Source organism: Capra hircus, chromosome 18 (genome assembly GCF_001704415.2).
Source record: "Capra hircus breed San Clemente chromosome 18, ASM170441v1, whole genome shotgun sequence".
NCBI lineage: Eukaryota > Metazoa > Chordata > Mammalia > Artiodactyla > Bovidae > Capra > Capra hircus.
This window is the reverse complement of record NC_030825.1, coordinates 53,462,034-53,597,393: the sequence shown is the minus strand read 5'-3', so window position 1 is coordinate 53,597,393 and position 135,360 is coordinate 53,462,034. Positions and strand designations below refer to the sequence as shown.

General features: G+C 51.2%; 5 protein-coding genes and 3 long non-coding RNA genes across 11 annotated transcripts in view; 2 read left to right on the top strand and 6 right to left on the bottom strand.

Moving 5' to 3' along the window:
- BCL3 (B-cell CLL/lymphoma 3) lies at positions 10,368 to 19,815 on the bottom strand. Its single transcript, XM_018062555.1, has 9 exons — positions 19,424 to 19,815; positions 17,621 to 17,774; positions 13,251 to 13,359; positions 12,859 to 13,063; positions 12,662 to 12,750; positions 12,378 to 12,455; positions 11,634 to 11,801; positions 11,128 to 11,245; positions 10,368 to 11,008 (listed from the first exon to the last, which is right to left on the bottom strand). Exons 1-9 carry the CDS (start codon positions 19,677 to 19,679, stop codon positions 10,821 to 10,823), a joined length of 1,365 nt encoding a protein of 454 aa, XP_017918044.1. The 5' UTR covers positions 19,680 to 19,815; the 3' UTR covers positions 10,368 to 10,820.
- Positions 13,357 to 31,679, top strand: LOC108638000. Its single transcript, XR_001919517.1, has 3 exons — positions 13,357 to 16,893; positions 18,020 to 18,093; positions 31,321 to 31,679. It is a non-coding gene; the product is annotated as an uncharacterized LOC108638000 (long non-coding RNA).
- On the top strand, positions 45,508 to 48,672 carry LOC108637999. The gene is made up of 2 exons (XR_001919516.1): positions 45,508 to 45,628; positions 48,361 to 48,672. It is a non-coding gene; the product is annotated as an uncharacterized LOC108637999 (long non-coding RNA).
- CEACAM16 (carcinoembryonic antigen related cell adhesion molecule 16) lies at positions 51,043 to 60,091 on the bottom strand. Of its 3 annotated transcripts, XM_013977186.2 has the most exons (8): positions 60,032 to 60,091; positions 59,066 to 59,181; positions 58,677 to 58,809; positions 57,114 to 57,458; positions 56,531 to 56,806; positions 55,123 to 55,401; positions 52,693 to 53,019; positions 51,043 to 51,466 (listed from the first exon to the last, which is right to left on the bottom strand). In XM_013977186.2, the coding sequence occupies exons 3-8, from the start codon at positions 58,711 to 58,713 to the stop codon at positions 51,060 to 51,062; spliced, it is 1,671 nt and encodes a 556-aa protein (XP_013832640.2). In that variant the 5' UTR covers positions 58,714 to 58,809; positions 59,066 to 59,181; positions 60,032 to 60,091; the 3' UTR covers positions 51,043 to 51,059. The 3 variants fall into 3 exon arrangements, with proteins under 3 accessions (XP_013832640.2, XP_017918041.1, XP_017918043.1); XM_018062552.1 differs by lacking the exons at positions 58,677 to 58,809; positions 59,066 to 59,181; positions 60,032 to 60,091 and having other exon boundaries at positions 57,114 to 57,688; XM_018062554.1 differs by lacking the exons at positions 58,677 to 58,809; positions 59,066 to 59,181; positions 60,032 to 60,091 and having other exon boundaries at positions 51,174 to 51,267; positions 57,114 to 57,789.
- Positions 60,155 to 63,091, bottom strand: LOC108637998. Its single transcript, XR_001919515.1, has 3 exons — positions 62,941 to 63,091; positions 60,657 to 60,735; positions 60,155 to 60,173 (listed from the first exon to the last, which is right to left on the bottom strand). It is a non-coding gene; the product is annotated as an uncharacterized LOC108637998 (long non-coding RNA).
- Positions 74,138 to 92,280, bottom strand: CEACAM19 (carcinoembryonic antigen related cell adhesion molecule 19). The gene is made up of 7 exons (XM_018062551.1): positions 92,007 to 92,280; positions 90,904 to 91,272; positions 80,848 to 80,998; positions 77,537 to 77,583; positions 76,408 to 76,490; positions 75,572 to 75,640; positions 74,138 to 74,951 (listed from the first exon to the last, which is right to left on the bottom strand). The coding sequence occupies exons 1-7, from the start codon at positions 92,059 to 92,061 to the stop codon at positions 74,898 to 74,900; spliced, it is 828 nt and encodes a 275-aa protein (XP_017918040.1). The 5' UTR covers positions 92,062 to 92,280; the 3' UTR covers positions 74,138 to 74,897.
- On the bottom strand, positions 100,412 to 117,903 carry PVR (poliovirus receptor). 2 transcript variants are annotated; one of them, XM_018062549.1, is made up of 8 exons: positions 117,700 to 117,903; positions 114,350 to 114,709; positions 112,065 to 112,355; positions 110,056 to 110,173; positions 105,796 to 105,944; positions 104,526 to 104,648; positions 102,616 to 102,647; positions 100,412 to 102,185 (listed from the first exon to the last, which is right to left on the bottom strand). In XM_018062549.1, the coding sequence occupies exons 1-8, from the start codon at positions 117,776 to 117,778 to the stop codon at positions 102,126 to 102,128; spliced, it is 1,212 nt and encodes a 403-aa protein (XP_017918038.1). In that variant the 5' UTR covers positions 117,779 to 117,903; the 3' UTR covers positions 100,412 to 102,125. The 2 variants fall into 2 exon arrangements, with proteins under 2 accessions (XP_017918038.1, XP_017918039.1); XM_018062550.1 differs by lacking the exon at positions 117,700 to 117,903 and adding an exon at positions 117,152 to 117,615.
- The window catches only part of IGSF23 (immunoglobulin superfamily member 23), an 18,765-nt gene continuing 10,467 nt past the window's right edge, over positions 127,063 to 135,360 (bottom strand). Inside the window, exon 5 of the mRNA XM_018063188.1 lies at positions 127,063 to 127,129. Within this exon, the coding sequence (XP_017918677.1) occupies positions 127,063 to 127,129 (67 nt within the window). The remainder of the gene's footprint in view (positions 127,130 to 135,360) is intronic.

Sequence of the window (135,360 nt, the reverse complement as noted above, 5' to 3'; positions counted from 1 at the left end):
GAAGAGCTGACTCATTAGAGAAGACCCTGATGCTGGGAAGGATTGAAGGCAGGAGGAGAAGCGGACGACAAGGATGAGGTGGTTGAATGGCATCACCGACTCAATGGACATGAGTTTGAGCAAGTTCCGGGAGATGGTGAAGGACAGGGAGGCCTGGCGTGCTGCAGTTCATGGGGTCGCAAAGAGTCAGAAACTACCGAGTGGCTGAACAGCAGCAACAAGGCATTTATTTAACACTCTCTGTCGAGCCCTGTGTGTCAGGCTTTACATTTTCTCACTGAATTCTCAAAAACTGAGGTAGGAGGAGAGAGAGAAGGTTTAGGGTAAGATCTGAGGCCCCCTTCGCACTCTACTTCCCTCCTCAGCCCCCATCCCTTATCTCTCAGAACCTGAGAATCCTTAATTTGTGGAATCTTTGAATTTTCATCTCAAACTAAATGAAGATTGGGTCTTTGTGGTCAGGACAGAAGGGTCTACCTCCCAGCTCCTTGACTTCCTGCTCTCTCTGAGCCTGTTTCCACCTCCAGGAAGCAGGGTGACAACCCACTGGCCTGGCAAAAATTCAAAATTTTGACCATGCCAAGTGTTGACCAAGAGTTGATGGAAGTATAAATGGACAAATCAGGTTTGAGAGTGATTTGAGAGGATCCAACAAAGCTTTGGCAGGGCAAGTCCATTGCCAGCTCCGTCCTTCAGAGCCATGGCTTGTAAACACTTTTGCTCACATTGAGACATTATATACCTGAAACAGTTCCAGGGGGCAAGCCTTACCCCATCTATGCACATGCGCTCTCGTATCTTCTAGTTAATTTCATTTCATTAAAGGAAAAATTGTGTTTGCAACCCACTAAATTGATTTCACAACCCACTAATGGATCTTGTTGGGCAGGTTGAAAAATACTGCCCTAAAAAACTCCAGGAGACAGGTGCAGGGATATTAATTGCAGCCTTGTCGGAAATGGAGAAAACTGAAGACAAGGCAAGTTTCACTGTGAGGAGAAGGAATGAATACATTGTGGTATCCTTCCACAAAGGACTTCCATCCAGCAGTCCAAATGAATGAAATGGACACACATTCCAACAGTGTGAATCGTAAAATCGTAATGATGAGTGTTACCGGGTTGAATAGTCCCCCTCCCCCATTTGTGTCCACTAGAACCTATGAATGGAGCTAGAAAATGAGGTTTTGTAGGCTTTAACCAAGTTTAGATGAGGTGTGCCATACATCCAGTCTTCCCAGGTGGCCCAGTGGTAAAGAATCTACCTGCCCATGCAGGAGACGCAAGAGATGCGAGTTCCATCCCTGGGTCGGGAAGATCCCCTGGAGGAGGAAATGGCAACCCACTCCAGAATTCTTGCTTGGAAAATCCCATAGACAGAGGAGCCTGGTGGGCGGTAGTCCACCGGGTCACAAAGAATTGAGAACGACTGAGCGGCTGAGTATACACACACTACGTCCAGTATGACTGGAAACTGGGACGCAAAAACAGGTATACTGCCTGGGAGAAAGCCGTGTGACGATGGAGGCAGCGGTTGGAGTGATGTGCATATAAACCAAGGATTGCTGGCAGAAGCCAGAAGCCAGGAAAAGGCAAGGAAGGACACTCCCCTAGAGCCTTCAGAGAGAGTGGCGCCCTGCCAGCACACTGATCTGGGGCTTCTGGTCCCCAGGACGGTGAGAGAAATGTGTTGTTTTAAGCCACTCAGTTCGTGGTTCTTTGTTACAGCAGCAACAGGAAACTAATACAATGACTTTAGGAAAAAAAAAAAACAAACCAGCAAGTACAGAGGAGTTAGTCTAACACAATGTTATTTACATGTGTCTGCTCAGTCATGTCCCGCTCTTTTTGCGACCCCGTGGACTAGCCCTCCAGGCTCCTCTGTCCCTGGGATTTTGTAGGCAAGAATACTGTAGTGGGTGGCCATTCCGTCCTTTTTTATACCAAGTAAGAAAAATTGCAAAACCAGTACACTAGATTTCGTGGGGGATGCATTGTTTGTGATAATAGGATGAAACCATGAGTGGTAACGCTGAGCACGAAATGTAAGACACAGCAAAGGGAAAAGATGGACTCCGAGGATATCGTTAATGCTTTAAAAATATCTGGATCACATATGGCAAGCTGGTTAAGAGTTCATGTAGCTGCAAAGCGGATACAAACGAAGTGATGATAAGAAAAGATACTGAAAAAGACATGATCAGTCAGGGAAACGAAAATCGAAACCACAAGGAGATCTGACTTCACACCTGCCAGGAAGGCTGTAATAAAAAATACAGATACTAGGATTTCCCTGGTGGTCCAGTGATTAAGACTCTGTGCTTCCAATGCAGGGGGCATAGGTGCCATCCTTGGTCTGGGGACTAAGATCCCACAAGCTGTGCAGCGCTCCCTTCTCCAAAGACAGACAATAACAAGTATTGGAGAGGCTGTGAAGAAACTGGAAGCCTCAGGCACTGCTAGTGAGGATGTAAAATGTTGCAGCTGCTGCAGAAAATAGTTTGGTAGCTCTTCAAAATGTTAAACAGTGTCATCACATGGTCCAGGAGCTCCATGCCTATCTCGACATATCGCAGAGAATTAAAAACATACATCCAGGAGCTTCCCTGGTGGCTCAGTGGTAAAGAATCTGCCTGCCAATGCAGGGGACAAAGGTTTGATCCTCGATCCGGGAAGATCCCACACGGCTTGGAGCAAGAAAGCCCTTGTACCACAACTATTGAGCCTGTGTTGCAGAGCCGGGAGCCACAACTACTGAGCTCTCAAGCTGCAACTGCTGCAGCCTGCACGGCTTAGAGCCCCTGCTCCACAACATGATAAGTCACTGCAATGAGAAGCCTGTCCACCGCCACTAGAGAGTACCCACCCCCGCCACTTGCCACAACTCGATAAAAGCCCATATAGCAATGAAGACCCAGCATAGCCAAAAAGAAAGAGATAACATTTAAAGACATATATCCACACAAAGATTTGTGGAAACAACTTAAATGTCTGTCAGATGAGAATGGATAAATGGGTAAATTGAATGCAATATACAATGGAATATCATTTGACCATTAAAAGGAATGGATGAACCTCAGAAACATTACGCTAAAGCAAAAGAAGCCAGTCATAAAAGACCACACGTTATATGATTTGATTTATATAAAATGTCCAGAATAGGCAAATCTACAGAGACAGAAAGTATATTAGGGATTGCCTGGGGCTGAAGGAAGGGAGTTAGAGGGAAATAGGGAGTGATTTCATGCAAGGATGGGCACAATAAAGGACAGAAGTGGTTTGGACCTAACAGAAGCAGAAGATATTAAGAAGAGGTGGCAAGAATACACAGAAGAATGATACAAAAAAGATCTTCACGACCCAGATAATCACAATGGTGTGATCACCAACCTAGAGCCAGACATTCTGGAATGCAAAGTCAAGTGGGCCTTAGGAAGCATCACTATGAACAAAGCTAGTGCAGGTGATAGAATTCCAGTTGAGCTACTTCAAATCCTGAAAGATGATGCTGTGAAAGTGCCACATTTACTATGCCAGCAAATTTGGAAAACTCAGCAGTGGCCACAGTACTGGAAAAGGTCAGTTTTCATTCCAATCCCAAAGAAAAGCAATGCTAAAGAATGCTCAAACTACTGCACAATTTCACTGATCTCACATGCTAGCAAAGTAATGTTCAAAATTCTCCAAGCCAGGCTTCAACAGTTCATGAACTGTGAACTTCCAGACGTTCAAGCTGGATTTAGAAAAGGCAGAGGAACCAAAGATCAAATTGCCAACACCCGCTGGATCATCAAAAAAGCGAGACTTCCAGAAAAACATCTATTTCTGCTTTATTGACTACGCCAAAGCTTTTCATTGGGTGGACCACAACAAACTCTGGAAAATTCTTAAAGAGATGAGAATACCAGACCACCTGACTCGCCTCTTGAGAAATCTGTATGCAGGTCAGGAAGCAACAGTTAGAACTGGACATGGAACAACAGACTGGTTCCAAATAGGGAAAGGAGTACATCAAGGCTGTATATTGTCACCCTGCTTATTTAACTTATATGCAGAGTACATCATGAGAAATGCTGGGATGGATGAAGCACAAGCTGGAATCAAGATTGCCAGGAGAAATATCAATAACCTCAGATATTCAGATGACACCACCCTCATGGCAGAAAGTGAAGAAGAACTAAAGAACCTCTTGATGAAAGTGAAAGAAGAGAGTGGAAAAGTAGGCTTAAACCTCAACATTCAGAAAACTAAGATCATGACATCTAGTCCCACCACTTCATGGCAAATAGATGGGGAAACAGTGGAAACAGTGACAGACTATTTCCTTGGGGTCCAAAATCACTGCAGATGGTGAGTGGATCCATGAAATTAAAAGACACTTGCTCTTTGGAAGAAAAGTTATGACCAATCTAGACAGCATATTAAAAAGCAGAGACATTACTTTGCCAGCAAAGGTCCATCTAGTCAAAGCTATGGTTTTTCCAGTAATCATGTATGGATGTGAGAGTTGGACCATAAAGAAAGCTGAGCACCGAAGAATTAATGCTTTTGACATGGGGTTTTGAGAAGACTCTTTGAGAGTCCCTTCGACTGTAGGGAGATCCAACCAGTCCTTCCTAAAGGAAATCAGTCCTGAATATTCATTGGAAGGACTGATGCTGAAGCTGAAGCTTCAATACTTTGGCCACCTAATGTGAAGAACTGACTTAATTGAAAAGACCCTGATGCTGGGAAAGATTGAGGGCAGAAGGACAAGGGGACGACAGAGGACGAGATGGTTGGATGGTATTACCGACTCGATGGACACGAGTTTGAGTAAGCTCCAGGAGATGGTGATGGACAGGGAGGCCTGGCGTGCTGCAGTCCATGGGGTCGCAAGGAGTTGGACACGACTGAGCGACTGAACAGTTTTTAAAAGTGGAGGCCGCACACCAGGGTAGCCACAAGAGGGCGCTCTATGCACAGATTTACTCCTCCCTTGGGAACTCAGTTTCTCAGGCCCTATTGGTAGACTCTGGCCACACCTCTGAGAATCTGTCCACACCCAAGGATTTGGCCGGCCCCTCCTTCTGGCCACGCCTGAAACTTTGGCCACGCCCCCAGGGCCTTGACCACATCCCTAGACCATAAACACACCCTAAAACCCAGGTCACACCCCAAAGCAGTCTGAAGCAGCAAGTTCACTTTTGCGACTCCCCGAGGTCTGAGCACAGATGCGTGCACAGACTTATCCTCTTAGAAATGTGGAGCCTTAAAACCGTGACTTTTAATTTGCAGACTCTTCTCTGTTTCGAAATCATTTAAAACTTACAGAAAAGTCGCAAGAATAGGACAAAGACGCCTTGTATACCCTTCACCCAGATTGACCAGTTGTCGGTTTGCCAATTTGCTTAATTATTTGCTCTCCTTTTCTCGAACAGTTTGAGAGTAAATTTCAGATTTTATGCCTTTTTGCTTAGAATCTAAGGACATTATCTTACACATTCACTGTATGGTTATCAACAGCAGGACATTTACCAGTGATCCGATACTGACATCTAACACACAGTTTATATTCAAATCTCCAGTTGTTCCCAAACTATCCTTCATAGCAAGCAATTTTTTGTCAGTCCCGTATTCAATCTGAGATCACAAGCTGCATTTAGGTTTTTTGTGTTTTTTTTTGATGTGGACCATTTTTAAAGTCTTTATTGAATTTGTTACAGTGTTGCTTCTGTTTTCTGTTTTGGGTTTTTGGCCACGTGCCATGTGGGATACCAGCTCCGCCCCCAGGGATGGAACCCGCACCCGCTGCACTGGAAGGCGAAGTCTTGGCCGCTGGACCGCCAGGGAAGTTCATGCCCTTAGTTTTGATGTCTTTTTTAGTGTCCTTCAGTCTGGCACAATCACTCAGCCTATCTTTGTGTTTCATGAACTTGACGTTTTGGATCGATCGCAGGCCACTTCTTAGTTCTTTTGTAACAATGTCTAGGATTGGGTTTGTCCGACATTTCCTTGTGATCAGATTCTGGTAGCAGGACTATTATAAAACTGATGCTGTGTCCTTCTCTGAGCATCATATCAGAAGGTACACGGTATTGGTGGTTGCACTCTTGATGATGAATTCCGTCGCTTGGTGAAGGTAAATCCTGGAATCCCGGACTCATCGCTGCACCAAGTCAGAGTCTCCCCTTCCTGGGCCTCAGTCTCCCTTTCTGTTAAATGGAGGTGTGGCTGACCTCAGGGTCTGCTCACATACCTGGAGCTCACACCTACACTCTCATCAAATCCTTACCAACCAGCTGATGCACTCTGTTTAGTTCTAATGCTCTTAAAAGCATCTGAGGGGAATAGCACCCATATTTAAGATTTGGAAGATTTCTTGCATGCACTTGGAGCTTCCCAGGTGGTGCTGGTGGTACAGAATCCACCTGCCAATGCAGGAGACAAGGGTTCGATTGCTGGGTCGGGAGGATCCGCTGGAGAAGGAAATGGCAACCCACTCTAGTATTCTTGCTTGGGAAATCCCATGGACAGAGGAGCCTGGCGGCTATAGTCCATGGGGCTGCAAAGAGTCAGACCCAACTGAGTGACTGAGCACAGCACCCAGAAACAGCAATGCAGGCACTTGGAGGTGATATTCTCTGACTGAGCGTGTGGGCTTGCCCAAGGTGGTGGTTACAAGTGAAACTTTCCAACAGGAGTGAGGCTCGTGGAGAACTGCTTCGGAAGCATGACTTCTGGCTCAAGAATGCACGGACTTTCACAGATGAGAACGGTCTTGGTGGCACTGGTTGAGGGAGGCGTGTTTAATTCTGGGAGGGCTGGTGTACGGGGGCTGGAGACCCTCTCTATGACCCTCCTCTCTACCTCCTAGGAGTCTGCCTTTCTTCAGGGGAAGGGGGCTGGGTGTGGAAGGACACGTGCCCAGTCCCAAGGTCAGGAGGCTGAGTGGGGATTTCCATTCGTGGAGAAGCCAGATCCTTTGTTTTAGAGAAGTAGCTTGCCAAGGTCAGGGGCTGGGTTCAGCTTTTGAACCCAGAGATAGTTTCCCACACACAAAGAGGCACATCACCCACCGTCTGGACCCACAGATACAAGGAGATCTTGACACACACATTCCAGGCCAAAGATGAGGCTGGTTCCTCTCCTCTCATCAAACCATCGTCAACCCATTGACCCCGAGAAGTGGACATTATTCCCATTTTACAGTTGAGGATGTGGAGGCTCAGGGCTGTGAAAGTCACCCAATCCAGGTCACACAGCTAGGGAGCAGAAGGGCAGGACTTGAACCCAGTTCTGACTGCAGGGCCTGTGCTCTCAACCACACACCTGCTCTCCTTTCCACACACAGGTGCCCATGCACACACTTAAAATAATGGACACAACCACACACTACCTTCCTGTGAGTCAAGAGGGCCCAGGGACTGTGAACGTGGGTTTAGGAGGCAGCAGACCTGGCCTTGGACAGGCAGCTTGCTCTCTGTGAGTCTCAGTTTTCCCATCTGGAATATGGGCACCATTATGGTCAATGCAGGACTTCCCAGGTGGTGCTTGTGGTAAAGAACCCACCTGCCAGTACACGAGACGTAAGAGACAGGGGTTCAATCCCTGGATTAGGAGAGTACCCTGGAGGAGGGAATGGCAACCCACTCCAGTATTCCTGCCTGGAGAATCCCACGGGCAGAGGAGCCTGGCGGGCTACAGTCCACAGGGTCTCAAAGAGTCAGATGTGACTGAAGCGACTTAGCATGCATGGTCAATACGTTGCTGCTAATATTTGTCCCCACGTTGGCCACACTGTGGGACAAGGGATCAGACACAGCCATGAAGAATCACAGATACCGTAGTGCATTCTGCCATCATTTCTCAGGGGTCTGCTCCATGCCAGGCAGTGTGCTGGCTGCTGTGGGTCAGGCAGCAAGAGGACACTGCCCTCCCAGAGCTCACTGTCTGCTGGAGAGACCAGTCATTGCACATGACCTTGCTCATGTGGTGGGATTATCACAAGGGAAGTTCTCACATGCAGCTGCTTACAGCGCCCAAAAGTCCCCCATGTAGTGGGTTGAGCCGTGCGTGTGTACGTGTGTGTGTGCGCGCTCAGTTGTGTCTCTTTGCGACCCCACAGACTGCAGCCTGTCAGGCTCTTCTGTCCATGGGATTCTCCAGGCAAGAATACTGGAGTGGGTTGCCATTCCCTTCTCCAGGGGAATTTTCTGCATCTCCCACATTGACAGGCGGATTCTTTACCACTAGCACTACCCTGGGTTGAATGGTGGCCTCCCCCAAGGAAACATTCCGAACACCCCAGAAATTGTGAATGTGATCTTATTTGGAAAAAGGGTCTTTGCAGATGCACTTCAGGTTAGGATGTCAAGAATGAGATCATGTGCTAGATGGGGTCTGGGTGGGTTCTAAGCCCAATGAAAATGGTCCTTATAAGAGACAGAAAAGAAGACACAGATACACAGAGAAGGCGGCCACGTGAAGAGGGAGGTAGAGATGGGAGTGATGTGGCCACAAGCCAAGGAATGCCAGCTGCCACTGGAAGCTGGAAGAGGCAAGGGCGGATTCTCTCCAAGAGGCTTTGGAGGGAGTGTGGCCTATTGACACCTTGATTTTGAACTTCTGGCCTCCAGAACTGTTAGAGAAGAAATTTATTTATTATTTATATGTTAGCCTATTTGGCTGCAGCATGTGGGATCTTTAGCTGTAGCATGCAGACTCTTAGTTGTGGCATGTGGGATCTAGTTTCCTGACCAAGGATTGAACCCAGGCCCCCTGCATTGGGAGTGCAGAGTCATAAGCACTGGACTACCAAGGAAGTCCCCAAGCAAATCCCTTTATCGAATCTCTTATCCATATACCTTTTGCTAGTAATGTTTCTCTGACTGAAGCCAAGGAGTTGGCTGAATAAAACTCCCAATGATATCCACATCCTAACCCTTGGAAATCTGTGACTGTTCCTTTATATGGCAAAAAGGATTTGGCAGATGTGAGGAGGTTAATGGTCTTGAGAAGGGAGGTTATCCTGGATTATCTGGGTGGACCCCAGGGAATCAGAGGGACCTCGTAAGAGGGAGACAGGAGATCAGAGTAGATGTGCAATTGGAAGACAGAAATTGCTCTGATACAAGGACGGGGCCATGAGCCAAGGAATGCAGGTGGCCTCTGTGGGCTGGATGATGCAAGGGGACAGATTCTCCTCTCTGGCTTGCAGAGGGAAGCAGCTCTCCTGGCACTTTGACTTGGTGAGGCTGATTTTGGACTGCTGACCTCCAGAACTGTAGGAGGATGAAGTTGTGCTGTTTTAAGGTACTGAATTTTGGGTGCTTTGTTAGAGTGGCAACAGGGAATGAATGCAAACCCTGACTGATACCTAAGAAAGGTGTCCACAGAGTCAAAAATATATCTGGGGACTTCCCAGGGTTGGGGAGCCAGTGGTTAAGAATCTGCCTTCCAATGCAGTGGGCGAAGTTTCAATCCCTGGTCGGGGAATTAGGATCCCACACGCCCCACAGTGAGGCCTATATAAATATATGTGTGTGTGCATAATTATATACACATATGTATATATGTATATGTGTGTGTGTGTATATACATGTGCTAAGTTGCTTCAGTTGTATTCAACTCTGTGACCCTCTGGATTGTAACCCAGCAGGCTCCTCTGTCTATGGGATTCTCTAGCAAGAATACTGGAGTGGATTGCCATGCTCTCCTCCAGATCTTCATGATTGAACCTGTGTCTCTTATGGCCCCTGCACCAGCAGGGGAGGTTCTTTAACCACTAGTGCCACCTGGGAAGCCCATATATGTATATATATACACATATATATATATATGTGTGTGTGTGTGTGTGTGTATATATATATATATGTATGTATGTATGTATGTTGGTGAGGGGGGGTGCCCTGGAGCCACTGAATAAATGTGATACACGAGGCATAGTGGTCACACAGGAACAATCACACAATAACTGCAGGTCTCAGTGTTAAGAACACTCATGCGTGGAGACCCAGAGACAGCTGGAATTAACAGTTTACAACAGGTCAACAGTCAGCTGTGGTACCACAGGGACCATACAAACCGCAGAGTCCTTCAGAGACACACACACATGCACACCCCCAAGGTTACTATGGAATCCAATAGGGTCCTCTGGAAAGATATCACACTTCACATCACTCTGAACACAACGGCACAGTGACACAACGATGTTTACAACACACCCGGAAGTCCCAGCATCGCCCACACCTGTCATTGTCAGTCTGAGACTCACGTTGAGTCAGCTGGATATGGCATCCAGGTGTGTGCGTGTGCGCACACACACACACACACACACACACACTTCCTCCCAACCTCCTCATGTAAGAGACCCAGCAAAGCCAGGGATATGGTACAAAAATAGTTTATTACAAAAGAAATCCAACCAAAATGCCTAATAATTTACATGGATATCAGTGCCTGGAGTCAGCCCATCTCTCCCTCCTCTCTGAAGTGGGTTGAGTGCAGAAGGGAGAGCTGTTCCTTGGTTCCACCAGCTCTGGGAGAGGAGAAGGAAATGAACGTTTTGGGGGGGCAGTTCCAGACGAAAGACTGGGAGACCAGGATGCCTGAGAAAAATGAGGGTAAGAGTCCTGGGTTGGGGGCGGGGCTGAGATGGAGGAATATCCTGTGCTGAGAAGAGGGGGGTTATGGGTAGATATATGTGCCTCTGTGCAAATCCTGATCCAGAAGAGTGGGTGGGGGGGGGCAGAGTGAGATCTTCACAGTTTCCAGGAGGGCTGACCCCACAGGGTAGCGAGGTCCCTCCTCACGAGTCCAAGATCTGCCCCCCCATTCCTCTCAGCTACCTCCTGGAGCTGGGGAGGGGGGCACCGGCCGGCCAGGGGCTCGGAGGACCCCGGCATAGGGCAGGAAGGTCGGTGGAGATGAGGGAGGAAGGAAGAAACTGGGGGGAGCCATGGGGAATCCAGAAGGGTCCTTGGGGGGAGACTGGGAGGGCGAGGAGGGTGGTGATGCTGACAGAAGGCCTGCGGGAAGAGAAGAAAGACGAGGGGGTGAGGGCGGCCAGAGCCAGGGAGGAGGAGGCTGGGGGTCCCGCCCCTGGGTTCTGGGAGCTCGGGGGCTGGCCTGCGGGCTGGCTTCTCACCGTTGGAGCTGAGGCGGCTGCTGCTCTCAGGGGACGTGGTGGTGCTCCGGTCCGGGGAAGGCTCCGGCTGGGATGCCGGAGCAGGCCGTGTGGCCTTGCCTCTCAGGATGTCGATGACCTGTGGGACGCTGCATGATCACCTCCAGGCCAGCCTTGCCCACACAGCCCTGCCTCTCTCCATTTCTCCCGGTTCCCGGTTCCTGAGTCTCCTAGCTCAGGGAGCCTCGCCTCTCTCTCAGGACGTGCAAGAGGGCAAGTCTCTTCTTTTCTTTGGGCCTCAGTCTCTCCTCTGCCTAGAACTCACACCCACGCGTTAGGCTGCACCGGCTCACCTCCATGCCCTGGCACTTACGCGCACACGCACACTGCCGCATCCCTTGCACACACATGCCACTCATCTGTCCCATCCTTGCAGACCGGCGCTCGGGCACAGAACCACCCCTCATTCAGCCCCGACCCCCCACCAACTCCCGCAACCCCCCACCGCCACCAGCGCGCGCACTCACCCGGCGGCTGCGCGCTACCATAAGCGGTGTGTCGTTGTGGCAGTTCTTGAGGCCGCTGTCTGCGCCGCTGCGGACCAGCGTGCGCACGAGCGGGAGGAGCCCGCGGCCGGACGCCGAGTGCAGCGCAGAGCTGCCGGAGTACATCTGCGCGTTCACGTTGGCGCCGTGCTGCGGGCGGGGAGGCGCGAGTCAGGACCACCGCCTGGGTGGAAGGGGGCGGGACCCAGGGGCGGGGCCACACGCTGGGGCGGGGCCAGACCCCGGGACGGACAGAGAAGGGTGGAAACTGGAAACAGGGGCGGGACCAAGAGGGTCGGGGGGCGGCACCGAATCCGTTGGCCATGGACTCGGCAGCCACGGCCAAGGCAAAGGGGGCGGGGTCAGAGAAGAGACGGGTACAGGGGTCTGGGCCTGATCTTGGACGGCGTGAGCGCGGAAGGAGCGCGGGGACTGCGCCAAAGCCGGAAGACAAGGGTCAGCAAGACTCTAGCTGGGAGGGGACTGGAACGTTTTGGGGGTTTAGAGGAAGGAATGCGAGATGGCCCGGGACTGGTTCGTAGTCTGGAAGAGTGAAGTCCTAGGGTTGGCGGAAAGAGGCCTAGGAGGAAGGGTCGGGGCTGGAAGCGTAGCAAGCACAAGTGCAAGAGCTGGAAGGAGGAGGGGTAGGTGGCAGGGATGGAGCGACAGGCGGTCAGGGCCAGAGGAGACGGTGGGCGAGAGGCCACATAAAGGGGCCGTACCCACCTGCAGCAGCAGCTGGACCATGCTCAGGCTGTTGTTTTCCACGGCGTGGATGAGTGGGGAGCGGCCGCTCTTAATGTCCTGCGGCAAGGAAGGAAAGTTTTGAGCGTCCCCTTGCTCTGCCCAAGCAGCTGGAGGCCCGCATCCCAACGGCTGGGTCCAGCATGTTTCCTTAGGTACTTCGAGCCCCGCTCCGTTGGCCCCGCCCCTCCCTGCTCCTCCAGGCGTACCCATCCCCACCCCCACCCCCCCACCCCCACCCCCCGCCCCGGCCCAAGCGCGCTCACCACCGCGTCGATGTCCGCGCCGTGCTCCAACAAGAGCAGCACCGCTTCTTGGCACTCGGTGTTCACGGCCACGTGCAGGGCGGTGAGCCCTGAAGGAGCGGGAGACTCAGTTAAACGTAGGCCTGGGGTTTTGCAGCCTCAGAAAGACTCCAGGTCCTACCAGACAGCCCCCACCCAGCGCCCGGGTAGGTGCTCACCATCGTAATTGCGGGCCTCCAGGTCCATGGTGCCCCCGGCCGCGCTGTCCAGCAGGGCCCGCAGGCAGGCTGGGCTGCGGTGCTCGCATGCCAGGTGGGCTGCCGTCTGGCCGTGGCGGTCCAGTGCCATGGGGCTGGCACCGGCCATCACCAGGAGCCGGACCACAGACGGCAAGGTGGTGATCACAGCCAGGTGTAGCGGTGTCTGGGGAAGAGAGACTGTGAGGGACTCCTGTTTTACTGCCCTGCGACCCAATCCTGCCTCCCTCAGAGTCTCCGAGTCCTGACCCCCAGCAGTAGTCTGAACCAGAAATCTGAGCACCTCCTCCCTCAGATTCAAGCGTCAGGGCCCCCAGCTCTTCTTCCCCTAGGACTCAGGTCCCCAGCCTCACCTGCCGGAGGTTGTTGTAGATGTCCAGCTCCCGGCCGCCGTGCTGGAAGAGGTTGACGAGGCGATGCACAGCTGGCAGATTGCCCTGCACCACGGCAATGTGGAGTGGCCTGGGGGTGGAGAATCACAGGCATGAGAGTGCTCACCTCTCACCCCTGTACCCTTAGCAGTGCTAACTCCAGAATGCGCAGGATGCTTTAGAAGTGATGCGGGTATCCAACCACTGCTCCCCATTCCCTCCATCCTGGTTCAGACACCATCATCTTCCTCTTTACTGGCCTCTCTACTTCCACAGTGCCCTGGTGTCTGCTCCCCACATAGCAGCTAGAGAGACCCTTTTAGAACCTAAGTCAGATCATGCCCCTTTTCTGCACAGAATTCTCAAAGTCCTCACCATGGCCCACAGGCCCAGGAGTGATCTTGTCTCTCCCTCTTTTGATGTCATCTCTGTTCACTCTCCTCAGTTCACTCTGGCCACTAGCCCCCTTGCTGTCCCTCAAACATACCAAGCATGCTTGCCTCCTAGGCCTTTGCACTGGCAGTTCCCTCTGCCAGGAACAGTATCTCCCCCGCCCCCATATCTTTAGGGCTAACTCCCCTCACTGGGGCCTCTGCTAAAATGGTACGGCAGCGGCTCCCTCCCACCCCCAGGCTTTATTTTCCTCCACATCATCACCTGACATCTTACACTTTGTTTCCTGTCTGAATCTCCCTCAATAGAATGTCAGCTCCACCAGGTAAAGCATTTTTCCAGTGCCTACGACAGTGGCTGGTGCTGAGAAAGTGCTCCACAAACACCCTGAATAGACGAGGCCCTCTCAAGGCTCCCTGACCATCCTTGAAGCTGGGGACCATGTGCTCACCCCGTTCCAGGCCACAGTATTCTCATCTGTGGAATGGGTTGGGGATGAACTGGATGGTCTCCATCTGTGGTGACTGGAGATCACGTTCAGCCTCCAGCCCAAGAGTAGGTACATGGGGCAAGTTTTGTCCAGAAGGGAGATGACGGCACAGGTGGGACAAACAGGGATGATGGTCGTTGCTTTGGAGGCCTGACTGCGCAACCCAGATCCCCACTTTAGGACTGAAGGACTCCATTTCCTCAGCTTCTGGGAAGGTTGTCAAGTCTCGGCCCTCTCTGGGAATTACCCGCCGCTGAAAAGGGCTGCTTGCCCAGGTCATGGGGGTGGGTAGACGCCACCCAGTGGCATCCGCTGACTGGTCCGTGTGGGCATAGAAGGCCCAGCCTTCTGGGCCCAACTCTCTGAAAGGCCGCTCCAGCTGCCATATTCCCTGTGGGATCCCTGAGGCCCAGTTGAAACTACAGAGCACCTCGAATTCTCCCTCTGCCCAGTCCTGCTGTCTCCATCCCCTCGGGCACTGAGCTGGAGAACCCTTTAAACCTCCTGCCAGCTTCTCAGGGCCCCCGAAGCTGGAAGAGCAATTCAGAGCTGAAGACAATCTGGGATGACTGTAGGGGGATGGGGGGACGCTGGCGCTGAATCCATAAGGCTGGCTGAAGTTACACAGGCCCCACAACCTCTATTTAAAGGCCACTTAGTGGGGTCAACTTCCTTCTCACCCGCCGCTGCTTGCTGCCAAACCTGGGCCAGGCTATGAGAGGTGAACGGTGGTCCTCCCCACGGCGGAATAGACTTCTAGAATCCACCTCCTAAATGCTGGAGGCAGAGAAGTTCTGCCGCACCTGAGGGCTTTGCGGGGGCTGAGCCAGGGTTGTAAATCTCTTGCCCTGAAGCGTGGGCAAAGTCACGTGGCCCTTTACCGCCTCGGGTTTCTCCTCGGTAAAGTGTCTCCCGCAATAGCTCCCAGCTCCCAGGAAGATTCTGCAGGTGAAACGCTGAACCCGGATACTGAACCGGGAGGGCCACGTTTGAAAAAGAAATCTCGGGGAAGGGGTCGGACCTGGGCCAGGGCCCCCCGGGGAAAGGCTCCGTCCCCTCCCCGCATCTCTCAGGACGCCCCGCCTGGGTCCCCTTCGGGGCGGGCGGGGTTAAGCGAGGGCAGAGGGAGAAATGATTTCAGAGAAACCGTCCAGGCCTGAGTTCCCATAAACGCGCGGGCCGCAGGGGGTGGGGCGGGGCTGGAGGAAGTGGGGACGGGAGGGGCGGCCCAGCCCTCGGACTTCCAGTAACAGGTCTGCTGGGCGGGGCTCCGCTTCCTGCTCCCTGGGGAGGGAAGCCTGGCCCTTCGGGGATCTACCCTGGCCACCCCGGCACCCCAACTTCCATCCTCGAATGAGGCGGAGAGGGGAGCCCGACCCAAAGAGCTCTCTCTAGTTACCTTGGGGGTAAGAAAGGACCCCAATTGCTCCAGCCAGGGGACCTCGCTAAGACTCCATGCCTCAGGGTTCAGAATCCAGCTGCCTCTCTGTCCCCCACATCCTGGCGTGCATCCTCCTGCGACCCTGGCATACGATGCCCTAACTCTTGAAGGGTACAGACTGTCCCCATGGGGCCGAGTTTTAGGCTCCCCCGGCTGCCCTGCCGCCCGGGCCTTCCTCGCTCAGCAGTCAAGGCATGTAGTACCCCAAACTTCTGCCCTCCGGGACTCAGAACGCGTCCCCCCTCCCCCCCCCCACCTCGTGGAAACTCAGACTTCCAGCTCCCCACTGCCAGACCTTTGGGAGGGGGTGGGTGGGTGATTGCAAATACCCTGAGATCTTACTGCCCTGAATACCTCGAAGTCCAGCCTCCCAACCGTAGCATTGCCCCTTTGGGGATCCAGACCTAGAGTGTCCCCCCACCCCCGCCCCCGCCCGGCCCGCTGCCCATTCCGGTAAAGCCTCGGCCCCAGCGGAAGGGGTTAAGGTTAGAGGGAGCGCCAGGAGGGGGAGGCTGCGAGTGAGTGACGGGTGCTGACGTGGGGAAGGCAGAGCAGCTGGGCTGCGGTCAAGTTCTGCGGGAAGGGATTTCCCCCACCAGGCAGCTGAGGCAGAAGTGTTTGCTTTGGGGGAGAGGGGGGAGGGCGGGGAGGGAGGCTGGGGCGTGGGGCTGGAGAGTGGTGTGCCAGGTCTTCTGCACCCGGCTTTCACAGGCTGCAAACAAACCACCCCTGGGGACAGAGACAAATTGAATCTATTTCACAGATGACCCCACAGGTACCCAGAGGCGGCGGGAACTAGTTTTACCGAGGCCTTTGTGTATAAATATATTTATCTTTATATATACATATATATAAAGATACATTTATAACTCAGACACTTCGTCCTGCTTGGGTTCGCAAGGATAGTCCACAACCACCCTGGGAGCTCTGTTTCAACAAAATCCACTCCCATGTACTGAGCACCGACTGTGTGCCCAGCCCTGTTCTATGCACTGTAAGTCCTGTACTTCACTGCATTGAATCCGCATTGCGATCATGAGGCCTGATTTCCAGATAGGGAAACTGAGGCTTGGGGATGTGAAGTCACCCAGGGGCCAGTGTTGGAGAACCCCCCCCCCTCCACTTTCCTTGCATCTCCCCCTGTGGTTTCCAGAGTCCCCAAGCCCATTCCTAGATAATTGCTTTATTGAAATCATTTCTTTTCTGCCTCATAGAGACCTTCATCTTGTGGTTCTTGTTTGTACAGGGGGAAACTGAGGCAGAGAGGTGTGAGAAAGTGACCAGCTGAGATTCCATCCGAGGTTGGTAGGATTACCATAATAACCATGGTGGTCAAGTGTTTTTCTGAGTGCTAGGCCTGGGCTAAATGCTCCCATGCAGGATTTCTCGGTGGCTTCATGCAGCTCAGAAGCCTGTCCTTCAAATAATAGATGATAAAACCGTGAGATTTGTGAAATCAACTTAAAAAATTGTGAAATTAATTTAGTGGGCTATGACCAGGAAACAGCGACATGACTAGAATAGAAAACCCCAAAGTAGCTCCCATGTTGTAAGCACGAGTGCTGTTTTGTTCTGTGCAATTTTTATTTCAAGTTTATATATGTGTGTGTGCTTAGCAAAAGGTAATAATGATAATAATAACATTAATTAATACAGATTGAGCACTTTCAATCTACAAGGCTCTGTGCAAGGAGCTTAACATGTATAATTCATATAATAAGTCAATCTGTAAAATGTCTTTCTCATTTTTGGCTTTTGGTAAAAACTTTAAAGCCCACTGCTTCAAAAACAGTCCTGGGAGGTAAGGGTTCTCAGGGTGCCCATTTTTCAAAAGAGGAAACTGAGGCTCAGAAAGGGAAAGGGGCTTCCTCAAAGTTGCATAGACGGGGAGACAGGATTCTAACTCAGTGCAGGTAACTTGAAAGCTCATGCTGAGTGCCCCTGTGTTGCAGTGGGTGGGTGAGGTGGGAGGAGGGTTGGCCTCCCCACCCTTCTATTCCCCTCCATGAATGGGGGACTGTCACTCACGTATCTCCATCCTCATCAGCTCGTGTGGCCATGGCGATGTCAGCTGACAGGGGGTGTTCCATGGAGCACACCATGGGGTACAGAGGTGTAGGCAAGTTCAGCAGAGGAAAGGGGGAACCCATGGTCGGGGTGGGGTACAGGGACAGTAAAGGTCCTGGTAAGAGAAAGGACATGCATGAGGCCAAACCCACAGATCATCAGCCTGCCCCCCAGCTCCAGGCCTTCACTCTGTGTCGCCTGCCCTTTTCCCCTGGTTCCTTCTGCATCTCCTCCTGAGCCCTCAAGGCCCAAGACAAACTCCTCTACCACGGCCCTCCTCTGCGCTCCTGCAGCTCCCCTCCCCAGCCTTGGACATTGTCACTTATCTTTATTTCTGTCTGACCCCTCATCTTCTACTAGGCAAAGATTCTGCACTATCGCCCAGCATGGGGACCTCAGGACCAGTTTGCTGAGTGAATCTGTGGCTGAGGAAGGTAAGGGTGGATGAAGCACCAGGTGGAGGGGGTGGGATGAATGTGTACAGAGTTTGGGGAGAGTGCATAGTGCCAGAATCCGGCATAGATCAAACTGCTGGAAGGCACCGAGGTAGCTGGCAAATCTACATCTACCCATCACTCAGATGGGGAAAACTGAGGCTCAGGTTTTCATGGGGGAATGGGAAAGGGGAGAAAGCAGTGACAGGCCTCCTGATGGAGGGCTTGAAGCTGTACCCTGAGGGGATGAAAGGTGCAGAAACCGAGCAAAGTTCTGGAGGCCCAAGGCCTGGGGTCTCTGCAGCTCTGGGGGCCACACGGAGATTGTGACGCAGGCACAGCTGTGGGAGAGGCTGCCCCCTCCTGGATATCAGGGACGGAGACAGGATGGGAAGACTAGTGCCTGTTCTCTGTCATCTCATGGTCCTTGGGGGCTCCATTCCTGAAATCCCGTTTCCTGGTCCTTGCATGTTCAATGCCAGGCCTTGGTGCCCTCAGGGCTTCTGCCCAGAGACCCCCAAATCCTCCCTGGCCCTATATCCTTGAGGCCCAGAACTCCCCACTCCTGCCCCCCAGTTCTTAGAATCCTCAGTCCCCAAATCCCCCCTAAGGCCTCCTGACATCATGACACCAGTGAGACACTGATCACTTGCAAGCACACAGAAGTGGGTGCTTGGAACCCCAGGTCTCTGTCCTGCTGACTCTTAGGACCCCTGGTATTGGGATGGGTTTCCTTGGGTTTTTGTGATTCCAGATATTGGGGTGCTCAGTACTCCCACTCTGTTCCCATCTTTTCCCGACATCTGGGTTCCCGAGATTTTGACAAATGGGGATATGTCTTCTTAGAACCCCAGCCTCTGTTCCCCTCACTCCCTTTGACCCTACATAAAGTTCAAGGATCCCAAACCCCCCAGCTTCTTGGGTCCAGCCGCTGATTCCTTATAACCCTATTTATCTGGGTTCTTAAGAGTTTATAATTCTGTGGTCCTGGGACTTGACTCCCTGAGACCCAATATCTGGACTGCTAGGCTCTGTCTCCTGGTTCCCTAAGGTGGGTCTCAGATCTCAGGACTTCGGACACCCAGCTTCCTAGAGCTCTGGTGTCCCAAGGTGCTGGCGCTCTGAAGCTCCCATATCTGCACCCCTGGGACCTCAGGCTCTGCCCGCAACTCCCCAGGAACCCCCTCTCTGTATCCTTGGGACCTTGGCTTTTGTCCCTCGGCTCCCGAGGCCCCCCTGTGTTAAGGTCGGAGCTCTGCCGTCTGACTCGGGTGGTGACCCTCTGCACTGCCTGTCCCCCACCCGGCCATGACCTGCGGAAACCACTCACCCTGGTAGTAAATTGCCTCTGGTCGCGCCAGGCCGTGAGGGGGCGCGGGCACAGCCGGTGTGTCGGAGCCACCGCGGAGGGGATCCGGGGGGACGACGGGGCCCGCAGCGCCGCGCGGGGCGGCGGGCTCCGGGGAGGGCGCGCGCAGAGGGCGCTTGCGGAGCGGCAGCGCGGCGCCCGGGGGTCCAGTGGCCTTGGGCCGGGTGCGCAGGTCCACGGGCCCCTCGTCCATGGTCCCCGCGGGGCATCGGGGCATGGGGCCGCCGGGGACGGCGGCCGAGCGGGCGGCCGGAGCGCGGCTGGGCTCGGCGGCACGGGAGGGTGGTTGCGCCGAGCGCCGGGACTTCCCCTGCCGCCGGCTGAACTGAAGGGACTTTTGTCGGCCCGGGCGGTGCCGGCCGCCCGCCTCCCCGCCCCCGGCCCCCCCGGGGCCACCCGTCCGCCCCAGGGGTTTCCTGGACCCGCCGCAGCTCCCGCCGTCCCGCGGTGCCGCCCGCCGATCGCCCCGCCCGCGCCGCGCCCCACGCCCGCCCCCTCCCGGCCCCGCTGCGCCCGGGGCGGCTGGGCCTCGGCGGGGGGCGGGGGCGGGCAGGGGGTGGGAAGGAGGCGGGGTCGCGGGGTCCCCACCCCTGCGGCTGCGGGCCTCAGGCTGCGTCCCCGTGTGTGTGTGTGTGTGTGTGTGTGTGGTGTGTGTGTGAACGTCTGTTTCTGGCTGTAGGTCTCTATCTCTGTATCTCAGTCTGGAACTGTCCCTGACTCGAGGGTCTGGATGGATGTCTCTCTATCTCTGTGTCTCTCTCTGTTCTCACTGTCTCTGTCTCCATCGTCTCTGGGCATCCCTTTCCGTGTGTCTGTCCCTGGAGCGCTGCCTGCTTCTCAGCCTCTTCCTCTCCCCCCGACCCCACCTCCCCAGGGAGGCAGTTCCCAGAGGCCCTTGGGGTCGCCAGGACGTGGGTTCGATTCCAGACTCCCACTTCCTCGCTGGGTGACCTTGACCAGGCACTTCCCTTCTCTGAGTCGTTTCCTCCTTTGTGGGAGCGAGAAGACGCACCCAGGGCAGGGACTACCCTCGGCGGGCGCCCGGGCACGATCCCTCTGCCTGCCCTGCCCCCTTCTCTGCCTCCTCCATGTGCCTGTTCAGTTTGGGGTGTGAACTTCGCTGGGGGCGTGAAGGGGGGGAATGTTCGGTGGGGAGAGCACAGAGAAACCGTGAACGTGTCTCTCCCCTCGGGGTCCCATGACCCAGCCTAAGCCTCCGGGCACAGGGTGGGTGCCCCCGAAATCCTCGATACACAGAGAAACAGATGTGGCGAAAGGGTCCAGAGGTCGTGAGAGGCCAGGTAAGAGGGAGACGGGGAGACAGCAAGAGCCGTAGGGTCACAAGATCAGAGTCACAGCGGCCAAAGCCCGGGTCCAGAAGACAGGGGGCTGGCGGGCTTCCCTTCTGCCCCCGCGTCCCCCCTCCCATCCTGGGCGGGGTTGGTGGGTGGGGAACAGGCCAGGCTGGTTGGGGGCATGACTCAGAGGCAGGCTGGAGCTGGGGGCGGCGGGGCCAGGGGGAGGGAAGGACGGAGGCGGGCCTCTCCCATGACCCCGCCCTTGCCGCCCTTCTCCCCGCCCCGGGGAGGGGCCCAGCCGCTCGGGGCTTTCCCGGATTTCCCTGGAGGCGGGGCTGTCGCTGGGGTTGAGTCCCGGTCACTGACTTACGGGAGGTGGAGCGGAAGACTTGGGGGACCTAAAGGGGCGAGGGGATGCGTGCTGCACCCCGGGTCTGTCCAGGCGGCACGCAGGGTCTTCCTGGTTTTGTGTGTCTCCCCCGGTCTCTGGATCTCCTTCCCTGGTCTCCATCCCTCTGCCTCCAGTCCCGCCTTGTCGCCTTGTCTCTCCATCTCTGTCTGCATCTCAGTCTCCCCATCCTGGGACCCTGAAAATGGGTGTAAGGCCCCCGGTTCTCAGGAAGGGACTTCGCCCAAGACTGGAACTCCACCCCAGTGATGTCAGGAGCAGCTGTGGGCAGACAGAAGCCTCACTCTCTTCTCTGCTTCTCTCCTTTCTGCCTCTCTGGGTCTCCCCCTCGGTGCCCTGTAAAGGGAGAGCGTCTGGGGGCAAGATCTGGGTTCAAGTCCCACTTCCACCCCTTGCTGACAGCGAACCTTAGGTCGTTTCTCTTGAGCCTCAGTTTGTTCTTCTGGAAAATGAGGCTGAGATCAACCCTTGCCCCCAGAGTTGTGGGGGCTACAGGGGAAGGGGGTGAGGGAATTAGGCTGGGAAGTCTGGCGTTCCCACCCACTCAGCCCTCACCTCTGGTGACTCTCCAACACGGGAGGGATGGGGTGTAGAGCACTGCCCCCCTGTACAGAGAGCAGCTGAGCCTGGGAGAAGCGAGGCTTGTCAAGGTGATGACCCCAGGAGGTAGGGTTGGAAGGATGCCCAAGGTCCTCCCATGCCCTGGGCTCCCTTGCTGCAGGTGGGGCAATGACTCTGGGCCCAGACGGGACTGGGGAGGGGGTGTCTGCTTTTGGCCTAGAGGGGGCTTAGAGGGGCCGAAAGAGAGGATGCTGCTGGTTCTGAATCTGAGGGTGGAGGAGGGATGAAAGAGTCTGAGGGAGGAGGATATGAAGGAGGAAGACAGGTCCAAGAGGGAAGTAGGTGGTCTGAGGGAGGAAGTGAGGGTCTGAGGGGGGAGTTGAGGGTCTGAGGGGGGAGTTGAGGGTCTGAGGGAGAGAGAGAATAACTAAATGAGGCCAGTGGCTCTGAGAGAGGAGAAAGTGGAGGGTGGGGGAAGAAGGGCTTGAGGGAAGATGAGATCTGAAGAGACTGTGAGCGTGGAGGCAAATTCTGAGGGAGAAGATTTGAGGGTCTCGGGGTGGCGGCCATGGTCTGAGGGAGGGGGATCAGTTGGAGGGGGGCCTCCTTGGGGCAGAGGGAGGCATGCTTGGGGAACCAGCAGGGACTGAGGGGAGGGAAGAGAGGGGAGGCCTGGAGTCAGCCCCGCCCCGCAGCTGTCTCTAATTTCCCAGAATCTTCTGCTGCTCAGGAAAGTCCCAGCTCCCACAGCCGCCTCCCTCTTGTGTCGGGAATGGAGGATGCGGAACCAGGATGGCTCCCCCCTCCTTTCCCCCCTTGCTCCCTGAACCCTTGTCGGGGAGGACTAGGGTCTCCCCTCTCTGGGCCATGAGCTCTGGAGGGCCCCCCCCCACCCGCAGGGGCGGCCCCTGGATGAGTCCCAGAAACTTCCCAGATGAGGCTGGGAAGTTCTGCTTGGTGTCTAACCACTTTCCCCATGCAGGCCAACCTTTGTACCTGGTCACACTGCCTCCTACTGCTTCTTCTCCTCTTGTCCTTCTTCAAACCTCTCTGGGGAAGGAAGGGCCACGATTATACCTGCTCACGGTCCCAAGAGGGAAGTGAAGTCCCACAGCTAGAAGGCTGTGATTCTGGGCCAGCTTTCTTGCCCTTGGGGGCCTCCATTTCTCCTAAAAGGAGAAGATTGGGCTGGTCAGACCCTAAGTTCCTATTGGCGTAATTCCTGGCCTTTGTCCTCTTTGCTTCTGACTGAGAAGTCCTGTCTCCAGCTTTCATGAGCTTTGTGACCTGCAGCAGTTACTGAACCTTATGGAGGCTTAGTTTCCTCATTTATGCTGCTAGGTCGCTTCAGTCGTGTCCGACTCTGTGTGACCCCACAGATGCCAGCCCACTAGGCTCCTCTGTCCCTGGGATTCTCCAGGCAAGAACACTGGAGTGGGTTGCCATTTCCTTCTCCAATGCATGAAAGTGAAAAGTGAAAGTGAAGTCACTCAGTCGTGTCTGACTCTTAGTGCCCCCATGGACTGTAGCCCACCAGGCTCCTCCGCCCATGGGATTTGCCAGGCAAGAGTACTGGAGTGGGGTGCCATTGCCTTCTCCGTTCCTCATTTATAAAACAGACTAAATCAAGAAAACATGCTTCCATTCTGTAGGTCCTGAACTATAGAAAGTGCTTGATACAATGTAGCTGCTATTATTCTTCTTCCCATTATAACCATTCTTCCTGTTATAACCTGGCATAGGAATAATACCAATTCTTATTAATCCATTAACCCATATTTTCAATGGCAGGATTTCATTGATTCAGCATGCTGGGTTTGAGCCCTCGTTCTGCTGCGTGTTAGCTGTGTGACCTTGGATAGGAGGCTTTCCCCCTCTGGGCCTTCCTTGTGACTTTATGGTTGGGAATGATGACAGCTTCTGCCTCCCAGGATTTCTGGGCAGATCGACACCAGGTGTGCAGAGTGAATGGCTGACTGAATGAATGAAGGGTATCCACGCTTCACGTTGTGTGCCTTCACCACCTGGCCAGGCCTTTGATTATTTGTATTTTTAAATTAATTACTTAATTTGACTGCACCGGGTCTTAGTGTGTGGTTCGTGGGATCTTTGATTGTCACTGTGTCATGCGGGCTCTTTTGTTTATAGTTGCAGCATGTGATGTCTCAGTTGTGGCATGCGGGATCTCGATCCCCGTCCAGGGATCGAACCCTGGGTCCCCGGCATTGGGAGTTCCGAGTCTTGGAGTCTTAGCCACTGGACCACCAGGGAAGCCCCTAGGCCAGGCCTTTCTTGTCATGCTTTCCACCCAGAGATGAGACTAGATAGGCCCATTTGCTCTGCCCAGCTCCTACTTAGGAACAGGCTAACTTCATTCTCTTAACAGCCGGTAAGGAAAATTCAGTGTAAATCTCCATTTCAAAGGGAAAGAAGGGGACACAGAGCAGTGAAGTCACTGTCTAGGGGAACATGATGAGAGATGGGTGGGGGAAGCACGATTTTAAACCAGGTCTCTGTGGTCCCAGCATCTTGATTGCTGCACCACGGACCTGCAAGGGATGCTTATTGGTCCCAGAGACCGTCAGACTCCCCTCTCAGCTCTCATCCTAGCCACCTCCTGGGAAGGAATCATTTAGATGGGGAAACTAGGGCACAGGAGAGGCAAGGTCACATGCCTGAGTCTGCGCTCTTGCTCGGGTGCTCTTCTGCAGGCCAGGGAGGGTGGAGCAGATGGAGAGAAGATTGCCTTGCAGCAGGGCTGAGTTAGATTTAAGAGAGGCTTGGGAAGAGCAAGCGAATTTTGCAGACAAGAGGGAAACAGAGATGCTGAGCTGGGATGGGAAGGGACTTGCCCAAGGTCACATAGCCTCCCAGTCACACAGTTTTGAGCTGCAAGTCCGTCCTGGGTCAGCAGACAGCTCCCGGGCTCCACCCCACCCCCAGGGGTGAATGCAGGCCAGCTTCCTGGAGGCCGGCCTGCACCTCCTGCTTCCTCCCCACCCTGGGGCCTTGGCAACTGCTGGAATCCTTGGCACCAGGCTGCATAGCCCATTTTGGGGCTTGGGCCAAGACTTAATCTTCCCCTTTCTCCCTCCTGCTGGGTCTGCACGCACGCCGCTGCTGAGTCAGAAGATTGCAACATTCTCCCCAGGCGAGTTTGAAGACTGGACAGCCTCCCCCTGCCCCCCAATTCACTGCTGTGATCAGACAGGGGAGATGCAGTGGGAGGGGTTTGTGGATATCAGCATCTGTCCTGGGGGGATGGGGGTGGGAGTGGGGTTCTGGGAACGTCAGGTGTAAGGCAGAGCCACCCCAGCGGGGTGATGGTGGACTAACAGGAGGTGTGCTGCAGGGCCTCAGTGTCCTCATCAGTAAATGAGGCTCATGCTTTAATTGAGGGTCTTCAAACCCCAGTTCTGCCACTTAGCAGCTGTGTGACCCTGGGCAAGTGACTCACCCTCTCTGAACCTCAGTTTCCTCATCTATAACACGGGGTGAAACCAGTGCACGTCTCACAGGATTGCAGTGAGGGTCAAAGGCGTTAACACATGTTGGCGCAGGCTGGCGTGGAGTAGGTTCTCAGTAAATGGAAGCTGTTACTTTCAAATGATTGCTATTATTAATATAGGGTATGGGAGGGCTGCCACAGAGGCACGCTGCTTGGATGCCTTTTGAAGAAAGGACTTCTGGCCCAGCTGCCCGGCGTGTAGATGGCTGGCAGTTGGCTCCTTCAGGGTCTGCCTCAGCTTGCCAGCTGGGGATTCTGGCCATTGGCAGAGCCAGGTGGGCTCAGAGGTCTGGCCATTTTCTGTCCACTGTGGGATTCCTCATGGGCAGTCTGCTTCCAGAGCTGCCCCTGGGGCTATCCTGGCCTGCTGGTCCCCTACCCGCTCCCACTTCCCCCACATGCTGCTCTCCATAAACCTTTTGCCCTCCTAACTCTAGGCCACCTGATGCGAAGAACTGACTCATTTGAAAAGATCCTGATGCTGGGAAAGATTGAAGGCGGGAGGAGAAGGGGATGACAGAGGATGAGATGGTTGGATGACATCACTGATTCTATGAACGTGGGTTTGAGCAGACTCCGGGAGATGGTGAAGGACAGGGAAGCCTGGTGTGCTGCAGTCCATGGTGTTGCAAAGAGTTGGACACAACTTAGCAACTGAACAACAGCAACTCTAAGTATCTGCTTTCTGGGGGACCCCGTAGCGACAATGGGTTTTGCAGTTAAGATGACCTGAGTGTGAGTATCAGCTCTGCCTGTGGCAGAGTGGCATCTGATCTCTCTGGGTGTCAGTATCCCCCTCTGAGGGGGATGATGATGGTGGTGATAATATGATGGCTGAGTGGATCCAGCGAATTTTCCTAGGGCCTCTGGCACGGTTGCCAACGTCATCCTCACCTGTAAGGAGTGAGACGAATCGAATCTGGGTCTACCTTCCACCCTACCAGTTTCCAACCTTGTGGCCGCTGGCAAGCACTTTGCCCTCTGAGCCTGGTCTAGTGGTCCTCGGGGTCCTGCCCTCCTCCATCAGACTAGCTCACTGAGTGGTGTCGCTTGAACCAGCCATCTTACTGGGAACACTTAATGAGACTGAATCTTGTCCCCAGTTTTGAAGTGCGTGGGTGCTGTCGCCTCAGTCATGTCCGACTCTGTGCGATGCTGTGGATTGTAGCCCGCCTGGCTCCTTGTCCATGGGATTGTCCAGGCAAGAATACTGGAGTGGATTGTCACGCCCTCCTCCAGGATTGAAGTACAAGCTATAAATTCCCCAGGAGGAAACTGGGTGTCTGCCTCCCCCATCAGTCTAGACCCTTCCCCAGATGAGGCGACCCTCCCCGCAATGAACTGGGAGCCACCCCCCTCTTCTCGAGCCCATCTCCTCAGGGCAGAGCACAGAGGCCACCTCAGACGAAGGGACAGCACCTTCCCTGAAAAGCTGGCCTTTTCCCTGGAAGTCGGTGCCTCCCCAGCCGGAGACCACAACCTCCCCAGCAGCCACCGGGACTTAGAAACACAGATGCGAAAGTCCCCCAGGCTCCTGGAAAAGCAGGTCAGGCCTGACCCTCCCTTCCTCATTTGAGCGGGGGCCACGCTGGACTCACCTTCCCTGGCTCCATTCGCCAGTCCCAGTCGGGGCCACCCCTGCCCTGCCGCACTTTCCCACTAGAGTGAGGACCCGGAGGGCGTGTCTCGCTACCCTGCCCCGAGGAATCAGGTCGCCGGCTGCACCGCAGCCTCTCAGCTGCGCAGCCCTGGCAGGCTGTTTCCACATCAGAAAGCCTGGGGGTGGCTCCAGGCGTCCTCGAAAAGTTGCGCCCCTGGACCCCTGGCTCTGGGCTGGCTGGTGAGAAGCGGGGTGCCCGGGACCTCTTACTGCCAGGCTCCGCGGGAGGTGGGGGTGGGGTTGGCTTGCGGCTGTACCCACCTCTGAACTTGTCCCTTCGGGCCTCCTGTGGTCACACGGTCCCAGAACCCTCGCTCACTGCTGGGAAAGTCAAATGGTATCTTGTGTTTCAGATCCCAGATTCTCTTCTTGTGGCTTCCCACAGCCGTCTCCTGCCGCGCCCCACCCCCCCACCGCCCCCGCCCCTTCTCCCACCTGACTCAGAAATCTTGCCCCCTTGGAGAACCGAGTCACAGGAGAAACGGAGAGATTGTGGAATCATGGGATGAAAAAGAATATAAATCTTCAAATTATGAAATATTAATATAATGTAGAGAATCGCATGACAGATGATGCTCCATTTTGCCAACTCTTTTCAAAGGGACAGTTAGGTTCAGAAATGGTTCTGCCAGTTCCTCTAAGGCTTCTTCCCAATCGAACTCTCTCTTTTCTCAAGGTAACCCATTCTTTGGTGCTGTTATTATTTTACATTTACTACCTATGAGTACACACCTGACCACTACAGTTTTTAATTGATTAATTTATACTTTTGTTTATTTATCCTGAAGGACTGACACTGTCTTTATTCACATAAGGCATGTAACACGGGACATTCCATATCTATGAAAAGCCACCATAAATAGTAATTTAGTGAAGGCTTAGAATGGGAGGTCAATTTAAAAATGACAACTTTTTTAATGACAATGTATTTCTTTTTTTGTTATTTAATTTAATTTAATTTAATTTTTTTTTTTTTTTGGTGATGCTAGTGGTAAAGAATCCACCTGCCAAGACAGGAGATGCAAGAGATGTGGGTTCCATCCTTGGGTCCGGAAGATCCCTGGAGTAGAAAGTGGCAACCGCCTCCAGAACTCTTGCCAGGGACAGAGGAGACTGGTGGGCTATAGTCCATGGGGTTGCAAAGAGTCCGACAGCCTGACACACACAACAGTTGATTTACAATGCTGTGTTAATTTCAGGTGTACAGGCAAAGTGATTCAGTTATACACATATATATATATGTATTCATTCTTTTACAGATTCTTTTCCCTTGTAGATCTTTATAAAATGTTGAGCATAGTTTCCTGTGCTATACAGTATGTCCTTGTTGGTTATTTTTATATATTGTAGTATGCATATGTTAATTTCAAACTCTTGATTTATTTCCCCACCCAGTTTTGAATTTTTTCTCTTTTTTTGGCTATACCTCTAGGCATGTGGGATCTTAGTTTCCTGCTCAGGGTTCAAACCCATGCCCCCTGCAGTGGAAGCTCAGAGTCTTAACCACTGGGCTGTCAGGCAAGTCCTTTGAAGTTTTGATAAAGAGAATCTTCGAGTGCAGTCTCTTGAATCTGGCTTCTTGCACTCAGTCTCATGTCTGTGTGTGTGTTGTGTGCTCAGTTGTGTCCAACTCTTTGTGACCGCATGGATGGTAGCCCACCAGGCTCCCCTGTCCCTGAAATTTCCCAGGCAAGAATTCTCGAGTGAGTTGCCCTTTCCTTCTCCAGGGGATCTTCCCCACCAAGGGATCAAACCCGTGTCTCCTGAATCTCCTGCATTAGCAGATGGATTCTTTTTTTTTTTTTTTTTTTACCCCATGGTCTATACAGTCCATGGAATTCTCCAGGCCAGAATACTGGAGTGGGTAGCCTTTCCCTTCTCTAGGGGATCTCCCCAACCCAGGGATCGAATCCAGGTCTCCCGCACTGCAGGCGGATTCTTTACCAGCTGAGCCACAAGGGAAGCCCAGCAGGCGGATTCTTTACTGCTGAGCCACCTAGGAAGCTCTCTGTGAGGTATGTCTGTGAGGTTCATGCATATTCTTACATCTGTTGGATTTTCATTTCCATGACTGTGGATCACTCTCTTGCATGGAAATTTATGAAATCATTTGCCTGTTGATGGGCATGTGAGTGGTCTCCAGGTTCTGCCTTCTTTTGACAATGCTGTGTACATCTCCTAGAGCCCATGAGCACACACATTTCTCCCCATAGCCCAAGAATGGCATCGTTGGAACACAGGGTGTGCAGATGTCCAGATGTGGGAGATACTGCCAGACTGTTGCTCCAATTTTCACTCCCATCTCAGTGTCTGCTGCGGGTTCTCCTTCCCCCACAACCTTGTCAGCACTGAATCTGGTCAGACTTTGAAAATATGAGTCATCCTGGTGTGTGTGTATGTGTGTGTACATGTGTGAATCTCATGGTGGTTCTAATTTGCAGTGTCTCACTCCACAATGAGATTGAGTCCGCGGTTCACTTGAATGGAAGGACAACAGACTCTTTAGGACAAAAATCTCTAGAAACGTAGATAAACCATAATGGAAAAGAATATGAAAAAGAAAACATATACGCATAAATGAGTCATTCTGCTGTATGGCAGAAATGAACACACCTCAGAAATCGACTAGACTTCATTAAACAACAATACCAACAACTGTGGGACCTTCGAATCTTAGGAGCTAAGAATTCTTGAGTCCCAGACATGACTGAGTAACTGAACTGACTGAGACTTTTAGGAGCAAGGCGTTCCAGAATCCTGTGCCTCCGTTTCCTCATTTGTCAGTTCATTTCAGTTGCTCGGTCGTGTCTGGCTCTTTGTGACCCCATGGGCTGCAGCACGCCAGGCTTCTGTGTCCATCACCAACTCCCAGAGCTTACTCAAACTCATGTCCGTTGAGTCGGTGATGCCATCCAACCATCTCATCCTCTGTGGGCCCCTTCTCCTCCCACCTTCAATCTTTCCCAGCATCAGGGTCTTTTCCTAGGAGTCAGTTCTTTGCATCAGGTGGCCAAAGTATTGGAGTTTCAGCTTTAGCATCAGTCCTTCCAATGGATATTCAGGACTGATTTCCCTTAGGATTGACTGGTTGGATCTCCTTGCAGTCCAAGGGACTCTCAAGAGCCTTCTCCAGCACCACAGTTCAAAAGCATCAATTCTTCAGCACTCAGCCTTCTTCACAGTCCAACTCTCACATCCATACATGACCACTGGAAAAACCATAGCTTTGACTAGACCGACCTTTGTTGGCAAAGTAATGTCTCTGCTTTTTAATATGCTGTCTATGTTGATCGTAACTTTTCTTCCAAGGAGCAAGCGTCTTTTAATTTCGTAGCTGCACTCACCATCTGCAGTGATTTTGGAGCCCCCCCAAAATAAAGTCTCTCACTGTTTCCACTGTTTCCCCATCTATTTGCCATGAAGTGATGGAACCGGATGCTGTAATCTTTGTTTTCTGAACGTTGAATTTGGTAATGGGGATTACTCAAGTCTCTAACTCATAAGGTTGGAGGCAGGATTAAAGGAGTTACATGTGGACACCTAGAATTGATCCTGGTACCTTAGCCCTCAATAAATGTGGTTTCCCCTAGGGCAGGAATTTCATCTTGTTGTTGTTCAGTCGCTCAGTTGTGTCCGACTCTCTGCGACCCCATGGACTGCAGCACATCATGCTTCCTTGTCCCTCACCATCTCCCCAAATTTGCTCAAACGCATGTCCATTGAGTCGGTGATGTCATCCAACCATCTCATCCTCTGTTGTCCCCTTCTCCTCCTGCCTTCAGTCTTTCCCAGCATCAGGGTTTTTTCTAATGAGTCAGCTCTTTGCATCATTTCATCTATTTTTTCCTTTTCTGTGTTCTTGGCACTCACACAGGACAGAGGCTCAATAAATGTTTACTGAATGAACGAATCTGAGCCTCTAAGGATCAAAGATATTTGCCACTGTGGAACTTTAGAAGCCAAGACTAACAGAATTTAAGAAACGAAGAATGATCAGATCGGAAAGTCTGAGGAACTAAAGAATGAGAAAAAAATGCATCTTTGGCAATGCAGCTTTAAAGCATCATTGTGTTAATGCTTTAAAAACAACAAAGCTGCATTAGCAGAGACCTCCTAGCTCTTGGAAGGGTCTTGGGTGGGACCTAAGAGGCAAGAACTCTGCCTTCTCACTCTACCTGTGAAATGGGGCAGGACCTCATGGTCCTCCCCTTCCCACCCCGTGTCCTCTGCCTGCCTTCTGTCTGTGGAAAACTTTAGTCAAAGAATAAGTTTAATCAGAGATACAAGAAATGAAGAAACAAAGGAAAACAGTAAAGGAGACCAAATAATAATGTGGTCATTAAGCAGAGTCAAGGGTCTTTACTTCTTTCTCAAGGGCTATAGCTAAATATTCTGAGACATATCCTGTGAGCTGTCTTACAGATACCAAAGCACCAGGGTGAAGAAGTTGACTACGTGAAGACTAGATGGTACCCAGGACACGAGCTGCCACGATTCTGAGAACTGGCTTCAAAGAAATGAGAACAAAGGACCCTGGAACTGAAGATGAAGTGTCCCTAGAACAATCAAGATGATGCTGGTCAGACCACTGATGACCAATTTGAAGATGACTGTCAGAGCTGACTACTGTTTCTGCAAGTAGCCCCCTTCCCCGGCCACTTCTGTCTATGAAAACTCTTGCCACCCTGGTTGCCAGGAGTGGGGGTCGTCAGCCTTTGGACAGATGTCTGCCCCGACCCCCACCAGCTGCCGGCATCTGAAATAAAGCAAACTCTCCTTTCCACCAGTCTGGCCTGTTTGTTGGCTTTTGAACAGTGAGCACCCTTCGGTAACACGTGTACCCGCTTCTCCATGTGACTCCGACAGTCACCTCATTCCCATCACTTCCCCTGACCCCTCCCAGCTTCTTCCCACCTCAGTCTCCCTGCACACATGGAGGGATCTTGAGACAGCTGCTCCTACCCGGGCATGAGAGGGAGAGAGTCCAGGCTCCTGCCAGGGTGGCCTTGAACCAGGTACCACCTCACTCCTGTCTTATCTCCCACTGTTCTGCCCCCACCCACACCCCTGCTTTTAGCAGCAGCCTCTGCCCCAACCCTTCTGCCCACACACTCCCCTTTCACTTCAGCCTCAAAAATAGGCTCTTCCACCGAGTCCAAACCAGGGTGCTCAGTAGGTGTTCAGTCAGCATATTAGGGCTCAGCTCTGGCAGCCTGTCCTCCAGAAAGCCCTCCCTGATTTCTCTCCTTAGGGTGGGTTGTGCCCCTTCAGGATTCCCCAGCCTGAGCCCTCAGCTCTTCTGTTATATTGCTGATATATCTCATTCTCCCCTACGTGTGAGCCGGTGAGAGCAGGCCGGGGGCTGTACATACCCAAACTCTGCCCCAAACAGCTGAGACGGCAGGGACCTGATCTGGCAGTTCCATCTGACTACTGAAAAAGGCTCTCTTACAATGCTCTGAATTGTGCATCCCTGACGCCATCCCTCTGCGGCCCACAGATGCTTCTCCTCACTTTTCTAGGTCAACAAGGAGTGCCTGGTGGTTCAGAGGGACTCAGGAAGGGCCTGACAGGGCTCAGTTCAGGACCTGTCCTTACAAGACACAGGAGCCTTTGTCAGCAGCTCAGCTGTCTGACCCTAGTTTCATCCTGCTGCCGCTGCTGCTGCTAAGTCGCTTCAGTCGTGTCTGACTCTGTGCAACCCCACAGGGCAGCCCACCAGGCTCCCCTGTCCCTGGGATTCTCCAGGCAAGAACACTGGAGTGGGTTGCTATTTCCTTCTCCAATGCATGAAAGTGAAAAGTGAAAGTGAAGTCGCTCAGTCGTGTCCAACTCTGTGCGACGCCATGGACTGCAGCCTTCCAGGCTCCTCCGTCCATGGGATTTGCCAGGCAAGAGCACTGGAGTGGGGTGCCATCCTAAAGCCTCATAAAGCCTCTCTGCTTTGTTTGTAAATGTTTCTTGTGGGTACTGGTGTACCTAGGTACCCATGATGAGACCCAAGACCTCAGCACCCACCTCCTCCCCAAATCTTTCCTCCTTCGCTGGAGGCACAGAGACGTTAGGGGCTTTGCCTAAGGTCACACAGTCAGGGAAGGGCAAGGAGAGATAAGATTTTTTTTTTTAATAAACAGTTATTTTTTAATTAAAAAAAAATTTACTTATTTGGCCATGCTGGGTATTAGTTGCCACACACGGGATCTTCGATCTTCGTTGCAGATGCCGGATCTTTACTCGTGGCATGCGAACTCTTAACTGTGGCATGTGGGATCTAGTTCCCTGACCAGAGATTGAACCCAGGTCCCCCTGCACTGGGAGCATGGAGTCTTAGCCACCCAACCATCAAGGAAGTCCTGAGATAGGATATTTAAGACCGACTTTATTGGGGCTCCCCTGGTGGCTCAACGGTAAAGAATTGCCTGCAATGCAGGAGGCACGGGTTCAATCCCTGGGTCAGGAAGATCCCCTGGAGGAGGAAATGGCAACCCACTCCAGTATTCCTGTCTGGGAAATCCCACGGACAGAGGAGCCTGGCGGGCGACAGTCCATGGGGTTGCAAGAGTTGGGCATGACTTAGTGACTAAGCCACCACTACCACTTGAGATTAAATTATATTTAAAACCCCTCCAAACCCAATTTTATTGAAATGTAATTTATCCTGCAGTACGATACAATAGAAGGCGCTCATTTTAAGTCTGTACAAAGTATGACTTTTGATAAAAGCTTATAGTCATATCATCAAATCGCAATCCAGATACCATCAAGTTCCATCATCCCAAAACTAGCCCTGTGCCCCTTTGCAGTCGACCCCTCCCCTCATCCCCCAGCCCGGGCACCCACTGGTTTGTTTTTTTATTCCTATAGTTTTGCTATTCCAGCATGTCATATACATGGACTCCTACATTAGGCACCCTTTTAGTAAAACTCATGAAAATATTTGCATATAGTAAAATTTACTCTTTTCTCTGTGCTGCTCTATAAGTTCTGTGCCACGCATGCGGCAGTCACCCAGAATCAAAATGCAGATGGTTTCCATTACCCCCAAAATCCCCTCCTGCTGGCCCTCTGTGGCTACACCCTTCCCCCACTCCACCCCCACAACCCACAGCTCTCTCTGTCACTACCGAGCGGCCTTTTTCAGAATGTCTTCTAAATGGAATAATAGAGCCTCCCGAGTCTTGCTTCTTTCACTCAACTGAACGCATCTGCCGTTCATTCAGGTTGTCGAATCCGAAGTGTGTTGCATTTTTCTGGCCACGTGGGGAGGAACCACAGTTTTGCTTTTCCATCTCCCAGCTGAAGAAACATCTGGGCTGTTTTCCAACTGCTAGTGATTCAGAAGAGAGCTGCTAGAGACAAGCACATACAGGTTGTGTGTGTGTGTGTGTGTGTGTGCGCGGGTGCGCGCAGAGGTTTTCATTTCTCTTGGGTAAACACCCAGGAATGAAAGGGCTGGGTCATATGAGAAGTGTATATTTAACCTCTGGGGAGATTGGCAAACTGTGTTCCAAAGTGGCCACTCTGGTTTGCATGCCCACCAGAAGCGTGTGGGAGATCTTGACTGCAGAACCACAATGTGAGGCCAGGGGGTCTGTGAGATGGTGCTGAGCTCTCAGCCGCCACTGCTCCTGGAAAACTGTGATTGCGAAAAAAACTCTTTCCCCCTTGGTCACCATGCATGCAGTTGTTTAAAGAGAAACAAAAAAAGAATGAGGAAGCAATTGGAAACTGATGTGGTGTGATCTCCTAGATGTCTTGCTAGGAGGACACTGCAAAGCAGGATAAGAGTGTTTGCCATTTGCGGAAAGAAAGGAGGGGGAAGAAACACACGTACACGTTTTCTCATCCTTGCAGAGACTATCTCTGGACAAGACCCTGGGACGGGGGAACAGCACTGGGAAGGGTCAGGCCAGGTCGATAGGTTGCTGTGGTGGGTAGGTTGCTTCTCACTTCCATTTCCTGTCTTTTGGATTTTGAAACTTGTGAATGTCTTACAGGTTCAAAATAGAGGCATGCAATCCACACACTTCACCGACAGGTATTTCGGGCCTTGCTCTGGTGGTGAACCAATAAGGTCTGGCCCCTGGGGATCAGAATCTAGTTCTCCAGACAGACTATCAATAGGGCAAGGAAAATATAGAGAGTGTCAAGTATCTGCTGAGGAGAAAAATGAAGCCGGCAAGGATTCCCCAGGCTGACAGGCATCCACCTGCCAATGGAGGGGACACGGGCTGCATCCCTGCTCTGGGAAGATCCTACGAACCGCGGAGCTTCTAAGCCCGTGGGGTGCGCTAAGACTACTGAGCCTGCGCGCTGCAGCTACTGAAGCCTTCCCGCCTAGAGCCTGAGCTCCGCAGCAAGAGAAGCCACCGCGATGAGAAGCCTGTGCACCACAACGAACGTAGCCCTGGCTTACTGCAACTAGAGAGAGCCGGTGCACAGCAGCAAAGACCCAGTGCAGCCATAAATAAATGAAGAACCAAAAAAAAAAAAAAAAAAGAAGTCGTCAAGGGACTGGGTGGGGGGAGGGAGAGGTGGAGAGTGGTTTCAGTTCAGCGCGGTTGCCCAGTGGCTCAGTCATGTGTGCGACTCTCTGCGACCCCAGGGACGGCAGCACACCCGGCTTCCCTGTCCATCACCAACTCCTGGAGCTTGCTCAAACTCATGTCCATCGAGTCAGTGATGCCAGCCAACCATCTCATCCTCTGTTGTCCCCTGGTTTAAATTTTTTTAAAATTAATTTCTTTAATTTTTTAAGCTTCTTATTTCATATTGGAGTATAGTCAATTGACAATGTTGCAATAGTTTCAGGTGTACAGGAAAGGGACTCAGCTGTACATATACAGGCATCCATTCTCCCGCTATATTTATTTTTCAAATTTATTTATTTATTTTTGGCTGCGTTGGGTCTTGACTGCTGCTCCAGAGCTTTCTCCAGTTGTGGCTCATGGGCTTAGCCACCCCTTGGCATGAGGAATCTTTCCAGACCAAGGACCGAACCTGTGTCTCCATTGGCAACCACTGGACCACCAGGGAAGTCCTAAATTGTTTGTTTTTTTTAAAAATCCAGAGGCCCCTATTTACTGTTTGGTCGCTAAGTCATGATCCGACTCTTTGTGACTCCATAGACTGTAGCCTGCCAGGCTCCTGTGTCCATGGGATTTCCCAGGCAGGACTACTGGAGAGGGTTGTCATTTTCTTCTCCAGGGGACCTTCCTGACTCAGGGATAAAACCCATGTCTCCTGCATTGGCAGGCAAATTCTTTACCCCTGAGCCCCCAGGGAAGCCCAAATACTAGAGTAATTCATTCTAATCACTGGATTAGACTTCCGCATTCATGGATGTAAATGTTTTTCCAGGAGTACAGCTTTGCTTTCATCATGAGGTGTGAAATGTAATGCTCTCATCCTCTTTTTCTAAATTGTCTGTAATTGCAGTTTTTATTTCCTCTTTTACCCAAACACCATTAAGGAGACCGCTTTAAAAGTTCTAATTAGAAAAAAATGTTTTGCAGTGAATTGAGAGGCCCCTATAAGGAGTGACATTTGGGCTAGGTCGTGAAGGAGGGGAGAGAAGGAGTCATACGGACATCTGGGAGGAAGAGTGTTCCAGGCTGAGGGGACAGCAGGTGCAAAGGCCCTGAGGTGGATTGTGCTGGCTATTTGAGGCCAGTGTGGCTAGAGTAGAGGGAGCAGGGGGATAGGATGGAAATGAGATTAGGAAGACAAGGGGTAGAGGGAGGCTTGAACAGACTGTTCGGGCTTTCTGGGTTGCAATGGCAACCCACTCCAGTACTCTTGCCTGGAAAATCCCATGGATGGAGGAGCCTGGTAAGCTGAGGTATCCTGGTAAGAGTCGGATAGGACTGAATGTCTTCACTTTCACTTTTCACTTTCATGCTCTGGAGAAGGAAATGGCAACCCACTCCAGTGCTCCTGCCTGGAGAATCCCAGGGACGGGGGAGCCTCGTGGGCTGCCGTCTCTGGGGTCTCACAGTCGGACACGACTGAAGCGACTTAGCAGCAGCAGCAGGAGCATAAAGACTTTGGCTTTTATTTGGAGGGAAATGGGAGCCCTGAGAGGGTTCTGAGCCAGGCCCCAAGGGAGGGATGTGATCTGATTTAGGATTTAACAGGGTCTCTCTGGCTGTGATGATTCAGTGGCAAACAACCCTCCTGCAATGCACGAGATGCAGGTTCAATCCCTCAGGAAGATCCCCTGGAATAGGAAATGGCCACCCACTACAGTATTCTTGCCTGGGATAATGCCAGGGACAGAGGAGCCTGGTGGGCTACAGTCCATGGGGCCACAAAGAGTCGGACACAACTGAAATGACCACACAACAACTCTGGCTGCATGAGGGCCAAGGACAGAGGCAGGGAGCCCAGTAAGGAGGAGGAGACACGGTGGTCTGGGCCACAGGTGATGTGATGGTGAGTGGAGCAGTTGCGATGGAGAGAAGTGGCTGGATTCAGAGGCTATTTTGAAAGTGGACACCGCAGTGTGTCTTATTTCTACCTGTAAAAGGGGCTGTGTGCGGGGCACAGGGAGCAGGAAGGGGAGGAATGAGAGGCTCAGGCCTGTTTTGTGGAGATCAGGGGAAACTGTCCTTGGGGCCCTGATGTTTCAGCTGAGACCTAAAGCAGCTGGGGAAGGCTGATGGAGGAGAACACTAGGATCTTTTAGAAAAACGGAAAGGAGGGTGGAGGCAAGCAGTAGTCAGGCCACACAGTGCCCAGTAGGCCTGGAACTGAGGTGTAGCCCTCAGGCTTTCTCCTGAGGGCACTGGGGAGCCATAGTTGGTTCTGAGCAGAAGTCAGGATTGAGTCTTTTTTTTTTTTGGCCAAACTGTGGAGCTTGTGGGATCTTCGTTCCCTGACCAGGGATCCAACCCTTGTCCCCTGCAATGGAAGCTCGGCATTCTAACCACTGGACTGCCAGGGAATTCCCAAGCTTGAGTTTTGGAAAGACCCCTCTGACTGTGCAGGGGGACCAGCTGTCTGCCTCAAGACAGCAAGTAGCTTGGGTTGGGAGGGTAGGTGCAAGAGGAGTGGAGAGGGTCAACTGGAGAGACTCAGGAGATAGACCCCTGGGGACGGGAGACAGTGGGGGTCCATGTTGACTTCCAAGGTCATCGTCAGCCATTGAGCCAAGTGTTTCTCATCTAGGAACTCCACGAGTCTTCACAATCACCCAGGGGAGCATCCTCTTTTCATAGCTGGGGAAACTGAGGCTGGGAGAGCCTGCAGAATTTCCACTCCAAGGCTGCACAGTGGGGAACCAGAAGTGGGGAGATTCGAACCCACACCGTGTCTCGCTCTGTGGAGACCAGGATGCGGTCCAGCTCATTCTCCTCCAGGGGTGGCCTCAGGCAGGTTAGGTCGCCACCGTCCCTCCTGCGGCGCCCTGAGCCCCAAGCCCAGCTCTGGACTTTACCCCCAGCCTCCACCCCGTGCCAATAAAAGGCTGCGAGAGGTGCAGAGGCCTGCGGGCGAAATTCCCCTACTCCTGGTGCCAGGGGAGTTACCCAGGGCGCGGAGGGCAAAGGGCAGGCGCAGTGAAGGGGGCAAAAGGGGAAGGCGAGCATTTGCAGTTCCACCTGGCCGTGCAGCCTCGTGGCTTTGGGCCTCAGTTTACCCCTCGGTAATATGGGCGTGGCTCCTTCGAAGGACTGGCAACCGCTGGCGAATCTTCCCCTCGGGCGGTCGGGTGGGAGGGGTGGTGGTGGGGGGAGGGGGGGTGGAGGGAGATACCAGAAGTCCCAGCCCAATGGGGACAATAAAGTGCTCTTATCAAGTCTGAGGAGGGAGACAGGATTTCCCAAGTAGGACAGAGAAGATAAGGCCCAGTTCCCTGGATGGAGAACAGGATTTCCAGTCTGTTGGGGGAAGGTAAGAAAGGTTCATTCTGACGTGTGAAATGAGTTTCTAATCTGAGGGAGGAGACTGGTAGCCCCAGTCTGATGAAGGAGTTAAGAATACCGCTCCCCCCATCCGCAACACACACACCACGACCCCGAAGCGGGAAACTAGACCCTCCAGTCTGAGTTTCCAGTGTGATGACAGATAAAATCTGCTGCCGCTCAGCCACCTCTTTCCGGAGCCCTCCGAGTCCGAGCAGCACCTAAATGCTTCAAATACCACCGTGAGCAAGCCCCAGCTCTGGAGGGTCCAGGACCACAGGACACAGAAGCAAAGGGCCTGTGGGGTTTGCCCCTACCTGGGCTCCGTGCGGCGGGACTCTGGGCCGGACGCCCCTTCGTGAGCTCAGAACCCGCTGGTGGTGACGGTGGTGTCCTAGCGCCACCTAGCGGCTGCTACGGACCAAGCCTCCCGTCCAGAGCTGGAGCCCCCCAAGAAGAAAGGGACCCCCTCCTTCAGAAGCTAGGTTCAAATCCTCCCCGCCCTCCCACCTCCAAAGAAACCCATCTGTGATTCTAAGGCTTCATCGCGCTCATCCTCCAGTGGTGGAGGGCGGTGTCTCTGACTTATCAGCCTACTCCTGTCTCTTCCCTGCGCGCAACTTGTCCGCCGCTCTCCAGTGCCCTGGAAGGAAGTCCACACATGGGGGCTGTGAGGCTGGCCTCTCTAACCTCTCCCAAACCGCCCTGTGCTTCAACTGAACCTGAGTAGTTTTGGGAGCGTGTCGTACTCGGAACTCACCTTCAGGCCTTCGCACAGACTGTTCCCTCTGCCGGGAATGCCCTTCCCTGCCTCTTTCCCAGCATCTCTCTTATTATTAATTTGTTTGGCTGCGCCAGTTAGTTGCAGCATGTGGGATCTAGCTCCTTGAAAGGGGATCGAATCTAGGTCCCCTGCACTGGGAGCTCAGAGGCTTAGCCACTTCCTTTCTCTTGTTCTTCTCCCTCAGGTCTTGGAGAAGATGTCTCCTCCTCCAGCAGTTCCTCTCTGACCCCCTCTCCAAGTCAGGGTCACAGTCCCATGGGAAGGGCTGTGTCTGCACAGGTCTTGACACTAGCTGTAAACTTTAGGGAATGTTAGTTTGAATGAATGAAAGAGAGAATGAGTGAATGCCAGGCAAAAGAGTTTGCCAGCAGCCACAGGAGAGTTTAATCAGAGGAGGTACAAGGTTAGATTTAGAAGTCTCCAGGTTCCTCCTCTTAATCCTGGGCCTTAATCCTGGGCATATGCTGTTCCCTCCGAGTGGCATATTTGCATGTATTAACTCCCTCCCACTCATTGTCTAGGTCTCAGTGAGCCATCCCCTCCTCCAGGAAGTCCTCCCTGACTCTCCAGCTGGCTCAGCCATCCCCAACCCAGAGTGCTGGGCCCCCTCCATCTCAGCTCTGACTAATGCTGGGTTGTCACTGTCGGTGACAGTTATGTCTCCCCTACTAGGGTCCTGGGAGGATGGGACTGGGTTCTGTTCACCCATCGCCTTGTCCGCAGTGCTTACAAAGAAGACATCCTTCTGTCAGGACCTGGGTTTCAATTCCAGCTTCCCCATTGGTGGAGCGTTTTGGGTGAGCTTGGGCCTCTCCTGGAGTTTTCTCGTGAGAAATGAGAAAAGGATGGTTGCTTCCTCTCCCAGCCTCCCAGGACTGTGGTGGGACATCAAGAAGACGCGAACCTGGGTCCTCAGCTGACCGCGTGCCGGGTGACTGTGGGTGACCCACTTCCCCTTTTGGGGCCCATCTGGCTGGCTGCATGGGTGGCAGGGGCCCCATCCTGCTGGGACATTTCGGGAGGCCAGCGCGGGGCTTCCCGAGGCGGGAGGGTCAGGGACAGGCAGAGGGGAGAGGTGTCTGCTGGGTTAGGGGAAAACCAGCCTTCCCCATCATAAAACGGATGACGGGAGGGAAACAAACAAGGCTGGCTCCACCCGGGCGTGAGGGGAAGTTGGGGGAGAGGATAAGGGGCCCCTCGAGGTGGGTGAAAACCACAGTCCACAACTTGTGCCAACTTCCCTCTCGGAGCCTGTGTGCTTTGGGGTCCATCCAGGCCGTCTGCCTGATCACTGGCCTCTAAAATGTCACATGGCTTCATTCCAACCTCAGATCCCACTCTGCCTGCAGCCTTCCAGCCTCATGCATGGTAGTCCCTCCTCCCGCGCCTGCTCAGAGAAAGGCTGAGAGACCCCTTGACTCCTCTCTTCCCTCCAGTCCATCAGCAAATGCTGTCGACTCCGGCTGCAAAATCTCTCCCCACCTCCACGACCATCATCCTGGTCCAGCTGCCGTCCCCTCCAGTCAGCACCGCTGCCACCTCCTCCCTGCGTTCCCTGCTCTTATGTCTGCTTACCAGAGTGTCTTCCAAGAGGTGGCCAGAGAGATCCTCATAGAACCTGAGTCAGAGCCCGTCCAGCCTCTGCACAGAGCCTCCTGGCTTCCCATCTCTCTCAAGGTGACAGCCAGGGTCCTCACCACAGCCTACAAGGCCCTGCAGCTTCCCTGTCCCCCCTTGGCCTCACCTCCTCACCTGTGTTGACTCCACTCCTGCCACACTTAAATTTTTTATTTATTTGGCTGCGCTGGGTCTTAGGTGCGGCAGGCGGGATCTTTTAGTTGGGGCAAGTAAGACTTTAGTCACGGCACATGGAATGTAGTGCCCTGACCAGGGATGGAACCTGGGCCCCCAGCCTTGGGAGTGCAGAATCTTAGCCACTGGACCACAGGGAAGTCCCTGCCTCACTGGCTTGAATCTGCTTTCCTTCCTCCTGGCCCTTGGTTTGAAATGCTTTCTCTGCCAACTTTCCGCCTAGCTCCTCCGACCTTATGATAGGCTGAGTAATGCTCCCCAAAGAAATCTGCTACCCTCATGGCTCAGGCGGTAAAGAATCCGCCTGTAATGTGGGAGACCTGGGTTTGATTCCTGGGTTAGGAAGATCCCCTGGAGGAGGAAATGACAACCCACTCCAGTATTCTTGCCTGGAGAATTCCATGGACAGAGCAGCCTTGTGGGTTATAGTCCATGGAGTTGCAAAGAGTTGGACACGACTTAGCACGCAAAGAGGTCCAGGTCTGACTCTGACTTGAGAATGGTACTTTGTGTGACAAAAGGGACTTGGCAGAGGCGATGAAGTTCAGGATCACGAGCTGGAGAGACAATCCTGCAGGATTTTGGTGGGCCCTCAGTGTAATCACAAGCATCCTTGTAAGAAAGAGGTAGAGAGAGAGCTGACCCCAGAAGAGATGGTGAGATGACTATGGGAGTGAGGCTGGCAGCCGCCAGAAGCTGGAAGAGGCAAGGAATGGATTTTTTTTTTTTTTCCTGGAGCCTCCAGAAGGAACCAGCCCTGTGACCCCCTTGATTTAATCTCTGTAAAACTCATTTCTGACATCTGATCTCCGGAACTGTAAGGGAATACATTTCTGCTGTTTAAAGCCTGCTGAGTTGGTGACAGTTTGTTACAGCAGCCACAGGAAACTGATATACACTGTGACTATCATCCCAGGGAGGTTGCTCTGGAGCCTCCACCTAAATTACATGCTCTGCTGTTTCTCGCTCAGAAACCACCCTTTTCCCATTAGGGCTTCACGACCCTTCATCATGACCTTGTAATGACCTCTTAACACCTGTCCCCTGCTCTGGGCTGTAAGCTCTGTGAGGTCAGGCTGTCTCCATCAGAATATGCTCTTGTGACCTTGCAAGGGGCCTGCTGAGGGTACACTGTGGTCATTGTTGTTCATTTGCTCAGTCTTTGTGACCCCATGGGCTGCAGCACGCCAGGCTCCCTTGTCCTTCACTGTGTCCTGGAGTTTGCTCAAACTCATGTCCATTGAGTCGGTGATGCTATCCAACCATCTCATCCTCTGCCACCTCCTTCTCCTTTTGCCTTCAATCTCTCCCAGCATCAGGGTCTTTTCCAATGAGTCGGCTCTTTACATCAGGTGACCAAAATATTGTAGCTTCAGCTTCAGCATCAGTCTTTCCAACGAATATTCAGGGTTGACTTCCTTTAGGATTGACTAGTTTGATCACCTTGCTGTCCACGGGACTCTCAAGAGTATATAATCAGCAGATATTGGTCACATTCATCCATTCATACATTTATTAAACTTATCAAGTATTTATTGAATGCCAAGTATTTGCCTGGCGCTGTTCTTGGAACTGGGGAATGCAGACAGTGATTCTGCCCCCGTGTCACCCCTTATTATGTTTTATTGTCTGCTTTTGATCGTTTTGGCTGAGCCACACAGCATGTGGAATCTTACTTCCCCAACCAGGGATCCAACCTGCCCCTCCAGCATTGGAAGCACGGAGTCTTAACCACTGCACTGCCAGGGAAATCCTCTGTTGCCCCTTATTATGAACTGAATGTTTGTGTCTCCCCGCCCAGATTCATATGTGGGAGCCCTAACCTCCAATGTGCCTGTGTTTGGAAATGGGGCCTATCGGGAAGTAATTAAGGGTGGGGCCCTGAGCTGATGGGATTAGTGTCCTTAGAAGAAGAGACACCAGAGAGCTTGCTCTCTCCCTGTCTCTGTGAACCCACAAAGAAGAGCCCAAGAGAGCACAGGGTGAGGGGGACCCGGTTGCAAGCCTCAGGTCAAAATCTGCCTTGCTGGCCCCCGATCTCAGACTTCCCAGCCTCTTGAACTATGAGAAAGAAACATTTGTTGTCTAAGCCACCCTGTCTGTGGTATTTTGTTACGGCAGTGTGAACTGACTCAGATACATTCCAGCATTCATTGTCTCTCAGTTTTTTTTTTTTTCTTCATTCCACACTATTTTACTTATTACATCTGCAGTGGTTTAAGAATATGTCCGCAACTTCTTTGACAATCTTCCCATTGAAAGGTGGAGAGGAATTCCCCTCCCCTTGAATGTGACTGGAAGGAGTGACTTGCTTCTAGTTGGTAGAGGATGGCAGAGATGGTGGTGTGTGATTTCTGAGACCAAATCAGGAAGACACAGTGGCTTCTCTCTTGTTCTCCCATGGAGTCACTTGCTTTGCGAAAATCCAACTGCCCTGTCATGAGCCTTCTGCAGAGAGGGCTATGTGGCAAGGAACTGAGGCCTCCTGCCAATGGTCATGTGAATGAGTCAGGAAGTGGGTTCTCAACCAGTCCCAGTGAAGCCTTCAGATGACTGTGACCCAGCCATCCTCTTAACTGTACCCTCACCAGAGACCTTGAGTCAGAACCACCTAGCGAAGCCACTCTTGGATTCCATTTTTTTTTTTTTTTTTTTTTGGTTGCAGCAAACAGCATGCAGGATCTTAGTTCTCTAACCAGGGATCAAACACTCGCCCCCTGCAGTGAAAGCACAGTCTTAACCATCGGACTGCCAAGGAAGTCCCAACTCTCGAATTCTTGACTCACAGAAACTGAGATAATAAAGCTGCTGAGTGTTGGGGTAATTTGTTACACAGTAAGTAGATACTGATACAATAACTCTACTGTGTGTTTTGTTATCTGGTTGAGAAAGTCTCCTTATCATTATTACTACTATTTATTGAGCACCTACTTTGTGCCAAGCACTGATTTAAGGTGATAGTCAAAAGAAGGGAAATTCCTGCCTCGTGGAGCTCACAGTCTGGTGGAAAAGACAGATAATGAACAAGTGAAAGAAGAAATATAGACTGTGGAGTTCCCTGGAGGTCTAGTGGATACGATTCAGGGCTTTCACTGCTGGGGGGCTGAGATCCCAAAAGCCCTTTGGTATGCCCCCCCAAAAAAGGAAAAACTATAATATGAAGATATTAAGTGGTGCGTGCATGCGTCATAAAGGCTCTGAAGAACAAAGCTAGACGGCATTGAATGTTGGAGGAAATCTCCTTCTAAAGAGATGACGTGAGCTGAGAATAGAGTGATTCAAGAATTCATGGTGAGAACATTCCCGGCAGAGGGAAAGGCCGGTGCAAAGGCCCTGGGGCAGGAGTTGCATGGTTTGTTCAAATAACCCGGAGATCAGTGTGCCCAGAGTGGAGTGAGAGGAAAAAAGAGGAGGAGGAGATAGACTGTGATCCAAAAGGGGAGATGATTCAGAAAGGTGACTTTACCTCTGGGAGCCCCTGAGACCTGCTCCTGATGGTCACCATGTCTGTAGTCAGCAGACGAGTGAGGCCCTTTGGCTGCCCTGGTCCTGTGCAACCTCGAGGGGCTGGGATGACCCCTCTGGACCCTGAACAGTGTGTGCTGACCAGACTCCCCACTTGGTTCCCCAAATCCAGGCTTGGCACCCTGGTGCCAGGTACCCACCTCTTTCACCATTGTTCCGCGCACTTCCTCCTTCCTATTCCATTCTCACCTCTCTTTCTCCTCCTGCCGCCACCCCCTTCCCCCCTCCTTCTCCCTTTCTCTCTCTCACCCTCCTCTCTCTCTCCTGAATCAACATTCCAGCCCAGGGGAGAAAAACAGGGCAGGCTTCCTTCCTCTGCCTGGCAGAGCTCCAGAGCCTGACTGGGCCATTGTGTGTTTTGGCCTCAAGGTCATTGCCACCCCCAGCCCTCCCCTCCCCAAGTCAGAAAGGTTACTTGAGAAAAGGCATCTTGGGGGAGCAGGGAGGGAGGGGGCAGAGAGAGGCAGAGACTGCGCTGGATTTCCGCTTGGCGCCCACCCACGGCTGATGGAATCCGAGGGTCCAAGAGGACCCCAGCACCCTCTGGGCTTTGTGGGGAGGAGGGTAGTGGGGGTGGGGGGAGAAGGGGAGCAGTTATGAGGCCTGTAGGGCAGAAGAGGCCCCAGTCTCAGCCTCCATCTGAAAACCTGCTATGTGATCCTGGGCCAATCCCTGGCCCTGCCCCTTCCTGGCTCAGGGACTTTGGGTAAGTTGCCTCCTACGCTTTGTGCCTTATTTTCCTTTTTTTTTTTGTCGGTCAGACAGTCCTTGCATCTGGGTCCCCCAATTTTGCAGCTGACAAAACTCACCCAGGCTATTTATTTTAAAAAATCCAGTTTCCAGGTCCCTTCCATGGAGACAACACAGAGTTTCTGGGCCCACGGGGAGACCTGGAAGGTGTATTTTTAAGAAAGAGCTAGGAGGCTGGAGAAATAGAGCTCCGTTTCACAGGGAGGCGGTGAGGCGCAAGCCAGAGGATCTGTGTTCAGGGCACATTCCGCCTGCCCCTGTGATGAGCAGCATTGGGATTATCTTGATATTTTTAGATTTTCTTTTTGTTTTTCGTTCTTTTTGTTGTTGTTGTTCGCCGCACCACATGGCTTGTGGGGTCTTAGTTCCCCAACCAGGGATGGAACACTGGGGCCCCGGCAGTGAACGTGCCGAGTCCTAACCATTGGACTGTCAGGGGATTCCTCATTACTTTTTATTTTTAAATTAAAAAAAAAAAAAAAAACCTTTCAGCATCAGGATTCTAATTGTACACGTTTTATTTTTCTCATAAACTATTTTCAGATGATTCCAGTTTTTCAGGAACACCCTGTATTCCGTAAAACGAGGGTAACCTGTGTTGTTGCTGCGCAGTCACTAAACGGCGTCTGACTTTTTGTAAGCCTGTGGACTGCGGCACACCAGGCTCCCCTGGCCTCTGCTATCTCCCGGAGTTTGCTCAGATTCATGTCCGTTGAGTCGATTCATGTCCACCGCTGTGTCAGTGATGCGTCTAACCATCTCCTCTCATCCTCTGTCGCCCCCTTCTTTCTCCTTCAATCTTTCCCAGCATCTGGGTCTTTTCCAAAGAGGTGGCCACTGTATTCCAATCAGGTGGCCAAAGTATTGGAGCATCAGCTTCAGCCTTCCTATAAATATTCAGGGTTGATTTCCTTTAGGATGGATGGGTTAGATCTCCTTACTGTCCAAGGGACTCTCAGGAGTCTTCTCCAACATCACAATTCAAAAGCAGTAACTCTTTGGCAATCAGCCTTCTTTACGATCCAACTCTCACGTTTGTACATGACTACTGGAAAAACCATAGCTTTGACTATATGGACCTTTGTTGGCAAAGTGATGTCTCTGCTTTTGAACACACTGCCTAGGTTTGTCAAGGGGGAACTTGTGACATAGGCTGAATTAAGGAAGAAGCCATGACAGAGAGATGGTTACTGTTGGCTTTTCCATCTGCATGTTGCCCAAACTCCCACCTGAGTGAGTTAAAAAGCATTCATCAAGCACTTGGGTAACCAAATTCTTTCCTTATATTGACTCATTTAATCTTTTCAACAGTCCTCGGAGGTGGATACTATTATCATCTCTGTCTTATAAGTGAGAAAAGTCACTTTGCCTGGAGTCCTTCGGCTCAAGTGGCTGCTCTCAGTTCTGTCTGGGCTCTGAGCCTGCGCCCTGGCCTAGCCGGCCCTGCCGAGGAGTGACGGAAACTCAGCTAGCTTCCTTCCAGGAGCCGTGGGAACTACGGGACCTGGAGCGAGGTTTTTGGCTCTCTGGGTCTCAATTTCCTCATCTGTAAAATGAAGGAACTGCCAGTAATTACTCAGGGTTCTTGTAGGAATTCATTGAGCTAGAGACACAAAAGGACAAAATCAACGTTTGAGGTATCAGGAGCTATTATTATATTGTTTCTGTGCCCAGGGCCCCTGCAGTGGGAGGGCAGCGTCAACTGCGGGCCCACAAGGGTCAGCAGGGTTTAGTTGCCAAGCTGTTTCCAACTCTCTGTGATCCCCAGGCTCCTCTGTCTGTGGGATTCTCCAGGCAAGAATCCCGGAGTGGGTGGCCCTGCCCTCCTCCAGGAGATCTTCCTGACCCCGGGATAGAACCCATGTCTCCTGTGGTCTCCTTTATTGGCAGGCAAATTCTTTACCATTGAGCCACCTGGGAAGCTTTGTTGCTATTCTTCTTTCCTGGACTGATAAAGAGGGGAATTGGACTGCCTGGAGGATTTAGTCCAGAAGCCCAGATAGGCCTAGGGGGACAGGAGACTCGGTCCTGGGGACATCTGAGCCTCCACACCCTGAGGATATGGGATCTGACTTGACCTAGAAAACTGAGCTGCCCCTCTTCCCCTCCTTCACCCCTCCTGCTGGCCTCATTCTCCACTGCACAAAGCGAGCCCTGGCAGAACACCACCCCAGTCTTTTCCAAATCCTGGCGACCATATCTGGGGCTCCTCCCTTTTGGGCTTAGGTGAGAAAGGCCATTTTGTCCAGCTTGGGAAGAAGGAGTTCCAAGGTCTGTCATGGCAGAGCCTGCCAGCTGCCCACCTGGGATCCATTCTTTCCTGTCTTTGAGAGCAAGGACCCTGAAATGCTTTGGAGCAGTAATATACCCAGGGAAAAGACTACATGTCCCAGCCTCCTTTGCAGCTAGGGTGGCCACATGACTAAGAGCTGGTCAATCAGACGTAAGTGGAAGTTGTAGGATGGGACTTTGGGGAAGGTTCCTTAAAAAGGGCACGGTTTAGGACTTCTGTGGTGGTCCAGCGGTTAAGACTGTCTGCTGCAGAGGGCATGGATTTGATCCCTGGTCAGGAAAGTTTCCCATGCCACGCAGTGTGGCCAAAAAGGAAAAAACGGGCAGGTCGGGGGCACAGTCCATAATCAGGCATGGAGCTGCTTTTGCTTTTTGTTCCCTTCTTTCTGCTTCCAGCCTGGAACGTGGATGAGGCAGCTGTGGCTCCAGCAGCCATCCTGGACCACGAGGTGATCGAGAGAATGAAGGCCCCAAGCTCACAATGATGGAGCAGAAAGACAGAAAGGGGCTGTGTTTCTAACGACACTGTGGCGCCATCATCCCAGCTCTGCTCGTGGTCACCTTCTATGTGTGAGAGAAATAATCTTCTATCTAAGTAAGCCACTCTTAAATGTATCAGTTTCTCCTTTACCTTGTATTCTAGTGTTGTCTTTGTTTGTGTTATGTCCAATCTCTCTTACTAGCCACTGAATAAAAAATCTCACTGACTCTTACGTGAACTTATTTCCCATTTTGGGTCTGGATAGTGTTGTTGGGGTTGAGAATGGGCTAAAATCCATCCTCACTTCCTAGCTGTGCCATTGCCTGGAAACCTCATCCTGGAGAACATTGGTTTAGCCGGTAGCTTTCAACTCCATGGAATTCCCTTAGTGCCCACTTAGGTAGGGAGAGTCACTGGACAGAACTTTTAGTTCTCTCCTTCCTTCATTGGCCAGAATTGATCACATGACCACCTGAAACTGCAAGGCAGTCTGGGAAAGTGAGTATCTGGTATTTTCAGCTTCCTTTGTGGGAGGCAGTGCCTCCATCATAAATGAGCAAAGAGGAGTGAGTGGCTGCTGGGGAAGTATCCACATACTCTTTCCTCGTTATATATATTTATTGAGCATCTAATCTGCTCTACTTCAATCAGAATAGTTTCTCTTTTATATATTAGTCTTCTCTGTCTCTTATCATACTTGCCAAAAGTTTGTTGATTTCCCTGGTATTTTCAAAGAACCAGCTTTAGGTTTTATTAACTAGCTCTGTTCGATTTTATATTTCATCAATTTCTGCTTTTACCTTTCTTAATTTCTTACATTTTTTTCTTTGGTTTATTGCATGGACTTTTTCTAGTTTCTTGAGTGGTAGCCTTATTTTGCTCAATTTCAAAATCTTTTCTTTTTGGTACTCTCAATGTCTTTAAGCATTTTAATGATATCATCCTGCCCCAAGTGTGGCTATGATCATATCCCACAGTTTCTCTATATAATATTTTCACTGTCATTTGATTTTGGTTGCCATTTACATTTTAATTGCCTCTGTAATCCACGTATCATTTAAATGTAAGAATCTTTTTTTCCAACAGTGTGTAGAAAGTTGGTGGTGGTGGGAGAAGAGGGCTATAGCTTTTGAATTGATATCTATTTTTATTGCATTGTGATTTAATATATTAAAAATGTTTTTAAAATAATATATTGATATACCATGTAAGCTTGCATTACATGGTAAGAAAGGGCTCTGAGGCTAATAAAATGGTTTGGAAAACTCTAGTCTATCCTGGGTCTTCCCTGGTGGCTCAAATGGTAGAGAATCTGCCTATAATGTGGGAGACCTGGGTTTGATCCCTGGGTGGGACGATTCCCCTGGAGAAGAAAACGGCAACCCACTCCAGTATTGTTAAGTCCACACCTTTTTACTGGTGGACAAATGGAGGGTCTAGTGAATCCATAGCAAATGAAGGGCTCTAGCCCAGATTTTGGAACCCTCATTCCGGGTACCTTTCACCACTCACCATCTCAGCTCAACATGCTGCTGCTAAGTCGCTTCACTCGTGTCCGACTCAGTGTGACCCCATAGATGGCAGCCCACCAGGCTCCCCCGTCCCTGAGATTCTCCAGGCAAGAACACTGGAGTGGGTTGCCATTTCCTTCTCCAATGCATGTAAGTGAAAAGTGAAAGTGAAGTTGCTCAGTCATGTCTGACCCTGAGCGACCCCATGGACTGCAGCCCACCAGGCTCCTCCGTCCATGGGATTCTCCAGGCAAGAGTACTGGAGTGGGGTGCCATTGCCTTCTCCTCAGCTCCACATGGCCATCCCCAGAAAGGCTCTGTCTTGAAAGTTTCTGAGAAATCACTCTATGAGTTTTTCCATCCCTGCCCAAACCTCTCTTTCCACCCTGAGCCTGGAGTCTGCTATCACACTTCTGATTAACACCAGGTCTCGCTATAGTGGGTCATCTTGGCTGGGTGGGGCTTGTGGCTCAGACTTTAGTGAGACGGGTCAGAAGACGCTCGCCCTCTGGTTCCCACTCTTCTCTGCTCTCCAGCCCGCAACCCCACCCCTGCCCCGTTAGCATTCATTTATTCATAGGGGCTTTTTTGGTGTGTGTAGAGGAGGAGGGAGATATTTTTAGGATTCTGCAGGTGATGCTTGAGAGATACATGGAGTGGGGGTGGGGGAATCCCAGGACAGTGGAGGGCACAAAAGGGCATCTTTGATTAAATCGATGTAGGCCAGAAAGTGCTGGAACTCTTCTTGAGAAATTTGGTTATTCCTTGTCCTGTATGCAAATAGCTTTGCATCAGGCTCCAGGTTATGGAGGGAGGCGCAGTGTAGGGGGAGGTGGCATGTCCCACGGCTATTTGGTGCCATAGGAGGGGCACTCTTTCAGCCACTGGAAACCAGGACCCTCAGGAATAATCTGGGAAGGGCCTGAGGCTGTGACATGAAGCGGTGGGGGCTTGGAGCCCTGCGTTTTGGGCATCCTTGTGCATGTATGTAGCCAGACTGAGATCATCTTGGGTGAGAAGGGATGCACGTGTGGCCACCAGGAACGACAAGGTTGGCAGCGGTGGAAGGAGAGGCTGACACAGGCGTGTGTTAACCAAGGTGTTTATAGCCTCTGTGGCTCTCCGACAGCGCGGTGAAGGCGTAGGGCCCCGCTGGCTCTAACTCTAGGGTGAAAGCAGGAGAACAGAGGACCACGGTCCGGCATCCTTGCTGGAAGCGAGTGGCCCTCTGCTCCAGGGGAGGAGACAGGGAGAGTGACATGAAGAGCTCGTCTCTCTGGAGGTCTCCAGGTCCACAGTGCTACTCCAGGACTGCGGGGGAAGGACGGGGCACAGGGGTGGAGGAAGCCATCAGGGGAGGTAGGGGACCAGGTCCCCGGTGCCCCCATTCCTCCTGCGCCCCTGCCCGACCCTGGCCTCCCGGCGGCCCCACCCGCCCCGTGCTCAGCCTGTGCCAGGTTCAGATTCAGGAAGCTGTGGCGCTGGTCCTTGGGCGAGGAAGGAAGGTTGACTGTGAGGAGAGAGACAGGATGAAAGGAGTTCCGAAGCGTCATCAGGGGGCGACCTGCTATCATGGACCAGCATTCTCCCCCCAACACTGACCCAGAAAACTAGGTTTTGATGAGTGAATGGATGAAGGAGGGTGCTAGGGGTGTCTGGAAGTGACTGGGTCCTTGATCCTGGGAGCTTCAAGTCTGAGGGGGGGGAGTCACAGCCCTTGACTCAGGGACATGGCTTCTGAGACTGCCGGGTCTGATGTGGGAGGCCAGGCTCCAGGGACATGGCCTCTCAGGCCTCTGAGGATGCTCGGTCTGATGGGAGAGACAAGATCCCTAACTCTGGGAGTTCCCAGTCTGATGGAGGAGACAAGATCCCTAACTCTGGGAGCTCCCAGTCTGATGGGGAGACACGGTCCCCAACATCTGGAAGCTCCCAGTCTGATGGAGGAGACATGGTCCCTACCTCTGGGAGCTCCCAGTCTGATGGACAAGACATGATCTCTATCTCTGGGAGCTCCCAGTCTGATGGGGAGACACGGTCCCCAACATCTGGAAGCTCCCAGTCTGATGGAGGAGACATGGTCCCTACCTCTGGGAGCTCCCAGTCTGACTGGGAGTTATGGTCCCCAACATCTGGAAATTCCCAGTCTGATGGAGGAGACATTGTTCCTGACCACTGGGAATTTCCGGTCTGAAGAGGAAACACAATGCCCACCACGTAGGGGTCTCCATCTCGATGGAGGAGATCATCCTTATTTCAGCTTGAGAGAGAAATGTACCCTCTGAGGGTAGAAATTCTGTTCTCTTACTGCATCACAAAGCACGAAACACGATCTGCATTGTCTAAGATGACAGTCTGAGGAGGGAGGCATGGCTCCACCCTCACCCTATTCCGCCCGTCTGATGGGAGAGGTACAGGGTGAGGGAGGTGGCAGTGTCTCCCGTGTTTTATGGTCCAGGGAAAAGGGTACCTTACCCTCAGTCTACACCCTGTATTTTGAAACCTTTGGTCTGGTGTGTTTCTTACAGAAGAGAGAAGGCATGGAAGTCCCATTGAGTGCCCCAGTCCAATGGAGGAAGCCAGTCTGCCCCTGGTCTGTCGGTTTGACAGACGAGGCAGGAGCTCCATCTGGGGAGGCCCAAGTCAGCGGGAGGACTGAGTCAGCTGGACTCCGCACTATTGGGAGCCCTTGTCTGGAAAGAGCCGCCCCCTCCCCGTCCCCTCCTGCACACTCACGGGCCACCTGCAGCTCCACTTCCAGCGTCTCCGTCTTGCCCTGCAGCGTGACGGTCTTGAGGGTGTAGCGGCCGGCATCCGTGAGGTTCAGCTTCTGCACCAGCAGTGAGCAGTTGGGGAAGCCCACCTCCCGGCCTGTGTGCGCGGGGCCTGCGATCCAGTTTCCGGAAGGAAGTTGGCTGAGAAGCCGGTTAGGCTCGGAGGCAGGCCCGCGGTACCAGGCGTAGACCAGCAGGTCCTTGGGGTAGCCCTGGACGGTCAGCGTCACGTCCTGGCCCTCCATCGGCCGGGTGGGCACCGGAACGATGGTCATGACGACCGTGGCCGCTGGGGAGAGAGTGAGGGCGGCTGGGTCAGCTGGGCCTCCATGGGTCACAGCGCCCCTCGCCCACCCCCAGCCAGCTCATCTATGCCTCCCGCAACTGACTGGCCCTCCCAGTGCCAGGGTGCCAGAAGGGAGACAGAGGAAGGCGGTGGTGACTTGTGTGGCGGTGGAGGTGGATTTTGTGTCTTAACAATGCCTGCCCACCAGGGAGCTGTGTTTTCCCTCATTAGTTTGGGAGACCCCCGTGCATGGGGGCCGTCTCTCTCCCATTAGACTAGGAATTTCCAGCTCTTGGGGGACTATCTCTCCCCATTAAACTGGAAGACCCTAGAGGGCCAAGTCATGTCTCCTCCATCAGATTGGAAATTGTTAAAAGTCCAGGGGCTGCATCTCCCCCATCAGATTGGAAATTCTCAGATTATGGGGGCCGTGTCTCCCCCATTAGATCGTTGGGAGCTATGTACTCCAGGTATTGTCTTTTCTGTGAGCTTGCAAGAACTCAGAATAGGGGGAGCTATAGTTCCGCATTAGATTGAAAGATTCCACAGAGTGGAGGCCATGTCTCCTCCATCAGATTGGAAATTCTAATTGATTATTGGGCTGGGTCTTTCCAGTCAGCTGGGGACCCCAGAAGTTGAATGGGGGACATGTCTATCCTATCAGTCTGGAAATTCCTAGAAAGTGGGGGGCCTGTACCCCCAAAAGTAGAAATTGTGTTTCCTCCATCAGACTAGGAATTCTCAAAAAAAAAAAAAAATCCATGTCTCTTTAAGACCCCATCTCCCCCATCAGAATACAAAATCTGCTTAAGTGTCCCCTGTGTCTCCTCCATCTGATCAGAAGTCATGCCGTCTTCATCATTGCTTGGGTGGCGTGTGAGGCATTGCCTCTTCTCTCTGACTGGCAGCTCTTGAATAGGGAGGCCGTGCTTCCCTAATTCAAGACTGTCTGTGCGAGGGCAGAGATCATGTCTCCTCCATCAGACCAGATGGGGGCAGGATGGTGGCCCCCTTTCCTGTGCCTCCCCCTTTGGTACCTGCCACAGGGTGGCCGACAGTTCAGGAGGCCTTTGGGGGCGCTGTGCCCACTCCCTGCACATACCTGCACACCTTGGACACCCCCCATCTTGACCTGCAGAGACGGGGCTCTGGGCAGCGCCTCAGGTCATCTGGTCCACCCCACTGTCTCTTGCCAAGACCAGCTGCCAAGGCACCCCCCGTAGGGTGGGGCAGGAGGTACACTTACCTCTGGGGACGCCATTTCTGCTTTGGGTGAAAGAGATTCCACCCTTTGGATGAGACCCAGCCTGTTAGTAGGAGGGAGGCACGAGGGCGGGAAGGATTGTTGCCACTGTCCCTGGGGGATGGTGGCCACTTGGGAAGGAACCAAGGCGGAATGAATGAGGCCCTCATGTTCAAAGCCACCATCCCCAGGGGATGAGCAGATGTCCCCTGAGGATCCTGATGGCTCTGAGAACACCAGCTGTGTCCGTGCTACCCCCACCGCCAGGTTGTTTAAGGACAGAGGCAAGACAGTGCCTCTCTCGCTGTGTTTTTCCATTTGCCAATGAAAGGCAGTAATTTCCCCGGGAGCGCGTTTGCCTGTGCGCGGGTGTGCGCATGCGCACACCCGCATCCGCGCCAGATAACTGAATAATTGAGTTGGCTGCGCGGAGGTTCAGCTGTTTCTGCGGCAGGGAGGGGGCCCAGCCTGCAGCTGCTGTGACAGACTGAATTTAAAACAGGGGCATGCATATAAAGGGACATCGAATGTTTTTCCACTCTACCCCTGCACTGTTTGGGACATGTGGCCCGTTTCTGGCTTTGCCACCCCTCAAGGAAGAGAGTCTGATACGTCGATTTTTTTTTTTTTTCCGGGGTGGGGGTGTGATAAGGCACAGACTGCCTTCCTTTTGTCACCTGGGGATGAAAAGGGTCCACCTGAAATGCCACTTTGTCCTTTGGCCAATGAATGGGGTGAGAATCTCTCCCTTTCCCATCATCTGTTGGGCAAACGGCCGCAGAATGGTGGGTGGAGCAGCCGAAGCTGGGGTCCAACTGGGCCTCCGAGGGGAGGGGGCGGTGGCCAGGCTGGGGGCGACTCACCAGAGAGTTTGACCACCACTGAGGCAGATCCAGAGAGCAGGGTCTTGGGGTTCTTAGCAATACACGTGTACGTGCCCTCCTGGGCGGCTGTCATGCTGCTGATGTTCAGGTGGTCTTGGTCGTTCTTTAAGGCCCGCCCATTGAAGGCCCACACATACTCGGGCTCCGGGCAGGACCGGGCCGCGCACCACAGCGTGAGGGACGTGTTGAAGTCGACTTTGATGGTGCAGCCTGTGCGGGTGGTGGAGTCCTGGAGTATGGCCACGCGTTCTGGGCCAACTGTGAGGGCGGGAGGGAGACGAAAGGGCAGTGGAGGGAGAGGGCCGTCCAGGCGGGCACCCACCAGCTTTCTTTCCACCAGGAGGAGCCCCTGGGAAAATCTGGAGCAAAAAAGTGCTCTGGCCTTTGCAAATCCCTCATGGGTCTCTAACTTGCTCTAAGATCTTGACAATCACTTTCCCTCTCGGGAGATTTCAGTCGTCTTTTCTGTAGAAAGACGACGTTGGGGCACTGCACAAAAGCCCTGCAAGATGTTTCGACGGGTTCATTAAGGGAAAAAAAGGCCTAAATGATTGGTTTCCGATAAGCCATTCTAAGAATCTAGAATTCTAGGGTTCCAAGAGTAGGTATTTCTAAGTTCTAGGAGGCTGAGTCTAGAAATCTATGTTTCTAAGATTCCAGGGTTGGGCAGCTCTAAGTTTCTAGAATTAGAGTCTAAGAATCTCTGCCTCTAGAGTTTCTGGGGTTCTCAGAGTCTAGAATCCAGAGCTTCTCAAATCTAGAATTCCCTGGTTGTAGGATTCTAGGCTCTGAGTTTTTCTGCATTGCCATCCCTCGTGTACCTGAGTGATTTCTTTCCTCTGGGTTGTTGTTTAGTCGCTCAGTCGTGTTGGACTCCTTTGTGACCCCCTGGACTGTAGCCCGCCAAGCTCCTCTGTCCATGGGATTTCCCAGGCAAGAATACTGGAGTGGGTTGCCATTCCCTTCTCCAGGGGATCTTCCCGACCCAGGGATCTAACCTGCATCTGCTGCATTGGCAGGTGGATTCCTTACCACTGAGCCACCTGGGAAGCCCTTTCTCTGAATGCCACATGGTGTGTCTGCTGCTCCTGGGGATGACTCCATACTTTGGTTATGTTTTTAATTTTATTTCCCCTCCCATTCCACCTTTCATGTCCCCTCTCCCTTTCAAAAATAACCAGTCCTGGAGGTATTGATTCAAAGGGAAAGATGATTCAACTTCGAACGTGGTCTTCTTGTCCTTTGGAGATGGGTCGAGTGCATTTTGAGGGGACCCTTTGGTTTCTAACCCCAGCTGGCCTACTGACTCACTGTGTGCCCTTGGGCACCCTCTCCTGGCCTCAGTTTCCCCATCTATGAGGCTGGGGGCTGGGCTGGGAGGACTCACAGTACACGGTCAGGTTGACGGGCTCGCTGCGGCTGACACTGACCGGGTTCCAGACCTCACACTGGTAGGCGCCGGCCTCCTCCCTGCGGATGCCATGCCGAGTCAGCACCCGGCCATCGGGGGACAGGCCAAGGCGCACAGCGATGGGCAGGGCGTCGCCGTTGAAGAACCAGCGGACCTCAGCAGGGCTGGGGCTGCTGCATGTCAGATGTAGAGTGTCCCGGCGCTCCACCAAGGCCGTGCTGTTGGCCACGACCACGGGCTGGGCCAGCATCTCTGTGGGGCAAGAGACAGAGGGGGAGGGGGCCGGGCACTGCCTGCTCCCACGGTCTCCCCCTCCCCAGGCAGGGGGCATGGCTGGATCCCAGTACCCCTGAAACCCCAGCCAGAGGGGCAAAGAACAGGATGAGAGGAAGGTTTAAATCCTGGAAGCCATCTGGGAGGAGGTGAGCATTTTAATGTTATTTTAGGACTTTTTTTTTTGATGGCACATTTTTTAGGGTTTTTTTTTTTTAATTTTCAGGATTTGGCAGGAGCTGGGAAAGCCCAGCTAGGGTAGAGGGGGCTCTCGGGGGTGTCTCACCATAGACCTGCATGTGTCCGTAGCCCACCTCCGTCTGAAATTGCCTGTTGAGAGTCTGCAGGATGTAGGTGCCCGAGTGCCCGGGCAGGGCACCCTGGATGTCCAGGCCACCGTCGGGGCGCACAGCCTCTCGCCCCGTGTGGGCTGGGCCAGGGGTCTCATCGCCTGTGCTTACGATGTAGCTGGCTACCAGGTAAGACAGGCTGAGTGTGGGCCCCGCGTACCAGTTGTAGGCCAGCAGTTCCCCCGAAAGCCCTTGGACAGCCAGAGTGACGTTGTCGCCCTCGGCTGGCTGGGCAGGCTCGGGGGTGATAATGATCTCGGCCCCCGCGCTCAGGAACGCGGCTGAAAAGGAGCCAGAGGGGTGGGGTGAGACGGGCTCGACCGCTCCCCACATTTGATGGGGGAGGAGACATGGGCTCCTGGCACATGTGTTTCCTCCATACAGTAAGTGCTCGGTAACTATCTGCCAGGTGCTGACGGTGTCTCAGTCCTGGGGGGGTGGGGGCTGGGATCTGAGGACCGGATCTGATGGGCTGCGCTAAGGATCTAGCATTGGCCTTGCTCATACCAAGCTCACAGCACCCACTCAGCCCATGGGACCCAGGACGAGACCCAGAGGGTTTTCCCCGGCCGTGAGAGTCATCAGATTAAGCGGCCTCATCCTGCCCCCCGGGAACCCTGGCTCCCGGTTGGGTGCCCTTCCTTTGCCTCCCCAGGCTCAACCACAGCAGAAAGTAGGGCTGTGATTAATCCACTCCACCCTTTCTGTTCTCAGCCCAGGAGATAAGCCCCAAACCCGACTAGCTGGTCAAGTCTGCCTGGGATGAAATTGTGTGTGGCTGCCTGGATCAGGAAGCTGTGGCGGTTCTCACATAAGAAGTGTTTACATGCCTGGCCTGGTTTCTGGTACTTTCCATGCTGATGGAGCCTGGCTATGAGCAAGGGCTCTGGATCTAACACTCAGCCCTGTCGCTTTCTGGCTGTGTGACCCTGACCAGCGACTTCACCTCTCTGAACCTCAGGCTTCTGGTCTATGGAGTGGGGGTGATGGGTGGGGTGATTATGAATACACAAAAAGTGTATAGGACAACACCCGGTAGATGGTAGTAAATGCTGCTGGGGATGACCTTCAAATGACCCCAGGAATTAGACCCATTTCATAGATGAGGAAACTGAGGCTGAGAAGAGGAAAGCAACTGCCCAAACCACATCCTGAGGGAGGATTGATTATAACTGAAATCAACAGCTGTTGATTACAACTCATGGTGGTTAAGGCTTCTGTAGCTCAGTAAGGGTTTGCTACGTGAATGAAGCACAGCAGTGGCTCCCTAACCCACACCCCGCTTTTAGAAATCTCCAAAGTCACCTCAAAAATCTCTTTGGGTGACAATCCCTGGCCTGCCCCACACTGGTGATTCTTGGAGGAGTAAATTGTGCCTGAATGAAGCAGAGCTGTCGCCCCTACCTGCTGGGTTTCTGGCTCATACCCTCCCTCCCCAGACTCCCCTCCCTTCCCTGAGACCATGAGGCAACGGCTCTAGGGGTGCCGTTCTCGCTCACCACTGAGAAGGAGCCATCTGCTTCGGATCAGCACCATCTTTCACCCTAAAGCCGGCTCTTGAAGACGACGGCGTGGTGGCCCAGCGCTCCGAGGCTCTTCCTGGTTGATGTTTGGCTCTGTCTGGCGCTAGACCTGGGAGGATTCGGTGATTTGGAGCTGGGGGAGATCACCTGAATTTGGAGGGATCGAGTCACCGAGAATCTGGGGCCCCGTTTGGGTACCAGAGCGGGTGTGGCAGGCACGGGCCAGGGGCCACGACCTGGTCAGGCCTCCTGGGGCGCCGCCTGACCTTCTTTGTGCCGAGGGCCCGGGTTTGGTACCGGGAGAAGAACCAGGTCACCAGGGAGGCGGGAGGAGGGCCAGGGGAAGATTTTAGGGCAGTTCTTACCCACAGCGCAGGCCGACTTGCGGGGGACACTGAGGGATAAAACCCATCCACGGTGACTGCCATTTTCCCAGGCCCAAAGCCGTGGGTGACCCTCAGGTTTCATCTCAGTGGCTGCCCTGTGATGCGGTCACTGTCAGAGTCCCAGCGGGCAGATGGGGAAACTGAGGCATGGGGTAAGGGCTCTGACTTGCCCAAGTTCCTGCAGGCAGGGGGTTCTGAACTCTGCTTTGTTTCTGAACCCACACAGAAGGGAAGGAGGCTAGTGACTGTACACTTTCTCTGGGGCTCTGTTTTTTGTTCATTTTTTATACATATTTATTTATTTGACTGCGCCAGTTCTCAGATGCGGCACATGGGATCTTTAATCTTCGTTGTGGGAGGCAGGATCTTTAGTGGCGGCATAGTGTCCAAGTTCTCTGATCAGGGATTGACCAGCCCCCTCCCTGCATTGGAAGTGTGGGATCTTAACCACTGGAAGTCCCAGGGGCTGTGTTTCTTGTTGGTTTCCTACATAGGGCTGAGCAATCCACACTTTCTCTCTTCTTCCCTTGAAGTCTTGTTCTTTCTGTCTGTGAAATGGGCATATGTGAACCCTTTGGGGCCAGAGAGAGTCCAGTCTTGACCTTGGCTATACACTTCCTGGAAGTGAGGCTGGAAGCAGCCTCTTCCTGAGTCTCTGTTGACTGCTCTGAAAACCAGGGGTGTGTAGACTCTAATCAGGGTTGTTGACTGATTAGTGAGATGCCACATATCAGGAACTTAGCACCTGGCAGAGTTGGGTCCCAAACACAAGAGATGGTTGGTGTTATTGGACCTAGTTCCACTTTTCCTAGTTTCCGTGACCATATGCAAGTTATGGAGCCCACTGGGCCTCAGTTTCCTCATCTGTAAAATGGGAGTGATGATAATACCCATGTCATGGGCTGTTGGAATGATGAAATGAATGAACTTGTGTGAAGTACTTACCATGATGCCTGGCACGGAGCAGAGGCTCAAGAAGAAATCACTCAGGGACTTCCCTGGTATCCAGCAGCTAAGACTCCATGCTCCCAATGCAGAGGGCCCAAGGTCGATCCCTGGTGAGGGAACTAGATCCCACATGCTGTAACTAAGACCCGGTGCAGCCAAATAAACAAACAAAATATATTTTTTAAAAAAGAAATTGCTCATTCATTCACCCTACAAATATTTAATCAGCATTGTTGGTCTGCCAAGCACTGTCCTAGGGGCTAGTAGGTAGAATTCCTGCCCTTGTGGGGCTGAGATTTGTGGGGTAAACAAACCAAACATAAAATCTATCCCACGTTGGATGGAGATAAGTGCTGTGGGGAAAAATCAAGCCAGGAAGGTGGCTGGCGGTTTTGGAATTGGGGCCAGAGGTTGGGGGGGGGTGCAGGGAGGCTGTCTCTGGGAAGGTGATGCTCAGTAGAGGCCCTGGGGGGATGGGGCGGGGGTGGGAAGCACCACCCCCACAGTCAAGAACATTTGTTCTTGACAAATGTGTTATCAGTATCTCCATGGTGGCTGGGTCCTCGTGTCTCTGAGGCTCCAGCATCCTGCTTCTGGGCCGGGGGCCATACCTGTGGCTCACCTGTCCTGATTTGCTCCTCCAGCACTGCGTCCTCAGCTGCCCTGGGAGGGTGGGGCTCTGATGTGGGGGACAGCGTGAGCTGAGGGGGTGGGTGAGGCCAGGTGAGTTGTGGGTTACCTGGCACACTCCCCCCATCCCTCCTGTGACCTCAACTCGCCCTTCTCTGTCCCAGCCCAGCCCTCTCCCCTGAGCCCCGGGAACCTCATACAAGGGCTCAGGATATCATTCAGGATGCTTCCCCCTCCCGACCTCCCCGGATGTCCCTGGGCACCTCTTGCTCACCCGTCCCAAACTGACCTTGAGATCTCCCCCTAGACCCGCTCCTCCTCCCCACCCTCTTATCAGAGATGGCGCCACCGTCTACCGTCACTGGGGCAGAGACGGGGCCTTGTCCCTGATTTTAATCTATGCCCCCAGCCACCGCATGCCACAGTCTCTCATGCCTGCTTCTTAAATGCCCTGTGCGTCTTTGTCTCGCTCCCTGTGGCTCCTGCCTTAGTGCCGGTCTCCCCAGCCTGCACTGGCCCCTCACCTGGCTTCCCCTCCCCAACTCCTCCCTGGTGTCTGACCCTGGTTTGGCTCCCTCTCAGTGCCCAGAACCTGCTATGGCTCCTCAGGAGAAAGCTATGCCCTCAGGAGAAAGCCCAGCTTGTCACTGTGGCCCCACATGGCCTGGCCCCTGCCTGCTTGAACACCTGTTCCTTCTGGGAACTCTGCTCCAGTTATTCCGCCTCACTGGCACTCTCTCCACCCAGCACATCCCTGCTTCCCTCTGCTCTATTTCATTGCCTATTCAACAACTCCCCCTCCTCCTCCAGGAAGTCCTCCTGGACTCCTAGACTTCATGAGGTGCACCCCTCATCCCCAGTGAGTCCCAGCCCTGACCACCTTGAGTCTTCACTGTCAGGGGGTAGGTCTGTTTCTTCAAAGCGACTGAGTCGTGGGAGGGCAGGACTAGGGCCGCTGTGCTGTGGGCATCACCGTGTCCCCCGCACTTCCCAGCACAGGATCGGGTGATGGAGCAAAGGCTGAGAGAGTGTTTGTGGAACTGGATGCCAGGGGCAGATGACATAGACAGAGGAGTCTCCAGGGAGGTCTGGGCTTCTGGGGATTTGCCATCTGGCTGAGTAGCGAGCAGAGGCTTTGGCTCTGAGAGTCTTGAGGACAGATCCTGGCTTTTGTCCAGACCCACCCATGGCTCCCTACCACCCTCAGCAGCACACAGACCCTCCGCTCTCTGTGGTCCTTGCACTTCCTGATTCACTCCCGGCTCCGTCTCCCCAGCCCCTCCCCCTGGTGCTCCCAGACACGAGCCTGGACTTTTGGTCCAATTGAGTGCTGTGGTTTCTTGAGCACCTACTATGTGCCAGGCCCAGAGCTGGGCAGAAAGTCAACCTGGCCATCCTGGGCAGGGGCCTTTGCCTGTCTGGCAGGTAGGTGGCAGGTGATCGTGACACTGACCTCTCTGGGGTTTCTCTGGGGGTGAGGGAGAGCAGGTGCATGGGCTCAGTGCCGTGACTACTCCAGAGTGGGCACTGGGTACTCAGGGGCCATCATTCATTCACCTTTCAACAAACATTTATTGAGCATCTCCTAGGTGCTGGGCACTGTGCTAGGTGCTGGGTTACAGCTACGAATAAGACTGGAAAAATCCCTGCCCCATAGAGCTGACCTTTTGTTCGGGGCGATAGTCAGCTTACAAGTAAATAGATGTAATATATCAGGTGGAGATAATGTGATGGAGAGGGACAAAGCAGGAGAGGGGATGGAGGGACCTGGGGCGCTGGTTTATGTAGGGTCAACAGAAGATGTTTTAGGAGGTGACATCAGAGTAGAGAGAGACTCAATGAGGGAAAATCGAATCTGGGGGATTCTGGGGGAAAAGCATTCCAGGCAGACAGAACAGCAAGTGCAAAGGCCCCGAGGCAGCAGTGTCCTGGTGAGTGGGAGGCTGGTGTGCTTGGAGCACAGTGAGTGGAGGGGGCAGAGAGGAAACATGGGCGGATCCTGCAGGGCCTTGTGGGCCACAGGACTTTGGCTTCCACTCTGAGGTAGGAGCCCTGGGAGAGATGTGAGCAGAGAAGGCATGGGCGCTGACTTAGGTGTTAATAGGATCTTCTGGCTGCATGTGGGGCACTGACTGTGGGAGGTGGCAGCAGATGCTGGGAGGCAGTGGGGTGACCACAGCAGTCTAGACAGGGTGTCCAGGGTGCTGGTGGTTGTTCAGTCACTCAGTTGTGTCTGACTCTTTGGGACCCCGTGAACCGCAGCACGACAGGCTTACCTATTCTTCACCATCTCCCAGAGTTTCCTGAAACTCATGTCCATTGAGTCAGTGATGCCATCCAACCATCTCATCCAGTGTGGTAGTCACGGCGATTAGCTTATCCCAGTTTAGATGAGCTGTGAGTGAAAAGTACACACCAAAGAGGTGATCGTCTTGTAATATACAGAAGTATTGAATCATTATGTTGTGTGCCTGAAACTAACAGTGTTGTAGGTCAATTACACTTCAACTAAAAGAAAAGACACGTAATCACAGTATCCTAATAGGTCCTGCAGTGAACAGTATTTACATTGTCATTATAGTGGTGCAAACACTAATTATTGATATAATTAAAAGCATGGGCTTCTTAGGTGGCACAGTGGTAAAGAATCTGCCTGCAATGCAAGAGACGTTGGTTCCATTCCTGGATCGAGAAGATCCTCTGGGGAAGGAAATGGCAAACCGCTCCAGTAATTCTTGCTTGGAAAACCCCATGGACAGAAGAGCCTGGCAGGCTACAGTTCATGGGGTTGCAAGGAGTCAGACACGACTGAGCATGCACGCGTGCATGCAGGCATGATAAAATGTTGAAGAGAGGATGAGGGAGGAGAGCTGGAGATATTAAATCTTCATGTCTTATAACATCTATAAATTTATAATTATTTTTCTCTTTTTTTAAATTGTATTGTAGGAGGCGATAGGCTTAACTAAACCTGTTGTGACAATCATTTCACAAAATATGTAAATCAAACCATCTTGCTGTGCACCTTAAACAGTGATATATTCAACTTTTTCTTTCTTTTTCCTTTTTGGCCATGCTGTATGGCTTAAGGGATCTTAGTTTCCTGACCAGGATTTGAACCCGGGCCCTCGGAGAAGGCAATGGCACCCCACTCCAGAAGTCTTACCTGGAAAATCCTATGGATGGAGGAGCCTGGTAGGCTGCAGTCCATGGGGTCGTGAAGAGTCGGACACGACTGAGCGACTTCACTTTCACTTTTCACTTTCATGCATTGGAGAAGGAAATGGCAACCCACTCCAGTGTTCTTGCCTGGAGAATCCCAGGGATGGTGGAGCCTGGTGGGCTGCCGTCTATGGGGTCGCACAGAGTCGGACACGACTGAAGTGACTTAGCAGCAGTAGCAGCCTCCACAGTGAGAGCATGGAGACCATGAGGGAACTCCCTATATAAGTTTTTTCCTAGTAAAACTGAAAAAAAAAAAAAACAAACCCTGAAAGTGAAAAGGAAAAAAAGCTCACAAAATATTGAAGATTTATTGCAGACACGTACACAAAGAATCCAAAACCTATTGTTCACTTTTTATATTGAGTCCATGTTTAAATGATGGGCACTAGTGATAAACAACCCACCTGCCAATGCAGGAGACATAAGAGACGTGGGTTTGATCCCTGGGTCAGGAAGATCCCCTGGAGGAGGGTATGGCAACCCACTCCAGTATTCTTGCCTGAAGAATCCCATGAACAGAGGAGCCTGGCGGGCTACAGTCGATGGGGTCACACAGAGTTGAACACGACTGAAGAGACTTAGCAGCATGTTGAAAAGATAACATTTTGCCTATGCTAGGTGACATAAATTTGGTTCACCTGTTTCTTTTTATTCTTCTTCATGTGATACTAGAACATTTTAAAGTGTATGCATGGGTGGCCCACAGAGGGGAGAAGTGGTTGGGTCACTGATATATTTTACTAACGATTTATGCATTATTTTGACATTATTGGCTTTACCTATTGTCTCAACCAGCATCACCCTCCCTCCCTGAAAACCCATTTTGCAGACAAAGAAACTGAGGCTCAGACCTTAGCTTTGGGAAATTGAAGTGGGCAAGTCTTAATTTTCTCTGCAGCTGGGACAAAGTTCTCTGACCTTATTTTGTTCACTCTGTCCCCTGACCCCTGCCCTCTTTTCTCACCAGCCACGTCATTAGTGGCCTAGGGAGCTGGGGGTGACCTGGAGCCTCCTCCATTCTGTCTCCTCTCTGAGACTCTGCCCACGACTGACAACGTTTCTAAGGTGGAACCCCTGGGTGGGGCTCTCGTGCCAGGACACTTGCCCCATCCTTCTGGTTGGAGCCCTCGCTCTGAGAGCTACGCGCTTAGCCAGGCTGAAGCAGGTTTCTGGACCCCTGTTTTCTGTTCCCCTTATCTCTCCAGGGCGAGGCTGTGGGTGCTGTAATATTTACTCAGGGATCTGACTTCAGGGTGTGGCTTCCTGTGCCAGCTTGGCAAGGTCTGGGCTTGGTCTTGGAGAGGCCGTTGTTGGGGAGAAAGAACTCCATGTCCCCTTAATTCCTCACCCTCGGAAGAACGTCCAGGCTACTGTGCCTGGTGGGCGGTGGACAGTGGACCGGAGGGGCCAGCCTCAGACCTTCGCCTTGGCTGTTCCCGTTGCCTGGATACCTGTCCAGCTCCCTGCCCCCATCCCAGTCTCACCTTACTCACCTGGGTTTTTCCAGGTCATTCAATCATTGAACAAATATTTATCGAACACTGACTACCTGCCAGGCTGGCTGGGGAGACAGGCAACATCCCTCTCCTTGTGGGGCTAAATCCTATTGGAGGGAGACGGGTTATAATGGAAAGACTGATAGAGAATATCATGTCAGGTGGAGACAAGTGTTATAAAAATATGAGATAGGGCCAGAGGATCGGGAGTGGCAGCGGTTGCTCTGTTGGTAGGGAGGTCAGGGAGTCTTTCTAGGAGGTGATGTTTGAGCTGAGACCTGAAAGAGGAGACCAAGGAAGACTCTGACTATCTAGGGGCGCTGTGTTTTCGGCAGAAGTCTTGGGCTTCCCAGGTGGCTCAGTGGTAAAATCCCCCTGCCAGTACTGGAGACTCAAGAGACGCGGGTTGGATACCTGGGTTGGGAAGATCCCCTGGAGAAGGAAATGGCAACCCACTCCAGTATTCTTGCCTGGGCAAAATCTTGTGGACAGAGGAGCCTGGCAGGCTACAGTCCATGGGGTTGCAAAAGAGTCCGACGTGACTTAGTGACTAAATAACAATGGGCAAGTGCAAAGGCCCTGAGGCAGCAAGGGCCAGGATGAGTGTGAGGAAGGCAAGGAGACGGGGTGTGGCTGGAACTGGGTGAGACAGGACAGTGGGAGGAGCTGGTTATAAGAGGTGGGGGCCTTCCCTGGTGGGCCAGCGGTTAAGACTCTGCGTTTCCACTGCAGGGGGCACAAGCTCAATACCTGGTCGGAGAACCAAAACCCCTAACTAAAATCCCACGTGCCATGTGGCACAGCCAAGAAAAAAGTGTAAAAAGGAGCAGGGGACCCAGAACAGGGCCCTTTGGACACAAGATGGCCAGTTATAGACGAGTCACGTGATGGTAGGGCTGAACTTGGGATATGAGCCAATGAGGAACAGAGTGGGTGAAGTGAGTGAAAGTCGCTCCGTCGTGTCCGACTCTTTGCCACCCCGTGGACTGTAGCGCACCAGGCTCTCCTCTGTCCATGGGATTCTCCAGGCAAGAATACTGGAGTGGGTTGCCATTCCCTTCCCAGAAGGGAAGGGTTTAGGTGTAGGGTGAGGGGCCACAGCGGGCCAGGTTGGCACGAGTGAGGGGATGGGTTTTTCTGGAAGGTGGTTGAGGCCTGTAAGCGAAGGGCAGAATTAGGGAGGTGGAGGGGAGCAGAGAGAGTGTTGGGGCTCTCTGGGGACCCCAAAAGGGCAGAAAGGGCCTGGGAGGGGCGACTTGGCTAAGTGTCCTTACTCTCTGGGCCTCATTTTTCCCCATCAAGAGTATGGGAAGGGGCCGGACTTGGATTTTGAGTTATGATTAAAAGCAATTTAAAAGCTTTGGAAAACTTTAAATTTTACATGCTCATCCAAAGCAGAGGGCAGAACAACGCCCTTCCCCCGAGCTCGGGCCAATCTCGTTTTTGTCCCTACCCATGCTCTTCTCTCATTTGATTTTGAAAGCAAATCCCAGCCACAGAATTGTTTTTATTCACACTTCAGTCTGTATCTCTAAAAGGTTCAGTTCAGTTCAGTTGTTCAGTGGTGTCCAACTCTTTGCGACCCCATGGACCACAGCACTCCAGGCTTCCCTGTCCATCACCAACTCCAAGAGTGTGCACAAACTCATGTCCATTGAGTTGGTGATGCCATCCAACCATCTCATCCTCTGTCGTCCCCTTTTCCTCCTGCCTTCAATCTTTCCCAGCACCAGGGTCTTTTCAAAAGGTAAGGACTCATTAAAAAGGTAAGGACTCATTAAAAAAAAATACTCACAATGTCATTGTTTCACCTAAAAAGTGAAAACAAAACCAACAGTGAACAATTTCTTAGTATCGTCATATACCCAATATGTCCAAATTTCCAGTCACCTCCTGAACGTCATAATGTCTTTGCTAGCTTCATTGGGGGGCATACTTTCCATCCCATAATATTCACCTTGGAATATTCATCCCATAACATTCATAATATGCGGCCATTCCCCAAATATAGTTTTAGAAACGTTTCATCACCCCTCAAGGGTTTCCCTGTGCCAAGATCCAAAAATGGCTCAATATTTTGAAGTGTTTGCTTCACTTCAGGTGTGTTTGCTTCCATTCAGTGGAATGCTTTCCTCAGATGAAATTGTCTGTGGAACCCCAGTGCATCCAGCAGATAAAAGTACCTCGGGGCTCGACTCAGCCCCCTCTCCCAAGTAGAGGATCCAACCTGCAACCCCGTCAAAGGTGTGGAGGGTGGTGAAGGGGCGTCCACACCTCTGAGGCCAGGCTACTCGAACCGTCTGACCCCGGCCAACTCTTTCAGAGTGCAATGCCCTTTTGCACACAAAGGGGTTGAATTTGGGAGAGAAGGGTTTTCCCCATGAATCATTATCATTCTTGGTCATGGCCCAGTGCACTTCCTTCCCCACGCAGCCACTTCCTCGTTTGTAAAACAAGGAGCCACAGGCCTGAGAGTCTAGAGGTGCCCCTGGACTCGTGGGAAGTAGGTGGTGGTGGGCAGTGACCCCTAGTGGACAGAGATGGGGTCGAGCGCGTCAAGGAGCCGGGGGGCTCCCAGTCCCAGCCAAGGACATTAGTCTCTTCCTAACAGGGCCAAAAACTGAGCCAGTGCCTGAAATTCCAGCATCAGCGATACCTCCTTCGGATTTAGGCATTCCCCTCTGCTTGGACGCGCAGATCCCAGCATTTGAGTGGGTGTGGGTTACATCCTGGTCCCTCGTCCTTTCAGACTGGAATGGTGCAGAGGATAAAGCTTGGAGTTAGAAAGTCTTTGGTTCCATTCCCAGTTTGTCCCTTTACAGCCTGTGTGACCTGACCTTTTTCTTTTTTGGTTGCAGGCTCTCCAACCAGGGATTGAACCCATGCCCCCTGCAGTGGAAGCTCGGAGTCCTGAGCGCCAGGGAAGTCTCTTACTTGACTTTTCTTAGCCTCTGTTTCTGCATCTATAAAATAGGAGGAATCATAGTACTTGCCTCATGAAACTGTTTTGAGGATAAAATAAATAAGGCTGCCGTCTATGGGGTCGCACAGAGTCGGACACGACTGAAGCGACTTAGCAGCAGCAGCAAAGCACTTATTGCATGGCGTTTGGTAAATGCTCAAGAGACATTTATTATTAATTATTATTACATTGGCTTCCATATTTCCTTCCCCACTAGACTTTGAGCTCCCTGAGAGTAGGGGTTAGTCCAGTTTATCTTCCTGTCTCTGGTGCTCAGTTGAGTTCACTCGACAGAGTTTGATGTATAGTTCAGTTCAGTTCAGTCGCTCAGTCATGTCCGACTCCTTGTGACCCCATGAATCACAGCACGCCAGGCCTCCCTGTCCATCACCAACTCCTGGAGTTCACTCAAACTCACGTCCATCGAGTCAGTGATGCCATCCAGCCATCTCATCCTCTGTCGTCCCCTTCTCCTCCTGCCCCCAATCCCTCCCAGCATCAGAGTCTTTTCCAGTGAGTCAACTCTTCGCACAAGGTGGCCAAAGTACTGCAGTTTCAGCTTTAGCATCATTCCTTCCAAAGAACACCCGGGACCAACTCTCCTATAGTTATTGCTCAATAAACATCTGTCAAGAGTGAATGGAGACTCTGGACGCAGGAAGAGAAGATACAGATAATGAGGATTCACACAGGTTCACTTATTCCACATGCATTCCTGGAACCCTTACCCTGCACCCCATGCTGAGTGGTGCTGGGACTCATCGGGTGACCCTGACTGTGTTCTTTGGGGGAACTCACAGCCAGCAGGGGGATAAACCCATCTCCAGACAGTGATGATGACCTAGCATGGGCGAGGCTGGGGTGGATAGAAACTCAGAATAGGAGATCTGACCCAGATTGGGAGTCAGGGAGGACTTCCTGGAGGAAGAGGCATCTGAGTCAAGATTGGAGGATGAATGAATGTGTAAGGCAGGTACAGTGGGGTGATATGGCTACAGGCATACTCCAGGAAGAGAGAAGAGAATACCTGCTTCAAGGTGAAGAAGTTCATCCCCTCAGATCACTGACCATAGGGTTGGGGGAGGGGCAGAAGTCTGAGAGGTAAGACTGAGGGGCCCCCAGGAGGCAGACCCCGCAGGAGGTTGAAAGCTGTGGTGACTGTAGAGAGGATGGAAGGCCTAGCTCAGGACATTAGGGGGCAGGGTCCGCTGCCTGCCTCAGTGAGACCGAGGAAGGGAGGCATCCACGTTTCGGGGTCTGGGCAGCCGTGTGGACTCCATAGGCGCCCAGAGGGGCAAAGAAAGGGGGCGAGGCTGGAGGCAGGTGGATGCGCGGCACCACTCCGCCCGGCACTGGCCTGTGGGCCTGCGCGGCCCTCTGCTGCCCCCTGCTGGCTCTGCTTTGACTCGCGTCCTGCCTGCAAGTCTTGGCAACCAGGATGGGTCCAGAAAGCCCAAACCCAACCAGGGACAAAGAGGGTATCACCTGGGCAGCCGTGCCGCAGGGCGCACCCCAGTCACTGTCCCCAGTCTAACAGGACCGACTCGGATCTTCCGCTGCCTTCCCCTGCTGGCACGCTGAACTAAACTCAAGACTGGCCTCCCAAACCACCCCCGTTTCTTTCTTTTTAAAAAAGTGTTATTGAGGTGCAACACACATACCAAGTATTAAGTGTGTTCCTAGAGTTGTACAGCCATCACCACAATCAACCTTAGAACATTTCCATCACTCCCCAAAAGAAACCCTGTCTCCATTAGCAGTCATTCCCCATTCTCTCTCCCGCCCAGTCCCCTGCCCAATACCAATCTGTTTTCTGTCTCTCTGGATGTGCCTGTTCCGGATATTTCATTCGTGTGCCCATGGACGGAGGAGCCTGGTAGGCTGCAGTCCATGGGGTCGCTGGGAGTTAGCGACTTCACTTTCACTTTTTACTTTCATGCACTGGAGAAGGAAATGGCAACCCACTCCAGTATTCTTGCCTGGAGAACCCCAGGGACAGGGGAGCCTGGTGGGCTGCCACCTATGGGGTCGCACAGAGTTGGACACGACTGAAGCGACCTAGCAGCAGCAGCAGTCATCCGCTGGGTGGTCTTTGGAGTCTGGCTTCTTTCACTTAGCATAGTGTTCTCAAGCTTCCTCCAGTTGTAGTGTGGATCAGTGTTTCATTCCATGTATTTACTTATTTGTGGTTTTGCTGGGTCTTTCTCGTTGCTGCGCGGGCTTGCGTCTAGCTGCAGCGAGGAGGGGCTGCTCTCTAGTTGCAGTGCCCAGCCTTCTCACTGTGGTGGCTTCTCTTGTTGCAGGGAATGGGCTTCAGTAGTTGTGGCGCATGGGCTTAGTTACTCCTTGGTATGTGGGATTTTCCCGGACCAGGGATCGAACCTGTGTCTCCTGCATTGGCAGGCAGATTCCTTACCACTGAGCCACCAGGGAAGTTCCTATTTCATCCCTCTATGGGTAGATCACATTATGCTTATCCATTCACCTGCTGATAGCAAGTTGGGTTGTTTTAATTTTCAGCTGTTATGAATAACACTACTATGAACATTTGTGAACACGTTTCTGTGGGGATGTATGTCTTCATTTCTTGCAAACCTTGCCCTCTTGCAGCTTGGATGGTGCCACTGTCTCCTACCCCTCAGTGGCAAACCAGGCACCTGGGCACTCTGGTACCCTGGCTTCCTCAGTGCCTGTTTCCTTCTCCCTCGTAGCCCCTCTCCCTCATCCCCCTCAGACATTACCTTCAGCGCTGCTTGCTGTCAGCTCTCTGAGGGCAGGGATCTCTGTATGCGTTCTTCACAAGTGTCTCCTCAGAGCCTAGAACGGCCGCACACAGCAGGTGATCGATTAATGTTTGCTGAACAGATGAATGGACACATTGTTGACAACACCCTTCTCCTTCATCTGCCTCATCTAATCCGGGATAAAATTATATAATATCAATATTTCATTCTAAATATCTTCCAGCTCTGTGCACTTCTTCCCCAGCCACCCCCTCCACCCTGGTCTAGCTCTTGCTGAAAGAATGTGCGAGTCACTGAATGAATAGATGGGGTGAGGCAGACCCGCCAGAGAATTTCTCTCTAGAAAGCATAGTGGGTGAGAGCGTGGGCTCGGACATGAATCCTGAAGGTGTATTGACTGAGCTAGTCACATATATTTTGATTCTCCATATTCTGGGTATGAGGACTTCTCTAGAGGCTCAGCAGTAAGAGAATCCGCTTGGCAGTGCAGGAGCCACAGGAGACAGGGGTTCAATCCCTGGGTTGGGAAGATCCCTTGGAGGAGGGCATGGCAACCCAGTCCAATATTCTTGCCTGGAGAATCCCATGGACAGAGGAGACTGGCAGGCTACAGTCCAAGGGATGCAAAGAGCTGGTCACAACTGAAGTGACTTAGAATGCACGCACACACATATTCTGGGTATTGGCTTCCTCGGTGGCTCAGTGGCTAAGACTCTGCACTCTCAAGGCAGGGGGCCCGGGTTTGAGCCCTGGTCAGGGAACTCAAGCCCACAGGCTGCAACTAAAGATCCTGCATGCCACAGTGAAGATCGAAAACCCCACGTGCTGAAAGTAAGACCTGGTACAGCCAAATAAATAATGTTAAAAAAAAGAAGAGAGAGAGAGACGAACCTTTTGATGTTCTAAGCCATGGAACGAGTGGGGTTGCTTGTTGCTGCAGCATAACCCAGCCCATCCTGAAGCATCACTGGTCTTTCCTTATGCTTGATGCGTGACCTTGAGGCAGTCACTCCACCTCTCCGTCAGCAAAATGGGAATATACTAGTCCCAGCCTCCCGGAGGTGTTCTGAGAACTTAAATTCAAACCGGGAGAGGCATAGCCTAGTCAGCAGTTGCAGCTTAGGCATCCCTCGACACGTGGAATCTTCCCCCATCGGAGATGAAACCTGTGTCCCCTGCATTGGCAGGCAGAGTCTTAACCACTGACCCACCAGGGAAGTCCAGTTATCATTATATTTAAATCTGGCTTCATTGTGGGGGAGGAAGAAGGAATGGGGCCCGTTTCCTAGGGCCGTAGTACGAACCTATATTACTCTGCTAGAATGGCCCTGACAAAATAGCACAGACCTGATGGCTTCAACAACAGTTATTTTCTCACAGTTCTGGAGACTGGAAGTCCAAGATCAAGGTGTCAGCAGACTTGGCTTCTTCTGAGGCTTCCTTCTTTGGCTTGCAAATGACTGCCTCATTATGATTTCACATTTTTTTTTTCCCATGCATGTGCATCCCTAGGGTCTCTTCCTCTTCTTTTAATGGTATTTTTACTTTAAAATTTTATTTATTTACTTCTGGCTGCACTGCACAGCTTGTGGGATCTAGTTCCCCAACCAGGGATTGAACCTAGGCCTTTCACAATGAGAGTAAGGCGTCCTAACCCCTGGACCACCAGGGAATTCTCTCTTCCTCTTCTTGTAGGGACACTAATTGTACTGGATTACAGCCCTACCCCCTGACCTCATTTAAACTTTCAGTTCAGTTCAGTAGCTCAGTTGTGTCCTACTCTTTGCGACCCCATGGACTGCACCATGCCAGGCTTCCCTGTTCATCACCAACTCCTGGAGTTAGCTCAAACTCAAGGCCATCGAGTCAGTGATGCCACCCAACCATCTCATCCTCTGTCGTCCCCTTCTCCTCCTGCCTTCAATCTTTCCCAGCATCAGGGTCTCTCCCAATGAGTTAGTTCTTCGCATCAGGTGGCCAACGTATAGGAGCTTCAGCTTCAGCATTAGTCCTTCCAATGAATATTCAGGACTGATTTTCCTTTAGGATTGACTGGTTTGGTCTCTTTGCTGTTCAAAGGACTCTCGAGAGTCTTAATCATCTCTTTAAAGGTCCTACTCCAAAAAGAGTCACATGGGGGATGAGGGCTTCAACATGAATTTGGCGGGGAACATAATTTATTGTAGAACAAAGCCAGTACCAAGGGAGCTAGAAGGCATGCGGTCAGCCTCAGAGAACTTACTCTTGAAAGCACTGCCATCATGGACGCGGGGGCTGTTTCATTAGGATTTGCAGGGAGCTGGGTGTAACAGAATCCCTGAGTAACGCAAGGCTTATTCTTCCACCTACCACACAGTCTTTGTTTTTCGGCTCTCAGAGGAAAAGCCAGTCTTTGCAGGGGCTTACATGCCCCGCAGGGTCTGCCCCTGCCCATCTCCCTAACCTCACCTCCCACCCTTTCCCCCTTCTTTATTTCTGCTTCTGCCATGCTGGCCTCCTTGCTGCTCCTGGAACTCACCAGGCAGACTCCTGCCTCAGGGCCTTTGCGCTCGCTATTCCCACTGCCTGGAATGTTTTCTTCTAGATCCCCTCAGGGCTCCCTCCCTCTCCTCCTTTAGGTCTTCGTCCACTGTTACCTTCTCAGCTAAGCCTCCTCTGTCCTCTTTGTTTAAAACCTCAATCCCCAAACACTGTCACTCTTCTCTATCCCTCCCACCCTAACACGTCACAGGTGGCTCAGGGGTAAAGAATCCCTGGGTTGGGAAGATCCTCAGAAGAGGAAATGGCAACCCACTCCAGTATTCTTGCCTGGAAAATCAAATGGACAGAGGATCCTCGTGGTTTACAGTCCACGGGGCTGCAAAAGACTTGGACACGACTGAGTGACTGAGCGCATGTGTGCGTGTGCGCGTGCACACATACACACACACAGTCCCCCAACACTCTTGCCCTCCTTCTCTCTTTATGCCTCCCGCCAACACACCACATATGTTATTTGTTTCTTGACTCTCTGTTGCCAGAGTGACCCTCCAGGAGAGAAGAGATGTTTGTTTTGAACCGTGCAGGGCACACAGTTTATTTATCGCTGAATGGATGAATAAATTAGAGGGCGAGAGATGGAACCCACATTGAGGACAGGGTTGAATAGGGATAGAGGAGAAAGTGGCTGCCCCGAACTGGGGGGATGGTGGGGGTGGTGGAATGGGCAGAAGTTGGCCACAGGTTCTGAGAAACTGAATTTTAAGAGGGGCTGGGTCTGCCTGGACAGGGAAGGGGCCCCAGCAGCAGTGGAAACTGGCCTGGACTGTCCTCTGGGGCCACAGGTTCCTGAGGTCCTTGTGATCATGGGCCTTGTGCTCTGGGGCACGTGTGGTAGGGAGCCCAGGGGAAGGGGCTTCCAGGGAGGTCAACAGAGCTGGATGGGGCGCTGTGGGTTGAGATGAGGGAGCCCGGCCAAGCAGGCACTTGTGCAGTCTGGCTGGAAGCAGGCCTGAGACCACGCTCTGGGGGGCTTTGGAGTGGAGCAGGGGTAGCAAGAGCCTGCTTTTCCCAGGCATGGGCCCAGGCCAGGTTGCTGGAGGGCCAGACCTCAGGGCGCGCTGTTCGCTCAGCTGCGGAGTGAGGAGCTAGGCCCCTCACCGTCCTGCTGGCTGCTGCGGAAGCCACGGGGGCGTCCATCCTGTCGACCTGGCAGCCCCGGGTCCCAGTCGTGCTGCGTCTCTGCGGAGGCTTTTCTGCGGGTTCAAGGCCCGGCGGGGGAAGTCTGAGGCGTCTCCTCTCCCTGGCTGGCCTCACCTGGGATCCCTTCAGGGCGCGGGCACCAGCTGGCAGTACGGGGCAGGGTCGGGGTTCAGCAGATCCTGGGGGGAAGGGGAGGGAAGGAGATGGAGGGGTTGTTGTGGTTTGGGGGTGAGAGCCAGGGGGAGACAGGGACACAGAAAAGGAGGGACAAGGAGAGAGTGAGAGAGACAGAGAAACAAAGTTCTGTGCAGAGTACAGAAAAAAAAGAGTTAGGGAGAGACACAAGGTCACAAAGAGCCTGGGGGCGGGGTGGGGAGACCCCTCAGGGGTAGAGAGACACGGACAGAGAAACGTAAGATGGGACACACAGGGACACAGACGGAGGCAGAAGTTCAGGGCGAGGCAGCGGGCGACTGGCTGAGACCCAGGCCCAGGAACGGGGTGCGGGGGGCCCTGCGGTTGGGCTCTGACTCGCTGTGTGACCCCGGGCAAGGCCCTTCCCCTCTCTGGGCTTCATTTCTTCCTGTGTAAGTTCACTGCATTGGCATCCTTTGACGAAGGAAGAAACTAACCCGCCCCTCGCCCCTCGCCCGGAGACGGGAAATGACTTGCCCGGGAAGCCTCAGCGAGGGGGCTACGCACTTCCTTCCCGAGAGCTCGGGAGTCGGGGGCGGGGTCGGAGAGGAAGCCCCGCCCACCGAGCCTGGAGGTCCTGACCCCCCCTCCCCCAGCTCCATACCTGGTAGGGGTGGTTCTCAGGCCCCGGCAGTGGGGGCGGTGGGGGCGGGGGCAGAGGCAGGTCTGGCGGCTGCAAGGAAAGAGCAGAGGTGAGCCAGGCCCCCGGCACCCTAACCCCCCCCCCTTTGCCCTGTGGCATCGGGACAGACCTGGACTCCGCGTCCCCATTGCCCCTCCCTGACTCTGAGGCCTCTAAGTGAAGGGAATTAGCCTCCCTGTACTCACTGTTCTCCTCTGAGAAATGGGTGCATGGGAGATGCAGCCAGTGCTTACCTGACCTGACAATCACCCAGATGATGCTCAGCCTCCCCGGGGACACATGTGGGTCTAAGCTTTCAGTCTTAACTGTTTAAGTTCCTTTTCCTTCTCCTCCACCTTCTTCTTCTTTTTTTTTCTGATTACACCATGAGGCTTGTGAGACCTTAGTTCCCTGATCAAGGACTGAACCTGCACCCTCAGCAATGAAAGTGCACACTCTTGACCACAGGACCGCCAGGGAGTTCCCAGTCTCTCTTAATTTCTTACTTTAAGCAACCCTTTCCACCTGACTGTAAAGGAAATATCTGCCCAGTGTAGAAAATCCTCTTATAAGAATCCTAAGTTGCCACACTTCTAAGAAGCAGATAAAGCCCACCCACCCGCCTCCACGCACAGAGACAAATTGTCTTTGTCTTGTGCTGTTTCCTTTTAGTTTCTTTTGCTTATATTTTAAAAATAGGGAGTGGCCTAAACAGGGAACAGCAGTTCCCAAACTGTGTGACAAGGCACCCTGGGGCGCCCCAGCACACTCGGAAGGGAGGCAACAGGTCAAAAGTAGGCTTTGGGGGGGGGGCTCACCGTGGCAGAGTTCATGGGTCCCGAGTCACAAGGGGACACCAGGAGGACTGGCGATGGTATTGCTTCATAGATCCTGTCATCACCTGAAGCAGAGGACAAGAGAGGGAGTCGGCTGACAGGTGGCCCTCAGGTCCATCCCAGCTACTGCAACTAACATTTGTGTTAAGCCCTCTTCTTGCCCAGCCCTATGCTGGGGATACAGTAGTGACTGAGGCAGCGCTGGCCTTGCCCTGCCTTCCTGGGGCTCATGGTTCAGTGGGGGGAGACAAACCTGTCCCCAGTCAGGGGTGACCCAGAGTGTGCAGAGCTGGAGTGGGGGAGCCCATAGGGGTATCCTGGAGGGGTATCAGGGAGGACTTCCTGGAGGAGGGGACCTCTGAGAATAGCAAGAGAAGTGAGAGCCATGCAAAGGCAAGAGAGCGGGTGTGCAGAGGCCTGGCGGTGAGAACCCTGGTGTTTGAGGAACCATGTTTCATCTGTCTGGATTATATTCGGTCATAAAGTTTGTTTGGGTTTTTCCATAAGATCTTATGGAAAAATCTGAATGAACTTTTTGGCGACCCCTATATATATATATATATATATATATATATTTCTTTGTATTGTTTTGGGAATGGAAGTGTTACTTATGAGAGATGAAGCCAAGAAAGACAGAGGGGACCAGTTAATGAGGGACCTTGAGAGTCATGTTAAGGAGTCTGAACTTTGTCCTAAGGGTGCTAGGGAGCCACAGAGGGTTTTTGAGCAGAGGAGAGACAGGGTCAGAGACGTAGAAGGACTCTGCTCAGAAATGGGGTGGAGGCGAGTGTGGGAGCTGGGAGGACAGTGGGGAACTGGGTTGGGAGATCCAGAAGATGGAGCTTGGCTTGGGCTGTGACCCGTTGGAGGACAGGAGACACCAGAGGACAGGGGTACTAGGCATTGAGTAAACGAGGAGAAGCAGGTTTGAGGCAAGCCCTAACATGCTCAGACTCTGTGGGCTGAATCTGGGGAGTCCCAGCAAGCTCTGGGTGGGCGAAGTGATTGGGAGGCCCCAAACTGGGGACAACAAGGGGGTTTTTGGCTGAGAGGCAGAGGAGGAGGGGGCCCTGAGGAGAGCCGGGTTGCGAGACAGGGGCCTCTGGCTTACCAGCACGATGACTGGGGCCCAGCTCTGGTTTCTCTGTGGCTGTTATCCTGGGGGCACATGGAGAAAAGGATATTAGAATTGAAAGATGCTCAGGTGGCTGGACAGAGACTCACAGAAGCTGGAAAACCCATCAGCCCTAGAGAGAGAGGATCCCTGCTTCAGAACGACCCAGGACAAGTCCTGCCCCATCCCAGCTTCTTCACCCATAATCCCCAGGCACACGGTCGTTCCTCGGGTTTCCCCTGCTCCCACCTTACAGAGGGCATCCTTAACCTCGTCAGTTACACAGACCACCTGAATGATGCAGCTCCACCTACCTGTTCCATGATGTCCTTAATATTAATCTTTAAATCGGCTCTTTTGAATACCCTTATTTAAAAAGTACGTGACCTCCCTACCACGAACTCATTAATTCACTAAACAAATATTTATAGAAACACTGACCACAGGCTGGGCACTGTTGAAGTCACTGGGGACACAGCTGGGAACAAGACTGACAAAGACCCTCGGTCTCCTGGAGCGGACGCCATAGTGAGGAGAGAGGGAGAGGATTCGAATGAATGATGGGACATTGAACGTCAGGGAATGAAAAGTGGGATGAAGGAAAATGAGGACTGCAGGGGGCAGAGGGTGGTGTGTGTGTGTGTGTGTGTGTGTGTGTGTGTGTGCAGTTTCAGGCAGGGTGGTTTGGGGTGCCTCATCGAGAAGGTGAGAACTGAGCAAAGGCTTGAAGTATCCAGGGGGACCAGGTGTGCAGAAATCAAGAGCAGAAAGTTCCAAGTAGAGATGACAGTCTGTGCAAAGGTCCTGAGGCAGGAGCTGGGACAGCAAAGGAATAGTAGGGAGGGGAGGGTGGCTGGGGCAGAGAGTGAGGGAAAGAGTGGCAAGAGGTGAGGTCAGGGAGGCGAGAGGGTGCGTGGCCGATTGAGCTGGGTCTTGTGACCGTGGAGTGGACTTTGGCCTTGACTCCAGGACCAGAACTGACTGATTTCTTTCTTTATTTGGCTCTGTTGAGTCTTAGTTGCAGCCGGGGGAAATCTTCACTGCATCATGTGGGATCTTTGCTGGCTGAGTAGCTACAGCGCCTTGGGCTTAGTTGCCTGTGGGATCTTAGTTCCCAGGCGAGGGATCGAACCCATGTCTCCTGCATAGCAAGGCTGATTCTTAACCACTGAACCACCAGGGGTGTCTCTGACCAATTTTAACAGACTCTCTGGCTGCTAATCAGGGGAATGGGAGACAGACTGTGGGTATGGGAGTGGCAGCAGGGAGACCAGTTGGAAGCTGTTACATTGTGAATGAAAATAAAACTCCATACAGCTGATCGTAAATATAGAAAGTGAGAAAGGAAAAGTCAAACAATGGTTTAGATTTGTAGCTCCACATGTTGCTGATTTTCTCTTCATAGAAGCTAGCAAGCATTAGAAAGGCGTTAAAAAACCTGATCAAGGTGTTCATTTGCTGCTCTCAGAATCATGCAAAAAGAGAAGAAAAAGGACTTCTTTTCCCCATCTGATTCAACGCCTTTAAAAATATCATAACTTTAAAAATGCCATCAAAAGGTTAAACAATTTTTAGATTTGGAAATGTTTCAAACTTACCTAGAATCACTGGCTCTGTGGGAAGGAAGCTGGTCAGAGGGTCAGGATATCCAGTGTCTAGCTTTGGTTCTGGAGCTTACAAGGTAGGCAGGTAGGGTTCACTATCTTGAGAATTTGCCATTCACGGGCCAGTTCTGTGCCATTTGGTAAATGACTTCTAGTCTCTAAGGCTATGGCAACTCTGGTGTTTGTGTGTGTGTGTGTTTGGCCCGTCGTGCCCTTCTCTCCATGACTCCACGGACTGCAGCTCCCTTTTATTTACTTACTTTGGCTGCATCTGGGCCTAGTTGTGGCAAGCAGTCTTCTCTAGTTGCAGGACAGGCTAAGTTGCCCCTCGGCGTGTGGGATCTTAGTTCCCCGACCATGGATTGAACCCTCATCCCCTGCGTTGCAAGGTGGATTCTTAACCACCTGAGCACCAGAGACGTCCCCCATCACCTCTTTTTGTATCACCTTTGAGATGATGAGGATGTCTAGCAGGCATGGCTTGTGTGCCTCCACTTCCTTTGATATGACTGTGGCAGACATGGTTAATCCATCGCAGCATCTTTTCTCACTAACTTAGATGGGGCTCCCCACTTCCTTTTCCGTTAAGCTGTCTAGTGCCTAGAATAGTACCTGGCCTATAGCAGGCCCTCAACAAATATGTGTAGGTTAATTTACTGATCGGAATTGGGCTGGGAGGTGAAATCTGTTTGCCACCCCTAAATTAGAACATATTCAGGGAAAACAGAATCTTGAAGGTCAGGAAACTATAACATAAGGAAGAGTTGAGAGAGGAGACAAAATTACTGCTTTCATTTTCTAGGGATTACTGAGTGGAAGTGAAATTAGACGTCTTAGCTCAGAATCAAGGTAGGAGACAAAGTTCTGAGGAGGCTGCACCCTTCTCATGAGAAAGGAATTTTTCATGAATACACTGTTCCCTGGGAAAACAGGCCTCCTCCCCCTTCTCTCTGTGTCTTTGCCTCTCCCTCCTTCCTGCCTACCCAGCCCCTCAGAGGTAAGCACCATCTGATGCCTTTGCCTGCCCACCATCTACTCCCATTCTTTGGCAATTACATCTGGTTTTCTTTCGAGGAACCTTCCCCACTCTCAATCCATTTCATCATGTGGAGCTGGGTTTATCTCTCTGTCTCCAAGGTTATACAAGTAGCTCAACTTTGCATTCTAAGACCTGGCCATGGTGATTGTTTCATGTAAGGGCATGTGATTTAGTTAAGCTGGTGAGAGGCAGCTCTGGGGTTTTTGATGGAACTATCAGGAAGAAGGTCCTATTTTTCCTCTTGGGTGGCTGAGCTGGACTATAAGCCGAGAGCCACTGAGAGCTATCTTGTCACACCTTAAGGGGAGAACCTTCCTGGAAATGGAGCCACCGTGGAGAAAAGGAGAGTTGAGAGGTCTGCATTCTATCAGAGTTTCTTGATAGAATTGAGCCCCTGGATCTGGCCATACCTGAAGCTCACTTATATAGGACAAGAACATTTCTTATTACTTGCTAAGCCAGTATAAAGGTGAGGTCTCTGTCCCTTGCAATGTGGAATTCTGTCTAATATAAGGTAGGAAGATCCTGTCCACCTCAGGGGTTCCAGGATGGATGAGATTGTGTATGAGCTGGATAATGTGACTTAGGGAAGAAGAATCAAGGGGATCCAAGAGGGGAGGGAGAGAAGACTTGACAGGAAGGAGAGAGGGCTGGGGCTCCTGTACCTGTGGTTCTGAGCCCTCCAGCCTCTTGTCACCAGGAGATAGGCAATGCTGCCGACAAAGATACATCCAGTGGCAAGAGATCCGATGACGATAGCAGCCACAATCCCAGCACTCACAGGCAGGCTGGTAACGGGCAGCTCCTTAGGCTTTTCTGGGGAGGGAGAGAGAGAGAGGGCCATGTGATTCTTTGGAAGGCCTCCCCGCCACCCTCCCCACTGTATCAGTGACAGTCCATAGGCCACTGATGTGTGATTTCATCTTCCCAGCTCAGAGCTTTCTCCTGTATTTCAGATCTGAGCATCCAATTGTCCGGTTGATTCTGCTGCGCGGAAAAGTCAACATGTCCCAGATGAAACATGTTGGCTCCCCCCACCTCAAAATCTCTGCTTCTCTAGGATTTCCTTCCAACCTCAGCACATCCCACACCTACCTCATGACACGCTGCCCCACCCTTGCTCCAGTGACCGGCTTTTTCTTGCCTCAGCTGATGACCCCTCCATCCTTCCAGGAAAACGATGACGTTCTGGACTGTTTTGTCAGGAACATAAAGGACTCATAGGATTCTCAAACTCAACTTGCCAGATCTGGGACCAAGCCTTACCTGACTCTGGCCCCTTCCAAGAAGACCTCCAGCCTTTAATCTCAATCTGGACATCTGTTTTATCCCAGTCCTTCTTGGTAGCAAGAAGGGGTAGCTTAGAATCCACTTGCCAGATCAGCAGACATAAGAGACACAGGTTTGATCCCTGGGTCAGGAAGATCCCCTGGAGGAGGGCAGGGCACCCTCTCCAGGATTCTTGCCTGGAGAAGCCTATGGACAGAAGAGCCTGGTGGGCTACAGTCCACAGGGTCGCAAAGAGTTGGGCACAACTGAAGCAACTGAGGATGCAATTCAACATACAACACGTTCCAAGCCTGGCTCCCTGCCATTCTGGAGACTCTCTGAGTTGTCTAGGATCCTTGAATTTGTTCCTTTTCTGTTTAAGTCAGCCAGAAGCAGTTTCTGTTGCTGTAGCAGAAAACTTCCCTGATTCACATGATTTTCACAGCTTGTTTATATTTTCTGCCTTTTATTTTATTATTTTAAAAAATATTATTTATTTAAAAATTTTACTTATTTGGGGGTATCTTTTCTGCCTTTTATTTTATTATTTTTAAAAACATTATGTATTTTAAAATTTTTATTTATTTTTGGCCACGCTGGGTCTCCATTGTGTCCTGCATCCAGGGCTCTTTGGTGCTCTTCAGTAGCTGTGGTGTGCAGCCTTGGTTGCGCCAAGGCATGTGAACACTTCTCGGGCCAGGGATCCAAATGATATCCTCTGCCTTGCAGGCGGGTTCTCAACCACTGGACCAGCAAGGAAGTTTTTCTGCCTTTTATTATAGGCAGTGAGCTTGTGGAGAGCCAGCCTGTGAATCACTGTATTTTCCAAAGTTGATCGCAACTGAACACCCGTCTTCAATATGACTTTGCCACTCTCCTGCCTAGTGGAAGGTCTAATCTCCCTCCCTTGAATGTGGGCCAACCTTAGTGATTCACTTGTAATCAGAAGAATACGGTGTAGCTCAAGGTGTGTGACTTCCAAGGCTGGGTCAGAAGAAGCCACGGAATTTCTGCTGTGGCCTTCCAGAACACTTGCTCTTTCCATGCTTTCCCATCATGAACCCAGAACCAGCGACCATGTTGTGAGGAAGCCCAAGCAGTCACGCTGGTGAGGACACGTGACATCACACTGGTGAGGACACGTTGATCCATAGGATCAATGATCTTATTGATAGCCCCAGCTGAGCTCCCAGCTGACAGCAAGTGCATGAAGACGCCTCTGGGTGTGTTTAGCTTCCGGCATTTGAGCCAAGCGCAACCTTTTGAAGCCGTTCATCTGAGGCTGGATATCACGAAGCTCTCTGTATTTTTGATCCCAGAAACCATGAACATAATAAAGTGGTTGTTGTTTTATACCACTGAGTTTGTCCCACAGCAAGAAGTAGCTGGAACCGAGCCTCACATTCTGTTTCTCCTTCCAGCACTGAAACTTCTTTTCTTTTGGCTTGTCTCTTTACTGGTCTCTGGGACCACCTATTCTCAGTTCTACTAACAAAAAATCTGGGTCTTCCATGAAGTAGATTTATCCATGTTGATCCTTTTATTTTTAATTTTATTTTTGGCTGCACTGGGTCTTTGTTGCTGCACGGGAGCTTTCTCTAGTTGTGGAGCGGGGTCTGCACTTCATTGCTGTGTGAGGGCTTTTCATTGCAGTGGCTTCCCTTGAGGCTGAGTGCAGGCTCTAGGGCGCATGGAGTTCAGCAGCTGTGGTTCTCAGGCTCTAGAGCGTGGGTTCAGTACTTGTGGCATACAGGCGTACCTGCCCCACGGCATGTGGGATCTTCCCGGACCAGAGATCGAACCTGTGGCCCCTGTGTTAGCAGGTGGCTTCTTAACCATTGCACCACCAGGGAAGTCCCTCCATGTTGATCTTTGATTAGATAGAATCACATCGAAAAAGTGCTTTGAGACACCAGTGTGCAAACCGACAACTGTCAGACCAGCCCTGAGAACAGAATTCTGACTCACAAGGTGCCGCGAACTGCCTAGGAAACCAACCCTCTTACAAACAGCCCAGAAAGCCAGCTAAAGTCAGACTTACAGGAAGCCAGATTCTATCTCTGGTGACAATGCAGGAAGCTGAATAATAGCTTCTGTAACAATCAGTGCCAAATGGCCAGGACTTGATTAACAACTGACAGCCTCCCTAATTTTCATCCCTTTTTTCTAACTCAGGGCCAGCCAGAGAAAGCCAGACACGTACCGCAACCAATCACCTAGGCTCTCGCGCTTTTCTGTGCCAACAGCCTCCCACAAGGACACGCATGTAGCCTTTCCTGTTTTCCATTCCAAGGCTTTTCTGCCTGCCTTTGAGTCTCTGCCAAAATGCAAGGGAGAGTGGATGACTCCCCTGCTACACACAAGCTCTGAATTAATAGCCTTTGTTTTCCTCTTTTGGTTATCCTTCATTTCCACAGCTTCAAAAGTAGCAGCTTCACATGAACTTGCCCAGGCAGTCCTCTAAAGCAGGGGGTCTCCAAACTCTGGGATCTAATGCCTGATAATCTGAGGTGGAGCTGATGTAATAATAAACAGAAATAAAGTGCATAATAATAGTAATGCGTTTGAATCATCCCCAAGCGACTCACCCCACCCAACCCGCCACGGAAAAATTGTCTTTTACGAAACCCGTTCCTGGTGCCAAAAATATTGGGGATCTAAAGGGTCCTGTGATGGTGGTGATGTCGTTGCCCCCATTTTACAGACACAAGAACAAAGCCTCTGAAAGTTTTGGCCATTTCACTAAAGGTCATATTGACACCCGTGTTATGCAGTCTATGCAGTCCAGGTCCCAGGTACAAAAACTGTATTTTTTTTTAAAACCACACAGGTTAGTTATGTTTTATCAACCGGGTGCTGCAAAGACCCGAGACAAAACCAGACTGAACTGGCTAGCTCCAAGAAGGCCGACTTTCCTTGTCTCGTTTATCTCTGTGTGTTCATACCAGGCCCTGAGAGCTGAAGAACACTTGCTCTGATTTATCTCCGTGTTTGTTTCGAAGCACTTGATATCTTCCAGCGATGCTTTGCAGCTGTGCGCTAAGAGATATGCAGGGGTCAATCGCCCCCAAACTGGCTCTGACATGACCCCATGAGTGCGCCTGTGCAGCTGAGACCTGGAGGTGTCCGAGAGTTACCTTTGTTTCATTAGTTCTCTGCCCAAAGAGGGGATTTATACTCTGCTAGGCAAAATTAGCTTCCTTGGTGGCTCAGTGGTAAAGAATCCCCCTGCCAATGCAGGAGACTTGGGTTCGATCCCTGGGTCAGGAAGATCCCCTGGAGAAGGAAATGGCAATCCACTCCAGTATTCTTGCCTGGGAAATCCCATGGACAGAGGAGCCTGGTGGGCTACAGTTCATGGGGTTGAAAAGAGTCAGAGGTGACTTAACGACTAAAACAGCAAAGGCTCAGTTAGAGCTATGTGCAAAGGAGCATGGGTGACTGCGCGTGCCCAAGGCTGCCCCTGGAATCTCCACCTCTTTCCTAGAGCCCTGATGCCCTGTTTGTTTTCTAACCCTTAAAATCCCCCTACTCCTCTCCCTTCAGAGGGAAGAGGCTTTTAGAGTACAAGTTCCCTTCCCCATTCTCTGGCCGCTCTCAAGCGGTGTCTTGCTTGCACCAAATTCAATTTCATTATTGGCAGCTCAAACTTGATCCTGAGTGGCAAAGAACTCCCTGAGCCAGGGGGGACTTTGGTTTCAGCTAGAGCCTCAAGGGCAGGCTTTGTGTCTAATTCTGTAACTGCATTGTGGGTCAGGACTAAACTCTTGACTTCATATAGTTAGTTAACGATGATAGCTGTTAACACTCCGGCAGAATCAAGACCTAACTAGAAGCGTAGACTCTGGAGCCAACTAGCCCGGGTTCCAGTCTAGCACCTGCTTCTCCCTATGTGGGTGACCTAGACAAGTTACTCAGATTGTGCCTCAGTTTTCCCATCTGTAAAATGGGGATCGTCATGCCATGGTTGGGAGGGCATAGATGATACCTGTGTGAGAAACGCACTGTACATGGTCAATCAGGGGCAGTCAGGCTCCACAATTAATCCCCATGGGTATCAAAGGGCCTGAAGACTTTGAGGAAACCAGGCAGAGTTGCTCAGAGGCCCCAAACCCTCATGAATAGGTTTCTGGGACTGTGGCTCCCCTCTGTACTTTTGAGCCAAGTTGCTGTTGCTTGTGGGCTGTGTGACCTCAGGAAACTGACTTCTCCTCTCTGAGCCCCAGTATTGTCATCTGTAAACTGGGGATGGTTTATAGTATCCTGAGCCTTCATCCTGAGCCTTCACTTGTGTTTCTGTGAGTCATACGTCTTGGGAGTCCTGCCAGAGACCCTCTTTCTTAGGTTCTTTTTCCATGGGAACCTGTCATGTGAACCAGGCTCCCTGAGTTAGAAGCATCCGTGTGAAGCCACAGATGCAGGTACCACGTGGGGCCTGTGATGGTGAGGCTGGAGCCTGCACGTCTATCGACGTATAAACTCCACAAGAGCAGTGATCTTTGTACTTTCCTTCTGTAGACTCAGTGCCTGGCGTACAGTAGGTGCTTGATGTCGATACTCATTGCGTGAATACGTGAATGAATGCAGCCTTCCAAGGGCCCTCAGGCAGGAGTTCTGGGCCCCAAGGGGCCCAGATGTGGGCAATGGCTACTCCAGTCAGAGCAGTTCCACCAAGTTATTATACCTTGTTTCTTGTTTCTAGCCTCGGGAAGGTCCTGTGAACATGTACGACCTTTTTCATTTTATTTTTTAATAGTTTTTTTTTTTTAAATTTAACTATAGTTGGTTTACAACGTTGGGCTAGTTTTAGCTATATAGCTTCAGATTCTTTTATTGTAAATTGTTGCAGGATACTGACTACGGTTCCCTGTAGTAGTGTTAGTCACTCAGCCATGTCCGACCCCGTGGACTGTAGCCCGCCAAGCTCCTCTGTCCGTGGAATTCTCCGGGCTTGAATACTGGAGTGGGTGGCCGTTTCCTTCTCCAATGGTTCCCTGCACTATGCCGTAAACCCTAATGTTTATCTATTTTATATATAATGCTCTGTATCCCATATTCCTCATTTATCCCTCCTTATCCCCTTTGGTAACCATAAGTTTGTTTTTCATGCCTGTGAGTCTGAGTTTTAAATAAATTGATGTGTATTTTTTTTTTTAGACATGCTAAGCTTTATTAAACCCCTTTCTGGGGACTTCCCTGGTGGTCTAGCGGCTAAGATGCTGAGCTCCCAATGCAGGGGGCTTGGGTTCCATCCCTGGTCAGGGAACTAGGGTCCACACGCTGGAACTAGAAGATCGCACGTGATGCAACTAAGACCTGGCACAGCCAAATAAATAAATTTAAAAGATAAATGTAAAAAAACCCCTAAAAACACCTTCCTGCACATGCCAGTCGGAGTTGACTTCTGTTACAGCCAAACTCCCTCATGATGAAGAGAGACTGAGTGTGTGAGTTACCTGGGATGCTAGAAGTGCTGTTGGCCATTTCCATTCCCACCTAGGTTGGGGGGCTGAATTTGGGGCCCTCCAATATAAATGTCTGGGGCTGAGGACACCCACCCTAACATGAGGACCCTCCCAACCAAGCCTATCCCTAATTCCCTCTGCCTTCTCCTCTGCTCTTCTTTTTATGCTGGGCGGAACTGCCTGGCTTCCCTGCTCCCTATGCTCAGCCCTCTGAAATCAAGGCCATTCCCCACCTCCTTTGCTTGCTTTCTCCACGGGGACCCCTCAGTACTTCCATGGGAGTCCGTGTGTAAGAACCTCATGGCAGGAGGGCCAGGGCTGTGCACTTGGCTCCTCCCTTCCCCAGAGGTGTGCTCTGGGGCCCACTCTGGGCCTCCATTTACCCTTCTGTAAAATGGGGACCATCCCAGGGCTACCTGCAATGTTCTTATGGGAGTGGAATGAAGTGAGGTTGGCAAAGCACTTAGTTGGAGGTGCCGGCAAGTAGTAAGTGCCTCATAAATCAGAGATGGGGTTGCAAATATTTAAGCTGCTCATGTGTGCTAAGCCATGCTCTGGGCAGTAGGAGATTGATGATGAACAAAATGATAGTCTACCCTGTGACCGTTGAGTCCTGGCTCATCATCTCCAGCTCCCCTTCTGGTTTGTTGTACTTGATCCCATCTCCTTGGAAAAGGGGTGGGGCCTTTGACTCAAGGGGAAGCAGACCCACAGGCCAGATAAGGCCAATCAGATTCTCTGTCTGCCTGTCTCTCCAGCTCCCTTTCTCTCTATCTCTGCATCTTGGAAGAGAAGACTCAGAATGCACAAAGAAGCCTGTGTAGTGTCTTGGTAGGAATCCTTGCTGTGAGAAGAGAATGGAGCCCTGGAGCAGAGATGAGACCAGAGCTGGCACCCTCTGGAGGGGGAGGGAGAACCTGCTTTCCTGCAAAGCTTCCTTTCCCACCCTCCAGGCTGGGTGCCTGGTCCATTCATTCATGCAACTGTGTGACTGGCCCTGTTCTAGGCTCTGAAGAAGCAGCTGTGAACCCAGGCCTAATATAGAGCCCATATCCCAGGGGCTACCTCTGGGGTTCTACAAGACACCCCCACTCTGAGTCAGTTGGAGAGAGCTTCTATCCTTACAACCCAAGTGTTAGTTGCTCAGTCATGTCCGACTCTTTACGACTTCATGAACTGTATAGCCTGCCAGGCTTCTCTGTCCATGGAATTCTCCAGGCAAGAATACTGGAATGGGTTGCCATTCTCTTCTCCAGGGGATCTTCCCAACCCAGGGATCAAACCCAGTTCTCCTGCATTGCAGGCAGATCCTTTACTGTCTGAGCCACCAGGGAAGCCCCTGGCCTTGGCTCAAATTTATCCTGCAGTGCTGGCCTCCTAGGATGCCCCCTGTTCACTGCCCTGTCTCAGCCAGGCTGGCCTCCTGCCAGCTAATTCATGAGCCCTGTAGCTTCCTGCCCCAGGCCCTATGCACAGGCTGAGCCCTCTGCCCATATACCTTCCAGAGCTCCTTTCTTCCCTAATTAGAACTTCCAGGGGACTTTTCTGGTGGTTCCAGTGACTAAGACTCTGTGCTCCCAATGTGGGGGGCCTGGGTTCAATCCCTGGTCAGGCAACTAGATCCCACATGGCGCATGCCACAGCTAAGACCCAGAGCAACCAAAAGAAGAAGTATTAAAAAAAAAAAAAAGAACTGTCGATCATCATTCAAACTTTGTTGAAGGATCATCTTTTCAGGCAACCTCCCTGACACCCCTCTTTACAATCTCATAATTCCTGCACTTTCCTTCCAAGTACCTGCACTGTGCATAAGATTCTATTGTATGTGTGTGTGATTATAAAGTTAATATCTGTCTCCCTCACTGGACTGTGAGCCCCAGGAGGGGAAGGTCAGGGCTGCCTCGGTCACCACTCCGTCCCCAGCACTGCCCAGTACCGGCCAGACACAGAGGAGGCCTTGAGGAGGTGGCTCTTAGCGGGTGCTTGCTGAAGGAGGAGTGAATGAGGAATTTAGCTCCTGCAGAGGCAGTGTGTGTCTAATTCAGGAGGCGCTGCATTCGAGTCCCATCTCTGCTGCTGATTTGATGGTGAACTGCCTGATACCCTGCCTCAAACCTTCAGGACAAAACAGAGATTCAACCTGCCCTGTGCCCAATGGATAGGTTAAGCTGTGAATCCAATCACTCTCTTGCTTAAACCCTCTTGTGGCTTCTTGTCAGTCTTGCCGTGGCCTATGAGCCTGGCCCATGTCTACCTCTCAGACCTCACCTCCCTACACCCACCTCGCTCACTGTCTTCTAGCTATGGAGTCCATCTGTCTATACTTTAAACACACCAAACTAGTCTAACCTCAGGGCCTTTGCACATGCTATTCCCTCTACCAGGAACTCTTGCCCTACAAATCTTCAGGACTCCCTTCCTTCTTTTGCCTACTTTCTCAGCAAAGCCTATTCTAGATCACATCATTATTTAATTATTTATTTTTACTGGACAAGTCTAACCTCTCTGTGCCTCAGTTTCCTCATCTGTAAAATGGATCTAATAATGTTACCTACTTAGCAGAGCTGCAGTGAGGATTAAGTGAGTTATTATGGGTAAAGCTGGCATTTACCTATAACAAGTCATTTAACAGTATAGTATAGGGACTCTACTTAATGGTGAGTTGAATGGGAAGGAAGTTCAAAAGGGAGGGGATGTATGTATGGCTGATTCACTTTTCTGTACAGCAAGGACAGTAATGAAACACTGTAAAGCAACTATACTTCAGTAAGCATTAATCAGAAAATAAAAGGGTAAGTATGTTCCATTTTTCTTACTCTGTGCTCTTTGTTTGGCTGCACTGATGTGCATGTGAAATCTTAGTTCCCCAACCAGGGATCGAACCTGTGCCCTCTGCAGTGGAAGCAAGGAGTCGTAACCACCGGAACACCAGGGAATTAGCACAAAACAAGTTCTCAAGGGGATAAATTAGAACACATGAGGACAATCAGGAAGGTAAAGGGATGAGCAGGGTCCTCTGGGGACCTAGATGGTGAGTGACCAAGTCTGCCTGGAAAAGTTGTCATTCCACCCCCAGCTTTATTGAGATATACTTGGCACATAACCGTTCATGGAGTTCTGAGAAAAGAAACACATGAATTAATATAGGGTATGGGCTGCTGTCTACGGGGGTCGCACAGAGTCGGACACGACTGAAGCCACTCAGCAGCAGCAGCAGTGGTTCTCAAACAGGGGTGACGTTTGGCAATGTCTGAAGACATTTTTGGTTGTCTCTCCTGGGAGGGCTCTATTAGCATCTAGTGACTAGAGCCCGGGGAAGGCGCTAAATACTTGTCAGTGCACAGAACGTGTAGCCTCTGCTACAGAGAAATAGCCAGTCCAAAACGTTAATAATGCCCGGATTGAGAAGTTGTGTTCTGGGGCAGCTGTTTAGAACTGGTTTTGATCCATAACAAGTACCCAGGAAATACTAGCTGTTGCTGTCGTCTGCCACCATGTCTCTGTTTTGCTCAGAGTAGATTCATCAACACATTTTTTTTTTTTTTTACTGTACTGTGAGGCTTGTGGGATCTTAGTTCCCTGACCGGGGATCAACCCTGGGTCCCCACAGTGAAAGTGCCAAGTCCTAACCACTGGACTGCCAGGGAATTCCCAATAAATTCTTGACTTATGAACATAGATCCCTCAAGACTAGGCATACAGTAGGTGCTCAATACACATTTCATGAATTCATGCATGTGAAGAATAAATGAATGGTGCATTCTCCAGGGTCCGGCTCAGTGTCTGGCACAAAGTAAGCATTCAATAGATGTGTTCTTAGCTAATGCACCAGAGGATTAAATGACAGCTTCGGGGCTGGTACTGAGTAAATGCTCAGCCAATATATGTTGCATGAAGGAACAAGAGGACCAAATGTTTGCACAGAGCTTGGTGGCTGCTCAGGTTGCATTAGCCTCCCCACTTCTTCCCCCAGTGCCCAACACTCACCAACCACCTGGACCTCAGTCTTGGCCCGCATGGTCCAGGAAGGGTTGATGGTGACAGCTACCTGATAGGTGCCGCTGTCTTTGGGCTGGGCGTGACGCAGCAGCATGGAGCCGTTGGAGAAGCCAACGATGTCTCGCTGGTTCATGGCACTGCCATCCCTCTGGGGTCGTAGTAGCTTGGGGATGTAGGTGAATAGCATTGTGCCGCCATGGGCCTCCTCCCCCAGGTACCAGCTGAAGTCCTGGAAGGTGTTTGGGATGCCCTGGACAGACAGCAGAAGGTCCTGGTTCATTTGAGGCTGCTCCGGAATCTTCTGGATGCGCAGGGCTGCCCAGGAGCCTTGGGGAACCCAGAGGGCCAGGATGGAGGCTGTGGGGTTACAGGGGAGGCCTGGGATCAGAAGTGTCAGGCAGGGACCCTAGCATTCTCCTCCTTATTTGTCCTCAACTGCAGGCTCTGAGTGCTGCTTATTGGCAGCAGCACTGGGATTGATTAGTGATGTCTGCTCTGGGTGCAAGAGTGGGAATCCAGGTATGAATGTCACAGATCTGCCATCCCATCGGTCCAGAAAGTTTTTTGGCTTGGAGATGGTATGTGATCTGCCTCCAAACACATGGACTCTCTGAACTGATTTATTAATTTGTCTAACTAATAATTGTTTAACCAATATATTGTTCATGCTACAATAACAGTTATATATGATATGTCTAAAATTCTTTATGGACTTCCCTGGTGGTCCAATAGTTAAGACTTCCAAGGCAGGGGGTGTGGGTTTAACCCCTGGTCAGGGAATTAAGATCCCATATGCTGAGTGGTACAGCCAAAACAATAATAAAAGAAAATAAAATTCTCTAGATTTCTAAGCCTTGGGAATTCAGCAGGGAATCAAGCAGAAGTAAATTCCAGCCTTCGTGGCCCTGACATTCTAGAAAACTCCACAGGTTAAATGGGGATGAGGTTGTGATTCTTCTGCCCCTCCCTCCCATCTTAATGTTATAATTTCCCTTCCCCTGACAAACTTTCCTTTCTTTCAAGAGGAAACCTCAGCCCCTGGGCTAAGAACCCCTTCTCCCCTCAGCCCTGGGGGTACGTTTCCTCCTTACCTGAGAGCAGGAGGCTCTTGGGGAAGGCGTGCTGGGACCCAGCAGGAATCTCCATCTTGGTGTCCTACAGAGATGCCAAGGGGCCACCTACTGGACACCGAGGGGGCCCGAAGGTGGGGCCCTGGCTATCCGAAGTGAGCCCACTCAGTGGGAATCCTGGGGTGCCTCTGAGACATGGCTGAGGCCGGCCCAGCCTAGCACCCCTTTCCCATAAGCTCTGAAGGCCTCACCTGTGCTCCTTCAGATAAAGGATGATCTGCACAGAAGCTGACTGAACCAGTTTTCCAGGGTGACTGAGGAACTTCCTAGCAAGACTCCTCCCTTGACCCCTTTACATCTCTTCTTCCCTGTCAGTAGCAAGGCAGTAATTATAACAGCAAAAACAACAGTCACAGCAGCCTTGGATTGAGCAATCCCCCTGGGCCAGGCAAGGAAGTAGGTAATACCTTGTTCAAATATCTCATCCTATATCCACCATGCATAACTTTCCATTCCATGGAATGAGAAAACTGAGGCTCAAGGAGAGAGGCAAGTCAATCAGCAGGTGGAGATGGAATCTGACCTGTGGCTGGCTCACTCTGAAGCTCTTAGCATAGTTGTTCAAAAACATCCCCCTGTTCATTCATTCCAACATGCACACACTATGGCCAGCCCTGGGCCAAGTGATGCTGAGAACATGGTGATGACTGAGACGGCTCCTGCTCTGCCCTCGGTCCACAACAGGGCTCACAGTTCTGTGTGTGTGTATGCACGTGTGTGTGTGTGTGTGTGTGTGTGTGTGAGAGGCCCATCCCCAGACAATGACGATACAGAGTGATCATCAATGCTGGGATGGAGGAGCCTCAGGGCCCAGGAGAACCTGAGGGAATGCCTTACTCAGCCAGAGAGGCAGGGCGGACTTCCTGGAGGAGGGGATGTCTGTCTAGACCTAGAGTAGGAGGAGGAATGCAGTGGGATGGATTGGGGAGAGGTACACCAGGCGGTGTAAACAGCATACGCAAAAGGCATGGAGGCTGAGACAGCCCTCGAGGTGCACTGAGGAGTCAGCAAAATCCTGGAAGAACGGAGGGCCGAGCAGGGAGGAGGTGTGTGTTGGGGGGTGAAGCTGGAGAAGTAGGAGGACCGAGTGTAATTCTGAGCTCTGTTGGGGCATGACCTGGGTGCTGGAGGGTCCAGGATTGTGCTATGACCATCGCCCCCTAAGGCTATTTATATAAATTTAAATTAATTGAAATGTAATGCCTTAGAAAACCTAGTTCCTCGAAATAACCACTTTCAAGTGCTCAACAGCCCCACGTGGCCAGTGGCAACCACACTTGAGAGCATGGGTACAGGACATTTCCGCCATCGTCAGAGAAACTTCTATGGGACAGCGCACACCTAGGGATCTGACGGGATTGATGCCAGGTGAGATTTCTTGTCTTGTAGGAGGAGAGAACACCAAGTCAGGGTCCCATGCATCACGTAGCAGTGTGTGTGTGTGTGTGTCTGTGTGTGTGTGTGTGTGTGTGTGTGTGTGTTGGACATACTTCAGAGATTGGCATCTTCCAGAGTCCCCAGGTTGGAACACTTTTCTTTCTTTTCCTTTTTCTTCTTCTTCTTTTAAAATCTTCCGGCAGCGCTGCATGGCACGTGGGATCTTAGTTCCCTGACCAGGGATTGAACTCGAGCCCCTAGCATTGTCAGCACTGAGTCTTAAACACTGGAGCACCAGGAAAATCCCAGAGTCCTTAGGTTGGGACAGGAAAGAAATCTTGACTTTGAACTGTCTCAAGGCGGGCATGGTCCAGATGTCTGAACATCTGTAGACTCCAGGACTGCCCTGCCGTGAGTGGCTGAGCCTGGCTCTCAGCCCAGCTTTGCCACCACTTGGTTATGGGATCTTGGGCGCAAGAGTTCACCTCTTGGAACTTTGGTTTCCTCCTCTGGAGGATGGTGCAAACACCCTTACTTACGGGGCTGTTGGGAGGAGTAAGGAGACTTTGCAGGCAGGGGCCAGTAAATGCCCGTTATTTGTAATTATTATCCAACTTGTCTATGGATTTGCCCTGCCTCCCAGATTTGTGACCCTGCTCGTGGGAAGTGTGTTTCCCTGGAGGTGTTTTCAATCCTCGTCTCCCAAACAGTCTCTACCGCCTGGAAGGCCTTGAGGCGGTGTTCCTGGTTGTGTTCCTTGCCAGAATTCTTTCAGGATTTTTTGCTGCTGTTTTGAGGTTTGTTCTGTCCATCTGCCTCAGAGGGATTGTTGCAAACCCAGCCTTTATTGCCAAGGTTGCTGCCCCAATCTTGGGCTGCAATCAGATTGCCCAGACCAGTCTCATTCTGGTAGGTATTTGGAGCACAGCAGAAGTGGAGTTTAGGGGCCACAGGGATTCTGATGAATTTTCCCTGTTAAACCTCAGGAGCAAAGGTTCTCTGAGCTGGGAGAGGGAGAGGCAGGGCGCCAAGCAAAGCCAGTTATTCTAGAGTTTCCAGTTCCTAAAGCTCCTCTCTCCCTTTCTTCCCTTCCCTCTTTCCCTCCTTCCTTCCTGCCTCCCTCTCACCTAATGACTTTGATTCCTCTTACAACTACTAAAAGGAAAGTCAAGGTTTATTTAGAACATTTAGACAGAATGAACTTAAAAGGAAGAGAGTAAAATTCAGCCAGCTTCCAACTGCCCAGAGAGAATCACTGTTAATTGTCGTAGTTGCTCAGTTGTGTCCAATTCTGTGTGACCCCATGGAGTGTAGCCCATGTGAGTTGCCATTTCCCTTTCCAGGGGATCTTCCTGATCTGGGCATCGAACCTGCATCTCCTGCATTAGCAGGCGGATTCTTTAACGCCGAGCTGCCAGGGAAACTGGTCGCTGTTAATACCAGATGTTAGTTTCATCCTCCGTCCTGAAGTCTTCATCCTGGCTTTTCACCAGCCCCAGAAAGCAGGTCCTGGCTGGTTCAAGCCTCCTAATCTCAGAGAGGCAGCAGTAAGTGGTGATTTGAAGCGATATCTTAGTTCCCTGCCCAGGAATTGAACCTGGGTAACCCGGGAGCCTGGAAAATCTCATGGGCGGAGGAGCCTGGTAGGCTGCAGTCCATGGGGTCACTGAGGGTCAGACACAACTGAGCAACTTCACTTTCACTTTTCACTTTCATGCACTGGAGAAGGAAATGGCAATCCACTCCAGTGTTCTTGCCTGGAGAATCCCAGGGATGGGGGAGCCTGGTGGGCTGCCATCTATGGGGTCGCACAGAGTCGGACACGACTGAAGTGACTTAGCAGCAGCAGCAACCTGGGCGAAAACCAGGAATCCTAGCCACCAGATCACAAAGGGCTAGAGGCTAGAAGCAGAATTTCCCTGTCTCTCGCTTCCATTTGAAAGCAAGAATGTTTTAAGGAGGCAAAAACTGTGAAAACACATGCAAGATTTATTACTGGAGGCATAGTACAAGTGGGAGAGCACACAGAGAAACTGTTTGTTTAGTTAAGACAGAAGCAAGGCAGAGGGGCACACCTGGAGAGAAAGGGTGTGGGCTTCCCCCCCTAACGAGGAGGACCACAGTATACAGTGCAGTTCTTCTGGGTCTTTATGCACGTGTGCTAAGTCACTTTAGTCGTGTTTGACTCTGTGTGACCCCATAGACGGCAGCCCATCAGGCTCCCCCGTCCCTGGGATTCTCCAGGCAAGAACACTGGAGTGGGTTGCCATTTCCTTCTCCAATGCATGAAAGTGAAAAGTGAAAGTGAAGTTGCTCAGTTGTGTCCGACCCTCAGGAACCCCATGGACTGCAGCCTTCCAGGCTCCTCCGTCCATGGGATTTTCCAGGCAAGAGTACTGGAGTGGGTGGGGTCTTTGTTTACCTTTGGCCAATTATTTGATTTCTTTTTTCACACCTGACCTGCCCTAGGACCCTCCCCAACAAGGATGTGCAACTTTCTCCAAGATGAGTTTCATCCCAGAGGTCAATGGAGGGCCTTGGCATCACCTATTATGGTTTGGTGCCTCCTCCTTTTTAACCCCCCAAGGATTCTTTCTGCATATGTGCTGTGTCTCCCTTGCCCCAAGGATGGGAAATGTGTGACCTCTTGATCTTTTACTCAAACATAATTTAGCCTGTCTCTGTCCCTGCCGTGACTGTTATCTTAAAGTGTCCACGGGAGACAAAGTCCAGTTGTTTATCCTGTCCCGGTTGTTATTTCTAACTCAAAGTGCAAACAGGAGGCTTATTGTAAATATCCAGCCTACAACCTGCCTGCCTGTTTCCCCAGGAAATGTAAACAGGAGGATAATTGCAAATGCCTGGCCTAGAGCCCGTCTCTCTCCTGCCTCACTCCCAGGTGGTCCCATTCTCTGGCCAGGGATTGGTTGAGCAGTGGGTAGTGCTGGCCAATCAGAGCTGAGGGGAGGCTCCTGGGGAAGCTCTCCCCGAGTGGAGTGGGCTGCTTCTCACCACAGTTGTTTGGCTGTGATGGCCGGACTGCAGCAGCCACCTTGGCACCAGCCTGAGGATGAGAGCCAGTATGTGGAGGAAAACAGAGGAAACAGCAGAGAAGCAGAGCTGAACACCCCCATGTAGTACCTGGAGTTGAACTAGGCAATCCAGTTCTTTGTTTTTAACCTCAGCCTGGGGAGTCTGGGGTGGGGGTGGGAGGGGCGAGAGGGGATTTCTGCTGTTGGAGCCTGAAGCACCCCTACTGTTATATTTTCATACACTGACAAAGATCCTCTCATTGACTGAACTCTGCTTAAGCTTTCTTGAACTTTTTCCCAGCTAGGATTGATGTTTGACTTCTGTTGTTCATCTTGGCCTTGTCCATTTTGAGCAAGAAGCCTTCTAAATCAGTTCAGCCAGAACTGCCTTCCTTTGATATTTGATTGGGTTCTTCTTCCTTCACCGCCCCCACCCCCCAGGTGATATCTGATCCAGGAAGAATCCTGTTAGGTCAGCATAGCTAAATTCTTTCTTACCCTTGAAGCTACTGAAGCTGAATCCAGCCTCTGTACCCCTCTGCCGAACTAAATCTCAGAGACACAGTTTTGGGAGAAGTAGAAAAGAACAGTTTTCTTGTTTTGCCAGGTAAGGGGATGACAGGGGACTAATGACCTTGAAACTGTGTCCCGACCTGCAGGGGGTTGTGAAGAGTTTTATTTTAACATATGTTTAAAATTTATTTATTACGATTGTTAACATAAGTTACTATTATTTATTTTGGGCTGTGCTTGGTCTTGGGTGCTGCCTGGGTTTTTCTCTAGCTGTGGCGAGTGGGGGCTGCTCTCCACTTGCGGTGCACGGGCTTCTCATTGCAGTCGGCTGGCTTCTCTTGTTGCAGAGCATGGGCTCTAGGGCGCTCAGGCCTCAGGATTTTGGCACGGGGGGGCTCACCAGTCGTGGCTCCTGGGCTCTACTGCACAGGCTCAATAGCTGTGGTGCCTGGGCTTAGCTGACCCTCGGCAAGTGGGATCTTCCTGGATTAGGAATCGAACCCACATCTCCTGCATTGGCAGGAGGATTCTTGATCACTGAGCCACCAGGGAAGCCCCTAATTTATCGTCATTATTACTTTTAGCCATGCCACGTGGCACATGGGATCTTAGTTCCCCCACTAGGGATAGAGCCCGTGTCCCCCACATTTGGTACATGAAGTCCTAACCACTGAACCACCGGGGAACTCTGGTGAGGAGTTTTATAATCATGGTTCATAGAGGGCAGGATTAGTTCATGGAGATTCTTCTGATTGGTTGGTGGTGAGATAAGTGGGAGTCAGCATCATCAACCTTCTGGTGCCAACCGGTCTGGAGTCTATGTCCTTGTGGGCAGCACACCCCTTAACCTCTCCCATCTAGTGGGGGTTTCAGTGTGTGTAAAACAACTCAAAGATATTGTTTATGTGTATCCCTTGAGGGTGAACCAGGACCCTGCCCCAAGTGTATTATTTCTCTTGACTGTTCCTCCCTTGTCTCTGAACCCTGAAGTGAAGTGAAATGAAGTGAAGTCACTCAGTCGTGTCCGACTGTTTGAGCCTATCAGGCTCCTCCGTCTATGGGATTTTCCAGGCAAGAGTGCTGGAGTGGAATGCCATTTCCTTCTCTAGCCAGGGATTGAACCTGGGTCTCCCGCATTGCAGGCAGACGCTTTTACTGTCTGAGCCACCAGGGAAGCTCTCTCTGAACCCTCTCCGCTCCCTAATATTGATAGCAGCTCTTTGAACCTGCCCGTGGAACTCTGGGAAGGTCAGGGAGGCTGAATGAAGCATCTTTCCTGTAATCAAGAAATGGGGGACACAGAAAGGCTTTCGCACCCAGGAGCCCCACCGAGATCTCCCTCCCTATCCCCACCTCTTAGTTGGTTTCCATCCACCGACTCCCAGCCTGCTGCTTGGCTATGAATCCCCACATGCCCACACTGGATTTGGAATTGGGTCCAGTCCCTCGCCTCTTGGCAGATGCTCCCTATACCTAACGTGATGACCCCATCTCCCTAAATAAAGTCTGCCTTGGGCTTCCCTGCTGGCTCAGATGGTAAAGAATCTGCCTGCAATGTGGGAGCCCTGGGCTGGAGCCCTGAGTCAGGAAGATCCCCTACAGAAGGGAATAGTGATCCACTCCAGTATTCCTGTCTGGGAAATCCCATGGACAGAGGAGCCTGGCAGGCTGCAGTCCATGGGGTTGGAAAGAGTCAGGCATGACTGACCCACCAACACTTTCTTTTACTTTATGCTTTAACTGAGCTCCCCAGGTGGCACTATCAGTAAAGAATCCACCTGTCAGTGCAGGAGATGGAAAAGATGTGTGTTCGATCCCTGGGTGGGGAAGATCCCCTGGAGGAGGAAATGGCACCCTACTCCAGTATTCTTGCCTGGGAAATCCCATGGACAGAGGAGCCTGGCGGGCTACAGTCCAGGGGGTCACAAAGAGTCAGACATGACTGAGTGTCTGAGAACACCATGTTTTAACTGGTATCATTAAGTAATTTTTTCTTTAACAGTTAGAATATTATTTTTTTCTCCAACAATTCACCTACCCTTCATGAGTTTAATTGGTTCCTGAAAATTCTTCCAGTAATCTCTGGGGAATGGAAAAATTCTTTAAATAAAAATTTTAAATTTTTTTTTTATTGTGCCAAAACCCACATACAATGTACCATGTTAATGTGTACAACTGAGTGGTACTTGTAGGTCCATGATCTTGTGCAACCATCACTGTTATCTATTTCTAGAACATTTTTTATCATGCCAAAGGGAAGCCTTGAACCCACTAAGCAGTCACTCCTCATTCCTCCTCCCTCTAGGCCCCAATAAACACTGATCTCTTTTCTGTCTCTATGGATTTGCCTATACTGGATCTTTCATTTACATGGAATCATGCAAGAAATGATCTTTTGTGTCTGGCTTCTTTCATTTAGCATCATGTTTCCAAGACTGATGCATTAGTCCCCCATCCCTTTTCATGGCTGGACAATATCCTGTTGCATGGATAGACCAGATTTTGTTTATCCAGTCATCTATTGAGGGAGTGAGCTAAACCCTCACTTTATTACTTCTGTGCAAATAAACTCAAAATGGGCCCCTGATATCTTTTTATAACTCTTGGTTTGAGGCTTTTATGTATAAGCCCACCTCATTTGAAGGCTCTTTGCCTTATTACACTTGGCAGATACTGTGTTTTTGTTTTTTTTTTTTTAAATAAATTGAGCAGCTCCACATTGAGCAAGTCGGTCTGTGTCATTTTCCCAAAAGTATCTGCTGACTTGGTGTCTCTGTATCATATTTTGGTAATTCTTACAATATTTTAAGCTTTTTTCGTGATTCTATCTGTTATCATGGCCTGTGATCTGTGATCTTTGGTGTTACTGTTGCAAAAAGATGATGACTTACTGAAGGCTCAGATGATGGTTAGAATTTTTTTTTTTAGCAATATAGCATTTTAAAATTAGGATGTGCACATTGAAGTCCAGATGGTGGTGCAGTGGTAAAGAATCTGCCTGCAAAGGCAGCAGACACCAGAGCTGCAGGTTTGATCCCTGAGTCAGGAAGATCCCCTGGAGGAGGTTACGGCAACCCACTCCAGCATTCTTGCCCGAGAAATTCCATGGACGGAGGAGCCTGGCGGGCTACAGTCCATGGGTTGCAAGAGCTGCACACGACTTGGCAGCTAAACCACCACCACCATTTATCTGCTTGGCTGTGCTTGGTTCTATTCAGGGGCTTTAGTTTCGGTGTGTGGGATCTAGTTCCCTGACCAGGGATCAAACCCGGGGCCCCTGCACTGGGAGCTTTAGCCACTGGACCAACAGGGCAGCCCCTCTTTGTGGCCCTCTTGGTTCAAGGTCTTGCCTCCAAGCCTTTGTATCTGTCTCTCATGGTGATGGTTTGGGCAAAACTCTGTTCCTCCCCAGTTTCCACAAAAGACCCCCATGCACACAGCCACTCGAGGTGTAACGAATTAACTTTAATAAGGTGTTTGGGGGCTGGGAACAGTCAAGGGGATTATGTGGCAGCTAGGTAATCAGTCTCCCTTTATGTTCCTACACTGTGGAGCCCCACTGGCCTTGTCATGCCCCCACCCCTCCCGTTTGGCTGGCTTCCATCTCTTCCCCACCCTTCTCTGTTTTGTATTCTCCCATCTGCCCAGACAGAAGCCCACATGCCCTTCTCACTTTCTCTTGCAGAGTGACTCATGCCCTGCTCTCCGGCTTAGCATTCCGGCCCAAGGTCTCTGTCTGCCTGATATGATACACAGACAGAGGAATTCTGGTGCCTGACCCCAAGATCACAGAAAGTTATAAACTAAACATGTCAGTGTATCAGAGAAGCTCTTTGTCCTGGGGCTTGGGCCATGCCCATCCAGGTCTGAGGGCAGACTGTGCTGCACAGCTGTAGCTTCTGATTCTTCAGCATCTATTTTTTCCTTCTTGTTTTGGAAACAACTTCTTGCTTTCCTTGGTGGATGACCAAGGTCTTGTTAACCCCAGCATGCTGGCCACAGATGCTCTCCGGGGACCACATCAGTTCAGGGCCACCACTTGCTCCTGCTCCTTGGACAGTCCCGGGGCAGCTGAGTTCTGGCCTCTGGTTCTCTTCTGATGACAAGGATCAGTGACTATTTCTTGTAAGCCGCCAAGATTCAACTAAATCAGAGATTTAGAAGCTCAAGGCCGGAAGTCAAATTCTTACCAAAAAAACCTCTGGTAGTTGCAACATTCTGCGTGGCCCTACTATTCAGGAAAGGATTAACCTGTTCAAAGAAAGATGTGGCCCTTTGCGCCCCTGGTTCTTGTGAAGTAACCTCTTAGCCCTTCTTTGGAATGTCCTGGCTGACAGAAGGCTTTGTTTACCTGGGGCTGTGGGCTATCTATGCTGATGGTGTGATTCATGGTGGGGGAATTAGGCCACACAATAATGTCTTGACCTATGTTGGTGCCAGGCTTCCCAGGGGGCGCAGTGGTAAACAAATTGCCTGCTAATGCAGGAGATGCAAGAGACACAGGTTCAATCCCTGAGCCGAAAAGATCCCCTGGTAGAGGAAACGGCAACCCACTCCAGAATTCTTTCTTGGAGAATCCCACGGACGCCAACGGGGTCGCAAAGAGTCAGACCTGATTGATCATGCAGGCACTCTTTCTTCAGCTCTTTCTACGTTGGTGCCAAGGTCAGCTGCATGGGTGGTCAGCCATGTCTACATGATTGACACCTCTGGAAACCAAGGCTCAGGCGCGCTTTCCTGCTTGGCAACACTCTGTGTGTGTGGGCACAGGTCATCACCAGGAGAAGTGAGTGCTGTCCACATGACTCCACCAGGACCGAACAACCAGAAGCTTGTGCCGGGACGGGCCTTTTCACATTGCTGCTCTTGATCTCATCCTTGCAGTGTAGGAAATTATATCCGTGAGTAAACAGCTTTCCTGAGTTCCATAGTCCTTGTAGTGAATGACTCAACCTGAGCCTGGTCTTGTAGACCCCTGAACTTGCCCTCCACCCAGGTCACCGTGTTGTGAGGCAGAGAGGGCATCCTTGAGGTCTGGCAGGGGGAAGGGTGGCCAGCGTCTTTGGAGGGAGACTCTCTCTATTGAGGCAGGGGAGGAAGTCCAGCTGGAAGATCCACGTCCTCACCAGCTCCAATCTCACCATCCAGCCCCATGCTGTCACCTGGCGCCCTCTGTTGATGGACCCTGGGAATTGCCGGCAACGGCTGTATAGCTGACCTAGGGAAATACACAAACTTTAGCCTCTCGTTCAGTTGCTCAGTTGTGTCCAACTCTTTGTGACCCCATGGACTGCAGCACAGGCTTCCCTGTCCTTCACTATGTCCTGGAGTCTGCTCAAACTCATGTCCATGATGCCAACCATCTCATCCCCTGTCCTAACTTTAACCTCAAGCCCTTATAAAAAAAGTCTTCCTGCCGAAGCGCAGCATGCAGAGAGCTGCAGGCCTGCTCCTTTCCCAACCCTGGCAGCACTTCTCCAGGTATGGTCATGAATGGGAAGGAAAGGGGAGATCTGAAAATGCAGATTCCCAGGTTAAGTGCTGCGGGTGCACAGAGATACCTGGCCCTTTCTTGGGAAAGCCCACGGAGATTAATCTGCGGTTCGTGCAGACCCCCACCCCCTCCTCAGCTCCACCAGCACACTTACCCCATTAGCAGTGGGACTGTATTGGTTCCGACCTGAGGAGACAGGAGGAGAAGTGATCAGAAGTGGATGACTACGCTGGAAAGCATGGGAAGAAGACACACGTGGGTGACCAGGCCCCTTGAATTCTAAGTCCCGGCTCTGCTATTGACATGGGGGAGTCATGTCCCAGAATGGCTCCTACATTTAAAAACACAGCTGGGGTATAGGCTTCATCTAGTTATTCCTTCAGTTATTAAGTATACATAAACATTTATTGAGCATGGGCTCTGGAACCAGACGGAAGAGTTCAAATCTCAGTCCTTTAGGAGCCGTGGGACCATGGGCAATTGACTTAACCTCTCTGTGCCTCAGTTTCCTCAACCATAAAACAGGGACTTATTCAGCAAATAGCAAATGTCCACTTTGTGCCGGATGCATTCTGGGTGCTGGGCATATAGATGTAAACAAAACAGACAAAAATACCCAGCGTGCGGCTTACTGCTGCTGCTGCTAAGTCGCTTTAGTCGTGTCCGACTCTGTGCGACCCCGTAGATGGCAGCCCACCAGGCTCCCCCATCCCTGGGATTCTCTAGGCAAGAATATTGGAGTGGGTTGCCATTTCCTTCTCTACTGCATGAAAGTGAAAAGTCAAAGTGAAGTCGCTCAGTCGTGTCCGACTCTTAGCGACCGCATAGACTTCAGCCTACCAGGCTCCTCCGTCCGTGGGATTTTCCAGGCAAGAGTACTGGAGTGCCATTGCCTTCTCCAAGCGTGTGGCTTACAATGTGCCAAATGCTATGGTAAGTGCTGGGTCTACATTAACAGGTATGGACACGCCCATTTCACAGATGAGGAAACTGAGTCATAGTAAGGCTTTTGCCCATGGACATGATGCATTCAGCAAACATTTCCTCAAGTGCCTCTTTTGTGCCTGATCCAGTGGTAGGTGGTGCTGGGGACACAGCCATGACTGACAGCTCTAGCTCTGTGCTCCTGGGTTTCCCAGTCCACTGGAGAGACAGACAAGTCCCCAAACCATGATGCCCCTGAGTGGGCAAGGGGTGGGGGTGGGGAAGCCCAGAGCAGGTGCTTGGTTCATTTCAGGGAAAGGTCAGGGAGGGCTCCCTGGAGGAGAGGGCTTCCCACTGGGATGTGAGGAGGTCTTTTTGTTTAGTGGTTGAACAAATAAAACTTTGTAACCAACAGATTTGCCTTCAACTCTTGACTTTCCAGCTGTGTGCCAGCTGGCAGGTAATGTCATCTCTCTGAGCAAATGTTTCCTCATCTGTAAAACGGGCTCACAGGGGGACTCTCTTTACAGGGTGGTTGTGAGCATTCAAGGGGGCTGTGCACAGGAAGTGCTTGGCACAGAGAAAGGGCTCACCAAAATGTAGCTCTTTTGATTACAGAATTAGCCACAGGACTTTGCCAGAGGGAGCCATGGGGAAGGGGGCTCCAGGTAGGGGAACAGCCTTGCAAAGCCCTTAAGCCAGGGATCTGGGCACCTTTTAGAGCCAGGGATTGGGGCAATCCCTCCTTTCAGGGAGCCAGTCCTGAGCAAGGCAGATGAAGGGAAGTGAGGGTGAGGAGGTTAAGTGTTATTCCACACTGCATCCCTTTGGCAGGAGCTTCTATGTCACCAGGACTGAAAGCCAAAGTCCTTACTGTGGTGTTTCAGTACTTACAGGAGCTGCTCCCACTTTGTAAAAATGAGTCAGTGACCCAATGAATAAAACTCCCTGGTCTCAGTGTCGCTGTGTATCAAACAGAGGAACCTCATGGTGTTGGCATGAGGGTTCAGGGAGAGGCTGCCACGTGGAAGGCTTAGTACAGAGCCTGTAGGCTCATAGTAGGTGCTTAATTGTGGCGGCTGTGGTGATGTTCATTTATAGCAGGCAGGCGGGGGATATTGCGAAAAAGAGGGGACTCACGGGACTTTCTGCACCAGTAGAGAAAGATCAGGAACACCACCAGGACGACAAACGGGATTACCAAGGCCAGGATGATATAGATCGCAGAGTACGAGTGCTCTTGTGACTGCTCCCTAGGACGTTCTGCCAGAGGAGAAGGAAGCAGAGATTTAAGCTGAGAGACTTTTGGGGGGGTTTCACCTGCCCCCCAAAATATTAGACTTCACTTTTGAAGGAGGCTACGGTTCTGCCTCCCTCAGTCTATATGGTTTAGCTGAGCTTCACCCCACCCTCTGGTTCCTAGGATGGGACTTGGGTTTTCTTTTTTAAAAATTTTTTATTATGTGTTGGGGTAGAGCCGATTAACAAATGACGTTGTGTTAATTTCGGGTGAACAGCGACGGGACTCAGCTATACATATATATGTATCCACTTCCTCCCAAACCCCCCTCCTGTCCAGGTTGCCACATAACATTGAACAGAGTTCCACCTGCTACATAGTAGGTCCTTGTTGGTTATCCATTTTAAATACAGCAGCGTGTACAAGCCGGAGGATGGGACTTTGACCTGGGCCTGGTCAATCAGAGCATTCCATTCTCTCTGGCTGCTGCAACTGGTTCATGAGGTGGGATCTAAGTTGAGCCAATGAGGGCCAGCCTTCAGACTCTGGCTAGAGCTATTGAAAGTGGTGTATTCTTTCCCTTGGGATTACTAAACTGGTGGGCTGTGAGCCTATAAACTGCTGGGGATCATCTTACCTTCCTGAGGGGAAAGCTTGCCAGGGAATAAAGCCAGCAAAAGAAAAGCAGAGACAACAGAGGTCAAGAAAAGTTCCTGGGTTACACAGCTGGAGCGCTTGGATCTAACCATACCTGAAGGTGAATTTCTAATAAAGTCCCATTTTTGCCTGGACTATTTTGAGTTGTGCTTCTATCGATTGCAAATGACAGAGTTCTGTCTAATATACTTGGAAAAGCCTGCCTGAGTCCATTGGGAAGAGGCATTATGCAACTACGCCAGCCTGGGTTTGCAGAGGAGCTGTGTCCAGGTGGCTGTACAGTGGTTCCAATGGTTCACATGGTGAGTTAACAGACAGTAAAGCTGAGCCCGTTGAACCTTCCATGAAGGGGCTTAAGGAAAGAATGGGAGCTTGGGAGCATTCTTGTGGTTGAGGGACTCCTTTAACCAGGGACCACCTCTAAACCCCTCCCTCAGAGGGAATCCTACTTCGATATCCTCTTTGATATCTATCCTAAGTTCCTCTGTTCTCCCCACCCAGGGGGCTCCTCACCTCTGACCAGGACGGTCACGTTTGCCTGGTTGGTCCCTAGGGCGTTGGTGACAAGGCAGATGAAAGTTGCATTGATGGTCTCGTCCACAGTATGAATCAGGAGCTGAGTGCCCTGGGCCACAGCAAAGGATGGCAGGGTTCCCTTGGTCCTAGGAGAGACAGATGGGTGAGGAAGTGGTCTCAGTCAGAGGCCTAGAGTAACCGGTGTTGGGGCACTCACTGTACAGCAGGAATATAGCAACTCTCACGCCGTCTATAATACAAGTTCAGAGCAAGCCTGGAGTTCCCCCAACTCTGCCTCTCACACTCCCATCCAGCCTACCAGCAAAACCCTGTCTGCCCCACATTCAAAATCCACACAGATGGACTTGCCTGGTGGTCCAGTGGTTAAGAATCTGCCTGCCAATCAATCCAGGGGATGTGAGCTCGATCCCTGGTTGGGGATCTGGGATCTCACACGCTGAGGGGAAACTAAGCTTGCAAGCCAAAACTACTGAGCCCAGTCGCCTCAGCTAGAGAGCCTGTCTGCTGCAAACCATGGAGTCCACGCACTCTGGAGCCTGCACACCATGACTGGAGAGACGCCCACGCGCTGCAAGGAAGACCCAACTCAACCAAAACCGAATAAACGTTAAAAACAAAGGGAACATAGCTGAAGTCTCCCCTCTGTCCAGTCATTGTTGTCGTTCAGTTGCTAAATCGTGTCCGACTCTGTGACCCCGTGGACTGCAGCCCTCCAGGCACCCGTGTCCTTCACTATCTCCCGGAGTTTGCTCAAATTCATGTCCATTGAGTCAATGATGCTATCTAACCATGTCATCCTCCGCTGAGGATGATGATGTCATCCTCCGCTGCCCTCTTCTCCTGCTGCCCTCAATCTTTCCCAGCATCAGGGGGTCTTTTCCAGTGAGTCAGCTCTTCCCATCAGGTGGCCAAAGTATTGGAGCTTCAGCTGCAGCATCAGTCCTTTCAATGAATATTCAGGGTTGATTTCCTATAGGATTGACTGGTTTGATCTCCTTGCAGTCCAAGGGACTCTCAAGAGTCTTCACCAGCACCGCAATTCGAAAGCATCAGTTCTTCAGCCCTCTGTCCAGAGCCCTTCCGTAAAGGAAAAGTCCTGACCATGGGCACAGGTCCCACACAAGCTGACCCCCTGATGCACTGATCCATTTGCTCCTGCCTCTATATCCATTGTGGCTGACTTGTTAGCCCTGGAATGCTTCAGTTATGTTCCCACCTCAGGGTCTTTGCATATGCTGTTCCCTATGCCTGGAATGCCCTTCCCATTGGTACCCACGCTGCTCACCCTCACCTACTTCAGTCCTCTACTCAGACATCACCTTTGTGACACCTTCCTTGGTTACCCTCTTTCAATTGTAGCGACCCCCAGCCTCCTCTACAAGATCTTTCCCACAGCATTTATCACCACCTGACACACTCCATCCTTAAAAATGGTATCTTGTTTGTTTTTCTTTAAATTAAAAAAAATTTTCTTTTATTTTGGCCACACCCTAAAGCTTGTGGGATCTTCATTCCCTGACCTGTGATTGAACTCCAGGGGCCCTTGGCAGTGGAAGTGTGGAAACATAACTTGTGACCCACCAAGGAATTCCAACATTACCTTGTTTGTTTCTCTCCCCAGATCTGGAGATTTGAGAGGGGGGAATTTGGTTCTTTTTCATTTACTGAAGCCTGTGGGTGGTGCTAGTGGTAAAGAACCCACCTGCCAATGCAGGAGTCCTAAGAGGTGCAAATTCAGTCCCTGGGTGGGGAAGATCCCCTGGAGGAGGGAATGGCAACCCACTCCAGTATTCTTGCCTGGAGAATCCCACAGACAGAGGAGCCTGGCGGGCTGCAGTACATGGGGTCAGAAAAAGTCGGACATGACTGTAGTGACTTAGCATGCAGCACGGGGGTCAGTAGCATCCGACACACAGTAAGTAGTCAAGAAACACTGGTTTAGGGACTTGCCTGGTGGGCCAGTGGCTAAGACTCCGCCTTCCCAATTCAGGGGGCCCATGTTCGATTCTTGGTCAGGGAACTAGATCCCACATGGCACAACTAAAACCCAGTGCAGCCAAATAAATAGATAAATATTTTAAAAGAAAGAAAGAAACACTGGTTTAATGGACAGAGGAGACCGGGGCATGGGTTTGGGTATTCTGCAGAGCTGGCATGGAAAGCTGGCTGTATGGTTTGTGAGCCTGAATTGTGGTGCTTTGAGACAGGAAGGTAAAGGCCAGCTGTCAATACCAATTGAAAACCTTTGATTGGCAGCTCTGCTGGCCAACCATTGAGACATGCCTGGCTGTCCACAGAGGTAGACTGACGGGGATGCCCCCCCCCCACCCCCGCTACGACATTTGCATAGTCAAGAATGGGAAAGCACCTCTGTATCCCCAGCTGGGACCGGTTATGTCACTGACAGCCTCATTTGTGACAGTCCTAGCCCCTCAAAGAAGCAGGTGTTGGGTATTTGAAATACATAAATGATGAGGACTGTTGGATAGATGGCAAGAGGGATGGACTGAAGGGCAGGAATGTGATCAAGCAAGTCCAGGAAAATGTTAGTGAGAGAATCCACACAGCAGGCTTGTGAAGGTTTACTGGAAAATGCTTACAAGACTTCTGTAGGCTTGAAAGATTTTCTGATAAAATGCTGAGGGAAGATCTATGTGCCCTGACTTGGAAAGGTGTTCACGAGAGGGACTTCCCTGGTGGCCCAGCAGTTAAGACTCTGCGTTTCCACTGCAAAGGAGCGTGGGTTCCATCCCTGGTCAGGGAACTGAGATCAGATATGCTGTGAGGTGTGGCAAAGACGGAACAAAGACTAAAGAAATGTATTCATGGACAGAGGAAAGTTTTCAAAATTATACATACAGCACAGTTTCTTTCTTTTTTTTCTAGAAATATTGATAAAAAGACAGGAAAGATGTATAACAAAGGGTAACAGTGATGTTTCTGGAGATGACTGGGTATAGGACTATAAGAGCCATTTTCTTCCTTTTACTTGTAACCACATTGCCTAAATTTCTACAGTGCTCATAAGTTATTTTTGTAATAACAAAAACTGGGCCCAATAAAAATTAGGGTAAACCATTTACCCCTTTGCCTTTAGCTTTCCCCAGTCTTATCCTTAGTCTCAACAGGAATTTGAGGAAGTGTTTTGATTGCTCTGCTCCTCAATCAAGAAAATTGGGAGGGGGCTACTTCCCTGGTGGTAGCTTCCAGTGGTTAAGAATTTGCCTTGCAATGCAGGTTTGGTCCCTTGTAGCTCAGTTGGTAAAGAATTTTGGTAGCTCAGCTGGTAAAGAAAAGTTGGTAAAGAATCTGCCTACAATGCAGGAGACCCAGGTTCAGTTCCTGGGTTGGGAAGATCCCCTGGAGAAGGAATAGGTTACCCACTCCAACATTCTTGGGCTTCCCTTGTGGCTCAGTTGATAAAGAATCAGCCTGCAATGTGGGAGACATGGGTTCGATCCCTGGGTTGAGAAGATCTCCTCTAGAAGGGAAAGGCTACACACTCGTATTCTGGCCTGGAGAATTCCACGGACTGTATAGTCCATGGGGTTGCAAAGAGTTGGACATGACTGAGCGATTTTTACTTGGGGAACTAAGATCCCACGTGCCTTGGGGCAACTGAGCCTGTGCGCTGCAACTGCTGAGCGTGCACGTCACAACTAGAGAGTCTGTGCGCCACAACAGAGACCCCACGTGCCGCAGCTAAGACCCGATACAGCCAAATAAATAGGTATTTTTAAAAAATGAGAATGGGGATGGGACAGTATTTGCTCTCTAAGAGGTGACTGAGCAGGTTATGCAAGGTGGCTGGGGCGGTGGCACAGTCCAGGGCTTAAGAGGATTGGGTTTGGAGCCAGACACCGATGGGAGAGTCACCTCTATACCTGTGTGCCCGGGCAGACGACCACAGCTTCCGGGCATATCTTTAACCCAGGCCTGGCGATAGTGCAGACTGTGGCCGGAGCGTGGGGATCACATGGGGTGCAGGTAAGTACCTGGCACACAGCAGGCACTCCGTAAAGCGCAGGTGTGTCAACAAACCTGGACTTTATCACCTCATTAACTCTGTGCATACAAGATATTTTCCTGGGGGCCCACAGTTGACTTCTCGTTTTGTTTTTAACTCTCCTGCCTACACCCCTCCTTCCTCAGACCCAGGAGTCTAGACCCCCAGCCCCTCCTCCCTCAGACCCTGGAGTCCAGGCCCCCAGCCCCTCCTTCCTCTGAGGAACTCACGTGGTCCAGTTGTAGCCCGTGGGCTCTGGTTTGCTGCGGACGTCACAGTTCAGGGCAACCTCTCTACGGCCGATGTACCAGTTGTCATCATAGCCGGATATGGAGACCTCGGGGGGGTCTGGGGGAAACAGACACACAGGCTCAGAGACAGGGAGCCTTCAAAGGGCCTAAAGATAGCTGGGATTCATGTCACAAAAGGAAGAGGGCCTTGACAGGTTTGGGGAACAGCTCAAGGTGGAGAGGCCTGGGAGGGGTCTGGGCAATGGGTTCCAGCTTCCGCCCCAAGAATAGAAGCCTGGGAGTCCTCAGCAGGGTGCTAGGAGGGGGGTCACAGACAGCGCTTCTCAGGACCTGCTTCTCTATCAGTTTTCCCTATAAAGCCAGGTCTTGGCATGCCTGGGATGTCCTGTGAGAAAAAGCCTCCTTCTGGGTGTTCATAACACAGGTGAGCATATTCAAGGCTCTGACAAGTCCTGCAGGAGAGAATCCTGGATGCCTGCACTCAGTCTGTCTCACCCAACTCAAATGTGATCAACAGGGAAGATTTTTAAAGTCCCCAGGGGGAAGGCCAAGTGAGACAAGGTGTTTTTGCATGTATGTTGGGAAGGAGTCAGTTTAGACACCCTCCTCACTCAGATCCAGTTGAGGGGGTCGGGTGTAGTCAGTGCAGCAACTGTCAGGCAGGGAGTAGTCAGTCCAGACAGTGACGGGAGGACCCAGTCCGTAGATGAGCCAGTGTAGACAGCAGTGGGGCAGAGGGAAGTGTAGACTACGCGGGGGGTGGGGGTGGGGACAATGTAGGCAGTCCTCCAGGATAGCCAGTGTAGGCAATGTTGTGGGTCAGTGTGAGGGAGTATCTAGGAGAACCGGAGCAGAAAATGCAGGGTGTCAGGGCAGCAGTGGTCAACTGCCAACTGCCCTCAGCTGCTGGCCTAAAGGAGTGGTGTAGACAGTGAGGGCAATGCTGTCTGGGGCCCATAGAGCCAGTGTAGATAACAGTGTGTGTGTGTGCTCAGCAGCGTCCAGCTCTGTGTGACACCAGGAACGGCAGCCCACCAGCCTCCTCCTGTCTGCGGAATTTTCCAAGAATACTGGAGTGGGTTGTCATTTCCTCCTCCAGGGGGATCTTCCCCACCCAGGGACCAAACCTGCATCTCCTGCTTTGGCAGGCAGTTTCTTTACCAGTAGCACCGCCTGGGAAGCCCAGACAGCGCTATGGCAGTGGAGGAGACACAAGGGAGTTGGTATTGATGGTGAGGAAGCAGTGTAGCAGTGTGCCCAAGGTCAGTGTGGACAGTTGCCCAGGGAAGAGGGTGTAGGCGCTGTGTGCAGGCTCAAGAGAGCGTATGTGGGGTGTCCGTGTGGACAGCGGCCCCCAGGGAGCAGTGTGAACTGTGGTATAAAAAGCTGGTAGGGTCCTTCCCTAGCAGTCCAGTGTTCAAGACTCAGCGCTTCCATTGCACAGGGCGTGGGTTTGATCCCTGGTCAGGGAACCAAGGGGCTTCCCACGTGGTGCTAGTGGTGAAGAATCCGTCTGCCAACGCAGGAGACATAAGAGTCTCGGGTTCACTCCCTGGATGGGGAAGATCCCCTGGAGGAGGGCATGGCAACCCACTCCAGTATTCTTGCCTGGAGAATCCCATGAACAGAGGAGCCTGGTACAGGCCATGGGGTCGCAAAGAGATGGACACGACTGAGGTGGCAGCATGCATGTAGGCACAGGGAACTAAGATCCCACATACCTGGTGGTATGGCCAAAAGGGGGAAAAAAAGAAGCAGCTGGTATAGACAATAAAGGACAGGGTTATCTATGGCCCAGGGGAGTCGGTGTAGACCATGCGGGGATGGGTGGAAGGCATTAGTCAGCCAGCCAGCTCTGATGATGACATGATGCAATGTTGAAAGTGCCCCTCGGAGTCAGTGTAGGGGAGGGTGGAGACACGGGCAGGGGGAGGGTGGAGACAGTCTGGCAGCCCCTCCCGCCCTTGCTCACACTTAGACCCACTCACAGGACACAGCCAAGGTCATGGGGAGCACCATGGGCTCCTCAAAGCTCTCGTGCTCCACTCTGCAGGTGACATTCCTGCCATCCACCTGGCTGGAAGGTGTTAAGATTAAGAGGCTGATGACGGTGACGGTGCCGGGCAGGGGCCCCGGCACCTGGGTGGTATTGGTCTTTTCATCTGAGGACCAGGAGATGCGGGCAGGTGGGTGACCTCCTGTGGAGATGCAGCGGGCCGCCGGCACAGGGTTTGGGCTGAGCGGGATGTCCAGGGTCTCAGCCTTGTTCTGGGGCCGGGCTGAGAAGAGGAGCAAAAGACACAGGTTACGCCTCACCAGCAGTCATGCAACAAACATCTCAGCAGCAAGGGAGTACAGAGATGAGGGTACTGGATGTGGCCACGTTCAAATCCCTGCTCTGGCCCAGCCGTAGGGTGGCCTTGGGCAAGTCAGTGCCTCAGTTTCCTTGTCTGTCATTTGGGGATAAGGAGAGGATGAGCAGCGGTGAGAATTTATAGGTAAAGCTCTTAAAATGGAACTTGGCAGGTAATACATGCTCAATACATATAATTATGATTGGTAATCGAATACGGTGCCTGACTCTCTGATGGGCAGTATTGAAGACTCGGGAAGGACTGAGACAGCCCCAACTTGCCTTCATGGGATGGACTGTTGGAAGGGAAGACGGATTTCCCCAGACAGTGATGACTCAGACTGGGCAAGGCTGGGATGGGGGATCCCGGAAGGGGTGCCTGAATCTCGGGGATGTGGTTACTGAGGGCTTCACGGAGGAGGGGAGGGCTGAGCTGTGCTCTGGAGATTCAGACAAGAGGGACTGGCTCAAGTTTCCATAGTCATAAATGTCAGAACTAGATCTTCCCACAAGGTCTGTCTGACTCTAAAACTACTTTGCCCATTTTCTTAACCATTCTGGTGATTCCCAGACCTGGGGTTTCACGTGGTTCCTTTTCCCTCAGTACCTGTGTTCTTCTTACTCAAGATTTCTCTTTAATTTGACTCACCGGTTCTGTTTTACTCTCATCCTAAATCCTAAGACATGAAGTCTTAAATTTTCTGAAATGATGAGAGATGCCTTTGGTTGGGGGCATGTGTCAGGCTCTGTTCCAAGGAATTAATCTTTTATGAGTCATTCACGCAAGGCCCAGGACAGTTCCTGACACAGAAAGTGATAGTGAGCTCCCCTGGTGGCTCAGAAGGTAAAGAATCTGCCTGCAATGCAGGGAACCCAGGTTCGATCCCTGCATTGGGAAGACCCCCTGGAGAATGGTGAGTCATTCATACAAGGCCCAGAACAGTTCCTGACACAGAAGCAAAAAAGAAGCATGAGCTCTTATTCATCCTCACAGCAATCTCCATTTCACAGATGAGAAAACCGAGGCAAAGAGACTTCATACTCAGTTGCCAAGAGGAAGGCCTGTCATATTTTCTCTGGTACTCATAAAAATGAACGCATGTTTCCGTGACAATGCCAAGGGCATCCCCCTGCCCCCCGCCACCTCAGTTGGAGAAAGCCCTCCACTCCTGGATATCAGAATCTTCCCCTCCTAGTCTATTTCAACTCTCCCTTTGGCTCAGTGGGTAAAGAACCCGCCTGCAATACAGGAGACAGGGGAGACGGGTTCGATCCCTGGGCTGGGAAAATACCCTGGAGCAGGAAATGGCCACCCACTCCAGTACTCTTGCCTGGGAAATCCCACAGGGTGGAGCCTGGTGGACTAGAGTTAGACTTGACGGAGCAGTCACTCACTCACTTCCTCACCAAAGGGAGTAACAATAACTGACTCACTATCCCCAGCCCACATAGGTCTCTGCTCTAAGCGGTTCACCTGGATGAACTCCTTGTACCCTCAGGATAGCTTTCTGAAGGCAGGCAGAACTATTATTACTAAGCCTCTTTCACAGATGAAGAAAGCAGCGTTCAAGATGAATCCACCTGCCCAAGCTGGCAGTGGCTTCCCAGCTTCCCAGGCCAGTCTCTGTCCCCACCTACTTCTTGCATAAGCCACTCCCCCCTATACCACCAGCATCCCCAGATCCTCCAATCCCCTTGGCCCACAGTCTCCAAGATCTTACACCCCAGGACCTCTGACTCTCTTCCAGTTCTTGACACCCTCCCCCTTCTAATCTCCCCTGCATCCCGCAGGGTCATTGCCTGACCTCCTTTGGTTCCTTCGGAATTTCTCCCTCCCGCCTGGGCCCTTCCCTCTCTTTGCCTACCTCCCTATCCGACTCCACATCCCTCCCTTTCGGCTCCCCCCTCCTCCCGGCTTACCGAGCACACGGAGCTGGATTCGAGCGCTCTTGTCACCATTAGGGAACGTGGCGAACTGGCAGGTGTAATTACCCTCATCTTCCACGAGCAACTCCCGCACAGCCAGTGAGGCGTCCCGCAGCTTCTCACCGGGCTTGGCAGCCAAGAATTCCAACTGGCTGGATTCGTGGAAGCTGGGGCCCTGGGCAGGGTGGAAGACCGCCACGCTGCGGGAGTGCTCTGCCCGGCTCTGCTTTGTCCAGGTCACTTGTGTTACCGTCACATTGTGTTCCAGGGGGTGCAGTTTACATGGCAGGGTCACAGTTTCTCCCAGGAAACCAGACACCTGGGCTGGGGCCAGCACTGTGATTATCTTGGTCCCTGCGGGGAAACACAGGGTGGATCACATCTGAGTGTCCCTGATCCGGATGGGGCAGAGGGCTCCTGGAGCTTGGAACCCCTTGGCTGTGCATGTGTTGAGGGGAACGGGGATGCGGAGCACCAGTCCTGGTTCAGGGGTGAGGATGAGATGGGGGCTGGACTGGGTCTGTCACTGGGTCCCGCCCTTACTGCCCGCCTGCGGCCCCCCCACCCCACGCCTTTGAGTTGTTATTACCGTATATCCTCTATCTCAGCATCATCAATTTTAAAAATTGCATCCGTGTTGTGGTTAAAAATTAAATTTGCCTCTTAAACCACTTTAAAACATATACTCCAGTGGCAATTAAGTACATTCGTGATGTTGTACAGAGAACATCACTATCTAGATCCAAAACTTTTCTGTTACCTCCAGTCATCAATTTTAAGATGCACTGGGATGCTGTTAGAGCATTTCCGATTTAGAGGTATGGGAAGGGGAAGAAGGGGTTCTCAGTGGCTCAGTGGTAAAGAATCCACCTGCCAATGCAGGAAATGCTGGTTCAGTCCCTGGGAGGGGAAGATCCCCTGGAGTAGGAAAAGGCAACCCACTCCAGTATTCTTGTCTGGAAAATTCCATGGACAGAGGAGCCTAGTAGGCTACAGTTCATGAGGTCACAAAGAGTTGGACATGACTCAGTGACTGAGCATGCACATGTGAGCGCACACACACACACACACACACACACACACACAAGGGGGAAGAAACTCAACGTCTTAGGATCCATGAAATAAAATAGTATTATTACTGTTTGTGGCCTTAGATTGGGAAAATGTTTGTAGGGGGTGTCCAAGAATAAGAAGGGAGTTGACGGGACTTCCCTAGTGGTCCAGTAGCTAAGACTCCCAATGCAGGAGGCACAGGTTTGATCCCTGGTCAGGCAGCTAAGATCCCCTATGCCTTGCAGCCAAAAAGCCAACACATAAAAGTGAAGCAGGATTGCAACAAATTCATAAAGACCATTAAAAAGCATCCACATCCCCCCCAAAATTAATTTTTTTTAAAAAAGAAGGGAGGTGATTATAGCCCCCAGGTTTTGGATCCCCTCAGCTGTCTGCTGTGAGGGGTTCAGGCAGATTCCTTAACATCTTGGATTCTTTTCTGCTAGTCTGTAAAACAGGACTAATTACAGTTAACATTCTGGGGTTGCCTGCACAGACTAGGAGCTGTTCTGACTGCTACACTCATCTCCTAAGTCCTTAAGCAGCACCTTGAGGCAAAGCACCACTTGTCAGCCCCACTTTACAGAGGGGAAATCCAAAGCACAGTCTTTTGCTCCAGGTCACACTGAGGGCAAGTGGCAGAGGTGGGATTTGAACCTGGGCCATCTTCAATCAAGACTCCCGATCTCTAATCCACAGACTCCATATGAAAATCATTCTCCCTAGAGTCCCTGCACACACTAGATCCTCAACACGTGTTGACTTTTATCCACATTGATAAACACAATGCTATGCACCCTTATTAATAATAACTGGGATAAAGGAGAAGGCGAGAAGAAGTGCTTTGAATCTCAATCCTTCCACTCACTAACTGCGGCCTTTGTACCCATGGTTTCACTCCCCTGAGCCTCCATCTCCTCATCTGTAAAATGGGGGTGGTTGTAACTTAAGATGGAGTTGGGAGGACTAAATGAAGAAATTTATGTAAAGACATATGCCAAGCACTCTATACCAGTGAATATTATAATTATTGCTACGAGGAAGAGGAGGTCAGGACATAGTGGACTGGGGTGCTTGGAGCGAGGCGTGTGGACGGAGGACGCGGTCTGGACACGTGGGTGAGCCGAGCACGCTAGTCTCGGAGCGAATGCCAGCTCTACCACGGATGTGCTGTGCGGCTCTGGGCAAGTGTGTCTCCTTCTCTGATGGTAAGACCTCTGTGAGGATGACACTGGGTGAAGTGGCCTTTCTCTAGGCTTACACCCTGCGGCATAGCCAGGCCCAAGTTCCACCACCTGCCAGGCCCCTGAGCTGCTGCCTTGGCTCAGTCCTCCTCCACCCCTCTCCAAGGTCTGTGAGATGCACACTCCTAACACTAGGATTTTCACCCTCATTGGACAGAGGGGTCGTGAGCCTCGCATGGTCAAGCTATCTGCCTGGGTAAACTAGAAAGCGAGGGGGCAGAGCCTGGGTTGAGACCTTTTGATAAATGAGGAGACTCTGGTCTCAAGTCTGTGTTCAGTATTATTACTGTTCGTGTGAATCATCACGGTCATTAGCGTTTTTCTTCAGCGCATCTCGCTCAGGGTGTTTCCAAGACACCATCTTACAAGGTAGGTGGGACTCCATTCTCCCCTCCTTCCTCCTCCCAGCCCCCAACAGACACTTCAGGGAAACAGGGAGCTCAGCTCATTTTCCTGAGGTCACACAGTCAATAAATGCCAAAAGCTATTTTGAACTCACCGCTGTCAGACATCAGAGCTATACTGCCAGTAAGCTGAAACGCGTGGCCCAGAGTAGGCACTCAATAAACATGCGCGGGGTGAATGCGTAAATGAGTGAATGGCCGCGGCCTAGAGCCAGACGCGGTCGAAGGGGAACGAGAGAACGGGGTTGTCTGCCGCTGCCCTCCTTCCCCTCATCAAGCATCCTCGGTGGCTGTTAGCTAGCTGCGGAGGGCTGGGGAGAAGGCTGCGCTGGTATGGCGAGCAGGTGCGCGGATGTGATGCCCGGGCAGGTGCCGCACCGAGAAAGTTCACTTTCCGCTTTACTGTTTCCTGGAGGCCTGCCCGCCCTGCCCTTCAGAAATCTCCCGAAGTCCGGCAGGTTATCCGGGAAGCTATCAGGAGAGCCTGGCCCAGGCCCGGCGTTCCTGCACCACTGGGGCGGAGGGGAGCGGGCGGGCTGGCGGGCGGCGAAGGCCGGCGAGCAACTCAGGGTGGGGCGAGCGCCCGGGCGGGTGGGGAGGCAGAGGGGGAACGCGGGCCGCCCGATCGCGCGGGGTCACTCACCGGCTCCCAGGGACGCCCAGAACAGCGGCAGCAGGAGTGGCGGCAGCAGCCGCCGAGTGAAGACAAAGGCAGGGGCCATGCCGGCTTCCCCGGCGCCCCTGGGCAGGGCGCGCCCGGCCTCCTTCCCTCCAGCCGAGCGTCCGCTCGCTCTGCCAGCCACGTGGGCGCGGCTCGTGCCGATTCCGCACCTTCTGCGCAGGAGTCCCGGCGTCACTCAGCCGCCGCAGCCTCGGGAGGACCTGTTCGGATTAACAGCGAGGAAAAGAATGGGGGCGCTCGGGTGAGCTGGCTCAAGCCGGAGGCGCCGGGTACTGCCCCTCCCTCGTCCCTCTCCTACACTCTGACGTTGCCTGCGACGGTAACTTGCGTTCGGATGTGCCGTTGTTGTTTCAATCGCTGAGTCGTGTCCTACTCTTGGTGACCCCACGGACTGTGGCCCGCTAGGCTCCTCTCTGTCCATGGGATTTCCCAGGCAAGAAATACTGCGGTGAGTAGACATTTCCTTCTCCAGGGGATCTTCCCCATCCGGGGATCCAGCTGGGGTTTCCTCCTGCACTGCAGGCAGGGTCTTTACCGCTGAGCCCCGAGGAAACTGAGGCGCTGGCAAAGAGGTTCAGCGGCTTTCTAAAGGGGATTTGAGTCTATCACGGGACAGATCTTGAGCTCCTAACCCCCAAAGCTGCCACCCTGGGGTCATACCGGGCAAGTTGCTTCTCCTCTTGGGGCCTCAGTTTTTTCATCTGAAAAAAGGACAGGATAACAATACCCTGTCTGTCTGTAAAGGCTTAAACATGCAAGAGTCCAAGCTGGCTCTGCTCGCTGCCGGACGGGTCAATGAATGAGAGATGAGGGATTGAGGCAAGGAAGAGATTTTACTCCAGGTGCCGCCTGAATGAGAAGATAAACAGGCTAGTGCCTCTAAAATAACCATCTTATGGGGTCTGGGTGCCAGGTTCTTTTATAGATCACGGATGGGAGCAGGTGAGGAGGCAAAGTAAAACACCCATTAATCTTGCAAACATCTCCCAGAAAGGCAGACCTGAGGCGGGGAATGTGTTCATTTCTTCGTGCCATCAGTAGGTGGACTGAACCCTTAAAATGAATTAAATTAAACCCTTAATTTAACAGTCAGGCAGAAGGGCAGGATTCTCTGAGGTGGGCCATTCTGTATGATTATAATAACAAAAGCAACAAAAAGCGGGTCAAAGAAACAGTTCCAACCTGCAGTCAGAATTGGCTGCTTCTCCACAACGCTTGGTCCAATTCCTGGTTTATATTTTGTACTCAGTAAAGAGCCACGATCACAAATAACAACTCATGTTGCTTTACAGTTATTATAAAATAATCTTGATGGTATGGAATATTAATATCCTCACTTAGATGAGAATGACGGTTCATTCAGTTATCATTCCACAGATACTTCCTGAACCAGGCAGTATTCCAGGCACAAGGGACGCAGCAGAAAGCAATACAGACAAAAATGCCTGCCTTCATGAAGCCCACTCTCCTGGAAGAAAACAGGCCACTATAAGAGCGATACACAGAATAGCATCATGTCTGGGGGTGATAACGGTTAGGGAGGAACATACAGGAGGGAGAGAGATGGGAGAGACCAAGACAGAAATGGAGGAACGACAGACGGATGGAGATTAATTCACTCTCAGAGACAGTCACTGGGAGATGGGGAGAAAGAGAAAACACCAAAGACACTAAGATAGAGAGAGAAACACCGGGCAGAGGGTGAGGTGGAGGAGGAGAACAGGTGGCAGAGAGGCCAGACAGCGCTGTGCTCAGATAGAAAACTTGCGAGACTTCCTTGTCCCCAGTCCTGTTCATCCTATCCAGGTGTCCCCACCTGGCCCACTAGCAATTCTGACCCTCGTTCTGTGACATCCCCATGTCTTTCTAGAAAATTCCCCCTTTGGACTTTGGCCAGTTCGGAGGGTTCCGCTTCCTGCTGCCCTCTCTGCCTTGGTCCTGGAGCCCACTCTTGGCACACAGCCGTGGGTGGGCGGTTCTGATGCTGGGTGTCTCTCGCTCTGCATGTACGTAGGTGAATTTCTGAATGGAAATGTGGAAGCTGGTCTCTGGGAAATCTCTGAATTTTCTGGCACTCTTGTTCGGGGCCTGTGAGTAATTTCCAAATTGGGAAATTGGCTGTTGCTTTGTTCCTCCCTTGAACTGTGATGTCACCTCTGGGGTTCCCCCTCTGCCCAGGGCTCCCAGCTTCGGCTACTGTGGTTTCAATAGCCACCTCTCTGACTCTGGATGGTTAGCAGCTGCCCCGTGCCCTCACCGATGTTTGGATGTCATACTTGGCCCAAGTCACCCCACTTTCTGTCTTCTCCCCACTGGACATCTGACTTCCTGGCAACAAGAGTGGGGCCTCTGCTTCAAATCAGACCATTAGAACCTTGGTCCTGAACAATTCATGCAAGGGGGATACTATAGGCTCTGTTATTGAAGCTGAAAAGTGGGGTCAAGGCAGGGCTGAGGGTCAGGGATGGGGTGAAGGTTAGGGATGAAGTCAAAGATGGGGTCAAAAAAGGGAGGGCCTTGGGGATAGGGTTAGGATGTGGTGAGGGTCAGTAGGAGGGGAAGGTCCTTTGGTGGCTAGTATTCCCAGGGAAAAACCCTTTGAATCGATAAATACTTGTGAAGGCCAAAAGCTCCAGGCTGTCAAAATCTTTGAATTAAATAAAATGTCCTGGACTTCCCTGGTGGGCATTGCAACCTCCAGTATGCTTGCCTGGAGAATCCCATGGACAAAGAAGCCTGGTGGGCTATGGTCCATAGCGTCGCAGAGTCAGGCACGACTGAAGCGACTTAGCACACACGCACAGTGGATGAGAATCCGCCTGCCAATGCAAGAGCTGTGGGTTTGAGCCTGTGGGAAGATTCCACAGGCCTCGGAGCATGCGGGCCACAATGCGTGAGCCTGTGCTCTAGAGCCCATGAGCAGAAACTGCTGAGCCCGCGCCACACAGTTACTGAAGCCCATGCTCCTACTGTGCTCTGCAACAAGAGAAGCCCCACCTAGTCCCAATTAGAGGAAGCCTGTGTGCAGCAAGGAAGACCCAGCGCAACCAAAATAAATTAATAAAATATCTTGTTGCAGGGCTGAATATGGCTAAGGCAAGGACATGATGGGGAGAGATGGGTGCCAGCTGGAATGGGTGGGTGGGGTTAAGGAGTTGTCGATAGCCGCCCCACTGCAGGCCCTTTTCACCTCTGAGCCCTGAGAGTGGTCTGGTGTTCCATTGAAACCACCCTCCTCTGGCTCTCGCAGCTCCCTGGGCTCTCCCACCACGGCCCTTTGTTCTTTGTATTAATTCAATCAATGCATGTTGATTGAGCACCTACTGTGTATTTGGCCCTGTCCTAGGTGCTTCACTTTCTTAGGTGCTAAAGATACAGCGATGTTCAAAGTTCCAGCCCTCCTGGAGGTCCTGGGTTGGATGAGAGTTGGGGAGAGGAAGATAATAAAAAAGTAGACAGGTACTATATATACCACGGGATGGTAAAAGCTATGAAGAAAAATAAGATAAGTGAAGGAGACGAGGACATTAAAAAACTAAGATGATGGAATCTGGTCCCGTCACTTCATGGCAAATAGAAGGGGAAAAAGTGGGAGCAGAGACAGATTTTCTTTTCTTGGGCTCCAAAATCACTGTGGATGGTGACTGCAGCCATGAAAGTAAAAGATGCTTGGTCCTTGGAAGGAAAGTTATGACAAACCTTGACAGCAGATTAAAAAATAGAGACCTCACTTTGCCAACAAAGGCCTGTATAATCAAAGCTATGTTTTTTTCCAGTCGTCATGTATGGATGTGAGCGCTGAACCATAAAGAAGACTGAGCACCAGAGAATTGATGCCTTTGCATCGTGGTGCTGGAGAAGACTCTTCGAGAGTCCCTTGGACTGCAAGGAGATCAAATCAGTCCATCCTAAAGAAAATCAACCCTGAATATTCTTTGGAAGGACTGCTGCTATAGCTGAAACTCCAATACTTTGGCCACCTGATGCAAAGAGCTGACTCATTGGAAAAGACCCTGATGCTGGGAAAAATGGAAGGCAAAAGGAGAAGAGGGCAGCAGAGGATGAGATGGTTAGATAGCGTCACTGTCTCAATGGACATGAATCTGAGCAAACTCTGGAGACAGTGGACAGGAGAGACTGGTGTGCTGCAGTCCGTGGGGTTGAAAAAAGTCGGACACAACTTAGCAACTGGGCAATCACAAGAACAGGTCAGGATAAGACACTGACATTTTAAGAGATCGGAAGACTTTGGAGGGTTTTGAGCCAATGTGATCAGATTTGTGTTTTAACAGAATCACCTGGAAGCTTATATAACTAAGCAATTATGAACATATTTCCTTACTCTTTTCTTATGTATATAAGGAATTTATTTTGTATATGTGTGTATTTCCCTTATATATACATATGCAAATTTCCTTATATACATATGCAAATATCACATAGATTCCTTATACATAATTTCCTTATTCTTTCCTCCCACGTTGAAAAGAATAAATAGTAGCATTGTTCTGCCTCTTCCTGCTTTTTACCTAGCAACACATCTTGGTGATCTTTCTAGGCAAGGACACAGCTCCATTCATCCATTCACTGGTTCATTCCTTCACAGCTATGCAGCATTCCAGTGCATGAACCCACAATAACCTGTCCTCAGCAGATGAGCCCTTTGGGTGTTTCCAACTCTTTGCATTTGCAAACTATCCTCTGATGAGTGACCATGTCCACACCGTTTCCCACGCCTGTGACAGTATCGGTTCCCTAGGTTCCTAGAAGCTGATTTGCCGGGTCAAAGCACAGGCTGCACATTTGTGGTTTGGGAGGATATCGCCTAGCTGTCATTCAGTACTCTCGCCAGTCAACTAGGGGCGTGGCAGTGTTTCCTACCCAGGGAATCATGTGGTAGTGAACTGAAGCTTTTACAATTTCAGATGTGAGGTTTTGTCCTAAACGATTTGATGTAGGGACCCGGAGGCGGGGTGGGAGGGTGGGGAGGGAAAAAGAGAAAAAGAGGGAGAGGGGGGGTGGCAGAATGGGGTGGGGGGAGAAAGGGAGAGAGGGAGATACAGGCAATGGGGTGGGGGAGAACGGAAGAAGGTGAGACAGGAATGATTCGGTGGGGGCTCCTGAATGCGACTCCCTTGGTTCAAATCCCACCTACACCAACTAACAGCTGGTGACCCTAGGCAACCTGTATGGATTTTCCTGCCTCCTCTTTCTCATCTGGAAAACAGGAGCTCACAAAAACATAGAGTGATGGTTAAATAAGTTATATGGATAAAAAGGTTATTTATTTTGCTGCTCTGACAAATGGCAGCAGTCATTACTGACGTCCTGGGGCTTGGGAGACCACCTTGTATTGCCTTGTCGTGCACCCTGGTTAGGAACGACAGTCTTGGGCAGCAGAGAGTCATTCAGTGTTACGTAAGACGAGGACCTCATGGCAGATAATAAAACTCATGTTCCTCATGTGGAAAATAGTGACATGCCCTGTTGTCCTGCCCTCTTTGCGGCCTGGGACAGAGAATGGGGGGGATGGGCGAGGGGAGAGCTTTCATCTTCTGTACTCCGAGGCTAGGCAGGATAAGCTGGCAGAGAAACCCGTAAATAAAAACCACTTTCCTGCCCTTCCTCAAGGGCTACCAGAGCAGACACTTCCTCCCTCTCACCTCCCACCAGCCCCGCTGACCTCATTTCTATTTGGGATGTACTTGTGCCTTGCAAACCAAACCCACTCCAGTGTTCTTGCCAGGAGAATCCCAGGGACGGGTGAGCCTGGCGGGCTGCTGTCTATGGGGTCGCACAGAGTCGGACACGACTGAAGCGACTTAGCAGCAGCAGCAGCAGCAGCAGCAGCAGGTGCCTCACAATGGTTGTTCCCCTCTATCCTTCCCTTCCAAATCCCAGAGTCCTCTCGCTCCCCCGAGGAAGGAAATGACACCTTCCTGCCCTTCCCTCTGCCCACAGATAACTCATCAGAACCACACCTTTTGATGCATCTCTGGGATTAGTGGGAACAAGTCCCAGTTCTAAATCCTAGCTGACTAGTTCCTGCATGACCTGGCCCTTGAGCAAAGGCTCTTCCACTCCCCCTTTATGTGTCAGCCAGATGGAAACCTTTGTAATTCTTTTAAGCAAACCATATTTTCTCACCTTCAGGCCAGAACACTTTCCCTCTGGTCTTCACTAGTTAATGGCTCCCACTTCTGGATTCCCCAGGCTGGGTTATCCCTCCTCAGATCTCCCTGAGCCCCCTCAGCTCTGCTGTCTCAGCCTTGCCTACTCTGAGTTATCACTCTCTAGGGATGGATCTGTCACCTGCTGGGCTGTAAAGTTCCATGGAGGCAGAACCCAGGACTGTGTAAATGACAGCTCGGCAGTGACAATTCAACTTCCTCCTCTTGTAAAATGGAACTAATAATGACATCTACTTTCCAGGGTTTGGGGAAATGATGCATTAAAGCCCTTCAGTACAATGTCTGGTAAATATCAGTTTCAGGATATATGGCTGCTCTTGTTGTTAATCATCTTAATGTGTTCCCCAGTACAGTGGACCCCTCCCATAAAATGACCTCTTAGACCCCCAGACTGGATCAGGAGCCCTCTCTGGGTTCCCATGTCCCAGCCCCAACTACTTTGGGTTGTTACTATCTGGGGATGGTTCTGTCTCCCCCAGTGGCTGTGATGGTCACCTCTGGGTCCCCAGTACTGCCCAGCACAGGATTCAATACCAGTTGCCAGAGGAAGGCGTGCTGGATGAATGAACAAATGACTTTAGTGCTTATTTGATCTCTGATTGTTATATAATCTTAATTCCTATTTCTTGCTCTAGCATATACAATTATGTTTTCTGTAATTGCTGGAATTTAGACAAAACAATGTGGGAGACCTGGGTTCGAGCCCTGGATTGGAAAGATCCCCTGGAGAAGGGAAAGGCTACCCACTACAGTATGCTGGTCTGGAGAATTTCATGGACTGTATAGTTCATGGGGTCAAAAAGAGTCAGACACAACTGAGCGACCTTCACTTTCACTGCTCATTGACTTGTGTCGGTATATATGACAGAGAGGCAGAGAGTGAGCTTGAGAGAACTTGAGGAAGAGCCTTTGACTGTGTTTGAAAGAGGGAAGACACTGAGGGTGGGCTGGAAGAGTGGGGGAAGGCTGAGAATTTGGGCAAGAAATGGGTTGGATGCTGGAGGCTGGATTTGTAAACCATCAAGAAGAGACCAAGTCTGTCTTGCTCACGGCAATGTTGCTGGCATCTAGCACGAGCCTGTCACATAGATGGTGCTCAGCCCATATTTCCTGGCCCAATGAATGCGTCAGACATTGTTAAAATAGCTCAGAAATGTTGCTGTGCCTCTAATTGTGACCCACAGTATCCTCTGAGTAGGCCTACAATTCTTTTGGTCCCCATCAGAGAGTCCAGAGAATGTGACACCCAGCTGATGAGCAGCAGAAGCAAATATGGGGTTGCTGACATCACTCTCATGTCCAAGCTCTCAGCAGGCCTCAACAATCAGCGCAGGCATTTCTTCCTGGGGAGCGTGAGTAGGTTCCCAGAATTCTTAATACTGATCTTGGAGGACCCACTGCCAGTCTATCAAAAATGGCAGTTGAGGGGTTCCCTGATGGCTCAGTGGTAAAGAATCCTTTAACAGTTCAGGAAGCACGGGTTCGATCCCTGGTCTACGAAGATCCCACATGCTGTGGGGCAGCTAAGCCCGTGTGCCACAGCTACTGAGCCTGTGCTCTAGAGCCTGGGAACTGCAACTACTGAACCCCGGGTGCTCTAGAGCCCATGCTTGGTAACAAGAGGAGCCACAGCACTGAGAAGCCCACGGACTGCAGCAAAGAGTAGCCCCCGCTTGCCACAACTAGAGAAAAGCCTGCACGGTGGTGAAGACCCAGCACAGCTGGAAACAAAGACAGAAAGAAAGAGAAACTGTGAATTAAAACAATGATAACATTAAAAAAAAAAAGGTAGTTGAGAAGAAATGTATTTGTCATCCCTGGCAAATAGATGTGAAAAATAAGAGTTGGGGAGAGAAATGATGGCCAGAGATTATAGTTAGGCATTCCCTATGCATTTGGGTTTGTTTATTCGCTTTCCCTGAGATCCTGGATACCTTGGTTCACCACATGAGGACAGAAAAGAACTACGTTAGTGCTTTGCTCCATGCCGCAGAACTCTGGGGGCTCAAAAAGTGTTTAACTGTCTTCCATCCATTCATTTATTCCTTTCAGTTCAGTTCAGTCGCTCAGTCGTGTCCGACTCTTCGCGACCCCATGAATCGCAGCACGCCAGGCCTCTCTGTCCATCACCAACTCCTGGAGTTCACTCAGACTCACGCCCATCGAGTCGGTGATGCCATCCAGCCATCTCATCCTCGGTCGTCCCCTTCTCCTCCTGCCCCCAATCCCTCCCAGCATCAGGGTCTTTTCCAATGAGTCAACTCTTCGCATGAGGTGGCCAAAGTACTGGAGTTTCAGCCTCAGCATCATTCCTTCCAAAGAAATCCCAGGGCTGATCTCCTTCAGAATGGACTGGTTGGATCTCCTTGCAGTCCACGGGACTCTCGAGAGTCTTTTAGCAGGTGTTTATTGAGTGCCCATCATGGACTGGCATTACTGTAGGTTCCGAGGGCAAGATGCTGAGCAAAGGGGGACACAGTTCCTGCCCTTTGGGACTTCATTCTTGACTGGGGAGACAGACATTGTCAAAGTATCACCCAAACACTTATAAACCGGCAACTTCCCCCCCCACCCCTACCCCCCCCCCCCCACACACACTGTGTAGCACGTGGGACCTTAGTTCCCTGACCAGGAAACCAACCTGCACCTGCTGCAGTAGAAAAGCAAAATCTCAACTACTGAACCTCCAGGGAAGCCCCTAACCTGGCAACTTATGATGACCGTTAAGGAGGGATTTTCTGGGTGTGAGCAGCTAGGGTGGGGGAGTGAAATCCAGGCAGGTGGTGGTGACTGAGTTGGGATATTTTTAATGACTAGGAATCAACCGGTTGAAGAAAGGTGAATAAACTTTCCAGGCAAAGAAAACAGCATGAGCAAACAACAGGTGGCTTGAGAGCACTGCATTAAATACAATTGGCTAGCTATTCCCCTAAACCTATTTCCTCTTATTTCCAGGAGCTTAGCAAGATTTCATTTCTCAGAATCTCTCATAGTACTGTGGTCATATGACCCAGACCAGGGCAGAGACTCAGGCTAGAAGTATGGCAGGTTCCGTAATGCCTGTGTAGGGATGGAATCTCCTCAGTGACCTGCAGTGAACTATGGTATGAGTGGGTGATACGCTTTTACTGGGTCACACCGCTGACATTTGGGAGATATTTGTTACAGCAGTAATCCAGCCCTGACTAAAGTCGGTGCAGCTGGAGAGGGGCAACAAGGGGGCAAAGTGAGACTAGAGATGTAAGCGGGTAATTAACAGTGCATTACTTCGTGGCAAATAGAAGAGAAAAAAATAGAAACAGTGACAGACTTTATTTTCTTGGGCTCCAAAATCACTGTGGACGGTGATTGCAGCCATGAAATTAAAAGATGCTTGGTCCTTGGAAGGAAAGTTATGACAAAACTTGACAGCGTATTAAAAAGCAGAGACTTCACTTTGCCAACAAAGTAAACAGTTAAAGCTATGGTTTTTCTCCAGTAGTCATGTACAGATGTGAGAGTTGGATCATAAAGAAGGCCGAGTGCTGTAGATTTGATGCTTTCAAACTGTGACGCTGTGAAGACTGTTGAGATTCCCTTGGACAGCAAGGGGATCAAACCAGGTAATCCTACAAGAAATCAACACTGAATATTCACTGAAGGACTGATGCTGAAGTTGAAGCTCCAATACTTAGGCCACTTGATGCGAAGAGCTGATTCATTGGAAAAGACCCTGATGCTAGGAAAGATTGAGGGCATGAGGAGAAGGGGGCAACAGAGGATGAGATGGGTGGATGGCATCATCGACTTAATGGACATGAGTTTGAGCAAACTCCAGGAGATCCTGAAGGACAGGGGAGCCTGGTGTGCTGCAGTCCATGGGGTCACAAAGAGTCAGACATGACTGAGCGACTGAAGAACAAACAACAAATTAACAGTAGAGTCTTGTGGGGTCATGTGACCAAGTTCTGGCCCCTGGAACGTGAGTGCAAGTGATGAGAAACTTCTCATGTCACCTCTGATGGTTGTGCCTTCAAAGGAAGGCAGTGAGACTGTCTCCAACATTGCCACCTCCTTCTGGCTGGAATGGGGACTTGGCCATGCACCATTCTGACTGTGTAACACCCTGAGGATGGCCAGACCACAAGGTAAAGAAACCAGGGCTCCTGGATGATGTCACCAAGCACAGCTTCTATACCACTCCTGGGCTGCGTCCATCAGGACTGTGACATGAGAGAGAAACCCACTTCTATCTTGTTTTGTTTTTCTGGCCATGCTGTGTGGCATACAGAATCTTAGTTCCCTGACTGGGAATTGAAACCGTGACTTCTGCATTGGGAGCATGGGATCTTTCTTTTTTTTTTTCCCTTTTAAATATTTATTTTTGGCTGCACTGGAGCTTAAGTTTCGGCACACAGGCTTTCTAGTTGTGGTATGTGGGTTTAGTTGCCTCCTGGCATGTAGGAGCTTAGCTCCCTGACCAGGGATGGAACCTAGGTCCCCTGCAAGGTGGATTCTTAACCACTGGACTTCAAGGGAAGTCCACTTCCCTTGTTTAAGCCTTAGTGATTTGGGGTCTCTGACAAGCTTATATCCTGTCAAGATGGGGGATCCCTGGGAGAAGAGCAGGTTGAGAGGATGAGCTGTGAGTTTGGGACACATCTTGGAGGCAAACTTGTTTCATCAGTTTCTTTTCCTCCTCGAGTCCCCTCGAATCTGAAGGCAGCTCAGCTTTCTCTCTGCCCTCTCCTTCTACCCCACGTCTCGTCTATTCTTCCTTCCTTGCTTCTGCCTATGGACACTGAGCTCATCATGGCAGGGGTGGCTGCCAGGGAGGGGGAGAATTCCTGCCCAGAGAAGGAAAGTGCCAGTTTTTCTTTGTTTTTATCTTTCTTCTGTCTGGATACAGAACATCTACACACTCAGAGCCGGAAAACCAGAACAAGGTGTGGGATTCTCAGCTCTTTCCTGTTTCTGATAGTTGCATTCCCCAGCCTGCCCACCCCACCCCCCACTGCCACCATGCCAAGTTGGCATATTATCCTCCTGTTCCTGTCTCACACTTTCATTGTGGCCCAATTCATTCACGCCTTTATATGGTCACAGGCTCTCTTCCAGCCATTCAATCTCTGTTTTGCCGAGTGGAATTTATTTATTATTTTGTTTTAACATTTATTACTCATTTGTCTGTGTCACGTCTTGGTTGTGGCACTTGAGATCTTTCCTTGTGGTGCATGGGCTTCTCCAGTTGTGACGTACGGGTTTAACTGCCTTGAGGCATGTGTGATCTCAGTTCCCTGACCAGGGATCGAATCCTTGTCCCCTGCACTGGAAGTCAGATTCTTCCACTGGACCACCATAGAAGTCCCCCAAGCAGCATTTAAATATTTGACTTTATGGCTTAAATCTTAGGGTTAGATATATCCATTAGGATTAGACCAGGTTGGGACCTCTCTTGTAGTCCAGTGGCTAAGACTCTGAGCTCCCAATGGAGGGGACCCAAGTTCAATCCCTGGTCAGGGAGCAAGATCTCACATGCTGCAACTAAGACCTGGTGCAGCCAAATAAATAAATATTTTAAAAAGGGAATGGGGATGATCCAGAGAGATGATATGGGGTGGGAGGTGGGAGGGGGGTTCATGTTTGGGAACTCATGTACACCTGTGGTGGATTCATGTCAATGTATGGCAAAACCAATACAGTATTGTAAAGTAAAATAAAGTAAACATAAAAATTAAAAAAAAAAAAGAGGGAATAGAATAGGTTGCAGAAAAACAATGGAACTAAAACAAGAGTGGGTTCGGCAAGATAAACTTTTGTTTCTCCTTTCATGTAAAAGGAACTGCGCATATGTTTAAGACAGGGCTAGTTGAACAGCTTCACAAAATCTCCAGATATCTGTTTTTCAGTGGAGGGCTGGTAAATTACCTCTCTGGAAAAAAATTTCCTGATTTGTAGTAATTCCCAATTTCCTTGGTGTAAATATCACTATCACAATTGATTTCAGTCTACCAGCATGTTATCATTGAATGTAGAGTTAGGAAGAGATATAAGTATTTTTTTTTAAAATTATTCATGTGGACCATTTAAGTCTTTATTCAATTTGTTATAATATTGCTTCTGTTTTATGTTTTCTGGGTGTTTTTTTTTTTGCCCTGAGACATATGAGATCTGTTCCCTGACCAGTGACTGAAACCATGCCCCTTGCAGTAGAAGCCCAGAGTCTTAACCACTGCTGGGGAATTTCCCAAAGTAAGTTCCTGTGAGCCGGCACAAGCTAGGTGTGGCACACTTCACACTTGCCACTCTGTCATCCTCCATGTGACACGGTCACCTCAGGATCTTATATATCTGCTTGGCTCCAGTCATCACTTTCTCATTCCTGCCAGCAGGAGAAGATGCTCCTTCGCCTGAAGGGCATGCTCTGCAAGTCCCACATAACCCTTCCACTTTTTACTGGCAAGGTTGTTTTTCTTTCCCCTTGGACATCACGTGCCCAGCTAAAACTGAAGATTTGGTTATTATAGAGGGAGGGGAGAATGAATTCGGGGACTCTGAGGGTAACTGCTACCACAGTTGCTGAGACTGGGCCCTTCTGTTGCAGCCAGATGATCGTTTACCCTCCACGCGGGGTTAGGGGAGGGCCTTCAAGGTCAAGGGGCCTGACCTTTTCATTTTTATTTTGACAGAGAGAGTGAGAGGAGCTCAAGTCAGGTTGTTATTCCTGTTAAACTCCAACTTAGAGACGGCTGGAGACTCAGTCAATGCTTTCACGTCTGAGCTTTTGAATTTTCCTAGTGGTGTAGTTTTAGTCTCTCATTCATTCATTCAGCAAACATTTATTGAGCACATCCTGTGTAGCAGATACAGGTCTGGCTATCACGGGGCTAACATTTAACCTGGAGATGTTGTTGTTGGTTAGTTGCTAAGTTGTGTCCAACTCTTTGTGACCCCGTGGACTGTATGTAGCCCACCAGGCTCCCTGTCCATGGAATTTCCCCGGCAAGAATACTGGAGGGGTTGCCATTTCCTTCTCCAGAGGATCTTCCCAACTCAGGGACGGAACCAGAATCTCTTGCTTGGGAGGTGGATTCTTTACCACTGGAGCCCCCTGAGAAGCCCTATCATGGAGATAATTGTTAAATTATCAATTGGTATAACCAATAAATAGTTAATGACATAATGTGCTAAGTACTATAAAGCAGAACAGTCCTATGGGCAAGTTCAATTAGGGGAGTGAATTTATAACAGAGGTGGTAAGGAAATCTCTGAGAAAATTTGCACAGTTTATTTTCAGTGAGGGAGGAGCATCATGATGATTCTCAGCTGTTCTACAGCCCTGGCCAGCTGCTCTCTAGCTGGCGGCCGAGTGGCAGCTGCAGTCAACTCTAAGACCCAGGGAACCAGCTGCCTTCACCACTGCCCAGGCAGGAAATGATTCATTTATCTTTTATAGTAGAGGGATGCTGCAGGCAGGAAAGGGTGTGGTTCAATATTAGGGGTTTCTGAGCACACTTGGACCCTTGGATAGATCAGGGCAAGGACCCCAGAACTGCCACAGAGTCAGTAATATACACATATGGCAGCTGGGGGATTTATTATTATTATTTTCTAACAATTAGGAGTTTAAGTTGCCCTGTCCAAGGCAATAGCCATTTGCCATGGGTGGATATGTAAATTAAAATGAATTAAAAGTCAATTTAAAATGTAGTTCCTCAGTTACATGATGTCCATTTCAAGGGCTCAGCAGCCATTTGTGTTGGATAATATTGTAGAGGACAGTATAGACATGGACACTTCCTTCACCAGAGAGTGTTCTTGGACGTGCTAGTCTGAGAAACAGGCTTCGGTATTGGGCAGACTTGGGCTGGCATCACGTGTGGCTGTGTGACTTTGGGCAAATCACTTGCCCTCTCTGTACCTTGCTTTTAGCTTATGTACATGAACACAAGGACGCCTCCCTGACATAGGAGGGAGCAATGGGAAGGAGGGTCTGGCTCCAGGACGCCTCCCTGACATAGGAGGGAGCAATGGGAAGGAGGGTCTGGCTCCAGGGAGCCATGAGGGCAGTCATGGGCAATGGGGCAGTCGAATGATTGGAAATAGCGATTTCAGAGCCCAGGAGCCTATTTTCAGCCATGCTGAACAGCATGTGGGCTCTTAGTCCCCCGACCGGGCACTGAACCCACGTCCCCTGCATTGGAAGCACAGGGTCCTATCCGCTGGACCACCAGGGAAGTCCTACTACGTAGTATTTCACTGTGGAACCCATTGTCTGAAAATACACTGAACTTGGTTGTAAAACAGTTATCGATGCTCCCAAACTGTTTTATAAAAACTGCTTGATAAAAGCTGAGGATATATATATTCTATAACTGTGAAATTCCACTACTAATTATATACTGAATAGAAAGGTACACATGCTCCACAAAATGTATATTTTGACTGGATATGGTAAAATAGCTGTTAGTATTTTAATACCATGGAAAAATTCATGATTAAGATCTGCTTGTAATGTCTCCTTTTGTCTAGATTCATTTGTTTGTATTTTTATTCAATTTATTTAAACTGAAAAATACCCCAAATGGTTCACTCATCTCTTCATTGTCAGCTAGACCTACAATGGAGAGAGAAATAATAATAATACACGTGGCTGACATTCTTTGAAGGCTCACCATGCGCCAGGCACAATTAACAGTATCTCACTCCCACCATTTTATGTAATCCACAAATCTACCTAATTTTTTTTTTGTTTTAGTATTTATTTATTTTTATTTTTTGGCCACATGTAGGATCTTAGTTCCCTGACCAGGTATCAAACCCACGCTCCCTGCAGTGGAAGCATGGAGTCTAAACAACTGGATCACCAGGTTACTCCCACATCTACCCTTTATTAAAAAAATTATTTAATTTATTTATTTGGCTGTGCCGGGTCTTAGTTGCCCCCATGGGGGCATGTGAACTCAACTCTTAAGTTGTGGCATGTGGGATCTTAGTTCCCAGACAAGAGATTGAACCCACGACCCCGGCCTTGGGTGTACAGTGTCTTAGCCATTGGACCACCAGGGAAGTCCCTCACACACCTCCTCTTTGAGGCAGATATTATATTGCCATTATCCCTGTTTCACAGATGGAGCACAGAGCAGTTAAAGATGTCACCCAGAGTCCCACAGCTAGCATATGGCAGAGCTGGGATAAGCTTAAGGCGTCAGGGCCCAAGAACGTAACTGCACACCTACGAGGAATCTCCCTTGGCCCTTGGTGGGTTTGGCAGGCCTTCCTGGGGTGCTTCTCAGTCCAGACCCCTCTTTTCTGGATACTGCCTCTTCCCACCGGGAGAGTCAAGACAGACATGCTTGTCCTCATGACCTCACCTCCAAGGTCCCAGCTGACGGGACAAGGCTGGTTCCTTCTGGATGACGTCAGCAGTGGTCTGTCATAAATAGGTCTTGGCCAGAATGGGCAGGGAGGACAGGAAGTGACCTCTACTGCTGTTCATGGAGGCAGGGACTCTGAGTAGTCTGAGTGAGCACTTTCATGCTATCTGATATCTCACCTTTCCCCTCTAAGAATATGACCTTGGAGTTAGACCTGCGTTTGATTCAGGGTCAACTCTTTGTTAGCAGCATGTCCTTGGGCAGGTTGATGGATTTTTCTGCAATTTAGTTCTACTCATGTGGAAAATGAGGACCATATCCCAGGCTCTTAGTTCTCCACCAAGGATCAAACCTGTACCCCCTGCAGTGGAAGCGCAGAGCTCTAATTACAAGACCACCAAAGGAAACCCCAAAAGGCTTGAGAAATCCAAATGAGAGCCCCATGAGGCAGGTGCTATTAATACTACCACCATTTTGCAGATGGGCAAACTGAGGCTGCAGGAGCGGCAGCTGCACGATGGCGCAGGAGTGGCCAAGAGGAGCCACCCCACGTCCAAGGTCGGGGTGGCGGCCGAAAGGAGCTACCTCACGTCCAAGGTCGGGGTGGCGGCCGAGAGGAGCCACCCCACGTCCAAGGTCAGGAGCGGCGGCTGCGCTTTGCTGGAGGAGCCGTGAAGAGATACCCCACGTCCAAGGTAAGAGAAACCCAAGTAAGACGGTGGGCGCTGAGAGAGGGCATCAGAGGGCAGACACACTGAAACCACAATCACAGACAACTGGCCAATCTGATCACATGGACCACAGCCTTGTCTAACTCAATGAAACAGCCATGCCGTGTGGGGCCACCCAAGACAGGCGGGTCATGGTGGAGAGGTCTGACAGAATGTGGTCCACTGGAGAAGGGAATGGCAATCCACTTCAGTATTCTTGCCTTGAGAACCCTGTGAACAGTAGGAAAAGGCAAAATGATAGGATACTGAAAGAGGAACTCCCCAGGTTGGTAGCTGCCCAGTATGCTACTGGAGATCAGTGGAGAAATAACTCCAGAAAGAATGAAGGGATGGAGCCAAAGCAAAAACAATTCCCAGTTGTGGATGTGACTGGTGATAGAAGCAAGGTCCGATGCTGTAAAGAGCAATACTGCATAGGAACCTAGAGTGTCAGGTCCATGAATCAAGGCAAATTGGAAGTGGTCAAACAGGAGATGGAAAGAGTGAACATCGATATTCTTGAAATCAGCAAACTAAAATGGACTGGAATGGGTGAATTTAATTCAGATGACCATTATATCTACTACTGTGGGCAGGAATCCCTTACAAGAAATGGAGTAGCCATCATAGTCAACAAGAGAGTCCTAAATGCAGTACTTGGATGCAATCTCAAAAATGACAGAATGATCTCTGTTCGTTTCCAAGGCAAACCATTCAGTATCACAGTAATCCAAGTCTATGCCCCAACCAGTAACGCTGAAGAAGCTGAAGTTGAATGGTACTATGAAGACCTACAAGACCTTTTAGAACTAACACCCAAAAAACATGTCCTTTTCATTATAGGGGACTGGAATGCAAAAGTAGGAAGTCAAGAAATAGCTGGAGTAACAGGCAGATTTGGCCTTGGAGTACAGAATGAAGCAGGCCAAAGGTTAATAGAGTTTTGCCAAGAGAACACACTGGTCATAGCAAACACCCTCTTCCAACAACACAAGAGAAGACTCTACACATGGACATCACCAGATGGTCAACACTGAAATCAGATTGATTATATTCTTTGCAGCCAAAGATGGAGAAGCTCTATACAGTCAGCAAAAACAAGACCAGGAGCTGACTGTGGCTCAGATCATGAACTCCTTGTTACCAAATTCAGTCTGAAATTGATGAAAGTGGGGGAAACCACTAGACCATTCAGGTATGACCTAAGTCAAATCCCTTATGATTATACAGTGGAAGTGAGAAATAGATATAAGGGACTAGATCTGATAGACAGAGTGCCCGATGAACTATGGAATGAGGTTCATGACATTGTATAGGAGACAGGGATCAAGACCATCCCCAAGAAAAAGAAATGCAAAAAAGCAA

Excerpts from the sequence above, each read along its gene's own strand:
- BCL3 (XM_018062555.1), bottom strand. The coding sequence starts at position 19,679 with ATGCCCCGATGCCCCGCGGGGACCATGGACGAGGGGCCCGTGGACCTG. Across the intron at positions 17,775-19,423 it reads AGAGGCAATTTACTACCAGG|GACCTTTACTGTCCCTGTAC; the intron begins GTGAGTGGTTTC and ends TTCTCTTACCAG. Across the intron at positions 13,064-13,250 it reads TCTACAACAACCTCCGGCAG|ACACCGCTACACCTGGCTGT; the intron begins GTGAGGCTGGGG and ends TCTCTTCCCCAG.
- CEACAM16 (XM_018062552.1), bottom strand. The coding sequence starts at position 57,510 with ATGTGGGGAGCGGTCGAGCCCGTCTCACCCCACCCCTCTGGCTCCTTT. Across the intron at positions 56,807-57,113 it reads CGGACACATGCAGGTCTATG|AGATGCTGGCCCAGCCCGTG; the intron begins GTGAGACACCCC and ends CTTGCCCCACAG. Across the intron at positions 55,402-56,530 it reads CGTCAACCTGACCGTGTACT|TTGGCCCAGAACGCGTGGCC; the intron begins GTGAGTCCTCCC and ends CCGCCCTCACAG.
- CEACAM19 (XM_018062551.1), bottom strand. The coding sequence starts at position 92,061 with ATGGAGATTCCTGCTGGGTCCCAGCACGCCTTCCCCAAGAGCCTCCTG. Across the intron at positions 91,273-92,006 it reads CAAGAGCCTCCTGCTCTCAG|CCTCCATCCTGGCCCTCTGG; the intron begins GTAAGGAGGAAA and ends GTAACCCCACAG. Across the intron at positions 74,952-75,571 it reads CTGAGAACCACCCCTACCAG|GATCTGCTGAACCCCGACCC; the intron begins GTATGGAGCTGG and ends CCTTCCCCCCAG.
- PVR (XM_018062549.1), bottom strand. The coding sequence starts at position 117,778 with ATGGCCCCTGCCTTTGTCTTCACTCGGCGGCTGCTGCCGCCACTCCTG. Across the intron at positions 114,710-117,699 it reads CTGGGCGTCCCTGGGAGCCG|GGACCAAGATAATCACAGTG; the intron begins GTGAGTGACCCC and ends GTTTCCCCGCAG. Across the intron at positions 105,945-110,055 it reads ACGGGCTACAACTGGACCAC|GACCAAGGGAACCCTGCCAT; the intron begins GTGAGTTCCTCA and ends TGTCTCTCCTAG.